Source organism: Phocoena sinus, chromosome 19, assembly GCF_008692025.1.
Source record: "Phocoena sinus isolate mPhoSin1 chromosome 19, mPhoSin1.pri, whole genome shotgun sequence".
NCBI classification, from domain to species: Eukaryota; Metazoa; Chordata; class Mammalia; order Artiodactyla; family Phocoenidae; genus Phocoena; species Phocoena sinus.
This window is the reverse complement of record NC_045781.1, coordinates 1,482,200-1,615,061: the sequence shown is the minus strand read 5'-3', so window position 1 is coordinate 1,615,061 and position 132,862 is coordinate 1,482,200. Positions and strand designations below refer to the sequence as shown.

General features: G+C 44.6%; 5 protein-coding genes, 1 long non-coding RNA gene and 1 pseudogene across 11 annotated transcripts; 3 read left to right on the top strand and 4 right to left on the bottom strand.

Annotated features, from left to right (window-relative positions):
• The first annotated feature begins 468 nt into the window (after nt 1–468).
• On the top strand, nt 469–8,833 carry LOC116743518 (zinc finger protein 304-like). The gene is made up of 3 exons (XM_032612038.1): nt 469–901; nt 2,505–2,631; nt 4,509–8,833. The coding sequence occupies exons 1-3, from the start codon at nt 869–871 to the stop codon at nt 6,332–6,334; spliced, it is 1,986 nt and encodes a 661-aa protein (XP_032467929.1). The 5' UTR covers nt 469–868; the 3' UTR covers nt 6,335–8,833.
• A 10,434-nt stretch (nt 8,834–19,267) lies between these two features.
• Nucleotides 19,268–27,491, bottom strand: LOC116743525 (zinc finger protein 548-like). The gene is given in 6 exon segments (XM_032612046.1): nt 19,268–20,440; nt 20,442–21,088; nt 21,091–21,303; nt 22,823–22,946; nt 25,492–25,533; nt 27,363–27,491. Coding segments are annotated over 6 exon segments (1,674 nt in total). The 5' UTR covers nt 27,420–27,491; the 3' UTR covers nt 19,268–19,849.
• Nucleotides 27,492–27,643: 152 nt separating this feature from the next.
• Nucleotides 27,644–57,782, top strand: LOC116743542. 2 transcript variants are annotated; one of them, XR_004346807.1, is made up of 7 exons: nt 27,644–27,904; nt 28,529–28,619; nt 31,376–31,483; nt 33,636–40,512; nt 40,890–41,025; nt 43,237–47,353; nt 56,931–57,782. It is a non-coding gene; the product is annotated as an uncharacterized LOC116743542 (long non-coding RNA). The 2 variants fall into 2 exon arrangements; XR_004346806.1 differs by having other exon boundaries at nt 43,237–47,825.
• LOC116743532 (zinc finger protein 501-like) lies at nt 45,438–76,259 on the bottom strand. 5 transcript variants are annotated; one of them, XM_032612062.1, is made up of 11 exons: nt 75,780–76,036; nt 73,373–73,546; nt 66,501–66,539; nt 64,592–64,718; nt 63,934–64,053; nt 59,358–63,263; nt 58,866–58,937; nt 58,371–58,569; nt 49,014–49,139; nt 48,131–48,264; nt 45,438–45,739 (listed from the first exon to the last, which is right to left on the bottom strand). In XM_032612062.1, the coding sequence occupies exons 3-6, from the start codon at nt 66,513–66,515 to the stop codon at nt 62,089–62,091; spliced, it is 1,437 nt and encodes a 478-aa protein (XP_032467953.1). In that variant the 5' UTR covers nt 66,516–66,539; nt 73,373–73,546; nt 75,780–76,036; the 3' UTR covers nt 45,438–45,739; nt 48,131–48,264; nt 49,014–49,139; nt 58,371–58,569; nt 58,866–58,937; nt 59,358–62,088. The 5 variants fall into 5 exon arrangements, with proteins under 5 accessions (XP_032467953.1, XP_032467952.1, XP_032467951.1 ...); XM_032612061.1 differs by having other exon boundaries at nt 45,438–48,522; XM_032612060.1 differs by having other exon boundaries at nt 45,438–48,264.
• Nucleotides 76,260–96,232: 19,973 nt separating this feature from the next.
• Nucleotides 96,233–107,096, bottom strand: LOC116743520 (zinc finger protein 773-like). Its single transcript, XM_032612040.1, is given in 6 exon segments — nt 96,233–98,959; nt 98,962–100,368; nt 101,075–101,161; nt 101,544–101,603; nt 101,693–101,819; nt 106,856–107,096. Coding segments are annotated over 6 exon segments (1,926 nt in total). The 5' UTR covers nt 106,871–107,096; the 3' UTR covers nt 96,233–98,729.
• A 3,897-nt stretch (nt 107,097–110,993) lies between these two features.
• Nucleotides 110,994–114,321, top strand: LOC116744031 (annotated as a pseudogene).
• A 7,851-nt stretch (nt 114,322–122,172) lies between these two features.
• LOC116743523 (zinc finger protein 548-like) lies at nt 122,173–129,634 on the bottom strand. The gene is given in 5 exon segments (XM_032612044.1): nt 122,173–123,836; nt 123,839–125,362; nt 126,888–127,014; nt 128,601–128,679; nt 129,626–129,634. Coding segments are annotated over 4 exon segments (1,773 nt in total). The 5' UTR covers nt 128,613–128,679; nt 129,626–129,634; the 3' UTR covers nt 122,173–123,726.
• Nucleotides 129,635–132,862: the final 3,228 nt, after the last annotated feature.

The following is a 132,862-nucleotide window of genomic DNA, read 5'->3' as shown; positions in this document are numbered from 1 at the left end:
GGGGTCAAACCCACGCCCCCGAACTGGAAGCGTGGAGTCCTAACCACTGGAGCGCCGGGAATTCCCTTCATCGTTCAATTTAAATCTCAGTCCCCAAAACTCGGGGGTGAAGCAGTTCTCCCAGGATGAAAGAATGGTCCACCTGCTGGAGACGGCGGAGGACGCGGCTTTGTCACAGGTGACCACGTAAATCTGGACGCGTCGCCTTTAAGAAGAGCCCTGACACTCCGCGACCCAATTCCTCCCTGAACTTTCTGCCTCTACCTGCCTCCGCACTGCTGTCGGGGAGAGCCGGAAAAGTTCCCCTTACCTGCTTGGATGGAGGACACAAATTCCTTTACCCATAAGTCTGTGCCCGGCGCATCCGTGCTGCGCCAATGACAGTCCGGAAGATGGACGTTTCCTGACGCCCTTGCCGGCAGAGGCGGGACTTCCGGCGTCGCGGCCGTGACGTCTTTTGCTTGCGCCAGGGCTGTCTAGAGTGGCTGTGGAGGCTGGGAGGCCTGGCTGGGGTCCGCCTTCCGTGCGGCTCTTCGGAAGCTAACAGGGAAGGACAGAAGAAAGGATAGGACCTCCCTCCGCGCCGTTTTTAGGATCCATGGTCCCCGTCGTGTTACGGGCCGCCTTGCGCGGAGGTGTCAGCCGGGGCTGCGCTCTTCCCGAGGCCTTCGCACCAGCCCTCCGTCCTCGTCCGCTTCCGGAGGTGGCACCCTGAGGCTGAGCGCCTTTTTACAAGGGGGAGCCTGGGGCTCTGAGTGCGACAGTCGTCCCGAGGCCCCTTCGCCCAGTGTGGGGTGGGGGTTCGGCTGCTCCCGCAGAGCCCGCTCCAGTCGCCAGTTTCTCGACCCGGTTCTGCTCAGAGGATCCCATGGCGACCGCGACGCTTATGGACCGGGCTCAGGTGAGTGGAGGGTCCCTCGAGCCCTCACCGTTTCAGGTGTAAGGGATGGTGTGTTCTAGGGCTTTCAGCACTTCGCCTTCATCGCTCCCTTTTCTTGAGTATAAAGGCGGTGAAGGGCGGTCCTTGACGGTGGATATGTGGCGAGGTTCCCATTCCCAGTGTTGACGGGGTGAGGCGTGAAATGGTTTCCAAGGCCCAGGAGCCATCTGGTACAAACACTTGAAGGTGAGAATGAATTAGGAGTGTTCAGGAAACCGCAGGTTTATGTTATGTTTGGTGAGAATAGAGAGCAGGCAGTCAGGAATCAGGCCTAGAATGGCAGCCTGAGGAGCTGGGCCTCTTTTCTGGTGGTGGCGGGAGCCATAGAAGGTTTGTAACAGAGAAGGGAGGTGATCTGACATAGGTGTTAACAGGCTTCCTCTTGTAGCAGAGTGGAAAGATTGGGGAAGCCTGAGGGTGGGCAGGGAGACCAGGATGGAGTCTACTGCAGTAGTCCAGGTGAGTGTTGATGGTGGGTGGACCAGAGTGGTGGCAGTGGAGGTTAGAGAGGTGTATGGATTTTGTATATGTTTTTAAACTAGGGTCGTTGGAGATTTTCTGCTGAGACATAGTGAGATACTGGGACTCTTCACCTGTCCCTCTCCCTGCACTTGAGTCTGGGGGCCTTAAAGGAGGGGTCCTTTCTAGCCCAGTATCCTGAATCTAAGCCAACAGTTATATGAAGAGGTTCCTGCTTCTGGTAGCCAATGGGATGAGGACTGGAAGGGTGTATTAGACCCAGGAACAGCATGTGTAAATGCTTGGAGGTAAGATTGAGTTGGGAGTCCTCAGGGAACCACAGGTCTTCATTATGTCTGCTGGGAAAAGGGCTAGGAGTCAGGCAAGAATGGCAGGCTGAGGAGCTGGGCTTCTATTCTGATAGTGTTGAAAAACATTGAAGATTTGGAGCAGAAGAGAGATGCTCTGAATCGGATCTTAGCAGGCTCCCTCTGGCTGCTGTCTAATTGAGAATGGAGTGTGGGCATGAGGGAGGAGCTTACTGCAATAGTCCACATAAGTGTTGATGGTGGCAAAGAAAGTGGAAACTGGGCCCTGAGGACTTGGCATCGTGCTCAGGCACCTGGGTGGCAGTGGTGCCTGTCATAAAGATATGAGTACTTCCTGGATACTGTATGCAGAGTGGCTTCAGGAGTGGGGGTTGCCTTGGAGGTGCATATGTTGTGGATCAGAAGGTTGTCAGTGTTAATGGGGTGTGGCCCCAGATATGAGGAAAGTGTGGTTCAGAGTGATACATGTTGGGAGGAATGTGACCTGATGGCCTTAGTTGTTTCTGGGAGGCATGTTCTTGAGGATGCTAGCAGGAGAGTGTTTTGTGCCCTTCATGCAAGACCCATAGCTTATATAATATATATCTGCCCACCTGCCTGGTTCTGCTCTGGGCTGCACACAGTGATCAGAGGGACAGGAGAGAGCAGGCAATAGTTGTGTCAAGGCCTAGTATCGCCTCTGAATTGGGAGGCTGGGGAGGACCGTGGTGGGGTAGGTTAATGGGTAGACTGGGGAGTCCTGTTGTCCGTGGGCTCAATTGTCCCCATCGTGGCAGGGCTGTGTGACCTTCGAGGATGTGTTCGTGTACTTCTCCCGGGAGGAGTGGGAGCTCCTTGAGGAAGCTCAGAGACTCCTGTACCGTGATGTGATGCTGGAGAACTTTGCACTTGTGGCCTCGCTGGGTAAGTCCCTGTTTCAGTTATCTATTGGTACATGGCAAATTACTCCAAAAGTTAGTGACTTAAAACAATTAAAATGCGTTATGTAACTTTCAGTGTTTCAGGAACCTCGCTCGTCACAGCTTACCTGGGTGCTTTTGGCTTAGGGTCTCTCATGAGGTTTCAGTCAAGCTGTCAGCCAAAGCTGTGTTCTCATCTGAAGGCCATTCTCGGGAAGAATCCACTTACAAACTCACTCATGTTTTGTGTTTCCAAGATGTAATTTCTTGCGGCTTGTTGAACTGTGAGCGTTAGTTCCAACTGGCTGTTGGTCAGAGGCCTCCCTCGGTTCCTTGTCATGGTGGCCTTTCTGTAGTGCACCTCATAACATGTAGTGCACCTCATAACGTGCCTTCTCTGAGCAAGTGTGCAAGAGAGAATGTCCAGGATGATGGCTGGTCTTTTTCTAACCTGACTTGGAGAAAATGATCCCATCATTTTTGCTCTATTCAAATGGGTCAATCAGTCCCACCTACGGTCAAGGGAAGCGGCCTACACAGGGGCGGGAATACTGGGAGGTAGGCATTCTTGGGGGCCATCAGAGAGGCTGCCTTCCACAGGCCCTCATGCCTGCTCCAGTGTCCTTGGGGTTTGCTTTTTCCCCACTTCCCTTGGGGCAGGTCTTTCGGTCCAGCCAGATCAATGACTCTTCTCCTTCCCTTCTTTGGTTCCCAGAGTAGGCACTGTGGGTGCCAAGGCTGGGCCGTGTGTGGTGTCCCCTCCCTCGCTGAGCAGTCCCGACACCTCTGCCCAAAGTCTTTCAGGATCAGGTTAGCAGTTCAGGGCTCTTACAGTCTGCTTCACAGATTCTGCCTCGGTTGGGCACTTCCAGATCCATGATGCCTCTGCGTCCATGTTCTGCCCCTGACCTCTGGCTGAGATTTCCTGGTGCATGACTATGCCAGGAATTGTAGGTACTGACATGGTCACTGCTTGTGGCAGACACAGGGATGTTCCGCCAAATCCTCCTTCGGGTTTTTCTCTCTCTCCTTTTTTAAAAACATATTCTCTTCTTCTCTGTGGAATGGGTCTACCTGGGCCACCCATCTGCCCTATGATTTTTTTACAACTTCCATCTTCCTGATCACATGTAGTTTTCCAGGTGGAGAGGGACAGGAAACCCCGGGTTCCTGACAGGGAGCCTTGACTCCAGCCACAGTGAGAGAGGCCAGAGAGGGCCTGACCCTGCTGCATGGGAGCTGAAAGAGAGTGATCTTAGGGCTGGGTTCACATCGTACCATCAACCTGCTTTGTGTTCACCAGTGTTTTCTTGCCAAGGCACATAGCAGTACCTCACTTCTCCCTTTCCTTCCCCATTCTTGGCACTTGACATTTCTGTCTTCCATCCCTTGGCTGTTTCCCCACCTCTCTGGCCTCCATGTCTCTCACTCATTCTCCTCTTCTCCGTCCACAGTGCTCAGCAACACTGGCTACTATAATGTGTCATGAGTTGTGCACATATCCATATGTATTCCTTAAGAACAAGCTACTTACTTGCAATCAGATTTTCCTGGGCCTGGACACAGCTTTCTGCACAGAGCTCACCTGACACCAGCAGCCGAGGCCCTGCTGAAACGCTTTTGTAGAGGAGTGAGTTGGAGACCTCGCCTCTACTTCCAGTACTGTCCAACATCATTTTGTCTTTACCCATCGTTAGAGTTCCTTCATACTGTGACCTTTAGAGGCCCAGGACTGACAGTGAGCCCTTCCTGATCCTGGCTCCCTCATCCTGCCAAAAGTCAGTGGACTCATTCATTGGTGTGTCACACATACCTATGTGATGGAGTTGCTGCTTCCCACCAAAGTCAACATGTCCTTCACTAGCATTTCTTTGATTTCAGGTTGTTGGTGTGAAGCAGACAATGAGGAGGCCCCTTCTGAGCAGAGCGTTTTTGTAGAAGGAGTGTCAGAGGTCAGGACTCCTGAGTCATGTCCATTTATCCAGAAAGCCCAGCCGTGTGAGATATGTGACCCACTCTTGAAAGACATTTTGCACCTGGCTGAACACCAGGGATCATGCCCTGCACAGAAACTGTACACATGTGACCCCTGTGGGCGAGGATTCCTGTTCAGTGAAAACTTTTATCAGCACCAGAAGCAATATAGTGGGAAGAATCCCATCAGAAGGGGTGATGATGGGGCCTCACTTGTGAAGAGCTGTGCTGTCCACACGTTAGGGAGACCTTTTACTTGCAGGGAGGAAGGGATGGACTTGCCAGGTAGCTCTGGCCTGTTCCAGTACCAAAGCACTTACAATGGAATGAGTCCATGCAAAAAGGCTGAGTTCATGGAGCCTTTTCCACAAAGCTCCAGACTCGGGCGACACCAGGGAGACCATGATGAACTGATGCTTCTCAATTGCAGTGACAATGGGAAAACGTTCCTGAACACCTTCACTCTCCTTGACAACCAGATAACTCAGGCTGAAGTGCGAGCTTTCAGTTGCCTACCATGTGGAAATCTGTCCAAGGAGAAATCAGTTCTTATTCATCACACAAAAATTCATAGTGGAGCAACATCACATGTGTGTAAGGAATGTGGAAAGGCCTTCATTCACCCGTCTCACCTAAAAACCCACCAGAAATTTCACAATGGGAAAAGACAATATACATGCAGTGAATGTGGGAAGGCCTTCAGCCGCAAAGACACGCTTGTACAACACCAGAGAGTCCACACTGGAGAAAGGTCTTATGACTGCAGCGAATGTGGAAAAGCCTACAGCAGAAGCTCCCACCTTGTTCAGCACCAGAGAATTCACACCGGAGAAAGGCCTTATAAGTGCACTGAATGTGGAAAAGCCTTTAGCCGTAAAGACACACTTGTTCAGCACCAGAGATTTCATACTGGAGAAAGGCCTTATGAGTGCAGTGAATGTGGGAAATTCTTTAGCCAAAGCTCTCACCTTATTGAGCACTGGAGAATTCACACTGGGGCAAGGCCTTACGAGTGCATAGAATGTGGAAAATTCTTTAGCCATAACTCCAGCCTCATTAAACATAGGAGAGTCCACACAGGAGCAAGGTCTTATGTGTGTGGCAAATGTGGAAAGGCTTTTGGCTGCAAAGACACACTTGTTCAGCACCAGATAATTCACACTGGAGCAAGGCCTTATGAGTGCAGTGAGTGTGGAAAGGCCTTCAGCCGTAAAGACACGCTTGTACAGCACCGGAAAATCCACACCGGAGAAAGGCCTTATGAGTGTGGCGAATGTGGAAAATTCTTTAGCCATAGCTCCAACCTCATTGTGCATCAGAGAATTCACACTGGAGCGAAGCCTTATGAGTGCAGTGAATGTGGGAAATGCTTTAGCCACAACTCTAGCCTCATTCTACACCAGAGGGTTCACAGTGGAGCAAGGCCTTATGTGTGTAGTGAATGTGGGAAAGCCTACATCAGTAGCTCCCACCTTGTTCAGCACAAGAAAGTCCACACTGGAGCGAGGCCTTATGAGTGCAGTGAATGTGGGAAATTCTTTAGCCGCAACTCTAGCCTCATCCTTCACCAGAGGGTTCACACTGGAGAGAAGCCTTACGTGTGCAGTGAATGTGGGAAAGCCTATAGCAGAAGCTCCCATCTTGTTCGGCACCAGAAAGTTCACACTGGCGAAGGGCCTCATGAATGCAACAGCTTTGATGGCCCTTTAGCTGCATCTGTTACACTTGTTTAGCAACCAGAAAGTTCACGCTAGAGAAAGGCCTTATGAATGCAGAAAATGTGCTGTATCCTTGTTCAAGGTATTAGGACTCACACCAGAGAAGAGCTCTGTGAGTGCCCTTTGTGAGGGAGCCAGCAGGTCAACCTTGTACAATCGTACATCCACCCCGGGGAGATTCCCGATAAGTACCACATAGGTGAGAAGCTCTCATGAGGTGCATTGCACTTCCTCAACTGTCCAGGGCTCTTGACAGTTATATCACTGCCAGTGCCTGTGGTGGAAGCCATCTCATTGGTGTTAAGTTTCCACAGTGTCTGTCAGTTACTCCAATATGCTCAGGAAAGGTGGAGCCCTGTGCTGTCTCTCCTCATCCCTCTAGGGGATTGTGAATGTTCTGAGTGCACAGAAGGTCCTCATTTCCACCTCCATGACTGGGTACTGAGTGACCATGATCTAGCTCTGGCCGAAAGGACCAGAGTCTACTGGGGATTTCCAGACAAGATTTCGCTTCTTCCTGGAGAATGTTGACTGTCACATGATAGCTGTGACTTATTTATCTTGCTCCCAAGTCACCCAACTTTGGAACTCCCTGTCCATGCTACTCTAGTTTGTGCAGTGATAAAGGCCTGCTGTGACAGTCTTTACTCATGGGAGGTCAGTTCACTGTGTCTAATGGATTGAGAAAAAATTGGGTTTTACCGACATGAAGGGAGGAACACCTTATGTTGACACCAATGTTATGTGCCTCAGAAGGGACAACTGGGTGGTAGAGAACAGCTCTCAGTCTAGTCTGGCCTAGGTTGCATTGTTGCCCAAGGCTTGCTAGAAAAGTCTGAAGAGCTTTATGCACCTAATCCTGTGGTTTAGAAGTCAGGATTTACTGTGAGCCCAGAGTTCATTCTGAGGAGGGCACAGTTGGTGTGGAAATCTCCAGTGCTTGTGGAAGCAACATGAATTGGGTCTTTTGTTCCTAGGGAATGTCCCATATTCCCCAGCACTTTTGAGGGATTTCTGTCTCCTGGACCTGTACAGGAGCCAGTCCCTGATGTCCAGAATCTCATAGGCAAGTATCATTGACTGGAAGGCTTTAGCCCTTTAGGGCAAGGTAGGAATCATAGTTGGTACAGAAACACTGATATAATGGAGTGGGGATGACTGTGGCTAGTGAGAGAATGTGTGTCTATTCTAACAGTGGCATCTATAAACGTCCATGTGATTTTGGCTGTATGGCATGAAAGTGTACAGAAATTCTCAGGACCTTCAGACGTCTGAGTCTCCTGCGGCCAATGCACTGTTACAGTAAATAATCTAAAGATTTGTGGATTCCTGTACCTCCCTGTGCTGTTGACGTTATGGCCATCACTGCACAGGCAGGAACCCCAGCACTGATGAGAGATCCAGGGATCAGGCTTCTCTGACCCAGCCAACATTTCTAGTGACTGAAGTGGATGTGGACTTCATTGCTGATACTGAGGCAGGGCTCATCCCCCTAAACTGTGGGGAGAGGGATATGCTAGAACCAGAACAGTTGGCAGATGTGACTTTCCAAGAGGAATGGTAAATATGGATTTTCATAGGGAACATTTAGTTCTTAACATCTTCATTAAGGTATGGTGACATGAAATAAACTGAATATATAAAGTGTAAAACGTGTTATGTTTCACCATGTGTAAATACTGATGAGACCACACCATCAAGATAATGGAGATATCCCACACAACCAAAAGATTCCTTGTATCCCTTTATAATCCTTTCCTCCCAGTCCTTTCTGGCCCCCTTTCCCACAGTTCACAAGTAATAGCAAGCATTTTCTAGAATTTCATATAAATAGAATCATGGTATATACTTTCTGGGGAGTGGGGACTCTGACATTTTTCACTAACCGTAACTATTTTGAGATTAAGCCATCGTGTTGCATGTATTAATTGTTCCTTTGTATTGTTGAGTATTATTCCATTGTATGGATATACTACAATTTGTTTTTTATCCATTTGCCTGTTAGTGGATGTTTGGGTTATTTCCAGCGTTTGGCTGTTACAAATAAAGCTGCTGTGAAGATTTGCTTATAAGTTATCACTGAATAACATTCCATTGTATGGATGTAACAGTTTGCTTATCCATTTACTGGCTGAAGGACATCTTGATTGCTTCCAAGTTTTGGCAGTTATGAATAAACCTGCAATATGCATTGTGTGTAGGAGGACATAAGTTTGTAGACCTCAGATTTCAGTTTGTTTGGTTTCAAGCCAAGGCATGATTTGCTGGGTCATATAGTAAGAGTATATTTAGTTTTGTAAGAAACTGTCTTCCAAAGTGGCTGTATCATTTTGCATTCCCATGAGCAGTAGGTGAGAGTTCTGTTGCTCCATGTCCCTGTCAGCATTTGGTGTTGTCAGTGTTTTCGATTTTTGCCATTCACATAGGTGTGTAGTAACAGTATGTTTTTGTTGCTTTAATTTGCAATTCCCTAATGACATATGATGAATATCTTTCAATATTCTTTTAACAGTGTCTTTTGCAGAGCAGAACTTTTAAATTTTAGTCAAGTCCAAAATACTCGGTTTTTCTTTCATGGATTGTGGTTTGGTGTTGTATCTAAAAACTCATTGCCAAACCCAAGGTCTTCATTGTCTCCTGTGTTATCTTCTAGGTATTCTATAGTTTTTTTGTTTTTGTTTGTTTTTTTGCGGTACGCGGGCCTTTCACCGCTGTGGCCTCTCCCGTTGTGGAGCACAGGCTCCGGACACGCAGGCTCAGTGGCCATGGCTCACAGGCCCAGCCGCTCCGCAGCATGTGGGGTCTTCCCGGACCGGGGCACGAACCCATGTCCCCTGCATCGGCAAGCGGACTCTCAACCACTGTGTCACCAGGGAAGCCCTATTCTATAGTTTTGTATTTAGGTTTATTATCCATTTTGCGAAAATATTTGTGAAAGGTGTATGATCTGTGTCTGGGTCACTTTTTTAAAACCCTATGTGTTGAAAAGACTATCCTTTCTCCATTCCTTTGCCTTTGCTCCCTTTTCAAAGATCACTTGACTGTATTAGCATGGATGTATTTCTAGACTCTCTGTTCCAGTTTTCTCCATTTATTGTGATAATCATCGTGTGGCTTTGGGGGTTTTTTTCTTGTCTTTTATTTTATTTATATGGTTTATTCCATTAATTGATATTCAGCCAACCTTGCCTTTCCTGGGACAAATCCTACTGGATCATGTTGTATAATCTTTTGTATATGTTGCCGAGACAGTTTTCTGATACTTTGTTAATGTATTTTACATCTATATAGATGAACAATAATGAGTTTGTATATTTGTTTTCTTCTGATACCTCTGTATCACAGGGGTCCCCAACCCCTGGGCCGTGGACTGGTACTGGTCCATGGCCTATTAGGATCCGGGCCGCACTGCAGGAGGTGAGCTGCGGGAGGGCAGCCGAGGAGCAAAGCTTCATCTGCTGCTCCCCATGGCTCGTGTTACCGCCTGAACCACCCCCCGCCCCAACAACCCTCCCACCCAGTCCATTGGAAAATTGTCTTCTTCGAAACCAGTCTCTGGTGCCAAAATGTTTGGGGACTGCTGCTGTATCACAGTAATTCTGATCTCATAGAATAAGTTGGGAAGTGTTTCCTCCTCTGTTTTCTGGAAGAGTTTTTGAAGGATCAGTGATATTTCTTTTTTAAATGCTTGCTGGAATTCCTTAGTGAAGGCACCTGAGCCTGGAATTTTCTTGTGGGAAGATTTTCAATAAAAACTACTTTGTATAGTCCTATATACATTCTCTACTTATGTGAGATTTGATCATTGGTGTCTTTTAGGAATTTGTCCATTTTAACTTAATTGTCTAATTTGGGAGGTATAGGATTGTTTATAATATTCCCTTATGATACTTTTAATTTCTGTAGTGTCTTCATTCCTGACTTTGTTAGTTTGTTGTCTTCTTTTTCTGTGAGCCAACTTAGAGTTTTGTCAATTTTGTTGATCTTTTGAAACAACCAACATTTTTTCTTTCATTGATTTTTTAAAATATTTTTTCTGTTTCCTGTTTCAGTGTTTTGTTCTATTCTTTATTATTTCCATTCTTATCCTTGCTTTGGGATTAGTTTGGTCTTATTTTCCAGGTTTCTTAATATGGAATATTAGGTTATTGACATCATTCTTCTTTTGTAATAAGCTTTTCTTTTTTTAATTTTTTTTTGGCTGCATTGAGTTTTTGTTGCTGTGCGCAGGTTTTCTCTGGTTGCAGCGAGCGAAGGCTACTCTTCGTTGCGGTGTGTGGGCTTCTCACTATGGTGGCTTCTCTTGTTGCAGAGCATGGGCTGTAGGTGTGTGGGCTTCAGTAGTTGCAGCATGCAGGCTCTAGAGCACAGACTCAGTAGTTGTGGCGCACGGGCTTAGTTGCTCCGCGGCATGTGGGATCTTCCCAGACCAGGGCTCGAACCTGGGTCCCCTGCATTGGCAGGCGGATTCTCAACCACTGGGCCACCAGGGAAGCCCTGTAATAAGCTTTTTAAAGTTATAATTTCCCTCTAATCATTTAATTTAGTTGTAGCATATCAATTTTTTGTACGTAGCATTTTTATCTTCATCTAGTTCAAAATATTTATGTTTGTAACATTTTCCCTGTAACTTCTTCTTTTACCTGTAGGATTTTGACAGTTTAATAACTTTTTCTATTAAATTTGCAGGGATGGTATCACAGAGCAGGAAGAATGCTTTTGCTTTTTCAGTCAATGGCCCAAGTGTTACTGTTGAAATGGGGAAAATCTGTGGGTTATTTGAAATACCTTCCACTCTTAGGAAGAGATTGAGCTAAGCTGTTGGTATTTAATGGAGAAAAAATAGCAACCATACCTACCAGGAATTGGTGAGGATGATCATCTATAGTTAACTCATCTTGAGGGCTTAAAGGATATGGCAGGTTATTGGCCACTTTTCCTTCCTCAAAGCACCCTGACTGCTCTGATTTGAGGGATTTTCTTTTTTAAAATAATTAATTAATTTGGCTGTTCCGGGCGTTTAGTTGCAGCACACAGGATCTTTGTTGCTGCATGCGGGATCTAGTTTCCTGACCAGGGGTCGAACTCGGGCCCCCTGCATAGGGAGCAGGGAGTCCCTGAGGGGTTTTCTTTGTCTTGGTTTTTCTTCATAAGATGGGACAACCTTTTTTCCAGTGTCCCTTCTATTTACAATATTTACAAGTGTCCTTGTCAATAGGTGGTTGGTTGGGACATGGGCCCCTTAGCCCCTGCTGATCTGCAGGGACACATGTTTTCCTCAGATCCTGTCTTGTGGATATGTAGCTGCCAGGTTTTATAGTTCAGCTAAAGGGGCTAATTATTCTAAGTTCTGTTTTTGAATTAGGTCTCCAAGTTCAAACTTAACACCACTGGTAAAATGACATGAAACGGCTGCTCTTACATAAGCACCTCTGTGACTCCCAACTGTTGAAATTAGGAATTTTTTCTAGTCCTGAAAATCTCTTATAGTTTAAAAGTATTTTTGCTTTAATGATTAAATTACAGTGGATTTTTGCTGTTAATACTTCAGGTATAGCTTTCAGGAGACTTGGACCTAGTTTCCTGAACTTTCTATGACCCTCAGGCTTATTGTGGAAAGAGAACTCCCGTCAGTCCCTTCCTGGTCAGTCCAGTCAGCTTTTGTCACCTTTGATTTAGCATCTTAGCTTCCAACCACCATGTATACAAGTTGTGTAAGTTAGGTGGCCTTGGTCAGATGTACCCTAAAGAATTCTAAACTTTTTAATGATTACTTGCTTGTCTTATTTGAGTTGAAAAGAATCTTTAGTTATACCTCTTAATTCAGCTCAGGTACAAGGTTTAAATTCTAAAATTTTCTGCATGCCTGACTCACGGCTGGGGTGGATATTTAGAGGTAACTGGCATTTGGGGTTTATGAGAGTTGGGAAAAGGTGATGAAACTGAGTCCCCCTAAAACCGAGTTCCCCTGCTGAGTTTATGATTAACCTCTCTATCCAAAACTCTCTTCCCTTTCTTGTCCCTTTCTACCTCAGTCCTGTGCTAACTGAACCCTAATCAACCAGAGTCAGATGACTAAAATTGCCGTTGTTGATAACATCGTTAATGTACAGACCGGGGTGTTTCTCCAGGGCAAGATGAGCTAACAGAACTTCCAGGTCATGGACCACCAGACCATAGACTCGTAAACAATAGGCATTCTTATTCCTGAAACTATGATTAAGAAACGTCACAAGACGACGATTAACCCCAGCTTTTTTTTCCTCCCCTCTAAAACCCCCCAACTCAAAGACCCAGTTGCAGTGGGTGTCAGACTTGTCTCCCACTGCCTTGATTGGTGCCCTGCAACAAACCCTTACTTTGCTGCAAACACCCAATGTCAGTTTGGCTTTTGCTCAGTTACAGTAGGGGGTCTGAACAAGGGAGAGAGTAGGGGGAGACGTGCTAAGGAGAGAGATCAGAAGGATAAGGGGGTGGGAGCGCTGGATGTGGGAGGCTACTGCAGGACAAGGAGAGGGTGGCTTTACAGGGGAATGAGTCTCCTTTGTTCCTGCTGAGTTTGTCGACTTGCTTATTAGTTTTTGGCAAAGAATCTTTTAGTGATGTAACTTTTATTTCAGAATTTAATTTGGAGTCCTCTGCATACTAAGAAAAAATACTATCCATTGGGCCTGAGAACTCTTATTTCCTTTATTTTCAAAGATGTCTTACAAATTAACCCTTTTGTTCAAATCAAGTGTCCCCCAGAGTGGCCACTGAAGGCTCAAATCATCTTTGGTACAGTTATGCTATTCGGAAAGGCACAAGGGACTTCCCTGGTGGTCCAGTGGCTAAGACTCGGTGCTCCTGGGCTTCCCAGGTGGTGCAGTGGTTAAGAATCTGCCTGCTAATGCAAGGGACACGGGTTTGAGCCCTGGTCCAGGAAGATCCCACATGCCACGGAGCAACTAAGTCCGTGCGCCACAACTACTGAGCCTGTGCTCTTGAGCCTGCAAGCCACAACTACTGAGCCACGTGCCACAACTACTGAAGCCTGTGCACCTAGAGCCCATGCTCTGCAACAAGAGAAGCCACCACAATGAGAAGACCGTGCACTGCAACAAAGAGTAGCCCCCGCTCGCTGCAACTAGAGGAAACCCACGTGCAACAACGAAGACCCAACACAGCCAAAAATAAATAAATAAATAAATTTATTTTAAAAAAAGACTCCGCGCTTCCAATGCAGGGGGCCCGGTTTTGATCCTGGTGCTGCAACTAAGAGTTTGCATGCCGCAACTAAAAAGATCATGCATGCTGCAAGTAAGACCTGGCGCAGCCAAACAAAGAAAGAAAGAAAGAAAAAGAAACACAGGCACAAGAATTAGGATTGTAACAAGAATATGAAGATTTAAACTTAGACCACCCCAGGGGGCAGGCAGTGATCAGTAGGTATGGAATGCTTGTGGACCTCAAGTCCCTAACCTGATGGTTGGCTCCTCACCACACAGACCCACTGTGTTCCCCTGGCATGCGGATACCAGAGAGAATGCGCTCTCTAGCTTATAGCCCAGCTCTCAATACAACAGTTTTAAGATGGAAGGAGACCTCATTTGGTTTATTGGTAACCTGCAAGAAAGTTTGTCCATGTAGCCTCCAGTACTATGAGAACTGCAAACCCACTGGTCTGTGAGGCTGGCCTGAACAACAGGCTTATAGGGCAGTGCCTGTGTTCTACCCTGTGATTCATATTCTCATGAGAAACTACATTTTTAGACAGCACAGGAAAAACAAAAACAACCAGTAACTCAAAGGACATCAAAAAAGGTATGAAAAGGAATAGCCTGAGTCACCCAAGTATCTCAACAGGGAACTATCAACAAAGTCCACGTGTCAAACTGAGAACGAAAAGCCAAGAAAATCAACACAGAGCAGAGTTTAGACCTACTGCTGATTTACCACGTCGTCATATACTCAAGTTGCCCTTGAGCAGCAAGGCACATGGACATCTGTGGGTACTGCATCTGGTGGAAGGCTAGGGTCTGCGGTGACAGCATAAACCATATTTCAGTGGGACTTCCACAGTAAACATAATAGGTTGTAACATAGCTTCTACAGTGGATACATCCAATTTTATCTTGTTCCTTTTGTCCATTGAACGTTGATTAGTGAGACACAGGCTCAACAGTAGTGTGAGCTGGAGGACTGATTATATACAGTGTGGAAGCTCCTTACAACTTCTGTTACTATTTTCCCTTCTTAATCTGAATTTCTCGTAACAATTACTTTTTCACTTGCTTTAATACTAGTTGAGGAAATCATATAACTCTCATGCTTAACTTTAGTAATGTTGATTTACATCTGTCCATCATTTTCAATATTGAATGAACAATTGTATATCATTCAGAGACCTCAAAGAGGACTTTTACCACATTTAATAAATAACCACTCTTAAGAAAATTCACAAAATTTTTTTTTCTTTTTTTTTTTGCGGTACGCGGGCCTCTCACTGTTGTGGCCTCTCCCGCTGCGGAGCACAGGCTCCGGACGCGCAGGCCCAGCGGCCATGGCTCACGGGCCCAGCTGCTCCGCGGCATGTGGGATCTTTCCGGACTGGGGCACGAACCCGTGTCCTCTGCATCGGCAGGCGGACTCTCAACCACTGTGCCACCAGGGAAGCCCCATCACAAAATTTATATTTGCATTTTTATATTCAGTATATACAAAAAATAGATAATAGCAATTCAGCAAGAATAGAAAACATTGCCTTTGAAATCTCACGTGTGTGTCAATTTGTCTATTACAAGTCCAAACTCATAACTGCTAACAGGTTGAACCGTTGAAAGGTTTTCAAACTTGTGAACTAACAGTGAATTGAACTTGGTATCTGATACAAAAAAAAAAAAAAAAAGGAGGGGAAACATTCTGTTTGCCTGCCTGCTCTAATTGTCAGGCAGTCACCTCAAAAAAAGCCAGAGCGTTCTCATAGGAGCGTTTTGGGAAGTCTGGCATTCAGGAATTGGCAGACTTTCAGAAATGGGCATGTTTAATGATTGATGGACTTCCATGTGTGTTACTTTGCTCACTACTGTTGACTAGGACTTTCAGAAACAAGGTTGCTATAGTGAGGCACTTACTGATTGGTTGTTACCTAGGGGCTGGGGCTGTTACTAATTGGCTGTCTTTCAGGACTGGGACCTGAACACTGATAGGCTGAATTCTAGAAGGTTGGGACTATCAATTATTTGCGAATTTTCAGAAGCTTCAGTTTACTGGGGTGAGGCTGTTGCTGACTGGCTGGCTTTCACAGGTTATCTGAAGTTATCTCTAAAAAACCATGTTTTCTCGTTCAAGATTTTGGAATTGGGCTAAAGAACAGTCTTTGCCTTCCTGTTATGAAAAATAAACACTTTAACTATTAGTCCCCTCTTTTGTTCTTCCTTAGCCAGGCCCTAAGGAGAGACCAGAAGGCATTGTCCAGAAGGTTATTTCTGGGGCTATGTTTATGAGCTAATGTTACCACTAAGTGATTTAACTGCCAATTACAGTGAGAGAAAAATAGCTCTAACTGCTGAGTTTTTGTAATATATTGTAAAAAGCTAAATACAGGATATTTAGGGCATTCTGACAGTATCAATACAGGATACAGGATGTGTGCTCTATATGCAGAACAGCTGGCAGTCCTATTCCTGATGTCTGTCATGCACCTACTCTTGGACCTGAATCCTTGTTAGTGCTCATTGAACAGTTGTAGATCAGTAAATACACAACAGCACAACTTCTTTATTCATTTTAACCTCTCTGGCAACTCTTTAAATATTGTCTTTACCTCTCCCTCTAAGCTGTTAATGCATCATGTTTTCAAGTATTTAAAAAAATAATCACATTTTGGAACCAAACTCTGAGTGTGGCTAAGGTTTCAGCAAGCCTTGAAGTCTCAGCTTCATTCTCTGACTTCTCAGACTCAGTGACTCTTTTTCAGACTTCATTGATTTCTTACCTTTTTTTCCTCCACTCTCACAGATAAATTTCTCTAGAACCATTTCTGCCACTTTCCTTGAAAACCTATAAAATTATTATTAATAACATTTAGTAATATCCATTTAACAACTGTTTTCCCAGAGATTATCTCAACTCCCTGTGTATACTGTTGCTGCAATTACAGTTGAAATGTCAAACCATTTTCCAGCAAGGAAATGAGATCACAGAATCCCAAACCTTTATGTCAGGCATAAGATGGCCCCTTTGCACCCGTGGTCAAATTCTAAGGAGAGACATATTCTGTCCTGGCAGAAGATGGCATGTGATAAGTCCCTGTTCTTTTAGAGAGGTTTCACATTTCTTAAAAGAAATGGAGTAACCTCAGAGTTAATTAATTAATTTATTTAGGCCCTGCTGTGCAGCATGCAAGATCTTAGTTCCCCAACCAGCGATCGAACCCATGCCCCCTGCATTGGGAGCACGGAATCTTAACGACTGGACTGCCAGGGAAGTCCCAAAATGGTGTATATCTCAGACATGAAGTAATATTATCTTAAATAGCAATGTTGTTGAAACACCATCACTGACTATTCAGGCAGGAAGGATGTTTTCTGTGGGAATCAGGTGCACATCGTTACCCTTTCTGGTGCCTCCAGACATCCCTTCTCCAAGTTCACCATCCTAAGCCCTGTCTGGGGGCTTTTTATATTGCGCTTGAGCGAAGCTACTGAAACTCATGAAAAGCGGGAGTGTACGTGTTTTTGACAAGCAGCAAGATAGCCGACAGCTATGAAAGGACGACAAGTAACATAATGGTATGGTGGATCCCTTTCTATGTGCAGTCTTTGGAAATTTGCTGCGATTCATGCAGTCTGAAATAATATGTCTCTAAACATTTCTGTGACTTGCCGTAGACTACACTCCAAGGAAATCTGGGTAAAACGCCTTAAAGAGGCAGAGAAGCCCTGCCGGGTTTACAGCCTAAGAACCGCATTTCCCAGAGCCCTTCACGCCCTCGCTCGGCCTTTAGCCACAATCTGGAACTACCAACATTGAGAAAGCACAGGTAACACCCGTAGTGGAAACTACTCTACCCACAAGGCTGTGCAGCGGCGACCGCGCACCGGAGAGACTTCTGGGTAATGTAGTTTCCGCTGCTAACACCACCTACCATCTCTCACAGAATGAGTTACTTCCTACCTGGCCTATTAAAAGCCAAGAGGCACCCTCAGGGACACTGGGAAAAGGAGTTCCCTGCTCCAACCATGGGACAGGCCTTGCTTACTCTTAAATCGCACCCAGATTTGGAGAGCAGTGATGGAAAAGCCCACAAAGATTAGGGACCTGTAATTTCAGACTCTATGAACTACAGCAAGTTCCCAAATCTACACACCGAAACAGACACACTATATCATGACACTCTATGTCCACACATAGTTGTCAGCTGTCTTGTTGACTGTCAAATAGACTGAAATTTTAGAGGCTGTTTCATGATATTGAATATGAAAGAAAAGATCCCAGACAGGGCATGAGGAAGAATTGGAGACAGGTAACTTTCCTGCCTTGATAATCAGTGATCGCGTCCCAACCTAGCAAACAACACTATTATTGAAATGATATTTATTACTCTCTAAGATTTCTTTCAAAATCTGAAGCCTAGCTCTAAAGGACAGCAAAATATCACATGCCATCTCCTGCCAAGATACATCACTGAACATTTAAAGATGGTAGATAAATTTTGTGTATTTTACCACAACAAAATGATTAATGATTTAAAAATGCACTAAGAACTTTTATGACACAAAGACATAGCTGAAAGACACTACAAGAAAAAAGAAAAATAAGAAAAATCTAGAAAGATGTGTCAGTGGAAGCTTGTTTACGAGGCACATGGTTCAAAATTTTTAAAGATATTAATTTCCTATGAAATTGAATTTAAATTTACTTAAACTTCACTTTCCCACTTTAAACAACTTTTTCTCAAAGTGCCTGTCAGAACACACAGCTTTACTACATATCAGAGGCTTGTTTATTCTTATATGATGCCATGCTTTTGTGCACACAAAAGGGATAACACTAAATATATATTTATACACTTAGTGAAAGCAGCCATACAAGAGTAACTATAGGATTCCATTTATATAAAATTCTAGAAAACAAAAACTATATTGGGAATTCCCTGGAGGTCCAGGGGTTAGGACTCCACACTTTCCCTGCTGAGGGCCCGGGTTCAATCCCTGGTCAGGGAACAAGATCCCGCAAGATGTGTGGCACAGCCAAAAAAAAAAAAGAAAAAAGAAAAAAAACTATAATGTCTCCCTAGAGATGGCAGGTTGGCTAGGGCTGACAGAGAGAATACAAAGGGGCCAACGTAAACTCTACGACAGACATGTTCATTATCATGACTTTGGTGATGGTCCCATTATGCACACATGTGAAAATACATCTTACATTTTTAATAAATGCCGTTTATTGTATGTCAGTACCACAATAAAGGGGTTAATAAAATCTAAATCTCTTCCTCTACAAAAATCATATCTGGTAAGGTAGTATGGACTCCATCAGCACCCTTCCCCATGTCTTGGGTGGGTCAATTCTGATTCCTTCTCAAAACAGAAGGAAGTGCTGACAAATGCTTCAACATGGGGAAGTTATGCTAAGCTAAATAAGCCAGTTACAAAGAGGTGAAAAATGTATGATTACACTTATATAAAGTATCCAGAGTAATCAAATTCATAGAGACAGGTCCAATAGAGAGGGCATAGGAAGAGATGTTGTTTAATGGGTATAGAGTTTCATTTTTGCAAGATGAAAAGAATTCTGGAGATTAGTTGCACAAATACTTGAATTTTTAAACACACTAAACTGTACAATTTAAAAGGTAGAGGGTAGGGCTTCCCTGGTGGTGCAGTGGTTGAGAGTCCGCCTGCTGATGCAGGGGACACGGGTTCGTGCCCTGGTCCGGGAAGATCCCACATGCTGCGGAGCGGCTCGGCCCGTGAGCCATGGCCGCTGAGCCTGCACGTCCAGAGCCTGTGCTCCGCAACGGGAGAGGCCACAACAGTGAGAGGCCTGTGTACCGCAAAAAACAAAACAAAAACAGAAACGTAGAGGGTAAACTTTGTTACATGTATTTTGCCACAATCAAAAATGTAAAATGTAAAAAAAAAAATACTGTATTAGGATACTATTAAGGATAGATTACAGCAGATATTTTGCTGAAGTCTTTCCCCATTTGCAACACTCTCCCTGTTGTGAAATTTTTGGTGCTGAATGAGGTAGAAATTTTGGCTGAACGTATGCCCATATTCACTGTACTTGCAAGGTCTTTCTGCATTGTGAAATCTGTGATGTGCAATGGGCCTGACGTTTCACCTAAAGACTTATCCACATTCACTGCACTCAGAAGGCCTTCCTCCAATGTGAACTCTTGATGTCTAATGAGTGGGGAGCTGTACCAATTTCCCATATTTTCTGTACTCATAAGGCCCATTCCAACATCAACTCATAAGGTGCTCCTCCAGTGTAAGGAGTTTGGAGTAGTACCTAAAGAATTTACCATATTCTCTGAACTCATAAGTTTTTAACCACTGTGAATTCTCTGCTGAATGAGGTTGGAGTTGTATCTAAAGAGTTTGCCACATTAAGGGCACTCATATCGTTTTCACTGTGGATTTTCTGGTGATGTATGAGGTAGGACTTCCTAATGAAGGCCTTCTGACATTTTCTGCACTCATAAGGCCTTTCTCCAGTATGGGTTTTCTGATGCTGAAGAAGTACATTCTTATGGCTAAAGGCTTTCCCACATTTGCTGCACTCATAAGGCCTCTCTCCACTGTGAACTCTCTTATGTCTAATGAGTCTACAGTGGTACCTGAAGCCTTTCCCACATTCACTGCACTCGTAAGACCTTTCTCCAGTGTGATTTTGCCAATGTTTAATAAGCTTGGACTTGTAGTTAAAGAATTCCCCACATTCACTGCACTCATAAGGCCTTTCTACAGTATGAATTCTTTGATGTCTAGTGAGTGTGGAGGTGTACCTAAAGAATTTCCCACATTCACTGCACCCATAAGGCCTTTCTCCACTGTAGACTCTCTGATGTTTAATGAATGCAGAGTTGTACCTAAAGAATTTTCCACATTCACTGCACTTATAAATAAAGCCTTTCTCCAGTGTGAACTCTCTGATGTTTAATGAGTGTGGAGTTATACTGAAAGAATTTCCCACATTCACTGCACTTATAAGGCCTTCCTACAATGTGACCTCTCTGATGTCTAATGAATGTGGAGCTGTACATGAAAGATTTCCCACATTCACTGCACTCATATGGCCTTTCTCCGGTGTGAATTCTCTCATGTCTTACCAGTCTGTAGTTATATCTAAAGAATTTTCCACATTCTCTGCACTCATAAGGGCTTTCTCCATTGTGAATTCTCTGATGTTTTATGAAGTTAGCGTTGTACTTGAAGAATTCCCCGCATTTGCTGCACTCATAAAGCCTTACTCCAGTGTGGATTTTCTGGTGCTCAACAAGCATCTTTTCTCGGCTGAAGGCTCTCCCACACTGAATACACCTGTAATCACTCTGTCCACTACCAAAGGCCTCCCTGCACTCAGTGTCCCTGTGTGGCTTCCCCACACTGTGAGGGGCCGGCTGCTGCAGAAGGCCTGCACTGCCTGAGAAGTCCTTTCTGTCTCTGTTGCATGTCAAGGTCCTCTCTGCCATGTGAATGCTGCTGTTGGTCAGAAATGAAGGCTGCCTCTCACCCCTTCTGGAAAGGTTGTCTCTAATCTGCTCCTTCTGGTGTGGAAAAGGTTTGCCCCACCAAAGTATAGTCTGGGATCGGAGAACATTCTGTCATGCTCAAGCAGCTGCAAAAAGTCTTTCAAGAGTGGGCCATATATCTCACAGGGCTGGGCCTTCCTGGAGGATGGATCTGGCTTTGGAGTCCTGACCAGTGACACTCCTACAGAAACATCTTGCTCAGAAGGTGTCTCCTCATCCTGGACTCCATGCCAACAACCTGTAAGCAGAGAAATGCTGTTGAAGTTCATGATTTTGGTAGGAGGGGCAGCCCCATCAGAAATGACACACCGAAGGCTAGAGCCAGAGAGGAAGGTCTTCTGTGCAGAGATGGACCTGCGTAGCTCCCATGAGAGAGCCCTGACAATAGGTAAGGACTGAAGGAAAAGTTACTGTCTCAGTCCTATTTTGCTATGACAAAATACCACAGACTGGCTGGCTTATAAAGAACAGAAATTTATTTCTCACACTTCTGGAGACTGGAACCCATAGATCAGTCTGCACTCTCCTGCGTCACAGACTTCTCATAGTGTCCTCACGTGGTGGAAGGAGCTAGGAAGCTCTGTGGGGTCCCTTTTATAAGGGCACAAATCTCATTCATGAGGGCTCTTCCCGCATGACCTAATCACCCCAAAGGCCCAATCTCCTAATACTGTCACCTTAGACATGACGTTTTCAACATACGGAACATGGTGGGGACACAAACATTCAGACCAGAGCAGGGAGGAGAGACAGGCCTCCGAGTCAACATGGCCATGGCTACTGGTGACAGGTGAGCACTGTGTCAAAGGTTGTACCCAGACCTAGAAATACTTGATACAAAAGAAATACTAAAGTTCAAGGACTATTTAAGGATACATGCAGACCTTACAACATCTTACATATAGGTCAAATGTTGAACACTGCAAAGGGAGCAATGAAACAGAACATGTGACAAGTCACATGTGAGAGTCACAAAAGTGTGGCTGGAGTGTGACAGAAGAAATAAAAATGAAAAGTAAGAAATGAGGCGTGGCACTGGTCCAAACATCAATCAATGGTGAACACAGGACAGGTTCCCAGCTCTGACATGTGACCTTTCCCAGGACCTCACACCAAGCCCAAGTACTTCTGAGTGTCTCCTGCCATTGATGTAGTAATGGCCACACTAGCAGATACCCCGAGTCCTCCCCATTGTTCCAGGTGAGCATTGATATAGCACCTGAAAGAGGCTAGTCCTACATGAAAGACAGAAAAAGAAGGGGCCAGCACACGTAGATAGAGATCCAACGCAGGGCTTCCAGCATTCTAAAATTATAAGAACTTCACAGGGGAGACTAGTGACAATCAGTGGTTCCCCAAATTAGTAACTAGGTTGATGCTAAAATTCTTGGCACAGGAGGCCCTAAGAAATGTCAGCAAGAGGAATGGGTTAAGCCTGGCACAACAAGAGTCCCAAGCATCTAGACTGAGGACCCAACCAAGAACAGGCCAAGTCTGAAGGGGTCTCAGACAAAATCTAGATTTCTGACTCCTGAGCCCTATCTTGGAAGGACTCGGAGTATTAGGGATGGGGCTCCCTGCGAAGAAAAATGACACTGTACACACAGTCCAGCCCCGGCACCAACAACACATATGCCAGGAAACCAGGAAAGGAAGCAGTACCAGTGGTCTCAGTGTGGGGAGTACAGAGCTGCCCCCTGGGAAAAGGGAAAGCACAGAGCACAGCTCAGGGCACTGGCTGAGCGTGTGGACCTTACCTAGGGAGGTCACAAGTGCAAAGTTCTCCGTCATCACAGCATGGTACAAGTGTCTCTGAGCTTCATCAAGGAGGCCCCACTCCTGGGAGAAATACACAGCCACATCCTCAAAGACCATACGGTCCTGCCAAAATTGGAAGAGTTTGGTTCATGGACAGCTTCTTGTTTTAACTATATTTTTGTGGATTCTGTATTTATCTATTTGCCATCCATTAATTACAGGGCTAAACTAATGGCCAAATTTGTTTACATCTCCCTTGCAATCCAGAGCCCATACTCTCAACCAACTCCTTAACTAACTCTCACGAACCAGGTCAGTATTTCCCCTGCCCTAAAGCAGCCCAGGGCCAGGTAACAGACAGCTAGGGACAGTTCCCATACCCCAGGTACACAGAATTATACAAACTAGTCACCCATAAACTTTTCATCCAATCCTCCCTGCATTTCCCTCAAAAGTCTAATAAAGGCGCTGACCTTTGGTGTTCCTTAGCTTGTGCTCATGCCTCCTGACCGAATCTGGTGCTTCTAGAGGTAGCCCTGTTACATAGTATACCTCCTTCTCTTGGGAAATATAAGTAATAAAACTGTCTTTTAATGTCATTGGCCTCTCTGTATCACGACTCACTCGTCTCCACTAGTTAAAATCCTGTGGGTGCAATCACTGATGCACTTCCCTTTCCAGGACCTTCAGCCCTCCCCCTACGCATCCATCCCTGCTCATCCATCCCTCCTCCCACACGTCCCAGCAATGGAAGATATACCAGGTCCCAGTGGCACCAGTGCCTGCTCTCTCCTTATTACCATTGATCACTGTGTCCGGCACACAGCATAAAACACATGGGGGAGGGGATCCACCATCTAAGTGGAGTCTACCATCTAAGGTATGGAACTGCATGTAGGGCCCTACCCCTCTCCTGCCACACAGTTTCCCTGGGGTCCCCCAGGTGTTGACCCTCAGACACATTCAGACTCGTCCCTGTCCTCAGGCACCCAGTGCCAGGGCCCAGGGCCAACTATTCACACTCCTTACCTGCATCTCACTCGTTGGACTGCACCTTCCTCATGACTCTGACCCTTCCACAGTGACAGTTCCACAGACAGTCCCAGCCCACACCATAGGCACTTCCTTCACCTCCTTACAGGGTACTCTGCACATGGAATCCAGGCAGTGAATGGAAATGCATCCAGCATTCATCTCAGCCCAGTCCTGCCCCTGAACACCAAAGTCCCCTGGGGCCAGGGCCTGCCCCAAGCCCTTCTTAGAAGGTCTCACCACCTGGCCCTGTTTTTTCCTTCCTCCCCAGCCACCCTTTTTATGTGAGACCTCATGTCCCCTTAGCCCTCTCCTTTTTCCGTGTTGCACAAACTGTCCCATAAGCAGTCAGCGCCTTCTCCCCTCACATGAAGCCCAGGTACACCAACCTCCCCACCCACACTGTCACTGCACCCTAAGTCTAGCGACTTTCCTAGCTGATCCCATTTCCTCCCTCAACATCCATCTCATGTCCGCTCTGGCCTCAGAAGACTCTCACGCCTACATCCCGCTATCATGCACAGACAAGGACACTCTGCTCCCTCATCTGTCTTTGTGATGCGCATCACCACCAGCCAGGTACCCAACCCACAGACTTAGTCCTGAGGCCCTTCATTCTCACTCCTTGTCCTCTAATGGCATCACCACCATAAACTAGAAATGATGCCGCCTAAATCTTACCTTCGGCTTCATCGTAGTCCACACAGCCACTCTGTTGTGGCTGTCTCATCCTGAATCCGTCCTCTGAACTCCAGCCCTCTGTGTAAAAGTGCCCACTCAACACCTCCCCTTGGGTGTCTCTGCAACATTTGTGACGTGGACAAAAACGGACTCTCCTTATTCCACCTGCAAATTCCTCCTAAAGCTGACTTTGCCCATTTTAGTTGATGAGGCATCCATCCTTCCTAACAAGCCCAGAAACCTGAAGTCATCCCCAATTCTTCCTATCGGCCCACTTTCTTGAGTCCCTCACTCTCCATTACATAAAACATGGGCAGCTCTAGTTCAAAATGCATCCAGAAACCAACCAATCCTCCATCTCAACAACTAGCATTCTTGTGTAACACCACCAACACTCATCTGGATTGCTGCAGGAAATCCCCCCTCCAAATATTCCTGCCTTCACTCATCCGTACCCCCAGCCCCATCTTTCTTCCAGTTTGCAGCCAGAGGAAGCCTGTTAGGCTAGGTCATAGCACCTTTCTCCTCTGATTCAAACTTTCCCTACCACCCACCTTCCTCAGTAGAGGCTCAGGACCCCAGGCTATCATTCAAGGCCTCATACCTGTGTAATTCTCACTCAGCTCCCTATTTCCACTAGATATAACAGAGACATGCAGTTCCCTGACCGTCCCAGCTAAGTCTCACCTGCAACTGTCTGAATATTCTGCATCCTGTAGTCAGGACTCTCTGCCACACCTTACCCCATCAGTTGTCAGAAATGGAACTGTTCCATGTAACCTGGTACTAAATATAGGATCCTGGGCCTGGTGAAAGCACATGATCTATAGATGCGAGAGAGGGAGAATGGATAGAAGTCTTGGGAGCTACCATTCCCTGAGGGCATATATATCAGAGTGAAAAAAACATCAGGGTGATAATTGGGATGGATGAAAGGTAGGACCCCTCCACTCACCTGTACAGGGTCCATAACCATTTCTGCCACTGCCGTGGGACCCTGAGGAAGAAAGAAGCCTTGAGAAATGGGTAGCATTGTAGGATCCTACAGCTGAGCTGGACCACCACCCCAGCCTTGCCCTGCCCTGGTATAACGGGATCTCAGCCTGACAGTCTGTGGTCAGTTCTTCAGAAAACAGTACTGCCTCTTACTAGCTGAGTGACACTGGAGAAGGACTAAGCCTCCCTGAGCCTCAGGGAAAAGAAAATGCTTATGAAGATAAGAATGCTTCCAAACTCATAGGGATCTAATGTAAGGAGGACATACCATGTATCAGCTATGATTGTACATAGGATCAATAGTTTTGTACATATTTTCAGTGCAAGTGAAGCAGCAGAGTTTTGAAACTTAGGGTCTTCATTTTTATTGCTTTTTAAGATTTCAGAGGATGTCATATATAGAACTTTGCATTGTAAGCAAATACCTAGAGGTAAATCAATGCCAAGCCATTTAAAAAGTGTTTACATAAATTTAACTGAGTGAACAGGCTCATTTCTAATTGCCTGTATGTATTTAGAGGAATGTTGATTAATTAGTGCTTAAATTAGTTTTCATACATTCTTAAGTTAATGAGTCATGGGGAGGGGCTGGGCAGGCAAGTCAGCTATTAGTCCATTCAGTACCAGGCCTATCACTAAATAATCCTCAAAACAGAGCTTGTTGGGTACCCTTGACCGAAGCAGTGGATCATCCCTCTTGCCTTGAGAGGTGGAGGTGAGTTGGCAGTGCCCTTGTCTGGGACCCACTGGCTGCACTAGCCTGGCTGAGTGGCCCTGAGGGTTGGCAGAGCCTGCAAGTGGAGAATCCGCACCAGCACACACTGCAGGCTCTACAGAAGGAAAGCTCCGTACTCCATCCAGGCCTCCCTTTCTACAGACATATCCCAGAATCCCTCCTATGTCAGGTCTGCTCTTTTCTGGAGGGAGCATCAGGGATGCCAGCACCAGCCCTCATGCCCTGCCCTCCAACTCTCAGCCCTCCCCTCCCTCACCACAGGGCCCATCTCAAGTAACACTCTTAAGACTCCCTCCTCAATCTGATCCCCAGGCCATGCCCTGGTCCAATCCACACCCTCCATGCCTTTGATATTTCCAACCCTGTCCCCTTCCTCTGCTTCCAGACTTTATATTCACCTCCACATATGGTATCTCCATTTGGTGACATCTCCAACTTGATACATGTCAGGATCGACATGTCCAAATACAACTCATGATCCCCGGAACCTACTCCTCGCGCTGACTTCCTCATCTCCCCACTATCAGATGTTCAGGCAAAAAACTTGGATGGTACTTCATTCCCTACTTTTGCTTACAACCGTATTTTATGCAGCAGGAAATCCCGTTTCCTCCAAGTTTGAGATTTTTCCAGAATCTCATCCCATCTCCCAATGTCGCACTACCTTCCTGGCCCAGCCCCTGCCATAATTCTCCGGGGGTCTATCGCGGTGGTCTCCTCAGCAGTCTCCCTGCCTCCATTCTCATCCCGTTCTCCCAATTTTTAACTTCTAACTCTGGATACGGTTCTCCCATCCCCATTCCCTTCACAACCTTCCATGGATTCCACCTGCTCAGGTTGCCGTTTCAGGTGAGACAACTCCTCCCCCTCTGTCCACGACACAAGAGACTCCAGGTTTCCACAATGCTGCCGACTCCGTAGCACCTGCAAGCCGTGCACCGGGGGCCCCCCGGGGAACTCTCTCCCTCACCCCAGTCTACGGGCTGAAAGGGGACCCCTCCCAAGGCCGCCTTCTGTTCTGGGCGCTGGGGCTGACCGGCAGGGAATTGAACGGGCGCACCACCGGGTGGGGCCCTGGGAGACAGATCACCCACCTGAGCTGGGCTCATCCCTAAGCCTCTCCGCCTGCGTTTTCGCTCGGTCACCTCCATGCCCACCAAGCGGCATTTAAGCCCGGAACTCCTAAACGTCCAGAGAGACCCCCCCCAAAGACAGGAAGGACCTCCGGAAGTCCCGCCCCAGATGATGCGCACGCAACCATCCGTCCCTCCTCTAAGCTTTCATTGGCCCAGTTACCGCCGCCGCCGCCGGTCACCGAGCTAATGAAGGCTCAGCAGACGAACGTTTTCGTCTGCACGCATTCGGGGGCGGGACTTCCATAGGCTTCATGTAGGGTCCGGTTTCCGTGTTTTTTCACCTTTTTCAGGGCAGTGAGTCCTGAGTCGGGACCGAAGAGAATGGAACAGGCGAGGAGAGGCGTTGGCCCCGGTGCCCAGAGGCGGCTGTGAGGCCCCCCCGAGCCCGTAGTTGACGACAGTGCCCTCGTTCCCGCCCCGCCCACCGCCTCTTCCGGCTCCGTTCTTCCCACCGACCGGTGACCCCGGTGATCGAGGCTGCGCCGATGAGGCCCGCTCAGGTGGGTGCTGCGTCTCCCGGGCCCCCACCCGGCCCGACTGCCGCCTCCGAGTCCTAAATATGGACGGAGGGGCGCCCGCTCAGTTCCCTGACGGTCAGCTCCAGAGTCCAGAACAGAGGGCGGCCTTGGGAGGGGGTCCCCTTTCAGCCTGTGGACTGGGGTGAGGGAGAGAGTTCCCTTGGGGGCCGACGGTGCATGGCTTGCAGGTGCTACGGAGTCGGCAGCATTGGGGAAACCTGGGGTAGCTTTTGTCGTGGGCAGAGGGGGAGGAGTTGCCCCACCTGAAACGGCAACCTGAGCAGGTGCAATCCGTGGAACGTTGTGAAGGAATTGGGGATGGGAGAACCGTATCCAGAATTAGAAGTTAAAAATTGGGAGAATGGGATGAGAATGGAGGCAGGGAGACTGCTGAGGAGACCACCGCGATAGACCCCAGGAGAATTATGGCGGGCTGGCCCAGGAAGGTAGCGCGACGTGGGAGATGGGATGAGATTCTGCATAGATTTCATTAATAGAGCCTACAGGACTTTCTGATGTGCCATGTATAGCTGTGGGCAGAAGTAGGGAGTGAAGGACCATCTCAAGGGTTTTTTTGTTTTTGTTTTGTTTTTGCGTTTTTGGCAGGAAGCAACCACAATTAGCAGGTTTCAGAAGATAATGAGTTAAATTGTGGATGTGTGACCCTAAGATACCTCAAGGTGGAGACGGCACATAGGTATGTGGACATGAAGGTCTGGATGCGGGGGAAGAGGGCTGGACTGAAGCCGTCAAACGAGTGGAGGGTGTGGACTGAACCAGGGCATGGCCTGGGGATCAGATTGAGGAGAGAGATTTTTTTTTTTTAAGAAGATGTTGGGGGTAGGAGTTTATTAATTAATTAATTAATTTTTGCTGTGTTGGGTCTTCGTTTCTGTGCGAGGGCTTTCTCTAGTTGTGGCAAGCGGGGGCCACTCTTCATCGCGGTGCGCGGGCCTCTCACTATCGCGGCCTCTCTTGTTGCGGATCACAGGCTTCAGATGCACAGGCTCAGTAGTTGTGGCTCACGGGCCTAGTTGCTCCACGGCATGTGGGATCCTCCCAGACCAGGGCTCGAACCCGTGTCTCCTGCATTAGCAGGCGGTTTCTCAACCACTGCGCCACCAGGGAAGCCCGAGGAGGGAGATTTTTCAGGTTGTTATTTCTGATGGGCCCTGTAGTGAGTGTCCGGAGAGCTGAGACTTTGAGTTTGGGGCATTAGAGGGTTCATCATCCCTGATGTTCTCTCCATAAAGGAGCATATCTGGCATAGGAGCTACTCTGGCCTGTGTCTGTAGAAAAGGATACCTGGATGTGATGAATTGCCGGCCTGGATGGAGATGAAGGTGTAAGGTCGTGTAGAATGAGCCCTGCAGGTCAGCTCTTCTCCTAGAGGAGAATCCCTGTGGAACAAAGAAATAGCCAGGTTTGTGGAGCAGATTGGTTCCAGACAAGCACACTTCTGACACACCTCTTCCACCACTCAGGGCAAGAGGAATGAGAGCACTATAGTCAAGGGACTCCTGCAGTGCACTTGAGCGGATCCTTTGCAAACAGGAAACAGTCTTGTTTGCAAAAAGGAAACGTACCCGACCTGCCTGTTCAGACTCTCCCTACAACTCATTAAATTTAAAATGTATGAAACATACTTACTGATCAAAACATCTGTTAACCAGTATCCTTCTAAATATGTACACGTAGAGGGGCAGTTAGAAATGAAGACATTCAATAGATTAAACATAGGAACACTTTATAAAAAATTGCTTGAAATTTAATTTACCTGTAGTATTGGTAATACTTTAGGTGTTGGCAAATTTAGTGGAATGTTATATATCTCATTTTCTGAAAACCTTAAAAAGCAGAAACAGGAGGGGTGGGTTGAGTTGGGAGATTGGGATTGACATATATATACTCTATGTATAAAATAGATAACTGATGAGAACTTACTGTATAGCACAGGGAGCTCTACTCAATGCTCTGTGTGACCTAAATGGGAAGGAAATCTAAAAAAGAGAGGATATATGTATACGTATAACTGACTCACTTTGCTGTACATCAGAAACTAACACAACACTGTAAAGCAACTATACTCCAATAAAACTACTTTTTTAAAAAAAGCAGAAACAATGCAAACCCACATTTTGAAAACCCAGTCCCTTCATTTGAACTGAAAACATGAAAAATTGTGAATCTTATGTATAGTTACAGCTGATAGGTAGTGTGTCCTCTTATGTTTAATACTACTGTCAGCCTTATGAGGTAGAAACCATTGTTATCCCTATTTTACAGTAAAGGAATTGAGGCTCAGGGAGGTTCAGTCATTAAAGAAGAGTCACACAGCTGATAATAGTGACACTGAGGTCAGAGAAACAGCATAGACCATCAGGCTGAGACCATTTTGCTCCAGGGCAGGCCAGAGGTGATAGTCTAGCCCAGCCTGTAGAATTCTAACGTGGTTGCCCATTTCTCATGGCCTCCCTCTTCCCACAGGTTCCCATGGCATTTGCAGAAATGCTTATGGACCTGTACAGGTGAATGGAGGATGTGCCAGACCTTCATCCACCCCAGTTATCACCCTGATGGTTCTGCCACTCCCATATAAAGAATGCTGGTGGCCTGAGATTGTTCACCCATCCTCCCTTCCTTGGGTCTGAAGTCCCTGTGGTTTCACCAAGGCCTAGGGTCTTGAACTCAGTCCCAGATTATATGGAGCTGTTCCCATTTCCAACAACTGATGGAGTAAGATGTGGAAGGATGTTGTGGGCACAGGATCCAGAATGTCCAGATGACTGGAGGTGAGACTGAGCTGGAATATTCAGGGAACTGCAAGTCTGTTACATGTGATAGGATTATGGTTGGGGGGAGTGAGTGGAGGGTAGGGGCACACAGTTATCAGGTCTCAATTACAGCCTGAGGTTTTGGGCCTCTAATCCGAGGGAAGTAGGAGCTAGGGAAGGTTTGAAGTAGAGGAGCCAGGTATTTGACCCAGGTTGTAACTGGCTGTGTCTAGCCACAGGAGATGCTGTGTGAGAGGGAAGGTAGAGGTAGAGTGACATGGGGGAAGTGACTGTGGTGGACGTTGGTGGTCGCTGGACAAGAGTCACTGCCGTGGAGGTAGCGAAGTGGTTGCCTTCTGTTTGTGTTCTGAACAGACCTGGCCATGTTGAGTGATGTGGAGAGCGTGGGACTGGGAGATGAGATGGAAGGGCGAGTCAGAGGTGACCCCAAGTTTCTAGCTTTCTCTGGAAAGATGTGTTCTGGACACAGTGATCAGTAGAAATAAGGAGAGAGAGGCACTGGTGTCACTGGACCTTGTATCTCTTCCACATTTGGGAAGTGGGGGTGGAGGTTGAGGAGGGAATGGACTTGTCGGGGGAAAGAGTAAAGATCCTGGAGAAATGAGCTGCGCGTTGATTGAACCCTCCCCATTTTGGCGGGGACTTGTGGTTTTTACAGACGTGGCCATACATTTCTCTCAGGAGGAGTGGGGGCTCCTTGATGAGGCTCAGAGACAGCTGTACCACCATGTGATGCTGGAGAACTTTGCACTTCTCTCATGACTAGGTAAGGCCCTCATGACCCTTCCCCAACCCCAGTGTCCTGGGCTGGGCTGTTATTTCCGACCAAACCATGAGTAATCCTTCCTTCCTTGGTTTCCTAGCGTATGTGTGTGGGAGCCATTCCCAGGCTGTGTGCACCGTACTGCCTCTCCCCAAGCAGCCCCATCCCATGTTGCTCTGAAACCTTGCCTGGCCCTGGTCAAGTTACTCTGTTCAGATGCATGGAGGCCTTCCCCCTTCTTGCTGACGTTTTGGGGGGCCTGCCTGTGGCAGAAATACATGCTTACTACTTGTAGAGACCACTGACTCTGTGAGACCCTCCACTGTAGTTCTTGCGATTTTTGAATGGGGGCCGTCATGTGTTGGCTCGCTCTGGGGGCATGCTGTCCACTCCCTTTTCTTGTGTTTCACGTGGGTTGGTCTGTGACAGGTCCCATAGAAGTGCTCACCGTGAGGCAGAGAGAGGGGCCTGAGTGTCTTGAAAGGATGGACATTACTCCATCAGTGCCAACAAGAGGTGGCTCTGGAGCTTAGGAGCTGGGAGAGGGTGTGTTGTCAAAGCTGGCTTCAAATCACACTGGAAGCCAGGCCTTTGTCCACCACTGGGTGATGCCAGGAACAATGGTCAAACTTCATTTCTACATTTTCTTTCCTATTGTCATTTCTAATCTTCCAGTCCTCGGCTTCCCTGACTTTTGTAGTCTCCACTTCCTATTTGTTCCTTTGCCGTGCTGTCAACATTTGACCCACACTTAAGCTATTGTGACATTTGCACATATCCTTTTTATCTAAGTTACAAGTTCCTATATTTTTTTTTTTTTTTTTTTGCCCCGGACGCGCAGGCTCAGCAGCCATGGCTCACGGGCCCAGCCTCTCCGCGGCATGTGGGATCCTCCCGGACCGGGGCACGAACCCGAGTCCTCTGCACTGCAGGCGGACTCTCAACCACTGAGCCACCAGGGAAGCCCCCTATATTTTTTTTTTAATTGAAGTATAATTGATTTACAATGTTGTGTTAATCTCTACTGTACAGCAAAGTGATTCAGTTATACATAGATATACATCCTTTTATTTTTTAATATTCTTTTCCATTATGGTTTATCACAGGATATTGAATATAGTCCCCTGTACTACACAGTAGGACCTTGTTGTTTATCCATCCTATGTATAGTAGCTTACATCTGTTAACCCCAACCCCTCACTCCATCCCTCCTCCAACACCCTCCCCTTGGCAACCACCAGTCTGTTTTCTATGTCCATGAGTCTGTTTCATAGATATGTTCATTTGTGTCATATTTTGGATTCCACATATAAGTGAAATCATATGGTATTTGTCTTTCTCTTTCTGACTTAATTCACTTAGCATGATAATCTATGGCTGCATCCATGTTGCTGCAAATGGTATTATTTCGTTCTTTTTTATGGTTGAGCAGTATTCTATTGTATATATGTAGCACATCTTCTTTATGCATTTGTCTGGCGATGGACATTTAGGTTGCTTCTATGTCCTGGCTATTGTGAATAGTGCTGCTGTGGACATACGGGTGCATTTAGCTTTTTGAATTAGAGCTTTATCTGGATATATGCCCAGGAGTGGGATTGCAGGATCATATGGTACTTCTCTTCTTAGTTTTCTGAGGAAGCTCCATAGTATTTTCCAGTGACAGCACCAACTAACATTCCCACCAACAGTGTAGGAGGGTTCCCTTTTCTCCACACTCTCTCCAGCATTTGTTATTTGTAGAGTTTTTAATGAATGGCCATTCCATTTGCACATATCTTTAAACAGTCCTTGGATACCAACTACTGGGTCACAATCAGACATCTCTGGCTCTGGATACAGCCTTCTACCCAGTACTCACTTCTCACCAGCAGCCATGGCCTTGTGGAAACCCATTTTCAGAGGAGTGAGCTGGGGACCCTTCTCCTCCCTGCATTGTACCCCTTCCTTTTGTCCTTACCTACTGTCAGGGCTCTCCCACCATCTGAGCTTCCCAGGCGCAGCTCTGCACAGCAGGCCTTCTCACTGGCTCTGGCCCCTGTTGTTATCATCAGTCCTATGTATTTATTCGTAGGTGTGGGTGACACACATTTGTGGTGGGGGCTGCTCCTCCCACCAGTGTCAATATGCTTCACCAGCATTTCTCTGGTTGCAGGTTGTTGGCATGGAGCCCAGGATGAGGAGCCAGCCTCAGAGCAAGGTGTTTCTATAGAAGTGTCACTGGCCAGGACGCCAGAGCCAGGTCCCTCCATCGGGACCACCCAGCCCTGTGGGACATGCAGCTCACTCTTGAAAGACATTCTGTCCCTGGCTGAGCAGGGTGGAACGCACCCTGGGCAAGGACTATACACTTGTGAGGCAAAGCTTTGCCAGCACCAAAAACGTCACATTAGAGAGAAACTTTCCTGAAAGGACAAGGGGAGGCCTTCATTTGTGAAAAACTGTACTGTCCACATGACACAGAGGACCTTCACATGCAGGGAAGGTGGGAAGGACTTCCCAGCCAGCACAGGCCCTCTCCAGCACCAGCCTCTTCATGGTGTGGGAAAGCCACATGGGGACATTGCAGATAGAGAGGACTTTCAAAATGGGCAAAGTGCTTACAAGTGCACTCAGTGTGGGAAAGCCTTCAGCCATAACCATACACTTGTTGACCAAGAGAAGATCCACACTGGAGAATAGTTTTATGAGCATAGGGAATGTGGGAAGGCCTTTCTTAGAAAGTCCCACCACGAGCAGCATCAGAAAGTCCACACTGAGCCTGGGCTTTATGAGCACTCAGAATGTGGGGTATTCGTTACAGAAATATCTGGCCTCAGTGACCACCAGAGAATTCACACAAGGCCAAGGCCTTTTGAGTGCAGCCTTCTTTAGACCGTCCCAACTCGTTGGTCACCAGAAAATCCATACTGAAGAAAGAACTTACGGTTGTAGTGAGTGTGGAAAATTCTTTAGAAACTGTTCCACACTCATTAGACACCAGAGAGTTCACACTGGAGAAAGGCCTTTTGAGTGCACTGAATGCGGGAGAGCCTTCACCTGCAAACATAGGCTTGTTGAGTACCAGAAAATCCACAGTGGTGAAAAGACTTTTGAGTGTAGAGCATGTGGGAAAGCTTTCAGCCACAAAGGCACAGTTGTTGAGCACCAGAATATCCACACTGGAGAAAGGTCTTACAAGTGCAGCGAATGTGGGAAATTCCTTATGGACAGCTCCTCACTCATTATTCATTAGAAAGTTCACACTGGACAAAGACCTTATGAGTACGGCAAATGTGGAAAAAATTTTTTTTTAATTTATTTTAATTTATTTATTTTTGGCTGTGTTGGGTCTTTTTTGATGCACGCAGGCCTTCTCTAGTTGTGGGGAACGGGGGCTACTCTTTGTTGTGGTGCACGGTCTCGTCTTCTCGTTGTTGAGCGCGGGCTCTAGGGCACGTGGGCTTCAATAGTTGCAGCGCATGGGCTCAGTAGTTGTGGCTCGTGGGCTCTAGAGCTCAGGCTCAGTAGCTGTGGCACACAGGCTTAGTTGCTCCACGGCATGTGGGATCTTCCTGGACCAGGGCTCGAACCCGTGTCCCCTGCATTGGCAGGAGGATTCTTAACCACTGCGCCACCAGGGAAGCCCCAAATGTGGAAAATTCTTTAGGTACCGCTACACCCTTATTAGACATCAGAGAAATCATACTGGAGAAAGGCCTTATGAGTGCATCAATGTACAAAATCCTTTTGTTGCAGCTCCACACTCGTTAGACATTGGACAAATCCCACTGGAGATTTGTTATTATTAGTGCAGCTAATGTGGGAAATTTTTGTAGTAAAACTCCAGAGTCAGTACACACTAGCGAGTTCACATTGATGTGAGGCCTTATAAGAACAGCAAATAAGGGAACATCTTTACATACAACTCTGGTCTTGTTAAACACTGTTGAATTTACACCGGAGAAATGCCTTCTGAGTGCAGTGAGTGCTGGAAAGTCTGTAGCCAAAACTTCCATTCATTTGGCTCCAAAAAGTTCGCACCAGAGAAAGAACTTATGAAGGAAGCAAATGGGGAAAGGACTTCAGCCGAAAGTCTGCTCTGACTGGCACGGTGAAGTACATATTATGTACTTTTGGGGGGTTTTTTTCCCCTTCTTATTGTGTTAAAATACACACACATAAAACTTGCCATCTTTTAAGTATTTTAGTGTGCCGTTCAGTACCGTGAAGTACATTCACACTGTTGTGCAACCTAATCTCCAGAGCTCCTCTTGTTTTGCAAAAATGAAACCCTGTACTCATTAAATAACAACTCGTACTCCTCTCCTTCTCCAGCCCCTGGAAACCACTATTCTCTGTCTCCTTGATTTGAGTGCCCCAGGTGCCTCATGTAAGAAGAATCATACAGTTTTTGTAGTTTTGTGAAGACTTTATTTACCAGAATCTCACATTTCACGTATCACGTGTTCTGTTTCAGAAGTCCTTTCCTTTTTAAGCCTGAATTATACTCCATTGTATGCATATACACATCTTTATCCATTCATCTGGTGATGAAGACTTCCCTTGTTTCCATATTTTAGCTGTTGTAAAGAGTGCAGCTGTGAGAACGACTGCACAAATATCTCCTTGAGATCCTGTTTTCAGTTATTTTCAGTGTATAGCCAGAAGTGGAATTCCTGGATCATATGGTCAATTTTTTAAAAAAATTTATTTTTGGCTGCATTGGGTCTTCATTGCTGCACGCGGCCTTTCTCTAGTTGTGGAGTGCGGGCTTCTCATTGCAGTGGCTTCTCGTTGTGGAGCACCAGCTCTAGGCGCGTGGGCTTCAGTAGCTGTGGCGCACGGGCTTATTTGCTCCGTGGCATGTGGGATCTTCCCAGACCAGGGCTCGAACCCGTGTCCCCTGCATTGGCAGGCAGATTCTTAACCACTGCACCACCAGGGAAGTCCCCAATCTATTTTTAACATTTTGAACTGTTTCTTTTATTGGCTGCTCCCATCCTTTATTTTATGCTCCCATCAAACGTCCACAGAGTTCCAGTATCTCCACATCCTCATTGACATAATTCTATTTTCCGTTTCATGTTTAATAGTAGCTATCCTAATGGATGTGAGATAATATCTCACTGTAGTTTTGTTTATTTTATTTTATATTATTTTTTCTTTTTCATGGCTGCGTCGGGTCTTAGTTGCAGCATGCGGGCTCTTTGTTGTGGCGCACGGGCTTCTCTAGTGTGGCATGCAGATTTTCTCTTCTCTAATTGTGGCCCGTGGGCTTCTCTCTAGGTGTGGTGTGCAGGTTTTCTGTTCTTTAGTTGTGGCGCGTGGGCTCCAGAGCATGTGGGCTGTATAGTTGTGGCATGCAGGCTCCAGAGCGTGTGGGCTCTGTAGTTTGCAGCATGCGGGCTCTCTAGTTGAGGAGCGCAAGCTCAGTAGTTGTGATGCGTGGGCTTAGTTGCCCTGTGGCATTTGGGATCTTAGTTCCCCAACTAGGGATCGAACCCACATCCCCTGCATTGCAAGGTGGATTCTTTACCACTGGACCACCAGGGAAGTCCCCTCACTGTAGTTTTGTTTAGCATTTCCCTAATGATTAATGATCATGTCTTCTTGGCCAGTTGTGTATATTCTTTGTAAAAATCTCTATGTTTACCCCTTTAAAATTTTTCTTATTGGTGAGTTTTAGCAGTTCTTTATATAATCTGGATACTGACCACTTATCAAATATATGATTTGCAAATGCTTTTCTTCCATTCAGTAGCTTGCCATTTCACTCTGTTGATTGTGTCCTTTGCACAGAAGTTTGTACCCTTATTTTTGCTTTTGTTTCCTATGCTTTTCATGTCAATGCCAAGAAGTTATAAATCCAATGTCATGAAGCTTTTCCCCTATGTCTTCATCTAAGAGTTTTTGAGCTTACATCGTACTGTCAGGTCTTTGTTTATTTTGAGCTCATTTTTGGGTGTGGTGTAAGGTAAAGGTCCAACTTCATTCATTTGAATGCAGATATCCACTGTAATTTGTTGGAGAGACTGTCCTCCTCCCATTGAATTGCGTTGGCACTCTTGTTGATTATTTGATCAAATATACTGGCTTCCAGTTCTGGGCACTCTGTTCTGTTTCATTGGCCTAAAGTTTTGTGTTTATGGCAGTACCAGTGTTTTGTTTTTGCTTTTTTAAAATTTTTATTACAATGTAGTTAATTTACAATGTTGTGTTAGTTTCAGGTGTACAGCAAAGTGAATCAGTTATTCGTATACATATATCCACTCTTTTTTAGATTCTTTTCCCATATAGACCATTACAGAGTTTTGAGTAGAGTTCCCTGTGTTAGACAGTAGCTCCTTATTAGTTATATTTCAGTTTTGAGTCCCTGGCATGATGTTAGTCATTTCCTCTTTTAGAGCAGCAGCTGATTAAGACCACAACCAATCACTGTCTATATCAGGCACTCACACTCTGGACACCATCCCTTATGTCCCAGGGCCAGGATACCAGGCAACTGGAGACAGCCTGTATGCCCCTGACCCCATGAAATTATTCCAGCTAGGTCATCCATGGGGAGCCTGGGAAACCTAGGTAGCCCCAGACCACCTGCTATGTATAGGGTGCTCCCTACAGCCCCAGGTTACTTACTGTGTCCCTGTACAGCCTGTTGTGTGCCCTGCCTGATGCCCTTGTCTCATCCTAAGCCCTAGGTAACAGAATTCTTTTTATCTACCCAAGTGTCATCAAGAACATTTAAATCTTACAAAACAACTACAAACCCAGAAGAGTGTTAGGAATGCAGTGAATGTTGCAAGTTATTCAGCTATTAGTCTAAACTCAAACAGCACTGGTAAATTTAAATCGGAGAAACATCTTCGGAGTGCAGGCAACATGCTGTTTCCTTGTTCTACGTAATTACAGAGCGACATTTGGAGATTAGTCTTTGTGAAAGAGAACTCAGCCATAAATTGAACTTCATGCCTCCAGACATGCCAGGAAGATTCTCTTAAGTACCAAGTATATTGGAAGCTTTCATGATAACACCTTGCACTTCCGGACCTGCCTGGAGTCCTTGCCAGAAATAAGTTGTTACCAGTATCTGTTACGTTAGCCTTCCCTCCTCTGCCACACAGCAGGGTGCCGCAGTGTGTATGAATCATCCTTACAGTGCTCGGGAGGCAGGAAGCTATGCTTCCTCCCTTCATCTGGAGGACTCACCCGTCTCTTGACTTTTGGGGTATCTCATTCACTTCCCACTGATTGTTTTGGGTGGGATATTACCCAGTTCTGGAAAAGAGGACTCCAGCTGGCTTCTGCAGGCAGCTTGTGGAGATTGCCCTTCTTCGTGAGTATATTTGATTGACTTGTAATGGTTGGGTTGATTTTTCCACCCTCAGAGTCACCCGACCCAGGACCATCAGCAGAGCTTAGAAGGGTTTGAATTCCGCTCTATCCCCAGAATCAAAGCTCTCAGACACCAGGGAACACTACCCTGCTCACCTGTCCCATGACTCCAAGATTCAACCCTTCTCTCACTCATGAACTCAGGATACATTTCTGTCATAGCAGTAGAATTGTTTCACTGCATGCACCTGCTTTCACATATGTGTACCATACTTAATGACGAGCTCCTTCCCTGCTCAAGGGCAGGACCCATATCTCTGTCATCCATGTCATCCCACTACTCAGAACACAGTGCTTGGTGGGTGGAGCAGCAAGGCCACAGCCAGACCCTCTGAGTGGCCACAGATATGAAGACAAGGCAGAGAAAAGTGGATGGTGAGAGAATGAACCCTAGTGGGTCCTTCACCCACTGGGATGCATCTCATATGTCTTGCAGTTTGGGGCCCAGGTCCCTTTATGGGCCACCTTGTCCCAGGGAGCTCCCAGTTATGGAAAGAATAACCCTCTGCTTTGAACCAAGAATTGTTTCCTGAGAGTGGATTCTCCGACTCTCATGGATCCCAAGGCTCAGATTCATGTACAGCTACAGCTACAACCCAGACAATTATCTTGAGAGGAGATATAGGAGGGTAGTGTCTTCAAAACGCAACTTACTTTCCTACAGGATACAGGAACCACAAAGCTATTCTCAAAACATTATAAATTTAGCGGAAAAAATGATGTTTTTTCTCACTGAGAGCTGTGTGTGCAATAACAATATTGGATAAAACAAAACATAAAGGGTTCGTGTCCACCTTGGCAACACAAAAGTATGTATTTGATTATACAAAAGGCTCCAAGGAGGGCTCAACTGGACAGTACATTTTTTTAAACCAAAGGTCATATTGATTATTTCATGCAGCTTTGAAATTAGCCCCAAAGACAGTCCCAAGGGAGGAATTTCAACACAACCTGACTGATAAGAGCATCCTGAGAATAAGACCACAGTAGTAACGGTGAAACCCATGCGTGGCTACCTGTATGCATCCTGGTTTGCCTGTTAAAGTTACAGTCACTTTACAATGCTTCACAGAAACTTTTTTTCCCCTGCAAAAAGCGCTATTTTTTCCATTTGGCCCAAGGCTTGGAGAGGGCTCCAGGGTGGTTAACAATCTGCCCAGTGGCTTCAGGGAGAGGCTTCAGGGAGAAGCCCTGACCCCAGAAGGGCTCACAGGCCGCTGGGCTCCAGGGGCTCCTAGTGGTGCTTGAGGGTGAGCCTTTGGAAGAGACACTCGCCCAGCCCAGCCTGGGGGCCGAGCAGCCTGCGGAGGTTGGTCAGGCGGTCGCCCATCTTCTTGATGAGTTTCACCTGCTCATCCAGGAAGTGGCTCCAGGAAGTCCAGAGGTGGAGTCTGCGCGGGGAGAACCGAGGCCTGCGGACCCACAGGGCCTGGCGCAGGTTCTTCTCCGTCAGCCGGGCAGCTTCCACGGCGTCCTGGGCTTTACCCACTGCTCTTGGAACGGCTTCGGCACGTCCTGGAAGAGGGCGCGGCCACGGCGCTGCTTTTGCCTTTTCCACTGAGCTCGGGCCCTCCGGCTTCTCCTCGGCCAGTTCGCGAAACGATGCCTCACGCCCTCGAGAGCTGCTGCGTTGGGTCAAAAGAGAAGCGCAGAGACAGGTAGGTGTGGGAGAGCGGCAGATGCACGTTACCAGGTGGGTGACTGCGGCCTCCACCTGGCGGAGTAATCGTGACGAATCTGGGAGCTCATGCTTGGTCGGCAGTAAGGAGCTAAGCTCAGAAAATGGTGTTGGCTGGTCCCGGAGGCCGAGGAGAGCTGAGTGGGTGATTCCAAGGTTGTGACTGGAAAAAAGCTTGGAGGGTGGTCAGAGTCTGGAGGAAGGGGCCCCCCTGGGTCTGTTCAGTCCAAGTGCTGTTGAAATGAGAGATCTGCCGGACAGCCAAGAAACTTTTATAAAATTAAGCAATGAGCTTTCTTTTCCATGTTCGTTTTTCTGAATTTCACTTAGCTATGTGTTTTATTGTCTTTGTTGTAGTTGCAGTTCAGCACATAGAAAATTAGAAACGCCCGTCTACTCAGGAGTAAAGACTTCAAGAAACACCAGGAAGAGGAAAGACTTAGGACTCACCTGGGATGACAACACAGCTACATGATCGTCCTCACCCCTCCGGGTAAAATACAAACTTCCCAAACAATGGCTAACAATCCAGGGAAATATTCCTCCCTTCGCCAAACCATCCTTGATCCGCTGTCCCTGAAACTTCCTCAACGCATACTGACCCTCCAGTAGAGACCATAACCTCCCCCAACTCTGTCCCCTTCAGACTGTGATTCCTGGGCCTTGTTAGCAGGCATTTCGGATATAGGTTTCTGCTACCAGGGCTTGGGCTGATTTGCTTCCATCACGTGACCTTTAGTGTTTACATTCGGTCTTCAAACGTGTGAGACTGCAGGTTGTGGCAAGATAAGCACCCGGCTCCTGTTCTGGCTGCCATCGGCACATCATCAAACCTGCAGGGATGGTGCTAGGATGGGGAAGAGCAGGGGTTATCTCCCAGCCAGGTTGAAACCACCTGTCACACTCGGTCCACGTGCATGATTGTGTGATCCTGTGTGTATATCCACACACTAGGCTTTTGGGCCTCCCTGTCCCATGCTTGTCTCACAAGTCTCCCTGGAGCATTTGTGCTTTTGTGTCCTCATACCTGGTGTGGTAGTTCAGCGCCTCTCTCTATTCCCACAAGCCTCTAATGTGTGTCACATACACTGGTTGCGTGTCTCATGACTATCACGTCTTTTCTCTTGTGGACGTGGTGTAATGCATGTGTGTGCGTAGGCTTGTTGAGGGGTGTCAGCATGCAGACCTCATCACAGTGTCCCCAGGATGCCTGTGCACGGGCCTCCAAGTTGTGCTGAGGTGTATCATTATTGTTACCGGACTCAGTGGGTCCTTCCCTTGGGGTGCATAGCCAGTGAACACACCAAGTACTTTCAGTTAAAGCAGAAGCATTTATTACTTGTGACAAGTAAGGAGACAGGGAGATAGCTGTCAAAGCACTGGACTGAAATATTAAGCCTGGGGGGCATGCATATTCAAGAAAGGACCGGCTTGGAAAATGTTACTGTAGGTTGCCAAAATCTGCAAGCAAGCAGGCACTGGGTTGTTTGCTCACAGTGTGTTATCTTGTTCATTGGGATTCACTGTAACCTTTTCGGAATGTTGGGTATTTGGAGCTTTGTGCCATGAATCTCCTCCAATCTCTTTTCTTAGAGCATTAACGTTAGCAAACTTCTAATTCTGAATTCTTTCTCTGTCCCTTTGAGACGTACATAAAGCTTTCGAAAAGCTAAATAATCCTCTTGTCAGTTTTACAACTGTGTAAAAATGTGCTCCCGGGATTTTAATTTATGGAGGTGACTGAGTGAGGACAGGAGAGGCTACTGCCATTGAAAGTTCCCCAAGGAAACGACAGGCACAGCAGGCCACGTAAGGCCACATGAAGACTGTCACATGCAGGTGTCAGGAAGCAGAGAGGAACTGGGGCTGTGCCTTTATGACCACGGTGGCGGGAAGAACTAGGTAGTGACCTCCACTAGTGGGCAGGAAGCAAAAACACACATGCTATAGCTGGGAGTTTGTAACACGTGGCCATGAGACCAGCTCGGAGGTGGGCCGGGACTTAACGAGGTCGGGCATCCAGGCGGCCGGCAGTGCGCCCTCGCCGGCCAGCGATCCAGATCCGTCCCTCTAATGTTCCCGCCGGTTGTCGGGCGCCATCTGGCGGTCACGTTTATTTTGTCCCTTCCCGGCCGGAGCTCGGGCGACGTCTGCAGGGGAAGGGATTCGGCCGCGATGCCCGAGGCAGAGTTCCGGGAGGTCGGCGGGGCTGGCGGGATCATTCCGGTCTTGCCGGGCGGGCGCGCTTAGTGCTCTCTCCGGAGGTTGTACCTGCAGACTTACAGGGAAGAGGCTGGGTCCCCTCCGGTTGCCGAAGGGAGCAGGAAGGGGGTCTCCCGGGTCCGGAGGTGGGAACCGGGCTGGGTGGGGAGGCCCGAGGAGGGCGTGAGCCGTTCGGCCGCGGGCTCGCGTGGCCCGGTCTGCAAAGGTTCCCCCGTGGGGTTTTCCCGGGTCCTGATTCAGAGGCCGGCCGGCCGGCCCCGCACTGCCTGCGGGCGAACCAGGTAGGGCAAGCCGGGCCGCCTCTGCCCCCGGGGTCGGGGGTCGAAGGGGGGGTCGTCAGCAGGTTCTGTCGTTTTCTTCACAAGGGAATTAGTGATGCAGCCCTGGTCTCCAGCTTTGAAGGCCTTCCTCTACTCCTCAAGAAGTAAAGCAAACATTTCAATCACAGTCAAGGAGTGTTTTTTTTTTTAATTTTTTTAAGGTCTGGAGCCACCTCTTTGGAAAGAAAATATCAAGGAAGATCCCAGTTGCTGCGGTAGGCGTCGGGTCCTACGTTTCCGGTTATAAAGACACGGATGGGGAAGTTCTAGGATTGCTTCGAATAAAGGTGAAGAGCTCCTGCAGAGCATCACTCGAATTCCCAGGCACATTTAGGATAAAACTAACAAATGGGGCAGTCAAGTCCTCTCACCTGAAGGCAAGTGAGTGTTTAACTTGGTGCTTGCGTTGAATGGGCTGTGTCTGCTTGGTGTATCATGAATGGGTGCGGTTTGTCTTTATAATGTCTTCAGTGGGTTGTCTGTGATCTGCATCACAGTTTAGTTTCGCGCTCATTAGAGGGAAGTATGTTTTTTCTCTACTTTGTGGAGAAGGTCTTGTTTTATTATCTCCCCAACATTGGTCACCGTATCAAACAGTATCAGATCCAATACAGGTGAATTGAGAAACGTGGCAGATCCTAAAACAACGGCTATTGCAAGAAGGAAGAGTATTTTCTAGTATCAATTCTGTAGGCTCTTAAAGGGGGGATTAATTACAAACGGCTAGGACAAAACCTTTGGTTTCAGAAGTGTAACCCTGTGCCAATGTTTTTCAAACCCTGCACTTAAAATGCGTTTTATTTTTAAGTTGATTATACGTAACAAAGCTTTTTAAAAAACACAATTACGTTCTGGTGGGAGACCACATTCAGGTTAAATTGCTATCCACACTTCCAGAAGTTAGAGAAGCTATTATAAATTAAGGGCTAATGATCTGTTACAGTGAAAGGATACAGATGAAAACCAGGAAAGATGGCATAGAGGGACCACATTGCCAGTTTCCTGGGCCCTGTCACTTAGGCCTCACAGCATCCTGGACAATATGAAGTGTACTGCTAAGGGGGGACCTCACACAAGACCAGGTATTATACAGGCTTTTTTTAGTATGTCACGCACAAGGGACACCTGTGTGGCTGAACTTTCTAGCTTCTCTGAATGTCAAACAGCTACAGAGAGACCCTAAGGCTCCCCTACCCACTGGCATGTCAAATTATTAATATAAATTAGCTAGCATGGCGCAAGGCCCCGGCTAAACACACACTCGTATTAGTCCAAATGTTTCAAGGGCTTAGAGATTATCTCCCAAGAGTCGGGCCACTCTGCCAAACGTTTCTTTCAAATGAATGAATACACATTGGACAACACAGGCCTGTGATGTAATCCTTTATACAGGTCAAGTAAAAATACTCAAAATTCGTACCCTTGTTTTAACACATGTTGGTATTTATTATCTATGTCCTCAACCTTATTTATGGGCATCTGTATAAGGAAATAGTAGAAAGGAGTGCTACTGCATGTGTTCCCCCAGTCCGCATTGGGTGACCTTGAAACTGTGCCCCATAGGGTTAACAGAAGCTGATGACTAACAACTTCTTGAGCTAGAATTATTTAAAAAAGGGAATATCATCCTTGCTGGTGAATTGCCTTAATTGGTTAAGCTCACTTGGGTGGGGTTTTTTTCTGCTACGTGCAGGTGCTCCAAGCTTCCTCCCTAGTTGGGCCATGTAGGTTTTCTCTTGTCTAGTTGTGGAGTGGGCTCAGTTTGTGGCATGTAGTCTTAGTTGCCCACTGCATGTGGGATCGTAGTTCCCTGATCAAGGATTGTATCACCCTCATCCCCTATATTGGAAGGTGGATTCTTTAGCACTGGACCACCAGGGAACCCCCACTGTAGAAAACATCTCTGACAGGGTGGGGGCACTGTAAGGAAGGGAGCCTCAGTTGTTTTTAGGAAATTGGAGTCAGCTCTTGTCCAGCTATGTGTGAAGAACAGAAGCCTGTAATGCAGATACAGCTGTACACACTGACTACTGCCTCACCTTTTCTCTGATTGCCGTCCCCACAGCACCTCACCTCCAGGAAGGTGGCTGTGAGACTTTTTTGTCTCCTGGCTTGCTGCCTTGTGAGTGAAATTCCTCTCTGGCAAGCTTTGACATCCCACTGTTTGGCTTCTTGCACCTCTGGTTCAGTAAAATAACCTGTTCAGTGTGAAACTCCCCACAGTTGGAGTATTCATACCAGTGAAATTGGCAAACAATAAAATAGGTGCTAGACTTACAGTAATGGAGACTATGTTAATAAGGACTGCATGTGGGGCACTAACCATTTATTCCATCCAGCAAAGTCACTGAGAAAACTCAAGTTGCAACACATTTCTTTTTATTCTCTCCACAGTTACTAATAAAAAGACATTTAATCAAAGAAGACAATACACCTGGCAGATGAACACAGGAATGTTCAACATCATGAATCACTAGGGAAATGCATCAGACCACAGTGAGGTATGTATCCACACTTTAAAAACAGCTAATATTCAGGGGCTTTTCTAGAGGTGCAATGGTTGAGTGTCTGCCGATGCAGGAGACACGGGTTCGTGCCCCGGTCCGGGAAGATCTGAGTGGCTGGGCCCATGAGCCATGGCAGCTGAGCCTGCACGTCCAGAGCCTGTGCTCCACAACGGGAGAGGCCCCGTGTACCGCAAAAAAAAAAAAAAAAAGGCATATTCAAAACAGTAACCATACCAACCCACTACTCGTGAGGAACACAGGGGATGGAAGGTTCCCATACTGTGTTAGAATGCAAAAAGGATACAACCCTATTCATTCGTTTTGAAATATGAAACCAGGGGTTTCCCTGGTCCAGGGGTGTAAAGACTCTGTACTTCCACTGCAGGGGCCACAGGTTCTATCCCTGGTTGGGGTAGATGCCCCATGGTGTGTGATGTGGCAAAAAAAAAATAATATGAAACATAAAGACCCCAATGATATTAAAAGTCTAGAAAACACTAACAATGGGAAAAAAGGAAATCAATAGTAGTTGCCTGGGAGTTGTGAGGGGGTGTTCAAAGGTGGGTGTGGCAGTGATGGTGGATGTTTGTAATTATGACAGTTATGACACTGGTTCTGGGGGTTTACATGTATCAAAATTTAATCAAGCTGTTAATGAGGTATGTTCAAATTCAATACATGCCCATATACAGCTCAATTAAATTTTGGCTCCACATAAAAATCTGAATTTGGGGTGTGTGTGTGCCATGTGCCTTGCAGGAGCCAAGGATCCCCCTGAATCTTACTCTGAATCTCCTTTTCAGTAGAACTCCTCTGGCAAACCACAACCCCATCCTTGACCTTGTCTCATGGGAGGGACTGTAGTAGGTAGTAATAGTAGTAGTAGTGATGAAGACTGGTGAGCAATGAAAGGTTTTTTAAAATTTATTTTCGGTTGTGTTGGGCCGTTGTTGCTGTGCCTGGGCTTTCTCTAGCTGTGGTGAGCAGAGGCTACTCTTTGTTGTGGTGTGGTGGCCTCTCTTGTTGCAGAGCACAGGCTCTGGTAGTTGTGGCACACAGGCCTAGTTGCTCTGAGGCATGTGGGATCTTCCCAGGCCAGGGCTTGAACCCCTGTGCCCTGCAGCAGGTGGATTCTTAACCACCGTGCCATCAGGGGAGTCCTTGAAAAGTGTTTCCACTTAAGTTATCCAAGAACTCTGCCTGGGTCCTAAAAATCACATGCCTGTACTACACGATTTCCACACTCATTCCCCATTGTTTTCACTATGCATCAAGTGGCCTTGAGATAAGCTGAGGGAATCCTAAAACCTTTACGTTACTCAGTCTGACACTGACTGAGGCTCAGGAGGTTTCTGCAAAAACCTTAATGCAAAATAGCCATAGTGGTGGGAACATACATGAATGCAATTTTATATTTTATTCCTTCTTCTTTGGTACTCTCTCCCTATAATTCCCTGTTTTAGTCCCACAGAGAGCCCTGCACTCTACCCCAGAAGGCCTTGGACAACGATGCAAAATGGGCCAGAACTGGAGTGAAAACTATTCTCTGCCATGATACTACCCCCACTGAGGTATATACTAAGTTTGGAACACCCACAAAACCTGTTCCTGTGTCCTGTCCTAGCCAGTTGATGGAAGAGAATGACAAAACCCACGTGCTCAGGGAATCCATGCTTTTCTACAGAGGATACGAGAGCACAAAAGGCTACCTACCCTGACAGTCACACTTAGATGACTGAGTCCCAGTATGGGGATCTGCCACTTGGAAAAGGTAGGAAACTCACAGTGACAGTAAGTCAGAAAGTAGAGCATAGCTCCTGAAAAGCTTCCTACAAACCTCGTACTCACAGGTAATCTGCACCCTAGGGTTGTTCAGTATGGCATTCAACTTCTGTTGATGAGTCCCTCACAAAGCCTATTCAGTATGATGTATTAACTAAGGAGAACTAAGGAGACAGCTCATTTGCTACTCTCCTCATCTCATCTCAAGGTCTTTCTCCAGTATGAACTCTGGTGATAGATGAGGTTATTAGACCTTTGGCCGAAAGCTTTCTTACATGTGCTGCACTCATGGTCTTTTTCTGTGGTGTGACCTGTTTGGTGTTCAGTAAGCTGGGTGTTTTGGCTGAAGAATTCTCCATATTTAGTGCATGCATGTGTTTTTTTCCTCCAGTGTGACTGTATTCTTAAGGCCTCTCTCCTGTGTGGACTCTCTCATGCTCTGCAAGCCTATACATCCACAGGTAGGCTTTCCCACACTCATGGCACTTATAGAGACTTTGACCATTGTGAAACACTGCTGTGCAGTCAGCATCCTTTTGTGGAGTGACCTGGTGCTGGAGAAGGCCAGAGGTACCAGGGAAATCCTTCCCAGCCTCCTGGCACGTGAAGGAGTTCTTGGATGTGTGGACTATGTGGCTCCTCATAAAGGCCTTGCCCTATCTCTTCTAAAGAGATTCCCTCCACTATGCTGGTGAAATTTCACACCTGACACACACAGTTTCTGGCCAGGAGTTGTTCCCAGGTCTTCATCTAGAGGCAAACTTACTGTTTAAGGCCAGGCTACACATCTTGCAGGGACAGGACTTTGGATGGACAGGTCTCTGAAGTATATTCATGGCACTTCTACAGAAACATTCTGCTCAGAAGTTATCTCCTTGTGCTCTGCTCCATACCAACAAACTGAAAGCAGAAAAATGACACAGTGTTGGGGGAGTGCACACAGAAATGAGGTACATAGTCACTGGCTTTGGCACCAAAACACTGTGGGGCACAGGACATGATCCTGATATAATTTGAACCCCTGATGCCAAATCAATGGAGCCAAGCCCACTTTGAACCCCTCATGCTGGGGCTTGGAGTCATGTCCACTCTGTCATGTCCCAGGGTTCACCTCCCAGCTCCAGTTGGACAACAACATGGAATCTAGAAAAGCAAGTCCTAAGGGAAAGACAGGACAGGTGAACAGTCAGTACTAGCCCAGGAGAACAACCAATCCCCCAAAAAACCTGAGGAAAGAAAAACAGTGTCACAAAATGAACCAGTGACCCTGCTGGATCCCCAACAATTCCTGGTACAGTCAGGGCCCAGGAAATAGCTGGAAGGGGGCAGAACCTAGAGCACAGAGGTGTGTGGGTCTACAGACTCAACTTAGCAGGGAGTGGCTGAGACTAATGGAACCCACTGAACTAATTCCAAGTCTTATGACCCAGAAAAACTTCACTGAAAAAACTTCAGAGCTGCTGGTACTGGGGATACTTCTGAAAGGAGGTCGTACTCATTCAGCCTTGGCACCAACAACACAGATGAGAGGGAAGCAGTAATAGAGATGTGCCCACTGTCTAGGAGTCTGTGGAAAAAACAGACTTGCCTTTGGAAAAGGGAAAGGCAGAGACCTGCCCAGGATGCTGGGATAGGTGGGAAGGCCTTACCCAATGATGCAACAAGTGCAAAGGGCTCCAGGATCACATCACGGTACAGGAATCTCTGGGCCTCATCAAGAAGCTTTCTTCCTCCTGGGAAAAGTACACAGCCACGTCCTCAAAGGTCACAGGGCCCTATGATGATGGGACAGATTTGTACATAAGCAGCCTCTCTCCCCAGGACCCCATAAGTACTTTTAACCCCAGCCTGTACTCACTCTGGGTTCACCACCCACCCCAGCTCTGTGACTTAGAGGGCAGTGGGGCCCAATAACTCTTCATGCTTCCTTGATCAGTATGTACAACCCTGAGCAACAACAGGCAGGTGGACAGATAGATACCATGTAATCTGTGAGCCTGGTATGCAGGGCCCTTTCCCTTTCCTCCAAGACAACAGCCTGAGTGTACCCACATGTCTCCCAAACACAAGCAAACTTAGCCCCATCTCTCTCTTATACTTCTAGTACTAGGGCCTGGGGCAATTACTTCACACACTTTCCTCACATGCATATTACTGAACCTCCTCATACATTACATGTCTACCATCATTCTCAACAGAAACCTAGTGCTACCATTCTAACTCTGCCTCCCTTGCTCTCTGTCCTTATCAGTTGTTAACAGACCTACAAGTCCTAGAACACTCCCATCACAATCACATCCTCAAGCATTTGTATATACTAGCCCCATTACTAAGACAATCTTTCATGTCTCAGTCCGCGCTGGCTGCCAAAAATTGGAATCTGTCCATAAAACCTAGGGTCTACAGACACCAAGTCCATAAAGACACCTGACACCAGTGCAGGGGCCATAAATGGTTCTGCTGAGTGAACCATTTAATATTTCAGGCAAAGACAAATACTCAAGAGAAAAATAAAGCATGTAAAAGAGGGCAGAAAATGTTATAGAGTTGTGCCATAAGGTCACGTGGATACCTTGAGAAAAGGCTGTCCAGAAGTGGGACAAAAAAGTGCAAAGCCTCTCTATCAAGAGTCATGTCTGGTGTGTATGAGCAGCATCCACGAGGCTAGTGTGACTGGAGCCCAGTGAGCCAGAAGAATAAAGGATTGTGTTGGGGAGGAAATGGTTCTTTTCAAATTTTACTTTGGTTATATTAAAAATTATTACTTTATAAAAATCTCCACCTTACATAATCCATAGATTAAATTCTGATTTGGAATTATGCTAACATTACATAATAGGATTCAAGAATGCATACTTTTTATACTTATCCACCATATTCTTTGATATATCCACTTTTTCCCCCCATAGCTGTTCAGAGAGACTATCTGTAATTTTCTACTAGATTTCTTCTCCAGGGGTAGAGATCATGAAGCACAATTTACTGAATTCACACTGAAAATGACTCTCTGGAAAAGGGGTTCTTGCCAGAATCAAAGTGCTGGGCCTCCAGCAGTTGGGGATAACTGGGCATCATTGCTGACTCTTTAAACTTAAGAGAACTGCAACAAGCTATAGGACTTGACCTCTAGTCCATCTGCATTGTAGAAACACAGAAATACCTTATTGAGTTCTTAACATCTTGCTAGGGATTCACAAAGCATTATAACATTTTACACTTACAAAATGATTCATTTTATCACCCTTAAAACAAGTATTTTAACAAGATAGCTTAATCATTTATGATTTTCCACTAAAATAAGTATTATTCAGGACTTCCCTGGTGGTCCAGTGGTTAAAAATCTGCCTTCCAATGCAGGGGATGCAGGTTTGATCCCACATACTGTGGTGGGGCAACTGAGCCCGTGTGCTTCAATGAAAGATCCTGTGTGCTGCAACTAAGACCTGACACAGCCAAAAATAAATAAAACAATACATAAGCATTATTTGAAGAGTACAATCACATTGTACCTGAAGAAGAATTCAGAGTATGATAAGATGATTCAAAATCTCAGAAAAAAAATGGAAACAGATGGAGAAGATACAAGAAATGTTTAAAAGAAAGGTAGATTTGATGAACAATACAATAACTGAAATTAAAAATACACACTGGAGGGATTCAATAGCAGATAACTAAGGTAGAAGAAAGACTAAGTGAGCTGGATGACAGAGTGGTGGAAATAACATTTAATAAACCAACATTTGCATTATAAGGGTCGAAGAAGAGAAAGGGAAAGGGCCTGAGAAAATATTTGAGGAGATTACAGCTGAAAACATCCCTAACATGGGAAAGGAAACACCTGAGTCCAAGAAGTGCAGAGTCCCATACAGGATAAACACAAGGAGAAACACACCAAAACACATATTAATCAAACTGATACAAATTAAACACAAAGGAAAAATATTAAAAGCAGCAAGGGAAAAGCAACAAATAACATACAAAGGAATGATAACCATAAGGCTATATCAGCTGATTTTTGAACAGAAACTCTGCAGGCCAAAGTGGCACAATATATATTTAAAGTGGTGAAAGGGAAAAAACCTACAACCAGCAATACTCTGCTCAGCAAGGCTTTCATTCAGATTAGATGGAGAAATTAAAAGCTTTACAGACAGACAAGCAAAAGCAAAGAGAATTCAGCACCACCAGACCAACTTTGCAAAAAGTGCTAAAAGAACTTCTCTAGGCAGAAAAGAAAAGGCCACAACTAGAAACAAGAAAAATCACAAAAGGAAAGCTCATCAGTAAAGGCAAACACAGACAGTAAAAGAAGGAAACCATCCACACACGAAATATATCAAAACAGCAACCATGAGGAGTACAAATGCAGGAAATGGGAATTGCATTTGAAATTAAGACACCAGCACCTCAAAACAATCCTGTACATACATACACTGCTATATAAAAACCACATAGATGCAGGGGACACGGGATCAAGTCCTGGTCAGGGAATATCGCACATGCCATGGAGCAAGTAAGCCTGTGTGCCACAACTACCGAGTGTGCACTCTAGAGCCCCCAAGCCACAATTACTGAGCTCACGTGCCTAGAGCCAATGCTCTGCAATGAGAAGCCATGTAAATGAGAAGCCTGCACACTGTAATGAAGAGTAGCTCCCAATTGCCACAACTAGAGAAAGCCCACACACAGCAACAAACACCCAACTCAGCCAAAAAGAAAAAAAAAAACACAGGCAGACTGCAAACCAAAAAATTACAATAGGTTCAAAAAGAGAAAAAAAAACAACCCCAAACACAACACTAAAGATAATCATCAAACCACAAGAGATGAAATCAAAAGGAAAGGAAGACAGAACAGACAAAAACAAATCCAAAGTTGGGGAACTATGATCCCTCAAGCCATGGGAAGAAGAAAAAATAAAAGAAATTGCCTATATGAAATCCAAAGAAAGCTGGAGTAGCAATACTCATATCACACAAAATAGACTTTAAGACTGTTACAAGAGACAAAGAAGTTCTGCAGAATGATCAAGGGATCAATCTATAATGCAAAAAAGGCTAACAGCCGTAAGAAGAGAAACTGACAGCAACACAATGATGGGGGGACTTTAACACCCCACTTACACCAATAGACAGATCATCCACAGAATATGGAAAAACAAGCCTTAAATGACACATTAGACAAGATGGCCTTAATTGATATTTAAACCACATAGCATCCAAAAGCAACTGAATACACATTCTTTTCAAGTATACCTAGAACATTCTCCAGGATAGAACACATCCTGGGCCACAAAGAAAACCTTGGCAAATTTAAGTGAAATCATATCAAGCACCTTGTCCATATGAGATTAGAAATAAATTACACAACGAACTATTAAAAAAAAAAACCCACACATGGAAGCTGAACATGTTACTAAAAAACAATGGATCACTTTAGACATGAAAGAAAATCAAAAACTACCTAGAGGGTTTCCCTGGTGGCGCAGTGGTTGAGAGTCCGCCTGCCGATGCAGGGAACACAGTTTTGTGCCCCGGTATGGGAAGATCCCACATGACGCGGAACAGCTGGGCCTGTGAGCCATGGCCGCTGAGCCTGAGCGTCCGGAGCCTGTGCTGCACAACGGGAGAGGCCACAACAGTGAGAGGCCCGCGTACCGAAAAAACAAAAAAACTACCTAGAGACAAAGGATGATGAAAACACACTGATCCAAAACTATGGGACGTAGCAAAAACAGTTCTAAGAGCCATGTTTATAACAATACAATCTTTCCTCAGGAAACAAGAAAAATCTTCAATAAACAACCTAATCTTACTTACACCTAAAGCAAATAATAGCAAAGATCAATGAAACTAAAAGCTGTTTTTTTGAAAACATAAACCTTGCCAGAGTCATCAAGAACAACAGGGGAGGGCTCAAATCAATAAAAACGGACACCACAAAAATACAAAGGCTCCTAAGAGACTACTGCAAGCAACTATATACAATAAAATGGACAACCTAGAAGAAATAGGCAAATTCCTAGAAAAATACAACTTACCAAGACTGAGCCAGGAAGAAAAAGAAAATATGAACAAACCACTGACCAGTACTGAAATTAAAACTGATTTAGAAAAAAACTTCCAACAAACAGAAAGGCCAGGACCAGATGGCCTCATAGAAGAACTTATCAAACATTTAAAAAGAAAACACCTATAAAAAACTGCAGAAGAGGAGACATTCCCAAGCTCATTCTGTGAGGTCATCACCCTGATAGCAAAACCAAACATACCACCCACACACAAGAAAATTACAGGCCAATATTACTGATGAACATACATGCAAAAACTCCTCAATAAAATACTAGCAAACTGACTACAACACATTAAAAGGATCATACACCATGATCAAGTAGGATTCACCCAGGGATGCAAGGATTCTTCAATATATGCAAATCAATCAATGTGATACACCGTATTAACAAATTAAAGAATAAAACCCATATGATCATCTCAATAGATGCAGAAAAAGCTTTTGACAAAATTCAAAGCTCATTTATGATAAAAACTCTCCAGAAAGTTGGCATGGGGGAACCTACCTCAACATAATAAAGGCCATATACAACAAACCCAGAGTTAACATCATTCTCAATGGTGAAACACTGAAAGCATTTCCTCAAAGATCAGGTACAAGACAAGGATGTCCACTCCTGCCAATAGTTTCAGAAGTTCTAGCCACGGCAATCAGAGAACAAAAAGAAAAGAAATGCAAATTGGAAGTAGTAAAACTATCACTGTTTGCAGATGACATGATACTACTCAGAGAAAATCCTAAAGATGCTATCAGAAAACTATGCTCATCAGTGAATTTGGTAAAGCTGCAGAATACAAAATGAATGCACAAAAATCTCTTGCATTCCTATACACTAACAATGAAAGATCAGAAAGAGAAATTAAGGAAATAATCCCATTTGCCACTGCAACAAAAAGAATAAACTACCTAGGGATAAACCTACCTAAGGGGCTTCCCTGGTGGCGCAGTGGTTAAGAATCCACCTGCCAATGCAGGGGATGTGGGTTCGAGCCTTCGTCCGAGAAGATCCCACAAGATCCCACATGCCGCAGAACAGCTGAGCCCCCATACCATAACTACTGAAGCCTGCATGCCTAGAGCCTGTGCTCTGCAACAAGAAAAAAACGCCACTGCAATAAGAAGCCTACGCACCACCACGAGGAAGTAGCCCCTGCTCGGCACGACTAGAGAAAGCCTGCGTGGAGCAACAAAGACCTAATGCAGCCCAAGGTAAATACATAAATAAATTTATTAAAATAATAAAAATAAACGTACCTAAGGAGGCCAAAGACCTGTACTCAGAAAACTGTAAGATGCTGATGAAAGCAATCAAACATGACATAAACAGAGAGATAGACCATGTTCTTGGATTGGAAGAATCTATTGTGAAAATGACTATACTACCCAAAGCAGTCTACAGATTCAGTGCGGTCCCTAACAAATTACCAATGGCATTTTTCACAGAACTAGAACAAATAATTTTACCATTTGTATGGAAACAGAAAGACCTCGAATAGGCAAAGCAACCTTGAGAAAGAAAAACGGAGCTGGAAGAATCAGGCTCCCTGACTCCAGACTATACTACAAAGTTAGAGTAACCAAAAGTTTGGTACTGGCACAGAAACAGAAATACAGATTGATGGAACAAGATAGATAAAAAGTCAAGAGATAAACCCACACACCTATGGTCACCTAATCTATGACAAAAGAGGCAAGAATGTAAAGTGGAGAAAGGACAGTGTCTTCAATAAGTGGTGTTAGGAAAACTAGACAGCTACATGTAAAAGAATGAAATGAGAACACCCACTAACACCATACACAAAAATAAAGTCAAAATTGATTAAAGACCTAAGTGAAAGCCAGACACTATAAAACTCTTAGAGGAAAACATAGGCAGAACACTTTCGACATAAAGCGCAGCAAGATCTTTTTTGACCCACCTCCTAGAGTAATGAGAATAAAAACAAAAACAAATGGAACCTAATTAACCTTACGAGGTTGTGCGCAGCAAAGGAAACCATAAAATAGACGAAAAGACAACCCACAAAATGGGAGAAAATATTTGCAAATGAAGCAACTGACAAGGGATTAATTTCCAAAATAATCAAATAGTTCATGCAGATCAGTATCGAAAAAAACACAAACAATCCAATCAATAAATTGGCAGAAGACCTAAATAGACATTTCTCCAAAGACATTCAGATGGGCAAATGCACATGAAAAGATGCTCAGCATCACTACTATTAGAGAAATGTAAAAAAAACTACAGTGGGAACCACTTCACACTGGTCAGAATGGCCATCATCAAAAAGTCTACAAATAATAAATGCTGGAGAGGATGTGGAAAAATGGGAACCCTCCTACACTGCTGGTGGGAATGTAAATTGGTACAGCCACTATGGAGAACAGTATAGAGGTTCCTTAAACTAAATATAGAAGTACCATATAATCCAGCAATCCGACTCCTGTGCATATATCCATAGAAAACCACAATCTGAAAAGAACCAAGCAGCACAATGTTTACTGTAGCACTATTTACAACAGCCAAGACATGGAAGCAACTTGTGTTCACCAATGGAGGAGTGGATAAAGATGTGATACGTATACACACTGGATAAAAAAGCCATAAAAAAGAACAAAATAATGCCATCGGTAGCAATATGGATGGACCTAGAGACTGTCATACTGAGTGAAGTAAGTCAAACAGAAAAAGACATGATTATATTGCTAAAAAACAAAAAATAGAAATAAACTTTTACAAAGCAGAAACAGAGCCACAGGTGTAGAAACAAACTTCTTGTTACCGGGGGAAAGTGGGGAGGGGGGGATAATTTGGGAGACTGGGATTGATATATACACACTACTATATATAAAACAGATAACTAATTAGGACTTACTTTATAGCACAGGGAACGCTACTCAGTACTCTGTAATGACCTATATGGGAGAAGACTCTAGAAAAGAATGAATATATGTATATTTATAAGCGATTTACTTTGCTGTACACTTGAAACTAACACAACATTGTAAATCAACTATACTCCAATAAAAATTATTTAAAAAACCCCAAAACACTCTAAGTGTGTGTACGCTGCAAAACTGAGTTTATGTAATGTATAAGTCTGTATCAAAATCTAACAATGGGGTAGTTGAAAAATATGTATAATTTCATTCAAAGAACTAAGTTAAAATTAGTAAGAACAAAAGTAAAAAGTGGAAATGTTCATTTAAATAAAAATTTTAACATATATGCTAGATAAATGCATATGTACACAAGAACAGATGGCAGGTATGGCTATAAATACAGAAAGTAGACCAAAAACAAAAAAAGAAGAAAAAAGAAACATGTAAACAAAGAAGAGCCTTCAACAGGGGAACTTATAAAGACATTTTACTCATATATTCATATATACAGAATACAGCACAAGAAAGGAAAATGAATGTGTTAGGGAACTGAAACCGCCCACCTTGGCCAGGCACAATGATAACCACTTGCCTGAATTGTCTCACAACAGGAAGTTCCGATAAAGAAAGGGGTGCTGCCTCTGAAAGCTAACTGGGAGAATGTGGGAGGGTCCGAAAGGAAGAAGGAAGAGATGATATGTCCTGCCTACCTCCCAGAACCCCCCTCACGATGGAATCCACCTTGGCTGAGAGGTGAGTGCACCACCAGGAAGGACCCTGAGTCAGAACAACTGGCCATAGACAACCCGGAAACTAACCCTATTACCATAAAAGCTGAGATTGCAAGCATCGTGGCAGAGCAATTCTCCTGGGTTCCCTACTGTGTTGCTCTTCGCCTAGGCACCCCTTTCCAATAAAGTCTCTTGCTTTGTCAGCATGTGTGTCTCCTTGGACAATTAATTTACGAGTGTTACACAAGTGCCCACTCTCAGACCCTGCAAGGGGTCCCCCTGAAACCATGCAACTCAGATTGGGACTTTACTTGATATCACACACCTGGTCTCAGGACTTAATGAACCTCAGGTTCTTGAAGTCTCCTCACAGAAAGAGTTCAGTGAGACAACGTGATAGGTAAGAATTGGATTTATTTAGCGAGGAACACACTCCACAGAGTGTGGGCCATCTCAGAAGGCGAGAAGCCTCAAAATATGACGTGCTTACTTTTTATGTTCTACGTAATTTCACAGGCTGAGTGGGAGGATTATTCCAACTACTTCCCGGGAAGGGGCAGGTATTTCCAGGAATTGGGCCACTACTCACTTTTTGGCCTTTTAGAGTTAGCCTTAGAACTGGCAGGTCGCTGGTGGGTGTGTTATTTACATGCTCATGTATTACAATGGGAGTATAATGAGCCTCAAGATCCACTGGAAATCAAATCTTCCGCCATCTTGGACCTAATTGGTTCAAACCTGTTTGTTTTAGTCAAGTCCTATGGATATGTCATTCCTTTAAAGGCTGTGCCCTGCCCCTTCCCTCCTGTTTCACCTCTTTCTTCCACAAAGTGATAGCCATGAAAAACATGGGTAAAGTCACACCACATTGCGCAAAAGAAGAAAAACACATCATAAAACATATTACATTCATAAAAACGTTTAAAACAAGCGAAACTAAACAAGACATGTCAAATAGTTTCCACATAGTTGGCAAAACTATCAAGAAAAGAAAGGAAATGCTTACTTCAAACAGCAGCCAATACATTAACTTGCTGGGGATGGGGATAATTATTTGGAAGAACCCCACAGGCTGCTTCTGAGGTCCTATTTATACAGCAATTTTGGCCTGAGCGGTGAACGGATATTAATCTCAGAGCTTCTTCAACCGCACATTGAAGTCCTCTGCAATTTTTTTTTTCCCAGGCAGGGAAAAAAAAACTTCGGAAAGCTAAGTTTTGGGGGTACAAATAATAACTATAGGACACTAGTAAAAGAACACAGATAAAACACTGCTGAATGAGAAGAGTTGGGGGAGGGCCCGGATGACGCAGCATTTACCTGAATCAGACACATCTGCGCCGGCGCCAGCGGAGTTTGTGGGTGAAGGTGGGGCCCGGGCACTGCGGCACCAACCGCCCAAGACAGAGTCAGGCCGGATAGTGCCCACGCCGAGCCTCAGACGAAGCTCAGAGAAGCGGGCACCGCGCCTTCCTGGCTCCCTGACCTCTGGCCTTCACAGCGTTGCGAAGTTCCCCGCCTGTGAACACAGCCGAGTTTACAAAATGACCTCAGTCGACGCCGGAAAAGCCGCCCAGACTCCGTCCTCTAGAACGGAAGTGACTCTTTCCTGAGCCTTCATTGGCCCAGGGGCGCCCACGAACTGGCGTAGTTTTTTTCTGGGTAATGCAGTTCACAGGCCTCTAGAACCTGTCAAGGGGTGGTGCTCCCCGCCTACAGGAAAAGCCCCGCCTCACTGCCCGGGCTCTTGGGAAAGAGTGTCCTGGAGGCTCTGAGGACGGGGGCGGAGTTTCACGCTTCTTAAAGGAGACGAACCCAGATTTCCATGGAATGTAGTCTTCGCTGGTCCCAGAGAGACAGCCATAATATTTCAGACGTTTCCGAAACCTACAAAACCAAACGGGCACATGATACCAGGTTGTCACTATGACACAAAGTTCATGCATCCATAGCTGGGGTCTATTTAACATTGTCTTATTGCTCTTCCAAAGGATGTAGGCTAAATAAAGCTTTAGACCTCACTGTGTTAGGTCAGAGTCAAGAGAACATACACTCCAGACAGGGGTCCATAGTGAACAAGACAGAGGAGGAATGTGGGGTGGCCATAAGCAGGTGGACCATGTGTTGCTTCTCTGTTTCCCTCATTAAAGAGTAGAGCCAGTGATGTCCCATTCAGGGACACCATTTTTGAACATGCATCTGTGAAGAAGCATGTAATGAAATACACCTGCACACAGCAATTACCTCACCTTTTCTCTAACTCTGATGGCCTTTCCTCACACCTAAGACCACACTGCCTCTTCATACCTTAAATATCTCAAGCACATCGCCTCCAGGAAGGTGGAGCTGAGACTTCTAACTCCTGGCTTGGCTGCCTTCTCCCCTGCAAACATTGGCATCTCAGCGTTTGGCTTCTTGTGCCTCTGGTGCAGTAAAAACTTCATATTCACTGCTTGGAATTGCTCACAGTTGGAGTATTCATACCAGGGAAATTGGCAAACACAACAATCAAGGTTCGGTTAGTTGTTTTATACGTGTCTGGACTTAAGGTAACGGAGACTATGTTAATAATGAGGAACATTCGTGATGAATAACGATGTGAGCGCATTTATTCCACCCAGCGAAGTCATTGAAGAAAAGTCAAGCTCCAACAGATTTTTGCCTTCTCAGTTACTAATAAAAGACAGACATTTTATCAAAGAAGACATACACCTGGCAAATAAACACAAAAATGTTCAACATCATGAATCATTAGGGAAATGCAATCAGACCATAGTGAGACACCTCTACACATTTAAACAGGTAATACTGAAACACTAGCCATATCAACCAAGTACTAGAGAGGAATACAGGAAAACTGGAATGCTCCCATACTGTGAATGGCACACAAAAGGGTATAGTCATTGAATTTTGAATATGAAACCATACGTATATATAATTTATTAAGCTTATCTGTCATAGACAAAAAGGATACAATCCACAAAAACCCATCCTTTAACAGATGTATGGATAAACAGTCAGTGGGTGGTATATCCAAACAGTATATTTTTCAGGAAAAAAATGAATTATATTTATCAGCAACTTAAACGATTCTCAAAATAATTATGCATCATGAAAAAGAGACAAATATAAAAGTAAACATTAAGACCCCAATGATATTAAGTGTAGAAAACACTAATTGAATGGGAAAAAATAAATCAATACTAGTTGCCTGGGAGTCCTGGGAGAGACGTCACAAGGTGGATATGGCATGAGTGATGGATGTAATTATGATGGTTCTGTGGGTTTACACATATTAAAACTTAACCAAGCTGTACATTTTAGGTATGTTCAGTTCAGCACATACCAACTATACAGCTCAATTAAATTTAATAAAAATTGGATTCACATAAAAAATCTGAATCTTTTCTGAATCTCTTCAGTAGAACTCTGGTAACCACATGTTAACCCCATCACATCTCCTTGTCTAATGGGAGGGATTCTGTTGTGGTAGCAATGAAGACTGGTGAGCAATGAAAGGTGTTTCCACGTGAGTTATCCAGGAACTGCCTGCATCCTAAAAACCACATGCCTGGACTACACGATTTCCACTTTTATTACCCATTATCTTTGCTATGCACCAATGGCCTTGAGATAAACAATCTGCAGATGCTATGGGATCCCAAAACCTTTACATTATTTAGCCTGACGCTGACTGGGACCTCAGGAGAGAAACCGCTCTGTAGCTCCTGAGAATTTTTGCAAAAACATTATCCTAAACAGCCAGTCAAGGGAACATTCATGGATGCAATTTTAGAATAGGTTCATCTCTTTTTGTTTGCTAGTCACTCACTCCCTATTAATTCCCTGTTTCTGTACGAAATATGGTTCCCACCTGATATCTGTAATCTAACGCTCAGCAAAACCAGCCTACCATGTTATGGACATTATGGCACATGGCTCTTTTCCAGCTGGACCTAGAGAACTTCTTCTCTTGAACAGTACTGGAGTCATGATGTGACATCCCATGTGAAAAAAGAGAACTTATGCAGCTCCAAAAAACACTGGTGGTTCATACAACTGTCCTCATCTCAGGGTGACCTCGGCACCCACCAAAAATTCTAACATCCAGGTCACATTAGTCCCAGAGCCCTGTAGTCTACCCCAGCAGGCTTTAGACAACAATTCAAATTAGATCAAAACTGGAGTGAAAACCATTCTCCGCCATGATACTATCCTTATTGAAGAATACAAAGATTGGAACACCCACAAAAGACGTGGCTTAAACTATAGTCTTTATTTTTTCACAGAGTAGAGCAAATGGAGGCAGATAGTTCCCAAACAGGGTGATCTGGAGCTAGAAACATCCATCGTGAGCATGACATGAGACAATATCACCAAGGAAAGTAAACTGTAAGCTGCCAAGGTCACAGTGGTCAAAGCTGCTTAGGTTCTGTCCTTGACAGAAGAGCATGACAACACCCAAGTGCTCAGGTTATTCATGCTTCCCTCCGGGGGACAGGACAGCACAAAGGTCTACCTACCCTGATCACAATGCGATGACTAATGCCCAGTACTGGGATCTGCCACTTGGGAGAGGTAAAAAACTTACAGTGACATTGAGTCCAGCAAGGGGCTTGCACAGGTTAGAAAGTAGAGTATAGCTCCTGAAAAGCTTCCTATGAAGCCAGTACTCATAGGCAATCTGCACACAAGAGCTGTTCAGATGTATGGCATTCAAATTCCAGTTGATGACTTCCTCAGAGAGTCTATTCAGTATGATGTATTAACTAAGGAGACAGCTCGTTCACTGCTCTCATCTCATTTGAAGTCCCTTCTCTAGATGAACTTTCTGGTATCAAATAAGGTAAGACCTTTGGCTGAAAGCTTTCCTACATTTGCTGTACTCATAGGGTCTATCTGAGCTGTGAAGTTTCTAGTGCTCAGTTAGAGCAGACCCTTGACAGAAAACTTTTCCACATCTGCACTGATGAGGCCTTTCTGGGGTGTGAGCTTTTCGGTGTTGAGTAAGCTGGATGCTTTGGCTAAAGAATTCTCCTCATATGGTTTTTCTCCAGTGTGAACTCTGGTGCTTAATAAGAGTAGAGCTTTGGCTAAAACACTTTCCACATTCACTGCACTTATAAGGCCTTTCGCCAGTGTGAACTCTCTGGTGCGTAGTGAGAATAGAGTTTTGGCTAAAACATTTCCCACATTCACTGCACTTGTAAGTCTTTGCTCCAGTGTGAATTCTCTGGTGGACCTGAAGGTGGGCCCTTTGCCTAAAGGACTTCCCACATTCACTACACTCATAAGGCCTTTCCCCAGTGTGAATTCTTCTATGTTTAATGAGGCTGGCGATGTACCTAAAGACTTTCCCACATTCACTGCACTCATAAGGCCTCTCTCCAGTGTGGACTCTCTGATGCTGAACAAGCATGCGTTTATAGGTGAAGGCTTTTCTGCATTCTCCACATTCATAAGGTCTCTCTCCAGTGTGGACTCTCTGGTGCTGAATAAGTTTGCTTTTAGTAATGAAGGTTTTCCCACATTCACTGCACTTGTAAGGCTTGGCTCCAGTGTGAATTCTCTGGTGCACAATAAGTTGGGCGTTTTGTCTAAAGAACTTCCCACATTCTCTACACTCATAAGGCCTTTCCCCAGTGTGAATTCTTCTATGTATAACAAGGTTGGAGTTGCATCTAAAGACTTTCCCACATTCACTGCATTCATAAGGTCTTTCTCCAGTGTGGACTCTCTGGTGCTGAGCAAGCCTGTATTTACGGCAGAAGGCTTTCCCACATTCACTGCACCTGTAACGCTTTTCTCCATTGTGAAAGGCCTCTACAAACTCGGTGTCCTTTTGTGGAGTGACCTGGTGCTGGAGAAGGCCAGAGCTACAAGGGAAATCCTTCCCAGACTCCTGGAATGTGAAAGACTTCTTGGATGCATGGATGGTGTGGCTCTTCATAAAGGTCTTACCCACGTCTCTTCTAAAGAGTTCCTCTCCAGTGTGCTGGTGAAACTGCACACCTGCCCCACAGAGTTTCTGGCCAGGGTTTGTGCCAAGGTCCTCAGCTAGATGCAAACCACCTTCTAAGTACAGGCAGCACGTCTCCCAGGGATAGGACTTCAGGGTGAACAGGTCTGCCTCTGAAGTATTTATTTGTGGCACTTCTACAGAAACATTCTGCTCAGAAGGTGTCTGCTTTTTCTCTGCTATATACCAACACCCTGAAAGCAGAGAAATACAGGTAAACTTGACATAGGATTTTGGTATAAGGAGGCAGCCCCATCACAAATGTTTGTCTGACATAGAAAGGAATAAATCTATGAGACTGTTTTCAAGACAAGAAGTTGCAGGGAGGCTAGGCAAGCCTTGCTGTACAGTACTGACCCTCTACACATCACAGGACAGGGAGCACTCACCAGGCAAATGACAGAAGGACGGGGTGGAATGCATAAAGGAGCTAGGGGTCCACAACTCATTCCTCCAGGAACAGTTTTCACTAGGACCTTGGCTGCTGGTGACATGTGTGTGCTATGTGGAAAGCTGTGTCCAGGTCCAGGAAAATCTGATTTTCATTGAGTAGCTGGCGTTCAAGGACTATTTTGAGGAGAGGTGCAGACCTCATGAAACATTAAGTGTAGGTGAATAGTGGAAAGCACAGCAGAGGGAGGATGGAGAGGAACAATTAGGAGTGGAAGACAAAGAGGTAAGGGATAATTCTGGGTTGGAAGTCAGAGGAAAAATCACAGGAGGCAAGTGTCAAGGATGGAGGAGAAACAGAAATGAGGTACACAGTCACTGGCCTTGACACCAAAACAGTGTTGGGTACGGGACATGTTCCTGATATGATGTGAATCGAACCATGATGTCACTTCCTCCCCCAATGCTAATTACCAGGGTCAGGCCATATTTGAGCCCCTCTTGCTCTGTCTGGAGTCATGTCCACTCTGTCATGTACCCAGGGTTCTCCTCTCAGCTCCAGCTGGACAACATGGTACCTAGAAGATGAAAGTCCTAAGAGAAAGACATGACAGGTGAACAGTCAGTACTGACCCGGGGGACAACCAATCCCAAAACAACCTCAGGAAAAAAATATGTAACAAAAAGAATCTTTGAGATGAGGGTCTCATAGAAACAGCCAAGAAGACCCCACAAATACTGACCACATTAAGTCCCAACAATTCCTGGAATGGTAAGGCCCCAAGAAATGTCAGCTGGAAGATGGCAGAGCCTGGAGCACAGAGGTACATGGGTCTACGGAGTCAACTTAGCAGGGAGTGGCTGAGACTAATGGAACCCACTGAACTAATTCCAAGTCTTATGACCCAGAAAAACTTCACTGAAAAAACCTCAGAGCCGCTGGTATTTGGGATACTCCTGAAAGGAGATCGTATACACATTCACTCAGCCTTGGCACCAACAACACAGATGAGAGGGAAGCAGTAATATAGATGTACCCACTGTCTAGCTGTGAAAAAACAGACTTGCTTTTGGAAAAACAGGGAAAGGCGGAGACCTGCCTGGGATGCTGGGATAGGTGTGAGGGCCTTACCCAATGACGCAGCAAGTGCAAAGGTCTCCAGCATGACATCGTGGTACAGGAATCTCTGGGCCTCATCAAGAAGCTTCCATTCCTCCTGGGAAAAGTATACAGCCACGTCCTCAAAGGTCACAGAGCCCTGTGATGACAGGGACGATGTCTCCATAAGCAGCCTCTCTCCCCAGGACCCCATAAGTGCCCCTAACCCATACTCACTCGGTTCATCTTCCTCCCCAGCTCCCTAACTTAGAGGGCACTGGTACCTAATAACTCTTCATACTTCCTTGAGCACTAGGTACAACTCTCAGCAACAACAGGTAGGTAGGTGGGCAGATAGATGCCATCTAAGCTGTGGGCCTGGTATGCATGGCTCCCTCCCTCTTCAGCAAGACAACAGCCTGAGAGTCCCCAGGATCATGTCTCCCAGACACAAACAAACTTGCACTCATCATTCTCTCTTAAACTCCTGGTATGAGGGCTCTGGGGCAATTTTGTCACACACCTTCCCCACATGCATACTCACTGGCTAACTCCTCATACATCTGATCCCCATCACCACCACCCAGCCCACAAAACTGGCATGTCTCCTGCCTCCTCACATACCCTCCTGCACACAGCATCAGAAAGTTCCTGCCAATGCAACAGGATCCCACCGTACCCCAACTCTCCACCGGTCTGTTCTGAAGGCTTCCCCACCAGGCCTTGTTCCTGACTTTAACCTCAGTCAAAACATGCACATCTAAATACGCCTGTTCATGTTCCACCTCTGTATTGCACGTTATGTCTCCTCACCAGTTGCAATCTCTGTCCATGTAACACCCATTCAAAATCCACACCCACTTGACACACCTTAGGTAAACTCATCTGACATTCTGTCAGAAACTACCCAAGTTCCACCACAAAAGCCTAGTGAGTGCACAGGAAGAAAAATAACCACCAGCCTGACTTTACTTTCACTTCACTTACATTCTGCTTTCCCTCTGCATCAATTAATCAATTTCATAGGCACTCCCCCATAAAAACCTGAGCCAACTGATGGACTTTCCCTCCCACCCCCCACCTTCCCACTGATGACCACTCTTCTTATCTGTCTTTGTGACAGCCCCCTTATCTTCCCTTGTCTCCTAATGGCATCCTGAAGCCTCCCCCAGCACTCTAGATCTGCACGTTCAGCCGTCCCCTTGTCTCCTATTCTTGGAGTCACTGGAACATCTGAGAATCAAAACAGCCAAAACCCAATTCTTAATATTCTCACGGAAAAGGACTGCTACCACTGACTTCCCCATCTCAGTTGGTGGCACTGCCACCCTTCCAGATGCAAAGGGAAAAGAAACTTGGAGTTACCTGTTAGCCCTCCACATTAGAAAATCTGATCAGCCCCTACTTTAAAAGCAAATCCAGAAGCCAAGTATTTCTCCTACCTCCTCATGCACCACTTTGGTCCAGCAAGAACTAATGTGCGTCTGGATGACTGCAATAGCCTCCTTCATTATCTCCTTTTCTTTCTCTCCCCCAGTCTCTTGTGCACTCTGCAGCCAGGAGTAGCCTCTTAAAACCTAAGTCACATCACTTTCCCTCTCTCTGTTCCAAAAATTCCATGTCTTCCATCATTCTCAGAACAGAAACCTCTTCTCAGTCTACCATTCTAGGTCTAACTCTGGCCCCCTTGCTCTCTGTTCTTACCAGCTGTTAACAAAGACCTACAAGTCCTAAAACACTCCCATCTCAATCTCATCCTCAAACATTTATACATATTACCCGCTATACCTAAGACCTTTCACATCTCAGTCCACGGGCTGCCAAAAATGGGAATCTGTCCATATAACCTCTGGCCTGGACTTGGAAACCTGGGCTTAGGGTCCCCAGACACCAAGTCCAGGAAGAGTGGCAGCAAAAGACTTCTAGGACACCTGACACTCACCAGTGCAGGGTCCATAAGTGGTTCTGCTGAATGTGGAACCTGTGGGAAGAGTAGGGCCATGTAATATTAATTCCCATCAGCAACATAGACAAAAAAGGTTAATGAGTGAACCATTTAATATTTCAGATGAAGACAAATGCTCAAGAGGAAACTAAAACATAAAAGAGGGCAGAAAATGTTACAGTTGTACCATAAGGTCATGTGGATATCTTGAGAAAAGGCCTTCCAAAAGTGGGACAAACAAGTACAAAGCCTCTCTATCAGAGTCATGCCTGGTGTCTTTGAGCAGCATTTACAAAGCTAGTATGACTGGAGCCCAGTGAGCCCAGAAGAATAAGGGATCGTGTTGGCAAGGAAATGGTGTTGGCATGTCATAAAGCACTATTATAGTCCTAAGTCACAAATATCAAAATTAAGTCTCATTTTACATACAGGTCTGTTTCTGACACTTCCATTTGATTCCCTCTTCTATTTCTCCCTTGCTAATAATACATTTTTATCTTCTTGTAGCTTGTAGTTGGCCCTCACATCTGATCAGAAGTTCGTATATTATACTTCCTTTTCCAATTTTACTTGGTTATCTTTTTGTTTTGTTGTTGTTTTTTTTTTTTGCAGTATGCGGGCCTCTCACTGTTGTGGCCTCTCCCGTTGTGGAACACAGGTTCCAGACACGCAGGCTCAGCGGCCATAGCTCACGTGCCCAGCCACTCTGTGGCATGTGGGGTCTTCCCGGACCAGGACATGAACCCGTGTCCCCTGCATTGGCAGGCGGACTCTCAACTGTGCCACCAGGGAGGCCCCTTGGTTATCTTATAAATTATTGCTTTATATAAAATTTCAGCTTATATAATCCATATACTAAGTTCTGATTAGAAATTATTAACATTATGGAGACTGGTTCAAGATGGCAGAGTAGAAGGATGTGTGTTCACTGCCTTTTGTGAGTGCACTGGAATTACAACTTACTACTGAACGATCATTGACAGGAAGACATTGGAACTCAGGAAAAAAGATACCCCACATCCAAAGACAAAGCAGAAACTGCAATGAGAGAGTAGGAGAGGTGCAATCACAATAAAATCAAATTCCATAACTGCTGGATGGGTGACTCACAAACTGGAGAACACTTATAGCACAGAAGTCCACCCACTGGAGTGAAGGTTCTGAGCCCCAAGTCAGGGTTCCAACCTTGGGGTCTGGCAACAGGAGGAGAAATTCCCAGAGAAACAGACTTTGAAGGCTAGCAGGATTTGACTAAAGGACTTCGACAGGACTGGGGGAAACATATACTCCAAGCTTGGAGGGCATACACAAAGTAGTGTGCACATCAGGACCCAAAGGGAAGGAGTAGTGACTCCATAGGAGACAACCAGACCTACCAGCTAGTGTTGGAAGGTATCCTGCAGATGCAGGATATGGCTGTGGCTCACCACAGGGACAAGAACAGCAGCAGCAGAAGCTCTGGGAAGTACTCCTTGGCATGAGCCCTCCCAGAGTCCACCATTAGCCCCATCAAAGAGGCTGTAGCCTCCAGTGCTGCGTCACCTCAGGCCAAACAACCAACTGGGAGGGAACTCAGCCCCACCCATCAGCAGACAAAACAAAGTTTTACTGAGCTATGCCCACCAGAGCAACACCCAGCTCTACCCACCACCAGTCCCTCCCATCAAGAAGCTTGCAAAAGCCTCTTAGATAGCCTCATCCACCAGAGGACAGACAGCAGAAGCAAGAAAAACTACAATGCTGCACCCTGTGGAATGAAAACCACGTTCACAGAAAAACAAACAAAATGAAAAGGCAGATGACTATGTACCAGATGAAGAAACAAGATAAAATCCCAGAAAAACTACTAAATGAAGTGGAGATAGGCAAACCTCGGAAAAAGAATGGAGGCAAAGATCAAGAAGATGCAAAAAATGTTTTAAAAGACCTAGAAGAATTAAAGAACAAACAAACAGAGATGAACAATACAATAACCAAAATGAAAAATATACTAGAAGGAATCAATACCAGAATAACTGAGGCAGAACTCACCTGGAAGACAGAATGGTGGAATTCACTGCTGTGGAACAAAGAAAAAAGAATGAAAAGAAAAGAAGACAGCCTAAGAGACCTCTGGGACAAAGTTAAATGCAGCAGCGTTTGTATTATACAGGTCCCAGAAGCAGAAGAGAGAGACAACCGGACCTGAGAAACTATTTGAAGAGGTTATAGTCGAAAACTTCCCTAACATGGGAAAGGAAATAGCCACCTAAGTCCGGGAATCACAGAGAGTCCAGGCAGGACAAACCCAAGGAGTAACATGCTGAGACACATAGTAATCAAACTAAAATGAAAGACAAAGAAAAATTATTGAAAGCAACAAGGGAAAAATGACAAATAACATACAAGGGAACTCCCATAAGGTTAACAGCTGATTTCTCAGCAGAAGCTCTACAAGCCAGAAGGGAGTGGCATGATATATTTAAAGTGATGAAAAGAACCTACACGAAGATTAATCTCATTCAGGATCTCATTCAGATTTGACGGAGAAATCAAAACCTTTACAGACCAGCAAAAGCTAAGAGAATTCAGCACCACCAAACCAGCTCTATAACAAATGCTAAAGGAACTTCTCTAAGTGGGAAACACAAGAGAAGAAAAGGACCTACAAAAACATACCCAAAACAATTAAGAAAATCGTGGCAGGAACATCCATATCGGTAATTACCTTAAACGTGAATGGATTAAATGCTCCAACCAAAAGACACAGGCTCGCTGAATGGATACAAAAACAAGACCCATATACATGCTGTCTACAAGAGACCCACTTAAGGGGTAAGACTTAGGGACACATAAGACTGAAAGTGAGGGGATGGAAAAAGATATTCCATGCAAATGGAAATCAAAAGACAGCTGGAGTAGCAATACTCATATCAGATAAAATAGACTTTAAGATAAAGAATGTTACAAGAGACTAGGAAAGACACTACATAATAACAAAGGGATCAATCCAAGAAGCGATAACAATTATAAATATATATGCACCCAACATAGGAGCACCTCAATACATAAAGCAAATGCTAACAGCTATAAAAGAGGAAATTGACAGTAACACAATAATGATGGGGGACTTTAAGACCTCACTTACATCAATGGACAGATTATCCAGACAGAAAATTAATAAAGAAACACAAGCTTTAAATGACACAGTAGGCCAGATAGATTTAATTGATATTTATAGAACATTCCACCCAAAAACAGCAGATTACACTTTCTTCTCAAGTGCACACAGAACATTCTCCAGGACAGATCACATCTTGGGTCACAAATCAAGCCTCAGTAAATTTAAGAAAATTGAAATCATATTAAGAATCTTTTCCAACTGCAATGCTATGAGATTAGAAATCAATTACAGGGGAAAAAGGTAAAAAACACAACAGAGGCTAAACAGTATGTTACTAAATAACCAAGAGATCACTGAAGGAATCAAAAAATATCTAGAGACAAATGACAATGAAAACACGATGATCCAAAACCTATGGGATACAGCAAAAGCAGTTCTAAGAAGGAAGTTTATAGCAACACAAGCCTACCTCAAGAAACAAGAAAAATCTCAAATAAACAATCTAAACTTAGACCTAAAGGAACTAGAGAAAGAAGAACAAACAAAACTCAAAGTTAGTAGAAAGAAAGAAATCATAAAGATAAGAGCAGAAATAAATGAAATAGAAACAAAGAAAACAATAGCAAAGATCAATAAAACTTCTTTGAGAAGATAAACAAAACTGATAAATCTTTAGCCAGACTCATCAAGAAAAAGAGGGAGAGGACTCAAATCAATAAAATTAGAAATGAAAAATGAGAAGTTACAACAGACACCACAGAAATACAAAGCATTGTAAGAGACTACTAAGGGACTTCCCTGGTGGTACAGTGGTTAAGAATCCACCTGCCAATGCAGGGGACACAGGTTTGGGCCCTGCTCTGGGATAATCCCACATGCTGTGGAGCAACTAAGCCGGTGCACCACAACTACTGAGCCCAGGTGCCACAACTAATGAAGCCTGCATGCCTAGAGCTTGTGCTCCACAACAAGAGAAGCTGCCACAATGAGGAGTCCACACACCGCAACAAAGACCCAATGCAGCCAAAAATAAATAAATAAAATTTTAAATTGAAGAATAAAAGCCATATGATCATCTCAATAGATGCAGAAAAAGCTTCTGACAAAATTCAACACTCATTTACATGATAAAAACTCTCCAGAAAGTGGGCATCGAGGGAACCTACCTCAACATAATAAAGGTCATATACAATAAACCCACAGCAAACATCATTCTCAATGGTGGAAAACTGAAAGCATTTCCTGTAAGATCAGGAACAAGAAGAGGATGTCCATTCTTGCCACTATTATTCAACATAGTTCTCGAAGTAGTAGCCATGGCAATCAGAGAAGAAAAAATAAAAGGAATACAAATTGGAGAAGAAGAAGTAAAAGTGTCACTGTTTGCAGATGACATGATACTATACATAGAGAATCCTAAAGATGCCACCAGAAAACTACTAGAGCCCATCAATGAATTTGGTAAAGTTGCAGGATACAAAATTAATGCATAGAAGTCTCTTGCGTTCCTATACACTAACAATGAAAGATCAGAAAGAGAAATTAAGGAAACAATCCCATTCACCATTGCAACAAAAAAGAATAAAATACCTAGGAATAAATGTACAAAGGAGGTAAAAGACCTGTACTCAGAAACTGTAAGACACTGATGAAAGAAATCAAAGATGACACAGATGGAGAGATATACCATGTTCTTGGATTGGAAGAATCAATATTGTGAAATTGTGAAATGACTATACTACCCAAAGCAATCTACAGATTCAATGCAATCTCTATCAAATTACCAGTGGCATTTTTTACAGAACTAGTACAAAAAATCTTAAAATCTGTATGGAGACACAAAAGACCCCGAATAGCCAAAGCAGTGTTGAGGGAATAAAATGGAGCTGGAGGAATCAGACTCCCTGTCTTTAGACTATACTACAAAGCTACAGTAATCAAAACAATATGGTACTGACACAAGAACAGAAATATAGATCAATGGAACAGGACAGAAAGCCCAGAGAAAAACTCAAGCACCTATGGTCAACTAATCTATGACAAAAGAGGCAAAGATATACAATGGAGAAAAGACAGTCTCTTCAATAAGTGGTGCTGGGAAAACTGGACAGCTACATGTACAGAATGAAATTAGAACACTCCCTAACACCATAAACAAAAATAAACTCAAAATGGATTAGAGACCTAAATGTAAGACTGGACACTATAAAACTCTTAGAGGAAAATATAGGAAGAACACTCTTTGACATAAATCACAGCAAGATCTTTTTTGATCCACCTCCTAGAGTAATGGAAATAAAAACAAAAATAAACAAATGGGACCTAATAAAGGTTAAAAACTTTTGCAAACCAAAGGAAACCACAAACAAGACGAAAAGACAGCCCTCAGAATGGGAGAAAATACTTGCAAATGAATCAATGGACAAAGGATTAATCTCTAAAATATGTAAACAGATCATGCAGCTCAATATTAAAAAAACATACAACCCAATCCAAAAATGGGCAGAAGACCTAATTAGGCATTTCTCCAAAGACATACGGATGGCCAAGAAGCACATGAAAAGTCACTCAACATCACTACTTATTAGAGAAATGCAAATCAAAACTGCAATGAGGTGTCATCTCACACCAGTTAGAATGGGCATCATAAGAAAATCTGCAAACAACAAATGCTAGAGAGGGTGTGGAGAAAAGGGAACTGTCTTTCACTGTTGGTGGGAATGTAAATTGATACAGCCATATGATGAAGAGTATGGAGGTTCCTTAAAAAGCTAAAAATAGAATTACCATATGACCCAGCAATCCACTACTGGGCATATACCCAGAGAAAATTGTAATTCAAAAAGACTCATGCAGGGACTTCCCTGGTGGCACAGTGGTTAAGAATCTGCCTGCCAATGCAGGGGACAAGTGTTCAAGCCCGGGTCCGGGAAGATTCCACATGCTGCAGAGCAACAAAGCCTGTGAGTCACAACTACTAAGCCTGCACTGTAGAGCCCACAAGCCACAACTACTGAGCCCAAGAGCCACAACTACTGAAGCCCACATGCCTAAAGCCCATGCTCTGCAACAAGGAACTGCAACGAGAAGCTCACGCACTGCAATGAAGAGTAGCCCCTGCTTGCCACAACCAGAGAAAGCCACACACAGCAACGAAGACCCAACATAGCCATAAATAAATAAATAAATGATGCATGCACCCAATGTTCACTGCAGCACTATTTACAAGAGCCAGGTCATGGAAACAACCTAAATGCCCATTGACAGACGACTGGATAAAGAAGATGTGGTGCATATATACAATGGAATATTACTCAGCCATAAAAAGGAACGAAATTGGGTCATTTGTAGAGACATGGATGGATCTAGAGACTCTTATACAGAGTGAAGCAAGTCAGAAAGAGAAAAACAAATATTGTATGTTAACACATATATGTGGAACCTAGAAAAATAGTACAGATGAACTGGTCTGCAGGGCAGAAATAGACACACAGATAGATGTAGAGAACAAACATATGGACACCAAGGGGGGATGTTGGGGTGGGAGGAATGAATTGGGAGACTGGGATTGACATATACACACTAGTATGTATAAAATAAATAACTAATAAAAACCTGCTATATATAAAAAAATAATAAAACTCAAGAAAATTATTATAACATTATATAATAGAATTCAAAAATACAAATTTAAAATTTTTATCCATGTTATTTATATATTTTTTTCTTTCATAAATATTCAGACAGATTTTCTGTAATTTCCTACCTGCTTTTTTCTCCTGCAGTAGAGAAGGGAACCACCATTTGTTGACTTCACAGTGAAAATTAATCTCAGAATTCCCTCGTGGTTCAGTGGCTAAATCTTGGTGCTTTCACTGCCATGGGTTCGATTTCAATCCCTGGTATGGGAACTAAGATCCTGCTAGCTGCATAGTGTGGCCTAAAAAAAAAAAGAGAGAGAGAGAGAGAGAGAGAGTTACAAGAAGAAAATGGCACCAGAAAATTAATCTGTGATAAAGGGGTTGTTGCTGGCATCAGAGTAAAAGTGCTTGGCCTCCAGCAGTTTGAGATAAGTGGCTGTCAAAGATGACTCCTTAAACTTAAGACAAAGGAAACATGAGACCTGACCTCTATTCCAACCTCATTATAAAAACATGGAAATTTCTTTGGTTCTAAACATCTTGATAAGGATTCCCAGCATTATAACTTTTTATCCTTACAAGGATTCATTTTGTCCCCCTTAAAACAAGTATTTTAACAAGATGTCTTAATCATTTTCTCTTCCAATACCAGCAGAGGACGATGACGTAACAGTAAAATAAATACTATTAACAGAGTACAATCACTGCAAAAGCAGAAACCCTCTAAGTGGCTGCATACTGTAAAACTGTAAGTTTACCTAATGCATGATGTGTATAAAAATACAACTACGGCATCACTAATCATTAGAGAAATGCAAATCAAAAGTACAATAAGGTATCACCTCACACCAGTCAGAATGGCCATCATCAAAAAATCTACGAACAATAAATTGTAGAGAGAGTGTGAAGAAAAGGGAAGCCTCTTGCACTGTTGGTGGGGATGTAAATTGATACAGCCACTATGGAGAACAGTATGGAGGTTCTTTAAAAAACTAAAAATAGAACTACCATACGACCCAGCAATCCCACTACTGGGCATATACCCTGAGAAAACCATAATTCAAAAAGTGTCATATACCACAATGTTCACTGCAGCGTTATTGACAATAGCCAGGACATGGAAGCAACCTAAGTGTCCATCAACAGATGACTGGATAAAGAAGATGTGGCACATATATACAATGGAATATTACTCAGCCATAAAAAGAAACAAAACTGACTTATTTGTAGTGAGGTGGATGGACCTAGAGTCTGTCATACAGAGTGAAGTCAGAAAGAGAAAAACAAATACCGTATGCTAACACATGTATATGGAATCTAAAAAAAATAGGTTATGAAGAACCTAGGGGCAGGACAGGAATAAAGACGCAGATGTAGAAAATGGACGTGAGGACACGGGGAGAGGGAAGGGTAAAGCTGGGACGAAGTGAGAGAGTGGCACTGACAGATATACACTACCAAATGTAAAATAGATAGCTAGTGGGAAGCAGCCGCATAGCACAGGGAGATCAGCTAGATCAGCTCAGTGCTTTGTGACCACCTAGAGGGATGGGATAGGGAGGGTGGGAGGGAGACGCAAGAGGGAGAGGATATGGGGATATATGTATACATATAGCTGATTCACTTTGTTATAAAGCAGAAACTAACACACCATTGTAAAGCAATTATACTCCAATAAAGATGTTAAAATAAATACAACTAACTACGGGATAGATTAAGACTAAGTATAACAATCTCATTCAAAGCACTAAATTAAAATTAGTAACATGGAGCAAAACAAGATCAAAAAGTGGAAATGGCCATTTAAATACAATAATAATTTTAACATATACGCTGAACAAATGTGTGCTTTATATATCCCAGAAAGCAAGGAAGGTATGGCCAGCATAGCAATGTTTATAATTACAGAAAGGAGACCAAAAACAAGCCAAAAGAAAAAAACAAAGAAAGCCTTCAACAGCAGGATTTATAAAGGTATTTTACTCATATACTGTATTCACACTATTAGAACACTGCAAAAGAAGGAAAATTAACGGATAGCCATGAAAAAAATGGGTAAAGTCACACCATATTGGGTGTGACACATCATAATACTTATATGATTCCAGTCATAAGAGAGTTTTAAGATAACTGAGCGAAGGTAAACTACAGTCGTCGAATATTTTCCACACAGCTTAAACTATCAGGAAAAGCAACGAAATGCTTACTTGAAACATCAGACAATACCTTAACTTTGGGGGGATGGGGATAACTGTTATGAAAGGAACCCACAGGCGGCTTCTGGGGTCCTACTTATATCTCATATCTTGAGCAAAGAACGGGTATTAGTAAGAGCTGCTTATTCAACTGAACATGGAAGTTCCCTGCAATTTTTTTTTTCCCCACGCACGTCTTATTTCAATATTCGGAAAACCAAGGTTTTGGGAAACAAAAAAACATAAACATAGGATGCTCGTTATAGAACATTGATAAGAACGAAAATACTGCAGAATGAGAAGAGTTGTCTGAGGGTCCGGAGGGAGCAGCATTTACCTGAATCGCACCCATCCGCTTGGCCGTCCCAGCGGAGTCTGTGGGCAATGGTGAGGCCCAGGCACGGAGGCCCGTCCCGGCCCCGAGACAGAGTCAGGCCGGATGGCGCCCACGCGGAGCCTCAGCCTTTCCTCAGAGCAGCGGACACAGCGCCTTCCTGGCTCCCTTTACCTGGTGCCGACCCAAGGTACCGGAGCGGGCACCAGCGAACAGGTCCGAGTTTAAAAATGTCGCCCGCGGTCGACGCCGGAAGGCCCGCCCAGACACCGCCCCCTAGAACGGAAGTGGCTCTCTCCTGAGCCGTCATTGGTTCAGGGGCCCTTACGCGCCGCGCTTTGCCTTCAGGGTAATGTGGTTCACAGCATTCTACGACCTGTCAAGGGGCGGTGCTCCCCACCTCTGGGAAAGTTCCTCCTCACCCTGAGGGTAGCTGGGAAAGAGTGTCCCAAGGCTCTGAGTACTGGCGGGGTTCACGCTTCTTAAAGGGGACGCACCCAGATATCCGCAGAACCACGCTTCTTAAAGGGGACGCACCCAGATTTCCGTGGAATGTAGTCTGTGCTGTTAAGAGAGAGGTACTCAGATATAATAGTTATATTCATATATATATATATATATATATATAAACTATAATAGAGTTATAGTTCAGATGTTCCCCAAACCTAAAAAAAACAAATGCGCACATGATACCAAATTGTCACTCAGCCACAAAGTGCATCCATCCATAGTTGGGGTCTAATAAACACTGTTTTACTGCTCTTCCAAAGTATGTAGGCTGATGCTTTAGACTCAATTTATGAGTCTCAGTGTGTTAGGTCAGGGTCAAGAGAGCAAAGTTTCCAGACAGGGCCATGGTGGGGAAGACAGAGGAGGGATGTGGGATGGCCAGAAGCAGGTGGACAATGTGTTGTGTCTCTGGTTCCCTCAGAAGAAACGTAGAGCCAGTGACGGTGTCCCATTCAGGGGTGGACACATAGTTCTTACTCCACATTTAGATATGTATTCAGTTCTTTTCTAGAATCTAAGATCTACCTATCTCGAAAGAAGAGTGACTTACCACATGCCATTTTCTCCCTGGAGAGTGACTCTACGGTCCCAGTCATAGTTTATTTACAAAGGGGGCATTTGAACCCTGAGATAAAGGATTGGTTTACATGATCCTCGTTCCTTGCTGGGTACAATATAATTTTACCAACAACTGCAGTAACAATGCATGGAGAGTTGATATCATCTCAGAAAAATATTTGTGAAATTTGGAAATTGCTAATATCCATCATTATTTAATTATTCAAAGTTAGTGGCCAAAATAGTCCTTGGCCATGTGAACAAGGTTAGGCTCTCAGTGCAGTTTCTAGAGAAACTGAAGTCTGAGAAGTGAGGGAATAAAGCAGAGCATATAGTTACACAGGAAACTTGGCTAGCTTGTGGTTATAGCTTTGTAACATGTGATCTATTATTTATTTAAAAATTTTTTTATTTAAGTACAGCTGGAAGGGCTATGTAAAGAGAGCAGACAGCTTTGCCAAAATGCTAAAAACAAACAAGGTATCTGTAGCATCATATTTACTCCCTCCTTAAGAAACATTCATTAAGTGCCTAACCCATTCCAGGCACTACTTTGGCTGCATCAAGATCAAAAGAGAAAAATATGCCTGCCCTCATGAGTCTGACCTTCCGGTCAAAGGAGATGAACAGTAAGAATTAATGACAACACAGTCAATTACAGAATACATTTATGTGTTTTGAGTGTTAGCCAAAATTTCAGAAATGAAGACGTGATTGATCAGGCATTTATTTAGGGCTTGTTAGGATGCCCAGGAAACGTAGGTGAGAGAAGCACTTGAATTGTTACCTGAACTACAAATGGAGGAAGCCTATAAAGGCAAAAAATGGAAGGCCACAGTTAGTTCCATAAGTTGTTTGTCAAGAATTATAATTGGAGCTGTCAAGAAGTAAGGGTGCTTATAAAAAAAGGATTGGTTAGGGTCAGAAATGGTTATATAGTTACAAAGAGGGGAATGTTGAAACTGCAAGGTTGTAGTTAGCAGAAGTTTAAAAAATGTCTCGTGTCTGTTATCAAACTGAACCTGGGTCTGCTCACCTACTTTCTTCTGATTGGTTGCTGGTATGGTCACAGGGTGATTTTCAGGAATATTCATCAACTTTCTGTTTCCAGCCAGTCTCAGGCCTATGTGCTTTTTGTCATCATGTAGTCATCATCCTCCACCTGGCTGGAGGTCTTGTTTCTGCAAAACAACTCAAGGATATGCATCAGATTGTTATCTATAACCTTTCAGAAGGAACTAGAATTCCTGTGAGTGTTTTATCACTGAACTATTATTCCAACTGTCATTACTGGTTTTGACTGCTTTTCCTTTCTTTCTACACTCTCACCTCCCTAATTAGCAACTACTTGAATCTGCTCTTTGGAACTCAGGGAAGGCCTAGAAAACTAAAGTCTTTCTCTACGTACAGGAAACAAGGGAGACTTTCCTGGTAGCACAGTGGTTAAGACTCTGTGCTCCCAACACAGGTCGGCCTGAGTTCGATCCCTGGACAGGGAACTAGATCCCACATGCATGCCTCAATTAAGAGTTCACATGCCACAACTAAGGAGTTCACCCACCACAACTAAGGCCTCACACAACCAAATAAATATTAAAAAAAAAGAAACAAGGGGGACAGACTTTTGTACCCAGGAGGGCCCTGCAGGGTCCTGTTCAGTTTCAGAAACAAGGGTGCCATTGCTTGCAGAGCCTGGTTCAGCTGGGCCTCAGAGGCACCTCTGTAACGTCTCTTCTTGTGCTTTTCCTCTTGGTCACCTCTGCGTGGACCCAGAACTCTAGAAGCCCATACAGGTGGGAAAAATCCAGAGTCCATAACAATGCCATCCCTAAAGGATGCAGGAAGTTCCACTCACCTGGTGTGCACTGCATCTTAAGAGCACTTTGCTAAACCTTCACTGGCTCAGTCACTGTACCTGCAGACTGAAGTGACTTCTGGGTAATACAGTTCCCAAACGAAGCATGTAGATCTCCAAAATGTGATTCTTTTTCATACTTGAAAACACGGGTACTTAAATGCTTAGCAGGAAAGGTGAAGACAATGTTTAGACTTGCCAGAAAGGTAAAAATGAATAAAGAAGCTGTACTGTGGTATGTATTCACTGGCCTAACAAATGTACCACAAGCACCTAAGGAGTTTCAACCACAATAGTAGGTGCATGGGACATATCGGGAATAGGGTTGTCAGCTGTTTCATGTATACAGCACAAGTCCTGTATTTCACAATTTTGTCCACAGTCCTTTGACTTCGTCAGCACGACATAAACATCGTACATCCTGCTTTTTGCAATGATTTCCAAAACGCCATCAGTTAATTTGGACAATGCTTTATGGTTTCTCTCAGGTTTGGCTGAGGGAAGACTAAAAACAGGTATTAACAAATAAAGTGCTTACTTTACATAGTCAGGAAAGGGAAAATGTGTTCCTTGGCCACAGTCCAAAGTCATGAACAAATAATCATCGTTTCTAAGAGATAACTTTCGATGAATACATGTGTCCTCAAAACCAGCAGGGTCAACGACAGCCTCAACAGAGAAACTAAGCTTCTGGAAGTTAGCAAATCATTGATAGGGACAAGCTTTTGAAATTTAACCAATCGGTGATAAGACTACCGCTCCCCAACCCGAGTCCTGAAAGACAGCCAATCAGTGACAGCTCCAGGCTCCTAAGCAACAGTCGATCAGCAACTACCTCAGTTCCATGCCCCAGCTTCTTAAAGTCAGCTGGTCAACAGGAGTGACCACACTAACACTGCGGAAAGTCCAGAAATCCTTCAACACACACTTCTGAAATTCCTCCATTCCTTAATGACTGGCTCCATAAAAGATAAATGCAGCTCAAGCTTTGTTCTAGGACACTGCCTGACAACTACAGCTCTCCCTCGTATGCATGCATAAGGTCCACATTTTTTGTATAAATATTAAGTTAAATTGATTGTTAGCTCAGAAGTTTGTAAACTTTTCAATGGTTCAACATTTGTTTATGGCTTCTTATGAGTTTAGAGTTAATGGCTATGTATAGATGGCAATTTGGGTGGGGATGCAAGGAAAAGAAAAGAGAAGGGCACTGAAACCTTACTGAGGCAACGGGAATATTCATTGACAACTCTGATGATGGGTTCAATGTCTATACATATGTGAAAATATGTCATGTTGGACACTTTATATAAATGCAGTTAATCTACATCAGTAATCCCTCAATGAAGCTGTTTGGGGAAAACTTTTTCCCATAAAGCGTTAAAATGCTATTCCTTCTAGAATATCAAACAACTGACAAAGCTGTACTGATCATCAGGACCCTCTCCCCACATCTTACATGAGTCAACTCTGATTCTTTGTCTACAAAACGGGGGAATAATGGAAATATGTCCACTCGTGTCACCAAGAATGATGGCTAGGACACAAAAGACCCATCCCTGAAGAAGAGAATCTCCCTTCACTCCCTCATGAGGTTCCTGCCTTGCCATTATTGTTTGAGGGAAACAGCCCAGAGAGGCTACAGGGATCCATAAAACCTCTGGCTCTGCTGCTCTGCCAATAAACTGGCTACGGGGACTGGTCTGCAGGTCCCGAGTTCTGTACACTCTCTTTCCACCTGGCCAGTTACTCAGATATTCACAGAGGCCCCTTTGGAAGTGGCTTATCCACTCTACTTTGGGGCAGTCTCCACCAGTCCAGTCCCTATTAATCCAGTCACAATTTCTGTACACAATATGGTTCCCAGCCTGGGCCTTGTTAAAAGTTTTATGTCCATGGACATAAACCTACATGATTTTTCTTCCTCAGGACACAGAGCTCCTAGGTGGGTATCAGGTGAAAGCTATCTCTCAATAATGCCATGGAACATCCACGAAGTTCATGGTACTGTCAAATACGCTATTGTTTGCAAACCAACTGCCCCAAGTGACTGCGGAGCCACAAATAATCTTCACAACCAGGGCAGGAGATCTTGGTGCAAGGGTCATTCAGACTTTCCTAGGAGGCCTCAAGCAGCAATGCAACTAGGCCAAATCTACACTTAGAGTTGTGCTTTGTCCTCCTGCTGTTTCCTTTGGAGCACACAAAGTTGAGAGCCCCAGAAGTCTGTACTTTTTATTCTGGCAGAGCCCAATTCTGTTCTCAACCCACAGCATACAGTAAACAGAAACCCAAGAGTAAAGGTGGCTTAAACAATAAGACCTAGGGGAGGGATGGAGTGGAAGTTTTGGGGTAGCAGATGTAAACTTTTATACAGAATGGATAAACAACAAAGTCCTACTGTATAGCACAGGGAACTATATTCAATATCCTATGATAGGGCTTCCCTGGTAGTACAGTGGTTAAGAATCTGCCTACCAATGCAGGGGACCCGTGTCCGAGCCCTGGTCCAGGAAGATCCCACAGGCCGCGGAGCAACTAAGCCTGTGCACCACAACTACCGAACCTGTGCTCTAGAGCTCGCAAGCCACAACTACTGAGCCCATGTGCCACAAATACTGAAGCCCGCACGCCTAGAGCCTGTGCTCCGCAACAAGAGAAGCCACCACAGTGAGAAGCCCGTGCACCACAATGAAGAGTAGTCCCCGCTTGCCGCAACTAGAGAAAGCCCGCGCACAGAAATGAAGACCCAACACAGACAAAAATAATTAAATTTATTTATTTATTTATTTTAAATCCTATGATAAACCATATGGAAAAAAAAAATACATATATCTGAATTCCTTTGCTGTATACCAGTAATAAACACAACACTGCAAATCAACTGTACTTCAATAAAAAAGAAAGAAACAAAGAAAAACACCCAATAATAACTTTATCGCAAAAACCAGCAAGGTGAGCAGTTCCTAGGGTGGGTAAAATGGAGGCTCAAAAAAATCTGTTAAGAATCTCATAAGACAATCAATAATGAGCCTGAAACAAGGGAAACCTCTGTAAGTTGCCAGCCAACAGCGGATGGAGTCCTCTGTCCAAAGTGGGTGATGTCCACACCTGAACAAATCAAAGGGGTGGGCATGAGGTCTCACCAAAGGGCTCAAGTGGCTGGCGAATACTCCAGGAAAAGCAAGAGACTACAGCAATCTGTTCTCCCTGCTTTCTAAAAAAAATTGAGATATAATTAGCATATAACATTTATTAGTTTCAGATGTATAACATAATGATTCAGTATTGGTTTATATTGCAAAATGATCACAATAGGTCTACTTCACGTTTTCCTCATAGTTACATAAGTTTTTTTGTGTTGAGAACTTCTATGATTTACTCTTAGCAACATTTAAACACCCAATACAGTATTACTAACTATAGTGACCATACTCCCTGCCAGCTAATACCAGGAGACTGGCTTCTATAATACACATGGGCAGTGACAGAACTCCAGTGACGGCCCCAGGCAGGTCTGAAAGTGCAACAGAGTTCACCAGTTTCCCACAAACCTGGCCCTTACCGTGAATCTCCCTAGTGAGGATGTCTGGATGTACGAGATGCAGTTTCTGGGGGATATCTCCCTCACAGGAGCTAATCTCCAGAGCTTACATCTGTTATTATGTTAAAAAGCCAAGAGCACAGTGGCTGCACGTGTAACGTCTTTCTCCAGTGTGAGCTTCCTGGTGCTGAATGGAGACGGACTAGTGGCTGAAGACTGTCCAACATCTGCCGTACTCCTAATACCCTGCTGGGTGTGGAGTTGTTCTGTAAGATCAAAAGGTTCTTGATGGTGGAATACACAGCACAATGATACTGGGATACATGAAAGACAGAACTGTTTGTTACTTACAGCTCAGAATGAAAGATGTTAGACAGGGCAACAAAGAGGGCTGAGCCCAGGGACAGGATTAACAGAAAGCTGGAGCTGTGGTGGGCAGTTAAAATTTGGCAAGAGTGATGGGATTAGCTAGGTTTCATGAGCTGTCTGTGGATTGGCTATTTTGAATAATTGTATGGGTTCCAGAACATAGGAGCTATCACTAAATGTCTGACACCTTGGTGTCTGGTAGTCCAGAGAATGAGAGTCTGATAAGGAAAGTGGTTGGGGTTGTGGGCTTCATCAGCTGTTCTAGAAGGGGAACGGACAGTCCTTCTCCTGCCAGGGCTTCAAAACTGAGTCAAACCACTTTGAAAAACTTAAAAAGTATATATCAAAATGCTGTGTTATTGACATACACAAACATATAAGAGAATGGAATAAAACAGCACAGAAACAAACCTTCGCATACATACTCAGATGTTTTTAAAGGGTGCAGAGACCATTCAAAGAGAAATGAGTTTTTTCAGCAGATGGTGTTGAAAAAACTAGATAACCATACATAAAAGAATGAAGTTGCACATGCACCTTACATGATATAGCTGTATCGGTGTAAAATGGTACAGCTACTATGGAAAATAGCCCCTTAGTTCCTCAAGAAATTTACATATTGAAATAATGATCCAACAATTCTCCATCTGGAAACACACCTAAAAAGGACAGAAACCAGGGCCTCAAAGAAATATTTGTGCAATCGTGCTTACAACAGCATTATACGCAATAGCCAAATAGTGAAAGCAACCCAAGAGCCCACTGATGAAGGGATACAGAAAAAGTAGCATATACATAAAATGGAGCACTACTCACTCAATAAAGACGGAAATTCTGACACATGCTAGGACGCAGATGAAACTTGAGGACATTGTCTTCAGTGAAATAAGCCAGCCACAAGAGGAGAAAAACTTTATGACTCTTATATAAGGTACCCAGAGTGGACAAATTCATAGACAGAAAGTAGAATAGTTGTCAGGGGATAAGAGAGCGGGGATGAGGAGTTGTTGTCTAATGGGTTTACTTTCAGTTTTATAAGATGAAGATTTCTGAATATGTGTCTGCACAAAAGGTGAATGTATTATTACCGATAAACTTACAGTTAAATATGGTTAAGACTGTAAATGCTATGTTACAAGCATTGTACCACAATTTAAAAAAATTTTAAACACCTGCATAGCAGTACTTCCCAGCACTAAATCAGACCAGATTTTCCCACATTCACTGCATTTATATGGCTTTTCTCCCATGTGAACGCTCTGATGAAAAACGAGTGTAAAGTGGTCTTTTAACGCGCTTCCCACACTGGCTGCACTCATAAGGCATTGGCCTAGTGTGAGCTCTCTGGTGTTCAATGAGGCCAGATCTTCGTGTAAAGAACCCTCCACATCCAAGGTGCTCATATAGCATCGTTTCAGTGTGGATTTTCTGGTGCTGAACCACATGGAACGGTCTGATTAAAGTCTTCCCACTTTCGCTGCAATGGTTTTTCTGGTGCTCAACAAGTATGTGTTCATGGCTAAAGGTTTTCCCACATTCACTGCACTTGTAATCATTCTATCCACTTTCAAAGGTCTCCCTGCCCTCCATGTCGCTGTGTGTCTTCCCTCGTGTGAGGGGCCTGGTTCTGGAGAAGGCCTGAACTGGCCGGAAAGTCCTTCCCTCCCGTTCAGCACGTCAAGGTCCTTTCTGCCACGTGAAAGCTGCAGTTCTTCACCAATGAAGTCCTCCCTTCATCCCATCTGGGGAGTTTCTTCCTACTGGGCTCCTTTTGGTGCTGGGAAAGACTCACCACACACGGGTACACCTCTTGCTTGCGCTGTGTCCCATCATACTCAACCAGGTGCAAAATGTCTTTCAAGACTGGGCCACACATCACATTAAGAATGAGACTTCTGGGACTTCCCTGGGTGCGCAGTGGTTAAGAATCTGCCTGCCAATGCAGGGGACATGGGTTCGAGCCCTGGTCCGGGAAGATCCCACATGCCGCGGAGCCACTAAGCCAATGCCATGACTGCTGAGCAGGCACTCTAGAACCCGTGAGCCACAACTACTGAGCCCTGATGCCACAACTAATGAAGCCCATGTGCCTAGAGCCAGTGCTCCACAACAAGAGAAGCCGCCACAATGAAGAGTAGCCCCTGAGTGCTGCAACTAGAGACAGCCTGTGTGCAGCAACGAATACCCAATGCAGCCAGAAATGAAAAGATAAATAAATTAATTTTAAAAAAAGGAAAAGAATGAGACTTCTGGATAGATGGACCTGGCTTTGGAGTCTTGACCTGTGACTCTATAACTGCATCACCTTGCTCTGAAAGCGCCTCCTCATCCTGGGCTCCATGTTGAAAACCTGGAAGGAGAGACATGCCAATAAACGTGGCCCCAGCAGAAATGTGTCTCAGACACACCCAGCAGTAAGTCCTTAAGATTGCTGAGATGCATGGGGCCAGAGCCTGTGTGAGGAAGGCCTGCTGTGCAGAGCTGAGCTTGGGAAGCTCATCTGATCGCAGAGCACAGACGATGGGCAAGAACACGAGGAAGGGTCTTCAACTTACCTTTCAACAAAGCCTGGCTACTGGTGACTGGTGAGCAATGAGTAGAAGGCTGTGTCCAGACCCAGAATGTCTGAATGCATCACAGCAGCTGGACTACAAGGAGTATTTAAGGACACATGCACATATCCCAACACTTTAAGTGCAGGTCAATGTTGACAGCACTGCAAAGGGAGCAGTGGAAGGGAATGGGTGAGAACCAGGGCCAGAAGTGAAGAGTCAAAGCATCAACAGCGGGCTTCCCTGATGGCGCAGTTGTTGAGAACCCGCCTGTCAATGCAGGGGACCTGGGTTTGATCCCTGGTCCAGGAAGATCCCACATGCCACGGAGCAACTAAGCCCGTGCGCCATAACTACTAAGCCTGTGCTCTAGAGCCCGCATGCCACAACTACTGAAGCCCGCACACCTAGAGCCCATGCTCTACAATGAGAAGCCACCACAATGAGAAGCCAGCGCACTGCAACGAAGAGTAGCCCCCACTCGCCGCCAACTAGAGAAACCCCGCACGCAGCGGCGAAGACCCAACACAGCCAAAAATAAATAAATAAACTAAAATAAACTTATAAAACAAAACAAAACAAAAAACAACAACAAGAAAGTAAAGGTAGAAACTCTTGAAATCTGTCGCTGGTACCACACACTGGTGGATATAGGACACAGGCCTGGTGTGATGGGAACCCAGCTCTGATACCTCACCATTTCCTCACCCCCACACACGTGGGCCACATTCCTTTCAGCCTCCCTTGATGATGCAGGAAAAACATCCACCCTGTCAGGCACCCAGGGCCCTCCTATTGCTCAAGGTGAGAAACCACCTGGGCCTGAGGAGGCCAGCCAAAGAGGAAAGACAGGGAAAGGGAGTGGGCCCCGTCCCATGAGATCACACATTCTAAAATTATAAGGACATTAAAGGAAGGTCTTAAAGGAAACAAGCCAGTGGTCCCCTCAAGTAGTGACCAGGTCAGTATGTGAACATCCTGGCATAAGCAGGCCCCAGAGTCTGTCAGCAAAGGACAGTGGAAGGCCCGGGACACCAAGGTTCCATGCCTCTGGACAGAGTCACCCAACCACGGACAGGGAAGGCTGGTGGGATCTTTCACACAAACATCAAGATTTCTGACTCCTGAGCCCTGTCTTATAAGACCTCAGAGCAGCAAGGATGGGACTGCTGGGAGAGAAGGAATACAGGGCACAGAGCCCAGCGCTGGCACCAACGACACACATGCCAGGAAACCAGGAAAGGAAGCAGTGCCCATGGTCTCACTGTGGGAAGCTCAGAGGTTTCACTTGGCTTGATCTGACTCTGGTTTGGTAACAACCTCATATTAACAGCTTGAAACTGCCCAGGGTTGGAGCATTTATACCACGGAAATTGGCAAATGCAATAATCAAGGGTTGGCTGGGGTTTTTTCTTTTTACTAACTGTCTAGACTTAAAGTAACGGAAACTATGCTAATAATGAGGACTACACATGGTGAGTAATGTTGTGAATAGCAGAAACATTTATTCTACCCAGCAAAGTCACTGAAGAAAAGTCAAGTTCCAACACATTTAATGTCTTCTTACGTACTAAAAAGAAGACATACATCTGACAAATGAACACAAAAATGTTCAACATCATGAATCACTAGGGAAATGCAATCAGACCACAGTGAGATACATCTCCACACTTTTAAAACAGATAATATTAAAAATACAGACCAAAAAAAAAAAAAAAAAAAAAAAATACAGACCATACCTACCTAGTTCTGGTAAGGAATACAGGGGACCTGGAATGCTCCCATACTGCCGATGGGAATGCAAATGGGTACAGCCATTCACTTTAGACTAAGAATCCCTATATTCATATAAAGAATTTTATGTACACGTTCATAGTAAGCTTATCTGTGATAGCCAAACTGGAAACAAACCACAAAACCTCATCCTTTAACAGAGAGATGGATAAACAGTCAAATGTTGGTATATTTAAACAGTACATTTTTCAGATATTAAAAAAATGGTCTCTTCATGTAGACAAATTAGATGATTCTCAATATAATTATGCATCGTGAAAGAAGAAAACAAATACAAAAGTAAACATTAAGATCGTTAAGAAAACAAATACAAAAGTAAACATTAAAAGTAAACAAAAGTCTAGAAAACACTACCTAATTGAATGGGAAAAAAGTAAATCAAAGGACTTCCCTGGCAGTCCAGGGATTGGAAATCTGTGCTTTCACTGCCACAGCCAATGTATAATCCCTGGTTGGGGAACTAAGATCACATAAGCTGTGCAGCATAGCTGGGGGGAAAAAAAAAGTAAATCAATACTAGCTACCTGAGAATCCTGGGAGAGATGTCAGAAGTTGATATGGGAATGATGGATGTTTGTTATTATGATGATGATTCCATGGCTTTAGGAGTATTAAAATTTACCAAGTTGTACATTTTAGGTATGTTCATTTCAATGCATACAAACTATACAGCTCAATTAAATTGTAATAGGAATTGGTTTCACATAAAAATCTGAACTTTTCTGAATCTCTTTTCAGTAAAACTGTGGCAACCACAGCTCAATTCCATCACCTCTCCTACTCTCATGAGGGGATTCTGTCACAGCAGCAATGAAGACTGGTGAGCAATAAAACGTGTTTCCACTTAAGTTATCCAGGAACTCTGCCTGGGTCCTAAAATTCACATGCCTGAACTACATGATTTCCACTCTCATTCCCCATTGTCTTCACTGTGCAGCAGTGGACTTCAGATAAAAAATTGGCAGATGCTATAGGAATCCTAAAACCTTTATGTTACTCAGTCTGACACAGACTAGGGGCTCAGGGGGAGAGAAGTAGCTCTGTAGCTCCTGAGAATTTCTGCAAAAACCTTATCCTAAACAGCCAGTCATGGGAACATTCGTGGATGCAGCTTTAGAAAAGGCTCATCCCTTCTTGTTGCTAGTCTCTCACATCCTATTAATTCCCAGAGTGTTTCTGTACCAAATATGGTTCCCTCCTGATATCTGTAATCTAACACTCATGAACACCAGCCTACCACATTGCGGACATCATAGCACACGTGGACATTATGGCACACGGCTCTTTTCCAGCTGGACCTAGAGAACTTCTTCTCTTGAACAGTACTGGGGTCATGATGTGACATCCCATGTGAAAAAAGAGAACTTATGCAGCTCCAAAAAACACTGGTGGTTCATACAACTGTCCTCATCTCAGGGTGACCTCGGGACCCACCAAAAATTTTAACATCCAGGTCACAACATTAGTCCCACAGAGCCCTGCAGTCTACCCCAGGAAACCTTCAACAACAATTCAAATTAGTGAAAACTATTCTCCATGATACTATCCCCAGTGAGGTATACAAACTTTGGAACACCCACAAAACCTGCTCCTCTTCATCCTGAGAGTCCAATTTGCTTCTCAACATCAGTCTAACAGTGGACAAACCCCAAGATGAAAGGTGGTTTAAATAATAGTTTTTATTATGGCATAGAGCAGAAAAACTGAGGCAGATAATTCCCAAACAGGGTGACTTGGACCTAAATAAAATCGACCATTAGCATGGTATTAGACAATGCCACCAAAGAAGGCAAACCACTGTGAGCCACCAGGAGAAACTGGACTGGATCCCCATGATCAAAGCTGCTTTGGTCCTGTCATAGGCAGTTGACAGGAACTAAGAGAATGACAAAACCCAAGCGCTCAGGGTATCCATGCTTTTCTACAAGGGATAGGAGAGCACAAAAGCCAACCTACCCTGATCACACTGAGGTGACTGATTCCAGTATTGGGATCTGCCACTTAGTAGAGATAAGAAACTCACAGTGACATTAAGTATGGCAAGGGCCCTGCACAGGTCAGAAGTAGAGCATAGCTCCTTAAAAGCTTCCTATGAACCTGGAACTTATAGGCAATCTGCACACTAGGGCTGTTCAGATGTATGGCATTCAACTTCCAGATGATGAGTCCCTCACAGAGCCTACTCAGTATGATGTATTAACTAAGAAAACAGCTCATTCACTGCTCTCCTCATCTCATTTGAAGGCCTTCCTCCAGTAAGAACTTTCTGATGATGAATGAGGTTAGACCTTCAGCTGAAAGCTTTCTTACGTTCACTGTGCTCACAGGATCCATCTGGGCTGTTAAGTTTCTGGTGCTCAGTCAGAGCAGACTCTGACAGAAAAAGTTTCCACATTTGCTGTACTGGCAATGCCTTTCTGTAGCATGAGCTTTTCAGTGTTGAGTAAGCTGGGAGTTTTGGCTGAAGAATCCTCCACATACTGTGCACTCATATGGTTTTTCTCCAGTGTGAACTCTAGTGCTTAATGACAGTGGAGTATTGACTAAAATGTTTCCCATATTCAATGCACTTATAAGGCCTTTCCCCAGTGTAAACTCTCTTGTGTAAAATGAGAGCAGTTTGGCTAAATCACTTCCCACACTCACTGCCCTCAGAAGTCTTTGCACCAGTGTGAATTCTCTGGTGTACAATAAGGTTGGAAATTTGGCTAAAGAACTTCCCCTTTCACTGCGCTCATAAGGCCTTTCTCCAATATGAATTCACTGGTGCCAAACAAGTGTGAGTGGGTCACTATTTAAAAGTTTTCCCATGGGCTTCAACTAAAGACGCCTCAACTAAAGATCCTGCATGCCGCAACAAAGATCAAAGGTCCAGGGTGCTGCAACTAAGACCCAGCACAGCTAAATCAATCAACCAATCAATAAATATTTTTTTAAAAAAAGTTTTCCCACATTCACTACACTTATAAGACTATTTTCCACTGTGGACTCTCTGGTGCTTAACAAGTGAGTCTTTGCGGCTAAAGGCTTTTCCACATTCACTGCACTCATAAGGCCTTTCTCCAGTGTGGACTCTCCAGTGCCGAACAAGACTGTCTTTATAAATGAAGGTTTTTCCACATTCACTGCATTCATAAGGCCTTTCTCCAGTGTGGACTCTCTGGTGACGACAAAGGTTTACTTTAGAAATAAAAGATTTCCCACATTCACAGCACTTATAAAGCAGTTCTCCAACATGGAGTCTCTGGTGCTCAACAAATGACTTTTTGTGTCTGAAGGCTTTCCCACATTCACTGCACTTATAAGGCCATTCTCCAGTGTGAACTCTCTGGTGAACAAGTGACTTTTTGTGTCTGAAGGCTTTTCCACATTCGCTGCACCTATAAGGCCACTCTCCAGTGTGGACTTTCTGGTGCTTAACAAGTGAATTTTTGTGTTTGTAGGCTTTCCCACATTCGCTGCACTTATAAGGCCATTCTCTGGTGTGGACTCTGTGGTGCTGAACGAGCGAGCTTTTCCAGCTGAAGGCTTTCCCACACTCACAGCACTCATAAGGCGTTTCTCTAGTGTGGATTCTCTGGTGCTTAACAAGTATCCCTTTGAAGCTGAAGGTTTTCCCACATTCACTGCATTCATAAGGCCTCTTTCCAGTGTGGACATTCGGGTGATGAGCCAGTTTGTGTTTGCAGCTGAAGGCTTTCTCACATACATAGTGTTTATAGCGGCTATGTCCATTGTGAAAGGCCTCTGCACACTTGGCGTCCTTTTGTGGAGTGACCTTGTGCTGGAGAAGGCTAGAGCTACCAGGGAAATCCTTCCCAGCCTCCTGGCATGTGAAAGAGTTCTTGGATGCATGGACTATGTTGCTCCTCATAAAGGTCTTACCCATGTCTCTTCTAAAGAGTTTCCCTCCACTGTGCTGGTGAAATTTCACACCTGACACACACAGTTTCTGGCCAGGAATTGTTCCCAGGTCTTCAGCTACACACAAACTACTGTCTAAGGCCAGGCAGCACCTCTCCCCGGGATAGGACTTCCAGATGGACAGGTCTGTCTTTAAAGTATTTATTTGTGGCACTTCTACAGAAACATTCTGCTCAGAAGTTATCTCCTTGTGCTCTGCTTCATGCCAACAACCTGAAAGCACAGACATATGGATGAACTGCATGTAGATTTTGGAAGAAGGAGGCGGCCCCATCACAAATATGTGTGTGATGTACCAAGAAATAAATCCATGGGACTATTTTCTGGACAAGGGAGCTGGCAGCATGTTAAGGAAAGGGCCTCTGTGCAGCACTGTGCCTCTCCATGTCACAGAACAGGGAGGACTAACCAGGCAAAAGACACAAGGGTGGTGGGAGCTCATGGAGGAGCCACGGGTCCACAACTCACTCTTCCGGAAACAGTTTTGACAGGCCTTGGTTGCTGGTGACATTTGTGTGCTGTGTGGAAAGCTGTATCCTGGACCAGGAAAATCCAACTGTCACTGAGTAGCTGGTATAAAAGGAGTATTTTATAAATAGGTGCAGACCTCATGACACATTAAGTGTAGGCCAATATTGGAGAGCACAGCAGAGTGAGGATGGAGAGGTCCAATAAGGAGTGGAAGACAGAGAGGTGAGGGGTAATCCTGGGTTGAAAGTCAGAGTAGAAATGAAAGAAGGAGCAAAGTATCATGAACAGGTAGGAAAGATAGATATGAGAAAAACAGTCACTGTCCTTGGCACCAAAACAGTGTTCAGCACAGGACCTGTGCCTCATATGATCTGAACCCAGACATGGTATTACTTCCTCCCCCTGATGGCAATCACCAGGGCCAGGACCACTTTGAGCCCCCCTAGCTGGGGTTGGAGTCATGTCCACTCTGTCACGTACCCAGGGTTCTCCTCCCAGCTCCAGTTGGAGAACAACATGGAATCTAGAAGATGCAACTTCTGAGGGAAAGATAGCACAGGTAAGTGGTCAGTACTGGCCAGGGGAACAACTAATTCCCCCAAAAAAAACCTCAGGAAAGAAAAATAATGTCACAAAAATACTCGTTGAGGAGGGTATCATAGAAACAGCCTAGTGGACCCCACAAATAGTGACCATGTTGGTTCACAACAATGCCTGGTACACTCAGTGCCCAGGAAATGTCACCTAAAAGAGGACACAGGCTGGAGCACAGAGATGGCATGAGCCTATAGAGTCAACGTACCTGGGAGTGGCTGAGAATTATGGAACCCACTGAATACATTCCAAGTTTTTGAAGCAGAAAATCTTCACTGAACAAACCTCAGAGCAGGTGGTATTGGGGCTCCTTGTGAAAGGAGGCAGTCTACACACTCACCCAGCCTTGGCACTTACAGCACAGATGACAAGGAAGCATTAATAGAGATGTGCCCACTGTCTAGCTGTGAAAAGAGCAGACTTCCCCTTGGAAAAAGAAAGAAAGGCAGGGAGCAGCTCAGGATTCTGGGATAGGGGTGAGGGTCTTACCCAATGATGCAACAAGTACAAAGGTCTCCAGCAACACATCGCGGTACAGGAGTCTCTGGGCCTCATCAAGAAGCTTCCATTCTTCCTGGGAAAAGTACACAGCCACGTCCTCAAAGGTCACAGGGCCCTGTGATGATGCGACAGATTTGTACATAAGCAGCCTCTCTCCCCAGGACCCCATAAGTACTTTTAACCCCAGCCTGTACTCACTCTGGGTTCACCATCCACCCCAGCTCTATGACTTAGAGGGCAGTGGGGCCCAATAACTCTTCATGCTTCCTTGATCAGTATGTACAACCCTGAGCAACAACAGGCAGGTGGACAGATAGATACCATGTAATCTGTGAGCCTGGTATGCAGGGCCCTTTCCCTTTCCTCCAAGACAACAGCCTGAGTGTACCCACTATCATGTCTCCCAGACAGCAAACTTAGCCCCATCCTTCTCTCTTATACTCCTAGTACTAGGGCCTGGGGCAATTACTTCATACACCTTCCCCACATGCATATTACTCAGTGGACCTCCTCATACATCTGATCCCCATCACCACCACCCGGCCCACAAAATTGGCATGTCTCCTGCCTCCTCACATACCCTTCTGCACATGGCATCAGAAAGTGCCTGCCAATGCAACAGGATTCCACTGTACCCCAACTCTCCACTGCCGGTTCCCCAGCCCTCTTCTGAAGGCTTTTCCACTAGGCCTCGTTCCTGACTTCTACCTCAGTCACAACGTGCAGATCTAAATACGCCTGGTCAGGTTCATTTCCATATAGCACATCATGTCTCTTCACTAGTTACAATCTTTGCCCATATAACACCCATTCAAAATCCACACCCACTTGACACACCTTAGGTAAACTCATCTGACGTTGTGACAAACTCCCCAAGTTCTACCACAAAATCCTGGTGAGTGCATAGGAAAAGAAATAAGCACCAGCCGGACTTTGCTATTACTTCACCTCCATTTCTGCCTTACCTCTGCATCAGTTTCATGGCCAATCTTCCATAAAAACCTGGGCCACCTGCTGGACTTTCCCTACCCCCTACCTTCCCGCTGATGACCACTCCTCTTGTCTGTCTTTGTGACAGCCTGCCTCTCTTCCCTTGTTGCCTAATGGCATCCTGAAGCCTTCCCCAGCACTCTAGCACTGAATGTTCAGCTGTCCACTTTTCTCCTATATTTGGGAGTCACTGGAACATCTGAGACTCAACATGGCTGAAACCCAGTTCACCTGGTGCTTTCACTGCCATGGACAAGGGTATGATTACTGGTCAGGGAACTAAGATCCCTGCAAGCCGCATGGTACAGCCAAAAAAAGAGGGAGAGAGAGGGAGCAACAAGAAGGAAATGGCACCAGAAAATTAATTTGTGATAAAGAGGTTGTGGCTAGAATCAGAGTAGTTTGAGATAACTGGACATCATTGATAACTCTTTAAACTTAAGACAAAGGAAACAATCTACAGGACCCGACCTTTACTGCACCCTCATTATATAAACATGGGTTCTTGGGTTCTAAACATCCTGATAGGGATTCCCAGCATTATAATTTTTTAACCTTACCATGATTCATTTTATTCCCCTTCAAAAAAGGATTTTAACAAGATGTCTTAATCATTTTCTCTTCCAATACCACCAGAGAACGATGATGTACCAGTAAAATAAATACTATTAGAAGAGTAAAATCACTGAAAAAGCAAAAACCCTCTAAGTGCCTGTATACTGTAAAACTGTTAAGTTTACCTAATGCACAATGAGTGTGTATGAAAATACAACTATAGGATAGATTAAGACTAAGTATAACCATCTCATTCAAAGAACTAAGTTAAGATTAGTAATTTGAAGCTAAAAAAGATCAAAACGTGGGAATGTTCATTTAAATATAATAGTAACTTTGATATACACGCTAGACAAGTGCATTCTTTATATATCCCAGAACACACAGCAGATATGACTGCAGTACGAAGTTTATAAATACGAAAGTAGACCAAACAAAAAAGCAAACCAAAAACCATAAACAAAGAAAAGCCTTTAAGAAGAGGATCTATAAAAACATTTTAATCATATAGTAATATCTATAAAATACTTCACAGAAAGAAAAATGGATACTCACGAAAAACATGGGTAAAATAACACCATATTGTGCAAATGAAGAAAAACACAGAATTCTTACATGATTCAATTCATAAAAAATTTTAAAACAAGCAAGCAAAACTAGAATCATCAAATATTTCCCACATGGTTGGCAAAACTATCAAGAAAAGAAAGAAAATGCTTATTTGAAACATCAGTCAGTACATTCATTTTGGGGGGATGCGGATGATTGTTTTGGAAGAACCCCGCAGGCGGCTTCTGGGGGTCCTATTTATATCGCATTTTTTGACCTGAGTGGTGAACGGATATTAGTTTTAGAGCTTACTGAACTGCACATTGAAGTTCTCTGCAATTTTCTTTTTCCACGCAGGTCATATTTGAAAATCCGGAAAACCAAGGTTTTGGGGAATAAAAATAACTATAGAACACTGGTAAGAGAACACAGATAAAATAAAACACTGCTGAATGAGAAGAGTTGGGTGAGGGCCCGGATGACGCAGCATTTACCTGAATCCGACACATCTGGGCTGTCGCCATCGCTAGAGTTTGTGGGCGAAGGTGGGGCCCGAGCACGGACACCCCTCCCGGTCCCGACAGAGAGTCAGGCCAAAGAGCAACCACGCCGAGCCTCAGACTAAGCTCAGAGCAGCGGGCACAGCGCCTTCCTGACTCCCTGACCTCGGGCCGGCCCTGCGTTGCTAAGTTCCCCACTTTTGAACACATCCGAGTTTACAAAATGACGACCACGGCAGACGCCGGAAAAGCCGCCCAGACGCAGTCCTCTAGCTCGGAAGTGCCTCTTTACTGAGCCTTTATTGGTCCAGGGGCGCCGAGGAACAGGGGCAGAGCCTTCAGGGTAATGTAGTTCACAGGCCTCCAGGACCTGGCAAGGGGCGGTGCTCCCCTCCTCCAGGAAAGGTGCCGCCTCTCCGCCAGGGTTGCTGGGAGTGAGGCTCTGAGGAAGGGGGCGAGGTTTCACGCTTCTTAAAAGGGACGCACCAGATTTTCATGTAGTCTTTGATGATCACAGAGAGGTACACGGACATAATATATGAGTTGTTCCCCAAACCTACAAAACCAAATGGGCAGATGATACCAGGTTGTCACTCAGACACAAAGTGCATCCATCCATAGCTGGGGTCTAATTAACACTGTATTATTGCTCTTCCAATGGATGTAGGCTAAAGCTTTAGATTCAATATATGAGTTTCACTGTGTTAGGTCAGGGTCCAGACAAGGCCATGGTGGACAACACAAAGGAGGAATGTGGGGCGGCCAGAAGCAGGGGGACAATTTGTTGCTTCTCTGGCTCCCTCAGAAAAGAGTAGAGCCTGTGACGTTGTCCACTTATGGACACCACTTCTAAACATGCATCGTGAAGAAGCATGTAATGAAACACACCTGTACACACCAATTACCTCGCCTTTTCTCTAACTCTGATTGGCCTTTCCCCACACTTAAGACCACCCTGCCTCTTTATCCCCTAAATATCACAGGCACCTTGCCACCGGGAGGGTGGATCTGAGAATTGTTCTTCTGTGTCCTCACTTGCCTCTCTTGTGAATGAAATACTCCCCAGCAAACCTTGGCATCTCAGCGTTTGGCTTGCTGTGCCTCCGGTTCAGTAATAACCTCATACACACAGCTTGAAATTGCCCACAGTTGGAGTATTCATACCAGGGAAATTGGCAAACACAACAATGAAGGGTCGGTTGGCTTTTTTATTAAGTGTCTAGGCTTAAAGTAATAGAAGTATCTTAATAATAAGTATATGTAGTAATAATGTTGAGTACAAATACCTATTCCACCCAGCAAAGTCACTGAAGAAAAGTCAAATTCCAACACATTTATTAACTTCTCAGTTACTAATAAGAAAACAGACATTTTGTCAAAGAAGATATACACTTGGCAAATGAACACAATAATGTTCAACATCATGAATCATTAGGGAAATGCAATCACACCACAGTGAGATATGTCTCCATGCTTTTAAAACAGGAAATATTCAAACTATTGACCATACCAACCAAGTACTGGTGAGGAACACAGGGGAACTGGAATGTTCCCATACTGTCAATGGGAATGCATTTGGGTACAGTCATTCATTTTAGAATGAAACCATGTGCTCATATAAAGGATTTTATGTACGTTAATAGTAAGCTTATCTGTGAGACAAACTGGAAACCACAAAACGCCATCCTTTAACAGATCAATACCAGTGAAGTAATGGTATATCCAAACAGTATATTATCATGAAAAAAATGAATTATTCACATCGGCAACTTAGATGATTCTCAAAGTAACTATGCATGGAGATAAAAAAGACAAACACAAAAGTAAACATTAAGGCTCCAATAATATTAAAAGTCTATAAAACACTAACTAATTGAAATGAGAGAAAAGTCAGTCAATAGTAGTTGCCTGAAAGTCCTGAGAGAGATGTCAGAAAGTAGATATGGCAGTGACAGATGTTTGTTATGATGATGGTTCCGTGGCTTTAAAGTACTAAAACTTACCAAGCTGTGCATTTTAGGTATGTTCTGTTCAGTGCATACCAACTATACAGCTAATTAAATTTCAATAGAAATTGGCTTCAAATAAAAATCTTAATCTCTTTGCTGAATCTCCTTTTCAGTAGAACTCTGGCAACCTCACATTAACCCCATCACATCCCCTTGCCCATGGGAGGGAATCTGTAGCAGTAGCAAAGAAGCCGGGTGAGCAGTGAAAGTTCTTTCCACTTAAGTTATCCAGGAACTCTGCCTGGGTCCTAAAATTCACATGCCTGGACTACACAATTTCCACTCTCATTCCTCATTGTTTTCACTGTGCGGCAATGGCCTTGAGATAAATTGTGTGCAGATGCTGAGTCCTAAAACCTTTACATTATTCAATCTGACACTGACTGGGGGCTCAGGAGGAGAGGAACAGCTCTGGAACTCCTGAGAATGTCCTCAAACACTTTATCCTAAAGCGACACAGTCACTGGAATATTTGTGGATGAAACTTTAGAAAAGGCTCATCCCTTCTTGTTTGCTTGTCTCTCACTCCCTATTAATTCCATGAGTGTTTCTGTATGAAATATGGTTCCCACCTGATGCCTGTAATCTAACACTCAGGAACAGCAGCCTACCACTTTGGGCACATTATGGCACATGGCTCTTTTCCAGCTGGACCTAGAGAACTTCTTCTCTTGAACAGTACTGGGGGCATGATGTGACAGCCCATGTGAAAAAGAGAACCATTCATGTTCCTCCAAAAACCACTGGTGGTTCTCACAACTGTCCTCATCTCAGGTGACCTCAGGACCCACCAAAAATTCTGACATCCAGAATTCAACATTAGTCCCACAGAGCCCTGCAGTCTACCCTAGGAGGCCTTGGACAACAGATTGGACCAAAACTGGAGTGAAAACTATTCTCTGCCATGATACTATCCTCATTGAGGTATAAGAAGTTTGGAACACTCACAAAACCAGTTCCTCATCATCCTGACAGTCCAATTTGGTTCTCAACACCAGTCTGAAAGTGAACAAACCCCAAGATGAAAGGTGGCTTAAATAGTCTTCATTATGGTATAGAGTGGAGCAAACTGAGGCAAATAGTTCCCAAACAGAGTGACTCAGACCTTGAAAAACCTATCCTGAGCATGATATGAGACAACGCCACCAAATAAGTTGTGAGCCACCAGCAGAACCGAGACTGGATTCCATTGGTCAAAGCTGCTTTGGTCCTGGCAGGACCAAAGAGAATGACAACACCCAAGTGCTCAGGCTATTCATGCATTTCTAAGGGGATAAGAGAGCACAAAGATCTACCTACCCTGATCACACTGAGGTGGCTGGTGCCAAGAATGGGGATCTACCACTTGGGTGAGGTAAGAAACTCACAGTGACATTAAGTCAGAAAGTAGCATAGCTCCTTAAAAGCTCCCTACAAACCTGGTACTCATAGGCAATCTGCACACTAGAGCTGTTTAGATGTATGGCATTCAACTTCCAGTTGATGACTCCCTCACAGAGCCTATTCAGTATGATGTATTAACTAAGAAGACAGCTCATTCACTGCTCTCCTCATCTCATTTGAAGGCCTTTCTCCAGTAGGAAATTTCTGGTGACGAATGAGGTTAGTCCTTCGGCTGAAAGCTTTCTTACATTCACTGTGCTCATAGAGTCCATCTTGGCTGTTAAGTTTCTGGTGCTCAGTCAGGGCAGACTTTGACAGAAAAATTTCCCACATTTCCTGTACTGGTGATACCTTTCTGTAGCATGAACTTTTTGGTGTTGAGTAAGCTGGGAGTTTTGGCTGAAGAAATCGCCACGTTTAGTGCACTCGTGGTTTTTCTCCAATGTGAACTCTGGTGCTTAATAAGAGTAGAGCTTTGGCTAAAACGTTTCCCACATTCACTGCACTTATAAGCCTTTGCTCCAGGTGAACTCTCTGGTGCAAAATGAGAGTAGAGTTTTGGCTAAAATGTTTCCCACATTCACTACACTCATAAGTGTTTGCTATAGTGTGAATTCTCTGGTGGACTTTAAGGTGGGAGCTTTGCCTAAAGAACTTTCCACATTCACTACACTCATAAGGCCTTTCCCCAGTGTGAATTCTTCTATGTTTAATGAGGCTGGAGATGTACCTAAAGACTTTCCCACATTCACTGCACTCATAAGGCCTCTCTCCAGTGTGGATTCTCTGGTGCTGAACAAGCATGCGTTTACAGCTGAAGGCTCTCTTGCATTCTCCACATTCATAAGGCCTTTCTCCTGTGTGGACTCTCTGGTGCTGAACAAGTTTGCTTTTAGTGGTGAAGGTTTTCCCACATTCACTGCACTTGTAAGGCTTGGCTCCAGTGTGAATTCTCTGGTGCACAATAAATTGAGAGCTTTGGCTAAAGAACTTCCCACATTCTCTACACTCATAAGGCCTTTCCCCTGTATGAATTCTTCTATGAGTAATGAGGCTGGAGCTGCATCTAAAGACTTTACCACATTCACTGCACTTATAAGGCCTTTCTCTTGTGTGGATTCTCTGGTGCTTAAATAGTATGGGTTTACGGGTGAAGGTTTTCCCACATTCGCAGCACTCATAAGGCCTCTCTCCAGTGTGGACTCTCTGGTGCTGAGCAAGTCTGTATTTGCGACAGAAGGCCTTCTCACGTTCACTGCATTTGTAAGGCCTTTCTCCAGTGTGAATTCGCTGGTGCTGAACAAGTGTGTGTTTGTCACTAAAAGCTTTCCCACATTCGCTGCACCCATAAGGCTTTTCTCTAGTGTGGACACTCCAGTGCTGAACAAGTATGTATTTACAGCCAAAGGCTTTCCCACATTCATCACATTCATAAGGTCTCTCTCCAGTGTGGACTCTCTGGTGCAGAGCAAGCCTAGACTTCTGGCAGAAGGCTTTCCCACATTCGTGGCATTTACACTGCCTTTGTCCATTGTGAGAGGCCTCTACACACTTGGTGTCCTTTGGTGGAGTGACCTGGTGCTGGAGAAGGCCAGAGGTACCAGGGAAATCCTTCCCAGGTTCCTGGCATGTGAAAGACTTCTTGTATGCATGGACTGTGTGGCTCTTCATAAAGGTCTTACCCACATGTCTTCTAAAGAGTTCCTCTCCACTGTGCTGGTGAAAGTTCACACCTGCCCCACACAGTTTCTGATCATGGTTTGTGACAAGGTCCTCAGCTAGATGCAAACCACCTTCTAAGTACAGGCAGAACCTCTGCCAGGGATAGGACTTCAGGGTGGACAGGTCTGTCTTTGAAGTATTTATTTGTGGCACTTCTACAGAAACTTTCTGCTCAGAAGGTGTCTCCTCATCCTCTGCTCTATGCCAACACCCTGAAAGCAGAGAAATGTGGGTGAACTTCACGTAGATTTTGGTAGAAGGATGCAGCTCCATTACAAATATGTGGCTGACATAGAAACGAATAAATCCATGGGACTATTTTCAGGACAAGAGAGCTGGGGCAGGTTATGAAAGGACTGCTGTGCAGTATTGGGCCTCTACATGTCACAGAACATGGATGACACACCAGGTGAAAGACACAGGATGGAGTGGAACACACAGAGGAGCTGGGGTCCACAACTCATTCCTCTGGGTGTGGTTTTCACCAGGGCCTTGGCTGCTGGTGCCACATGTGCTGTGTGGAAAGGTTTGTCCAGGCTCAGGAAAATCTGGCTGTCACTGAGTAGGTAGTGTTCAAGGACTATTTTAAGGATACGGGGGGAACTCATGACACGTTAATGTAGGCCAATATTGGAGAGCACATCAGAGTGATGATGGAGAAGACCAATAAAGAGTGGAAGACAGAGAGGTGAGGGATAACCCTGGGTTCAGATTCAGAGTTGAAATGACAGAAGGAGCAAAGTATCAAGAATGGGTAGGAAAGATAGAAATGAGGTACACAGTCACTGGCCTTGGCCCTAAAACATTGTGGGGCACAGGACGTGTTCCTGATATGATCTGAACCCAGCCATGATATCACTTCCTCCTCCTGATGCCAATCACCAATGTGGGTCCCACTTTGGGTCTCTCTAGCTGTGCCTGGAGTCATGTCCACTCTGTCATGTACCCAGGGTTCATCTCCCAGCTCCAACTGGAAAACAACATGGGACCTAGAAAATGCAAGTCCTAAGTGAAAGACACGACAGGTCAGTACTGGCCCAGGGGGACAACCAGTCCCAAAACAACCTCAGGAGGGAAAAATAATATCACAAAAAAAATCTTTGAGGAAGGTCTCACAGCAACAATCAAGTGGACCCCACAAACAGTTACCACATTGAGTCCCAACAATTCCTGAAATAGTGAGGCCCCAGGAAATGTTAGCTAGAGGGCACAGCCTGGAGCACGGTGGTGTATGGGTCTACAGAGTCAACTTAACAGGGAGTGGCTGAGACTAATGGAACCCACTGAACTAATTCCAAATCATTTGACCCAGAAAACCTTCACTGAAAAAACTTCAGAGCATCTGGTATTAGGGATACTTCTGAAAGGAGATTGTATATACACTCACTCAGCCTTGGCACCCACAGCACAGCTGACAAGGAAGCAGTAATAGAGATGTGGTCACTGTCTAGCTGTGAAAAGAAAAGAGTTGTCCTTGGAAAAAAGGGGAAAGGCAGAGACCTGCCCAGGATGCTGGGATAGGTGTGAGGGCCTTACCCAATGACGCAACAAGTGCAAAGGTCTCCAGGATCACATCACGGTACAGGAGTCTCTGGGCCTCATCAAGAAGCCTCCATTCCTCCTGGGAAAAGTACACAGCCACGTCCTCAAAGGTCACAGAGCCCTGTGATGATGGGGACAGATGTGTACATAAGCAGCCTCTCTCCCCAGGACCCCATAAGTACCCCTAACCCATACTCACTCTGGGTTCATCATCCTCCACAGCTCCCTAACTTAGAGGGCACTGGTACCTAATAACTCTTCATACTTCCTTGAGCACTAGGTACAACTCTCAGCAACAACAGGCAGGTGGACAGATAGATGCCATCTAAGCTGTTGGCCTGGTATTCAGGGCTCCCTCCCTCTCCAGCAAGACAACATCCTGAGAGGCCCCAGGATCATGTCTCCTAGACACAAACAAACTTGGGCTCATCGTCCTCTCTTAAACTCCTGGTATGAGGGCTCTGGGGCAATTTGGTCACACACCCTCCCCACATGCGTATTACTCACTGGCTAACTCCTCATACATCTGATACCCATCACCACCACCTGGCCCACAAAATTGGCATGTCTCCTGCCTCCTCACATACACTTATGCACACAGCATCAGAAAGTTCTTGCCAATGCAACAGGATCCCGCCGTACCCCAACTCTCCACTGGCGGTTCCCCAGCCCTGTTCCGAAGGCTCCCCCACCAGGCCTTGTTCCTAACTTTAACTTCAGTCAAAACATGCACATCTAAATACGCCTGGTCAGGTTCCACTTTTATATTGCAAGTTATGTCTCTTCAACAGTTACAATCTTTGTCCATATAACACCCATTCAAAATCCACACCCACTTGACACACCTTAGGTAAAACTCATCTGACATTGTGAAACTCCCCAAGTTCCACCACAAAAGGCTGGTCAGTGCATAGGAGGAGAAATAAGCATCAGCCTGACTTTGCTATCACTTCACCTCCATTACTGCTTTCCCTCTGCATTAATTTCATGGCCACTCCCCCATAAAAACCTGGGCCACCCGCTGGACTTTCCCTACCCCCTATCTTCCCGTTGATGTTCATTACCCTTGTAGTTCTTTCTGACAGCCCAAGTCTCTTCCTTTGTCCCATAAGGGCATCCTGAAGCCTCCCCCAGCACTCTAGCGTTGCATGTTCAGCCAGTTGTCTCCTATACCTGGGAGTCAATGGAACTTTTGAGACTCAACACAGCCAAAAGCCAATTCCTAATATTCTCACTGAAAATGACTCCTACCACTGACTTCCCCATCCCAGTTCATGGCACATACCCCCTTCCAGATGCAAAGGGAAAAAAACTTTTGGAGTCATCTGTGAGCCCTCCACATTAGAAAATCTGGTCCACCTCTACTTAAGAAACAAATCCAGAAGCCAAGTATTTCTTACCTCCACATCTGTCACTCTCGTCCAGGCACAACAAATGTGCTTTTAGATGATTACAAGAGCCTCCTTGATTATCTCCTTGTCTTCCTTCCCCCGAATCTGCTGTGCACACTGCAGCTAGAGGTAACCTCTTAAAACCTAAGTCACATCACTTTTCCCCCCTGTTCCAAAAATTCCATATCTGCCATCATTCTCAGAACAAAAACCCAACTTCTCAGGCTACCATCCTAGGCCTGACTCTGGCCCCTTTGTTCTCTGCTCTCACCAGACATTAACAGAGACCTACAAGTCCTAAAACACTCCCATCTCAATCTCATCCTCAAACATTTGTACGTACTATCCCCATACCTAAGACAACCTTTCACATCCTAGTCCACTGGCTGCTAAAAATGGGAATCTGTCCATATAACCACTGGCCTGGACTTGGAAACCTAGGCTGAGGGTTTCTCTAGGGTCTACAGCGACCAAGTCCAGGAAGAGTGACAGCAAAATACTTTCAGGACACCTACACTCACTGGTGCAGGGTTCATAAGTGGTTCTGTTGAACGTGGAATCTGTGGGAAAACCAGGGCCATGTAATATTAATTCTCATCAGCAACATAGACAAAAAAGATTAGTGAGTGAACATTTAATATTTCAGGCAAAGGCAAATACTTAAGGGAAAAACAAAGCATGTAAAAGAGGGCAGAAAGTATTTTGGAGTTGTGCCATAAAGTCATGAGTATATCTTGAGAAAAGGCTTTCCAGAAGTGGAAAACACAAGTGCAAAGACTCTTTGTCAGAGTCACCTCTGGCATGTTTGACTATCATCTATGAGGACAGTGTGACTGGAGCCCAATGAGAAAAAAGAATACAGGATCATGTTGGCAAAGAAATGGTTGTGCCAAGATATATAACACTATTATAGCCCTAAGCCACAAATATCAAAATTAAGACTCATTTCATGTACAGCTGTTTCTGACACTTGCATTTGATTCCCTTATTCTGTCTTTCCCTTGCCAATAACACATTTTTCTCTTCTTGTGGCTTGTAGTTGGCCATAACAGCTGACCAGGAGTTTTTATACTTCCTTTTCAAATTTTACTTTGCTTATGTTAAAAATTGTTTTATATAAAATTCCAACTTACATAATCCATAGATTAAGTTCTGATTTGAAATTATTATAACATTACATAATAGGATTCAAGAACATGTACTTTTTTCATTTATTCCTATTATTTGATATATCCATTTTTTTTTCCCACAAATGTTCAGAAATTATTTGTAATTTCCTAAATGCTTTTTTCGCCTGTGATAGAGAATGGAACTACCGCTTACTGGCTTCACATCCAAAGTGAATCTGTGATAAAGGGGTTGTTGCTAGAATCAGAGTAAAAGTGCTTGCCTTTCAGCAGTTTGGGATAACTGGTTGTCATTTCTGATACTTTAAACTTAAGAGAGGGGAATTCCCTGGCAAACCAGTGATTAGGACTCCGTGCTTTCACTGCCAGGACGCAGGTTTGATCCCTGGTCTGGGAAGTAAGATCCCGCAAGCAGCATGGTGGGGAAAAAAGTAAAGTAAAAGTAAAGTAAAATAAAATAATCTTAAGAGAAAGGAAACAAGCTATATAGGACCTGACCTCTATTCCATCCTCTATGGAAATATCTTCTTGCTTTCTAAACGTCTTGAAAGGGATTTGAAGCCTTATAACTTATTATCCTCACAATGATTCACTTCGTCCCCCTTCAAACAAGTATTTTAACAAGATATTTCTTAATCATTTTCTCTTCCAATACCACCAGAGTAAGAAAACTTAACAGTAAAATATATATTATTATGAGTACAATCACTGAAAAAGCACAAATTCTCTAAGTGGACGTACAATGTAAGACTGTAAGTTTACCTAATACATAATAAGTGTGTATCAAAATGTAACTATGGGGGACTTCCCTGGTGGTCCAGTGGGTAAAGCGCTCCCAATGCAGGGGCCCAGGTTTGATCCCTGGTCAAGGAACTAGATCCCACGTGTGTGCCGCAACTAAGAGTTCCCATGCCACAACATAGAATTCTGCATGTCACAACTAAGGAGTCCACATGCCACAAATAACAGTCCACATGCCACAAGGAAGAGTCCACATGCCGCAATGAAGATCCTGTGTGCCGTGACTAAGACCCAGTGCAGCCAAAATAAATAAATAAACTATTCCTTTAAAAAATGTAACTATGGAATAGATTAAGTAGAATCATCTCATTCAAAGACCTAAGTTAAAATTAGTAACACGGAGCAAAACAAGATTAAAAAGTGGAAATGTTCATTTAAATACAATAATAATTTTAACATATACCCTAGACAAATGTATGCTTGATATACCCCAGAAGACATGGCAGGTATGACTACAGTAGCAATGTTTATCAATACAGAAAGCACACACCACTGTAAAGCAATTATACTCCAATAAAGATGTTAAAAAAAAAAATACAGAAAGCAGACCAAAAAACAAAGCAAAACAAAACAAAACAAAAAAGCCTTCAACAGCAGAATTTCAAAGGACATTTTACTCATATATCCATAGTAAAGAATACTGCACACACACACAAAAATTAACGGACAGCTATGAAAAACATGAGTAAAGTCACGCCATGTTTTGCAAATGAAGGAAAACACATCATAATATTTACTTGATTCCATTCATAAAAAGTTTTAAAACAATTGAGCGAAGGTAAACTACAGTCGTGGAATAATTTCCACGTAGTTGGCAAAAGTATCAAGAATAGCAAGGGCTTCCCTGGTGGCGCAGTGGTTAAGAATCCGCCTGCCAATGCAGGGGACACGGATTCGAGCCCTGGTCCAGAAAGATCCCACATGCTGCGGAGCAACTAAGCCCATACGCCATAACTACTGAAGCCCGCGCACCTAGAGTCCGTGCTTCGCAACAAGAGAAGCCACCCAATGAGAAGCCCGCGCACCGCAACAAAAAGTAGGCTCCGCTCGCCGCAACTAGAGAAAGTCTACGTGTAACAACGAAGACACAACACAGCCAAAAATAAATAAATAAATCTATTTAAAAAAAAAAAAAAAGAATAGCAAGAAGGCGGCTTCCCTGGCATTGCAGTGGTTAAGAATCCGCCTGCCAACGCAGGGGACACGGCTCGAGCCTTGGTCCGAGAAGATTCCACATGCCACGGAGCAACTAAGCCTGTGCGCTACAACTACTGAGACCGCATGTCACAACTACTGAAGCCCACGTGCCTAGAGCCCGTGCTCCACAAGAGAAGCCACCGCAATGAGGAGCCCGCGCTCCACAACAAGAGAAGCCACCGCAATGAGGAGCCCGCGCACCGCAACGAAGAGCAGCTCCCATCTCTGCAACTAGAGAAAGCCCGCGCGCAGCAACAAAGACCCAATGCAGCCAAAAATTAATAAATAAATAAATTTTTAAAAAAGAAAACTTACTTAAAACATCAGACAATACCTTAACTTTTGGGGGATGGGGATAATTGTTTTGAAGGACCCCACTGGCGGCTTCTGAGGTCCTATTTATATCGCATTTCTTGACTTGAGCAGTGGCCGAATATCAATTTTAGAGCTGTTTATTCAACTACACTGGGAAGTTCTCTGTAATTTTTTTCTACACGGGTAATATTTCAATATTCAGAAAGCCAAGGTTTGGCGGGACAAATAAATATAAATATAGGACACTTGTAAGAGAATATTGCTAAGAACAAAAATTCTGCAGAATAAGAAGAGTTGGCTGAGGGCCCGGGGGGCGCAGCATTTACCTGAATCGGATCCATCAGCGCGGCCCCAGCACAGTTTGTGGGCGAAGCAGGAGCCCAGGCCCTGCGGTCCCTATCCCGGCCCCGAGACAGAGTCAATGCGGATGGCGCCCACACCGAACCTCAGAACCGCCTCAGAGCAGCCAGCACAACGCCCTCCATCCTCCCTGACCTCGCGCCGGCCCAGGGTTGCGAAGCTCACCACCGGTGAACAGACCAGAGCGTACAAAATGTCGCCCGCCGGCCACGCCAGAAAACCCGCCCAGACGCGGTCCTCTAGGTCGACGCTCAGGAGCAGTGCCTTTCGGGTAATGTAGTTCACAGCGCTCCAGGCCCTAGCAAGGGGCGGTGCTCCCCGCCTCCGGAAAAGTTCCGCCTCACCCAGAGGGTTGCTGGGAAGGTGTGTCCGGAATCTCTCAGTACCAGGGCGGGGTTTCCACACTTCTTAAAGGGGACGCACCCAGATTTGCGTGGAATGTAGTCTGTGCTGATCACAGAGAGGTACAGAGACATAATATTTCAGATGTTCCCCGAACCTACAAAAGCAAGTGGGCACATGATACCTGGGTGTTGCTCAGACACAAAGTGCATCCAGCCATACTTAAGGTCTAATAAACAGTGTCTTATTGCACTTCCAATACATACAGGCTGAAGCTTTACACTCAACTTAAGAGTTTCACTGTGTTCGGTCAGGGTCAAGCGAGCAAAGGCTCCAGACACGGCCATGACGGGCAAGACAGAGAAGAGATGTGGGGCGGCCAAAAGCAGGTGGACCACGTGCTGTGTCTCTGGTTCCCTCACAAAAAACGTAGAGCCAGTGACGGTGTCCCATCCAGTGACCGACACATACTTCTTACTCCACATTTTGATATATATTCAGTTCTAATTTATTTATTTATTATATAAATTTATTTATTATTTATTTATTTATGGCTGTGTTGGGTCTTCATTGCGGTGTGTGGGCTTCTCATTGTTTCAGAGCACCAGCTCTATGTGTGCAGGCTTCAGTAGCTGTGGCACGCGGGCTCAGTAGTTGTGGTTCACGGGCTCTAGAGCGCAGGCTCAGTAGTTGTGGCACACAGGCTTGGTTGCTCTGCAGCATGTGGGATCTTCCCGGAACAGGGCTTGAACCCGTGTCCCTTGCATTGGCAGGCGGATTCTTAACCACTGTGCCACCAGGGAAGCCCCAGTTCTTTTTTAGAAGCCAAGTTCTACCTGACTGAAAAGAAGAGTGATTTACCACTTGCTGCTTTCTGCCTGGAGTGTGACTCTATGGTCACAGTCATACTTTATTTGGAAAGGGGGCCTCTGAACCCAGAGATAAAGGACTGGACTACATGATCTACTTTCCTTGCTGGGTAGTCTATATAATTTCACCTGCAATTGCAGTGACAATGCATGGAGACTTGAGATTATCTCAGAAAAATATTTGTGAAATGTTGAAAGTGCTGATATCAACCATAATTTTAGTTACTCAAAAGTGGTTGCTGATGTCTTCCCTGATGGCGCAGTGGTTGGGAGTCCGCCTGCTGATTCAGGGGACACAGGTTCGTGCCCCGGTCTGGGAGGATCCCACGTGCCGTGGAACAGCTGGGCCCGTGAGCCATAGCCGCTGGGCCTGCGCATCCGGAGCCTGTGCTCCACGACGGGAGAGGCCACGGCAGTGAGAGGCCCGCGTGCCTCAAAAAATAAAGAAATAAAAAATTTTAAAAAGTGGTTGCTGAAATAGCTCTTGGCCATGTGAACAAAGTTAGGGTCTCAGTGAAGACTGAAGGAACATTGAAGTCTGAGAAGTGAGGGAATGAAGCAGAGCACGTAATTACACAGGAAACTTGGCTAGCCTGTGGAAATGGCTTTCTAAATTGCGATTCATTATATATTTAAATCTTATTTTTTAGTACAGCCTTAGGGGACATGAAAAGACAGCAGATAGCTTTGCCTAAAAACAAACAGGTATTTGTCCCACCATATTTATTCCCTCCTTAACCAACACTCATTCAGTGCCTATCCCATTCCAAGTACTATTTTGGCTGCATGGGACACATCAATATTCAAAATCTCAAAGATGCCTGCCCTCGTGAGTCTGAACTTCCAGTCAAAGGAGACAGACAGTAAAAACTAATGACAACATAGTCAATTACATACTTTTATGTGTTAGGAGTGTTAACCAAAATTTCAGAAACAAAGGCCTGAATGAAAGAAAGAAGCATGTATTTGGGGTTTGTTACAACTGCAGCTGAGGGACACAGATTCGAGAAGCACGTGCATTGAGTTCCCCTGGACTACAAAATGGAGGAAGGTTATAAAGGCAAAAAACGGAAGGCCACAGATAGTTCCATAAATTGTTTGTCAAGAATTACAATTGGAGCAGTCAAGATGTAAGGGTGTTTGTAAACAAGCATTGGTTGGAATTGGAAATGGCTTTAGAATTGCAAGGGGAAATATTGAAACCACAAGGTTGTAGCTAGCAGATGTTTTAAAAACGTCTAGTATCTGTTATCAAACTGAACTTGGGTCTAATCACCTACTTTCCTCTTCTTTTTAATTTTTATTTTATATTGAAGTATAGTTATTTACAAAGTTATATTGGTTTCAGGTGTACAGCAAAGTGATTCAGTTATACGTATACATATATCAATTCTTTTTCAGACTTTTTTCAAATACAGGTTATTGCAAAATATTGAGTACAGTTCCCTGTTATATACAGTAGATCCTTGTTGGTTGTCTGTTTTATATATAGTAGTGTGTATGTGTTAATCCCAAACTCCTAATTTATCTCTCCCCACCATATTTATCCTCTGGTAACCATAAGTTTGTTTTCCATGTCTGTGAGTCTGTTTCTGTTTTGTAAATAAGCTGATTTGAATCATTTTTTTAGATTCCACAAATATCATATTATATTTGTCTTTCTCTGACTTACTTCATTTAGGATGATAATCTCTAGGTCCATCGATGTTGCTGCAAGTAGCATTACTTCATTCTTTTTTTTCTATCTGAATAATATTTCATTGTGTATATATACCACATCTCCTTTACCCATTAATCTGTTGATAGGCATTTAGGTTGCTTCCATGTCTTGACTATTGTAAATAGTGCTGCAATGAATATTGTGGTGTGTGTATCATTTCCAATGATTATTTTCTCCGGATTTATGTCCAGGAATGGGATTGCTGGATCATATGGTAGCTCTAGTTTTAGTTTTTTGTGGAACCTCCACACTCTTCTCCATAGTGGCTGTGAGCCATATTATATTCCTACCAACAGTGTAGGAGGGTTCCTTTTCTTCCAGCACCCTCCAAATCATATGGAGGCCTCTTGAATAAATCAACGTTTCTCCTGTTGGAGTTTTCATGGGAAAATGAATCTACCCGGATTATCTAAAATGGTTCCTTCCGTGACCTTTATCAAGTCACTGGGATGATGAGGTTATGGGAATGCACCCCTGGAATTTCCCCCAGCTCTATATAGAGACATTTCAGCTCAGACACATTTTGAGAGCCAGTCCCTGACTTGAGGAGACTGAAGGCAAGAGGGTTCGAAGGGGTAAGTGACAAGAAGGAATGTCTAAAGAGAGTCCTTAGAAATCAGGACAGATGGAGGTGGGCTTCAGAAAGCTGGGCTTCAGAAAGCTTTGGCTTCCTATTCACCTTGCATTAGCTCAGAGACCTTGTGAAAGCAATGGATCTCCCTCAAACCCCACATTAACTATGGTTGATTGTTGAACTCTTCTGTGAGATGAGAAGAATGTTTCCACACATGTTGGTGTGGTGTGGTGTGTTGTGGATCATTTTTTCAGCAAGTTTCTGAACCGCGGCCCCATAGACATTTTTGACCAGATACTTTTTTGTTTTACTATAAAGGTGGATGTCAGAAGAATAACAGAATGGATTATAGTTCCCGGTATCAAATATTGAAACAGTGGGGGAGTGGTGTCCAATACTGGGATGAGGGATGTAGGAGAGATGGAAGGGTGGAATAAAGTAAAAGACATCAGGTTCATTCTTTTTGTTTGTTTGTTTTTGTCCCCAGCCTTCTGAACAGTGACTCTATTGCAGAGGAAATCCCTTTCCATAGGGGTCAACTGGCCACCAGCTTCTAGAAGCGTTTGCTCAGAGTCCTATTGGAAAATTCCTCCATCAATATGGCTGAGGACCAGACATTTTTCCAGGGTCATGGAAAACTCCCCCAAAGCCCTAGTTCAGAGTCACCAGTGTCTCTGCCATGCCAACATACACTTATGGAAAAGCCAGACTGTGACTGGGAGATGTGGCACGTTCGCTTCAGAACATTTAGAAGCTCAGAGGAATCCGACCCCTTCCAGGATCTGAGGAGACTCTGTGAGCTCTGCCATTAGTGGCTGATGCCAGATCTTCACACAAAGGAGCAGACGATGGACAAGCTAGTGCTGGATCAGTTTATGATCTGCATGCTGCTGGGGTGCCAGGTCTTAGTCAAGGAAAGTGGAGTGCAGAGTTGCAAAGACATGGAGGACATGCTAAGAAATAACCAGAAACCCAGGAAATGGGTGAGTTGGACCCTTATGATTGGAATGGGAAAGGGAGAGGTGGGATGGGATCTGCAAGCTGGGGATTGAACAGATAGGACCTGAGTGATTGACTCTAAATCAGTGATTCCCAAATGGGTGAGAGTTTGCATTGGGCATCGTTGAGAGATATTGATGTTTTAAACAAAAAAACCGTATGCTTGTGTGGTATGATGTCATTGGATGCCTTGAGAGCTACTTTCCAGGTCTTATAGGAGACCGATCTCAATTTAGTTTTTCCCTCACAGACTACAGTTCGCATACAAGGAGATGAATATCTTGTGCAAAGCTTGGATATTGAGACGTTTGAAATTGAGCTCAGTGACACCAACGATGAGAAAGACCTACCCAGGGATCCCCAATCCCTCGTTAGTGAGATACCTCCAAAGAATGGCCAGCAGGTAAGCCAAGAGCTACAGAATCCAGCAAGAGCCAAAGAACTGTCAAGAGGGTGGGTAAGTGTGTGATGTGCTGATACCTAGAGAGAGTCTGGGAGGAGGTAAAAGAGGTTCAGATGGGCGTGACTGCTAGAGTAATTGGTAGATTTGATTAAGGGCAGAAATGGACCCATTGACTCCATGAATTCCCATGGATGCATTCGGTTCCTAGACATTTTCAAGACAGTGTGAGAATGAAGACTCATCCACCTTTGTCCCTCGGCCATGAAAGCTTGTGGCCATAAGCGTGAGGAGAAAGAAATCCTGTCTTAATGGGATGGTGCTGGGTCAATTTGCCACGGGTGAATTCTTTGACAGCTGTTTCCCCATGGTCGTTTTCCTCAGAGGCACTTCTTATTTTGGAATATTGTCAATCCCTTGAGTTGAATGAGGAGTTCCCAATTGGAGTGGTTTTGCCTCTCAGAAGATATTAGAGAATGTCTGGAGACAATTGATTTGTCCAAATGGGGATGGGGGTGGGGGATGTTATTGTTTTCTAGTGAGTAGAGACTAGGGGTTTGCTGCTCATTATCATACCATTCACAGGACAACTGTCATCATAAAAACAAATCTAGGTAATGTATCAAAATGCGCTGAAGGTGGGAGACCTGGACCTAGAGTCCGTTGCTCCAGAGTCAGGGGCAGAGAGAACTTGCGATGACTTGGAGAGACGTATGCGTAGCGAATTCACAGTGCCAACTGTGATGTCCGGACTGGATTGCAAGATGGGGTCAGTATAGATTAAGAACAGACTTGGGAATTAGGAGACAATTATCAATCGGGGTGTTAGGGTGGCCCAGAAGAAGTCAGGGTATATCCCCCAAAATGATATTTAGAAAGTTGGAGTCTTAGACTAGGATATGAGGGGGATGAGGGAAGAGGAGACAGAGCTTTCTGTGGGCTAAGATGGATGGGTTATTGACTCTGCTTGGTTACCCATTGACAGGACCAGAACGGTCTCCTGCCAGAGATCATTCCTGAAACAGGTGAACTAGAGGGTCTGACACCCAATGAAAACTTGGAGAAGGACCTGATGGAAGACACGGAAGAGACAAGAACTCTTCAGTCTCAAGAGCTTGAACTTCCAAAGCGTCGTGGTGAGTATAAAAACTTGGAATCCAGAGGAGTTAGTGACTTGCTTCCAATGGTGGCACGGAGCTGGGTACCCAGCATTAACATTCCTTGTGGGGGGCAGGGGGTAGCTGGTTCTCTAATGCCAAACTTCTCCATCATCACCTTTCCAGGGTGTTTAATAATCTAGACTCTTGGGTATTTTAGTTGATGGGAAGTCCTCAGCCAACATCAGTGCTGGGTTCCAGTGAGGTTGGCACCACGGAAAATGCTCCTTGTTAAATGTTGTGTGCTGAATCTCTTCTTTCAGCACATTCTGGGAGGGTAGAGGGCGGCAAGAATCCCCAAGAAGGAACTGATATTTCAAATGTGAATGCTGAATGTTTTCCTCTTGTGTTCCAGAAGGAGAAGTTTCGACTAAGAGTGGATACAGAAGAGGCTCTCCAAGGGGTCTCAGACGTTTCAAAAGGAAACTGGCCAACGTTCCCAGTTCCCATGAAGTGCATCAAGAAGGAGCCACAAGGACTTCCCTGGTGGCGCAGTGGTTAAGAATCTGCCTGCCTGTGCAGTGGACACGGGTTCGAGCCCTGGTCCGGGAAGGTCCCACATGCTGCAGAGCAACAAAGCCCGTGCACCACACCTACTGAGCCTGAGCTCTAGAGCCTGTGAGCCACAACTACAGAGCCCGTGTGCCGCAACTACTGAAGCCCATGCCCCTAGAGCCCGTGCTCCTCAACAACAGAAGCCACCACAATGAGAAGCCCACGCACCTCAACGAAGAGCAGCCCCCACGTGCCACAACTAGAGAAAGCCCGTGCACAGCAACGAAGACCCAACGCAGCCAAAAATAAATAAATAAATAGATTTATTTAAAAAAAGAAGGAGCCACATCTTTGTACAAAGGACAGTTCTCAGGACAATTTGAGTCCCATTCTGTTGTTTCACCTAGCACAGTGGGACCAACCAGTCTTCTTGAGGGAAAAGAAGCCCAGGGATAGGCACCCTATTAATGTAGGGTATGCAAGAAGAGATTTCCTTATCAATTTCAGGTTACCCTTCACCAGAGGACACACACAGGAGAGAGACCCTTTCAATGCAATATCTGTGCTGAAGGGTCCATGCAGTCTTCCGACCTGTAAACTCACGAGTGGATCCACACAGGCGAGAAGCCATACTGCTGTGATCTCTGCCCCAAGAAGTTAACCCACAACTCCACGTTGCATGCTCACAAGAGGACCCACACCAAGGAGAAGCCTTTCCGATATGAGCACTGTGACAAAGCCTTCAGCCACAGAGGGAACCTCAGCGTTCACCGATGCACCCACTCTGGGCTCAAACCGTACGTGTGCCCCGAGTGTCACAGCGCCCTCCGTCAGCTGGGAAGTTTCAAACGCCACCAGAAAACACATTCAAAATGACTCACCCAGGGACTTCCCTGTGGCTCAGTGGTTAAGAATCCGCCTGCCAATGCAGAGGACACGTGTTCGAGCCCTGGTCCGGGAAGATCCCACATGCCGCGGAGCAACTAAGCCCGTGCGCCACAAGTACTGAGCCTGCGCTCTAGAGCCCGCGAGCCACAAGTACTGAGCCCCCGTGTCACAACTACTGAAGCCCGAACGCCTAGAGCCCATGCTCCACAACAAGAGAAGCCACTACAATGAGAAGCCCACACACTGCAACGAAGAGTAACCCCCACTCGCCACAACTAGAGAAAGCCCAAGCGCAGCAACGAAGACCCAACACAGCCAAAAATAAATAAATAAAATAAAATTTAAAAAAATGACTCACCCAGGACTCTGCCCTCAGGTCCAAGTCCCTTCTGCTCCAAGAAGGAAATTCAGGATGATTTGTCACCTCTGAGATACAAAGGATGGATGACATGTGAAGAACTTAGGAGGATACTGGAACCCAGTTGGGTTCCATCCACATGAATTAGGAGGATCTTTGAGTGATGACTTATTTTCCCTTTGGCTTTTGTTTTCTTCTTTATATAGCCTATTTTCTTATAAGTTTTTGCTTTGTGTTGTTCTTTTTCTTCCAATGAATGCATGTCTCATTGGCTTTTAGTACTTCAGCATGAAACTGAGGCTACTGCTGATTGTCTTCATGTTAGGCATGATTTGTAAAATAGGATGTTCCAGGTAGGGCGGCCAGATTAAACATAGGATAATCAATGAAATTTAAATTTCAAATAAACAAATACATTTCTGTCAAAGAGTGTTTGCGTATTTCCTTCTCCAAGATTTTCTACATGGAGTAGATAATAGCTGTGTTTTTGTCTATGTGGCCTTTATTTCGTTGAGATTTGTACCCTCTATACTTGTTCGCGTATTGCTTCCTTAGTTATTTAGAAAAAGGAAGGTTCCCTAAATTGATAGGTGTCATTATTTTTCCCTACTGGTGTACAACCTCTGGTTTTCTAAATGCCTACTCCGAAATAGGTTCTTCTCACACTTTAGTTCATCAGCTGATTTTAGACAAAAAGTCTTTTAAGACTTATTTCATGAAAAAAAGAAAAATAGATTAGGTAACCCAATTCGATTACAACTACCAGATCTCAATTCTCTGACTCCCTCAAACTCTCCAGGCAATGAGAAAAAATTCCCTAGATCAGGAAAACCAATCTGTTTCCTCCCAAAATGCAACCCATAAAGTCTAAAATAGATAAAATACAATAAAGAAAATCTACCACCAAACCAATGTGGAGGCCTCTTTAATAAATCATGGTTTCTCCTATTGGAGTTTCCATGGGAAACTGAATCTATTCGGATTCTCTAAAATAGTTCCTTCCATGACATTTATCCAATCACTGTACTGATTGGGTAACAGGAAGTGACCCCTAGAGTTTTCCCTAGCTCTGTAAATAGAGACATTTCAGCCTCAGAGACACTTTGAGAGCCAATCCTCGACGTTTTATTTTTAACTTATTTTATATTGGGGTACAGTTCATTAACAATATTGTGTTAGTTTCAGGTGTACAGCAAAGTGATTCAGTATACATATACGTGTATCTACTCTTTTTCAAATTCGTTTCCCAATTAGCTGTTACAGAATTTGGAGCAGAGTTCCCTGTGCTATACAGTAAGTCCTTGTTGGTTATCCATTTTAAGTATACCAATGTGTACATGTCAGTCCCAAACTCCCTATCTGTCCCCGCTGCCTGCCCTTCCCTCTGGTAACCATAAGTTCGTTCTCTAAGTCTGTGAGTCTATTTCTGCTTGGGAATAAGTTCATTTGTATCATTTCTTATATTTTGCATATAAGTGATATCATACGATATTTGTCTTTGTCCGACTTACTTCACTCAGTATGACAATTTCTAGCTCCATCCATGTTGCTGCAAATGACATTATTTCATTCTTTTTTTTTTTTTTTTTTTTTTTTTTTTTGTGGTACGTGGGCCTCTCACTGTTGTGGCCTCTCCCGTTGCGGAGCACAGGCTCCAGACGTGCAGGCTCAGCGGCCATGGCTCACGGGCCCAGCTGCTCTGCGGCATGTGGGATCTTTCCGGATTGGGGCACGAACCCGCGTCCCCTGCATTGGCAGGCAGACTCTCAACCACTGCGCCACCAGGGAAGCCCTATTTCATTCTTTTTAATGGCTAAGTAATATTCCATTGTATATATGTAACACATCCACACCTTCTTTATCCATTCTTCTGTCAATGGACATTTAGGCTGCTTCCATGTCTTGGCTATTGTAAAGAGCACTGCAATGAACATTTGGGTGCATATATCCCTTTGGACCATGTTTTTCTCCAGATATATATCCAGGAGTGGGATTGCAGGATCACATGGTAGCTCTATTTTTAGTTTCTTAAGGAACCTCCATACTGTTCTTCATAGTGGCTGCACCAATTTACATTCCCACCAACAGTGTAGGAGGGTTTCCTCTCTCCACATCCTCTCCTGCATTTATTGTTTGTGGATTTTTTTTTTTTTTTGGTGGTACGTGGGCCTCTCACTGTCGTGACCTCTCCTGTTGCGAAGCACAGGCTCTGGACACACAGGCTCAGCGGCCATGGCTCACGGGCCCAGCCGCTCCGCGGCATGTGGGATCTTCCCGGACCGGGGCACGAACCTGTGTCCCCTGCATCGGCAGGTGGACTCTCAACCACTGCGCCACCAGGGAAGCCCATTTGTGGATTTTTTGATGATAGCCATTCCAACTGGTGTGAGGTGATATCTCATTGTAGTTTTGATTTGCACTTCTCTAAGAATTAGTGATGTTGAACATCTTTTCATGTGCCTCTTGGCCATCTGTATGTCTACTTTGGAGAAATGTCTGTTTAGGTCTTCTGCCCATGTTTTAATTGGGTTGTCTATTTTGATGATATTAAGCTGCATGAGCTGTTTGTAAATTTTGGAGACTAATCCCTTGTCGGTCACATCATTTGAAAATATTTTCTGCCATCTGTGGGTTGTCTTTTCATTTTGTTTATGGTTTCCTTTGCTGTGCAAAAGTTTTTGAGTTTAATTAGGTCCCATTTGTTTATTTTTATTTCCATTACTCTGGGAGATGGATCAAAAAAGCTCTTGCTGCAATTTATATCAGAGAATGTTCTGCCTATGTTTTCCTCTAAGAGTTTGATAGTGTCTGGTCTCAGAATTAGGTCTTTAATCCATTTTGAGTTTATTTTTGTGTATGGTCTTAAAGAATGTTCTACCTTAATTTTTTTACATGTAACTGTCCAGTTTCTCCAGCACTATTTTTTTTAATTTTATTTATTTTTGGCTGCATTGGTTCTTCATTGCTGTGTGGGCTTTCTCTAGTTGTGGCGAGCAGGGGCTACTCTTCGTTGTGGTGCATGGGCTTCTCATTGCAGTGGCTTCTCTTGTGGAGCATGGGTCCTAGAGCAAGTGAGCTTTAGTAGTTGTGGCACACGGGCTATGTAGTTGTGGCTCGTGGTCTCTAGAGCACAGGCTCAGTAGTTTTGGTGCACAGGCTTGGTTGCTCTGCAGCATGTGGGATCTTCCAGGACCAGGGATTGAACCTGTGTCCCTTGCATTGGTAAGCGGATTCTTAACCACTGCACAACCAGGGAACTCCCCTAACACTATTTATTGAAGAGACTGTCTTTCCTCCATTGTATAGTCTTGCCTCGTTTGCCACAGATTAATTGACCATAGGTGCATGGGTTTGTCTCTGGGCTTTCTATCCTGTTCTATTGATCTATATTACTGTTTTTGGTGCCAGTACCATACTGTTTTGATGACTATAGCTTTGTAGTACAGTCCGAAGTCAGGGAGAATGATTCCTCCAACTTTGTTTTTCTTTCTCAAGGTTGCTTTGGCTATTCAGGGTCTTTTGTGTCTCCACACAAATTAAAAATTTTTTTTGTTCTAGTTCTGTAAAAAATGCCATTTTAAAATTTGATAGGTATTGCATGGAATCTGTAGATTGCCTTGGGTAGTATAGTCATTTTGACAATGTTGATTCTTCCAATCCAAAACATGGTATATCTTTCCATCTGTTTGTGTCATCATCAATTTCTTTCATCAGCATCTTATAGTTTTCAGAGTACAGGTCTTTTATCTCCTTAGGTAGGTTTATTCCTAGTTATTTTATTCTTTTTGACGCAATGGTAAATGGAATTATTTCTTGAATTTCTCTTTCTGATCTTTCATTGTTAGTGTATAAAAATGCAACAGATTTCTGTGTATTAATTTTGTAACCCGCAACTTTACCAAATTCATTGATGAGCTCGAGTAGTTTTCTGGTAGTGTCTTTAGGATTTTCTATGTATAGTATCATGTCATCTGGAAACAGTGAGAGTTTAACTTCTTTTCCCATTTGGATTCCTTTTATTTCTTTTTCTTCTCTGATTGCCATAGCTAGGACTTCCAAAACTATGTTGAATAAAAGTAGCAAGTCACTTGTCTTATTTTGTTCCCAATCTTAGAGGAAATGCTTTTAGCTTTTCACCATTGAGTAGGATGTTAGCTGTAGGTTTTTATGGCCTTTTTTAAGTTGAGGTATGTTCCCTCTATGCTATCAGCTATCTTCTTGCTTGTCAAAGACATGTTGACAAGTTTTGGAAGATGTTTCGTGACCTTCAATATGCAAGAAAAGACAGGGCATAAGGGAGAGTTGGAGAGGGATATCTTTCTGGCCTTGATAATCATTGATTGCTTTCTGACCTAGCAAGTAAAATTTATTGAGATATTTATTATTCTCTGAGATATTTTCCATTTCTTTTAAAATCTGAAACCTGTCTGTAAAGGAGAGCAAATAATCACATGCCATTTTCTGCCAAGATAGCAGGTGACCTTCTAACTGTTGAAGCCTGTGTGCAAAGGGGGCATCTTACCATGGAAAAAAAGGTTTGGCATTCCATGGTCTCATCTCCTTTATGGAAACTGATTTAGCAGTTCACCTGAAATTGCAGCAACAGTGAATGCACAGGGAGTTGAAATTATCTCTGAAAATTACTTACGAAATGGATATTACAAAAAGTTAATAATAATAATTATGTAGCTATGCAACAAAATTGACAAAAATTGTAGAGAAACGTATGTTACAGCCGAAAGAAAGTTAAGATCTCAGTGAAGTTGGAGTGAGAGACAGAGACGTCTGAAAGTCATAGAATGAAATTGCACCTGTGGCTGTGCTAGAACCTTGACCACACTCAGGGTTTTATCTCCAAACAGTGCTTCCTTTTCACATTTGAAAACGCTGGACTCTAACAACTTGGAGAGATAGGGTCGAGATGACATTTTGAAGAACTTACTGGAAATGTAAAAAATAAATAGGAGAACCATAATGTCATGTGTATTAACTGCTCTAACACGTGTTCAATAAAGCTCTACTCAGTTTCAGGAACAGTGGTAGGTTCATGAGACACATCTGCAATAGGGTGGCCAGTTCTGTCTATACAGGGTATTTCCTGTATTTAATGATTTTCGTTCCAGTTCCTATACTAATTTGTTAGGATGCCTTAAGTCTCTTGTAGTCCACTTTTTGTAATGGTTTGCAAAAAGTTGACACAGTGCAATTGTTTGATCAATATTGGAAATGATGGGCAGTCAACTATAAAACAGCATGTAATAACAGTTAAGCATGAGAGATATAAATATTCTACTACTAGCAAAGAAGACGATAAAATAAGATTGTTATTAAGAAGAATGTGGGTGGAAAAGATTTTTAAAAATCACAGGAGAAGTTGTAGTGGTCTTCCACACTGGACAGCATCATCTGTCCTCCAGCTCACAATGCTACTTATAGCCTGTGTCTCCATGAGGAATGTTCAGTGGACAACGGAATCAAATAAATTGGATGAGACTACCCTGGAAACTATGAAACAAACTAAATGGAATATAGAGGGTAATTACAAGGAATTTTATAAACAAATACTACAAAACAAGGAAAAGTTAAGAAGAAGCAAATTACCAGGTAAGTATACTTAAAGAGGTATGAAACTTAGTTATAATTTCCTTCAGAAACACAACAAATGATTTTTATATAAGTATGTCCTATGCAACATTTCCTTATTTTAGTGTATATGTGCATAGGGAGTTAGACATTTTCAAAATTTACTGAGCCAGATATTGTTTACTAAATCTAGCAAGGCTACTTTTCCACGTTATATTACCTAATAACCCTCTCAAGTAATTTCTGCTACTCATCCCCTCAATGGTAAATTCTGCATGTTGGGAGGACTTTTTCTTTAAGGGAGAAAAATTCCACCAGAAGAATAATATTATAAACCTGAATTGGGATATGAGACAGCCAATTGGTCATTTTGGGCTCCTCATGCCACTTAGAAAGAAAGAGAAATGCTCTACTGCCCAGGTGATGATGATTACTCTTTTTTACTAGAGGAAACTGAGTTGCTGCTCTCAATGGAATCCTGGAGCACTATGTCCGAAATCTGGGGGATTCTCCAGGGAATGTGACGGTAAATCCATGTCCAAAAATACACCTGCAACAACACAATGAAGGCAGGATCCCTTGGAGAGTCGGACCATTCTGGTTTTGAATTTTTGGTTCACCCACCAAATTAAAAAGCAAACCAAAACAAAGAAACCTCTGCCTAGCTGAAGGTCTGGCAAAGACAAAGGTGTAGGGTGGGTGATGGACAATGAGTGAAAATTAAAATAAAGTTCAACATGTGACCAGTTAAGAAAACAAGAAATCTCACTACTTTTTTTAGGTAGGAGAGATTGACTATACAAATTGGCAACGGGTACAGCAAATATAAAATAGAACTCAAGACTGCTCTAGGGAACCTAATAAGAGTTGCTGATTTTCAGCTTTTTACTTGCTGTTAGGATGGAGTGGTAACTTCCAGCTTCTTACACGCCAGGACAGAAAACGGAATTCCCTCTATCTGCTCTTATTTTCTTCATTTCTAGGGTCTTTGACTTATTTCTTAATAAGAATCTAAAACTCGTATGTCTAAAATTACACAAAAATAGGCACATTTAGATATCTTAAGTATCTTCTCTTAAGGCCTCAAATCTCTAAATTTTGACTGTCATGAACTTCATGAAACAGAAAGACTTAAATTCAGATACAATTATCTTAAATTTTTCATTAAGTACATTGTGCACATTGGGACTTTAAAAATACAACCAGACAGTGGCCTCTGTGATTGTTTCCTAGCTCTCACTCTAAAACCATTCTCTTTTGATTTCCTGGTCTATAATGCCTGCTGACATTTGTAAATTTTCATTTTCTCAAGAGCCACCTGGTTTGAGGATTACATGATAAAAAGATGACAAGGAATTGTACCAGCAGACTGCCTTTTGTCTTGACGGCAACTCTTCACTGGGTCTCCAGCCTACTGGCCTACCCTGCAAATTTTAGACTGCTGGCTATCACAATCACATCAGCTAATTCCTTTAAAGATCTCTCTCTCCTTTCTCTGTCTCTACACAAAATGCACGCGCTCACACACATACACAGATGGTTCTATTTCACTGGAGATCCAAATATATCACAGAACTGAACATTTAAAATAATGAGATGATAGTTTATGTTAAGTGAATTTTACCACAAAAAATGATTTTTAAAATTCCCTAAGAACCTTTATGATACAAAGATATAGCTTAAAGACACGACTAGAAAAAAGAAGCCAAATAAGAGAAAAATCTAGAACGATGTGTCAGTGGAAGCTTGTGTACGACGCAGATGGTTCAAAATTCTTTCTTTTATAATGAATTCATATGAAACTGAATTTCAGTTTAAATTACTTAGTTTCAACTTCACTTCCCACTTTAAACAACTTTTCTCATTGTGAGAAAAAAAACCACGTTTCTTACAAACAATGCAGCTCTAATACATAACAAAGCCTTCCTTATTTTTATTTAGTGTCATTCCTTTGCACACACATGAATAATACTAAAAATATATTCATGCACTCAGTGAAAACAGTCATAACAAGGAAACCTGTAGGATTCCCTTTATATGAAATTCTAGAAAATGGAAACTACAATGTCTACCTGGAGATGGCAACTTGGGTAGGCTTGGGAGAGAGAATACAAAGTGGCTAATGGAAACTCCATTAAGTAATGGACATGTTCATTACTGTGACTTATTTTTGTTGTTGTTGCGGTACGCGGACCTCTCACTGTTGTGGCCTCTTTCGTTGCAGAGCACAGGCTCCAGACGCGCAGGCTCAGAGGCCATGGCTCACGGGCCCAGCCGCTCTGCGGCATGTGGGATCTTCCCGGACTGGGGCACGAACCCGTGTCCCCTGCATCAGCAGGCGGACTCTCAACCACTGCGCCACCAGGGAAGCCCTCATGACTTTGGTGATAGTCCCATTGTGCAGATGTGAAAATACATTTTACAATTTTAATATGAAATTGAGTATGTCAGTACCTCAATAAAGCTGTTAATAAATATTCCATATAAAATCTGGATCTCCTCTTTCTCTAAATAGCATCATATCAGGCAAATCTGTATTGACCATCAGAACCCTTCCCCATGACTTAGGTCAATTCTGATTCCTTCTCAAAACAGAAGAAAATGCTGACAAGTGCTTCAACATGGGGAAATTATGCTAAGCTAAATAAGCCAGTTGCAAAGAGGTGAAAACTGTATGATTATACTTGTATAAAGCATCCAGAGTAATCAAATTAATCGACTGAGTGTAAAAAAGAGGTTGCCAGGTGAGGTAGGGAAGGAGTAGAAAGAGACGTTGTTTAAGAGGCATAGAGTTTCATTTCTGCAAGATGAAAAAAATTCTGGAGATTAGATGTGAATTTTTAAACACACTACACCCAACAATTTAAAAGGTAGAGGGTAAACTTTGTTACATATATTTTACCACAATCAAAGAAAAAAAATAGTTCTCAGGGACAGATTAGAGCAGACATTTTGCTAAAGTCTTTCCACATTTGCAATACTCTCTCTGGTGTGAACTTTTTGGTGCTGAATGAGGTGGGAGTTTTGGCTGAACATATGCCCATATTTGCTGCACTTAGACCTTTCTCCATTGTGAAATAGATGTTTAATGGAGTTGGAGTTTCACCTGAAGACTTCCATTCACTGTACTTAGAAGGCCTTCGTCTGGTGTGAACTCGATGTCTAACGAGTGGGGAGCTGTACCAAAACAACTTTCCATGCTCACTGTACTCAGAAGGCCCACTCCAACATAACTCATGAGGTACTTCTCCAGTGTTAGGAGTAGTACATAATTTACCATAACCTCTGCACTTGTAAGGTCTTTTGTTTTTTAATTGAAGTATAGTTGATTTACAATGTTTCAGGTGTACAGCAAAGTCATTTAGTTTATATATATATTATATATATATAATTCTTTTCCAAATTCTTTTCCATTATAAGTTATTACAAGATACTGAATATAATTCCCTGTACTATACAGTAGGCCCTTTCATAAGGCCTTTACCACTGTGAATTCTCTGCTTCATGAGGTTGGAGTTGTATCTAATGAATTCCCCACATTCACAGCACTCATATTGTCTTCAGTGTGGATTTTCTGGTGATGAACAAGGTGGGACTTCCTAATGAAGGCTTTCTGACATCTACTGCACTCATAAGGCCTTTCTCCAGTATGGATTTTCTGATGCTCAACAAGTATATGCTTGTGGCTAAAGGCTTTCCCACACTCTCTGCACTCATAAGGCCTCTCGCCTGTGTGATTTCTCCAATGTTTAATGAGGTTGGAGTTGTATCGAAAGAATTTCCCACATTCGCTGCACTCGAAAGGCCTCTCTCCACTGTGAACTCTCTTATGTCTAATGAGTCTGCAGTGGTACCTAAACGCCTTCCCACATTCACTGCACTCGTAAGGCCTTTCTCCAGTGTGATTTTGCCAATGTTTAATGAGTTTGGACTTGGACCTAAAGTATTCCCCACACAAGCTGCACTCATAAGGCCTTTCTACAGTATGAACTCTTTGATGTCTAATGAGGGTGGATGTGTACCTAAAGAATTTCCCACATTCAGTGCACTCATAAGGCCTTTCTCCAGTGTGAACTCTCTGGTGTTTAATGAGTGTGGAATTATACCTAAAATATTTCCCACATTCATTACACTTATAAGGCCTTTCTGAAGTATGAACTCTCTGATGTCTCATGAATGTGGAGCTGTACCTGAAAAATTTCCCACATTCGCTGCACTTATAAGGTCGTTCTCCACTGTGAACTCTCCCATGCCTTACCAGTCTATAGTTGTACCTAAAGAATTTTCCACATTCTCTGCACTCATAAGGCCTTTCTCCATTGTGTTTCCTCTGATGTTTCATGAAGTTGGCATTGTACTTGAAGAATTCCCCACATTTGCTGCACTCATAAGGGCTCAATCCAGTGTGAACTCTCTGATGACTAATGAGTGTGGAGTTGTACCTAAAGCATTTCCCACATTCACTGCACTGAAAAGGCCTTTCTCCAGTATGGATTCTCTGGTGCTGAACAAGGTGAAACTTTCTAATGAAGGCCATCCCACATTTGCTGCAGTCATAAGGCCTTACACCAGTGTGGATTTTCTGGTGCTCAACAAGGATCTGTTTTTGACGGAAGGCTTTCCCACACTGAGTGCACCTGTAATCACTCTGCCCACTATCAAAAGCTTCCCCACACTCAGTGTCCCTGTGTGGCTTCCCCACATTGTGAGGGGTCGGCTGCTTCAGAAGGCCTATGCTGCCTGGGAAGTCCTTTCTGTCTCTGCTGCATGTCAAGGTCCTCTCTGCCGAGTGAATGTTGCTATTGGTAAGAAATGAAGGCTGCCCCTCATCCCTTCTGGAAAGTTTGTCTCTAATCTGCTCCTTCTGGTGCTGGAAAAGGTTTGCCCCACAAATATACAGCCCTTCATCAGGGTACATTCCGTCATGCTCAGGTAGGTGCAAGTGGTCTCTGGACAGTGGGTCACACATCTCATAGGGCTGGGCCTTCTTGGTGGATGGATCTGGCTTTGGAGTCCCAACCTCTGACACCCCTACAGAAACACTTTGCTCAGAAGGTGCCTCCTCATCCTGTGCTCCATGCCAACAACCTGTAAGCAGAGAAATGCCGGTGAAGTGCATGATTATTTTGGTAGAAGGGGCAGCCCCATCAGAAATGACACACCGAAGACTAAAGCCAGAGAGAGGAAGGTCTGCTGTGCAGAGATGGGCCTGCATAGCTCCCATGATGAGAGAGCCCTGACAATAGGCAAGGACTGAAGGATGAGTTACTGTCTCAGTCCATTTCGGATGCTATGACAAAATACCACAGACTGGCTGGCTTATAAAACCAGAAAGTTATTTCTCACACTTCTGGAGACTTGAACCCACAGATCAGCCTGTACTCTCCTGGGTTGCAGACTTCTCATAGTGTCCTCACATGCTGGAAGGAGCTAGGAGGCTCTGTGGGGTCCCTTTCATAAAGGCACAAATCTCATTCATGAGGGCTCTTCCCGCATGACCTAATCACCCCAAAGGCCCCATCTCCTAATACTGTCACCTTAGGCATGGGGTTTTCAACATATGGAACATGGGGGAACACAAACATTCACACCAGAGCAGGGAGGAGAGGCAGGCCTCCAAGTCAACATGGCCATGGCTACTGGTGACAGGTGAGCACTGTGTCGAAGGTTGTGCCCAGATCTAGAAATACTTGATACAAAAGAAATGCTAAAGTTCAAGGACAATATAAGGATACGTGCAGACCTCACGATATCTTACATATAGGTCAAATGTTGAACATTGCAAAGGGAGCAATGAAACAGAACATGTGACAAGTGAGAGTCACAAAAGTGTGGTTGGAGTGTGACAGAAGAAATAAGAGTGGGGAAGAAATGAGGTGTGGCACTGATCCAAGCATCAATCAATAGTGAACACAGGACAGGTTCCGAGCTCTGACATCACACCCTTTCCCAGGACCTCACACCAAGCCCGGGTACTTCTGAGTGTCTCCTGCCATTGATGTAGTAGTGACCACGCTAGACTAGCAGGTACCCAGAGTCCTCCCCATTGCTGCAGGTGAGCATTGATGTGGCACCCGAAAGAGGTTAGTCTTACGTGAAAGACAGAAAAAGAAGGGGCCAGCACATGTAGACAGAGATCCAACACAGGGCTTTCGGCATTCTAAAATTATAAGAACTTCACAGGGGAGACTGTAGTAACAATCAGTGGTTCCCCAAATTAGTAATTAGGTTGGTGCTAAAATTCCTGGCACAGAAGGCCCTAAGAAATGTCAGCAAGAGGGAGGGGTAAGGCCTGGCACAACAAGAGTCCAAGCATCTAGACTGAGGACCCAACCAAGAACAGGCCAAGTCTGAAGGGGTCTCAGACAGAATCTAGATTTCTGATTCCTGAGCCCTATCTTGGAAGGACTCAGAGTAGAAGAGATGGGGCTTCTTGGGGAGAAAAATGACACTGTACACACAGTCCAGCCCCGGCACCAACAACACATATGCCAGGAAACCAGGAAAGGAAGCAGTACCCATGGTCTCAGTGTGGGGAGTACAGAGCTGCCCCCTGGGAAAAGGGAAAGAACAGAGCACAGCTCAGGGCACTGGCTGAGCTTGTGGACCTTACCTAGGGAGGTCACAAGTGCAAAGTTCTCCGTCATCACAGCATGGTACAAGTGTCTCTGAGCTTCATCAAGGAGGACCCACTCCTCCTGGGAGAAATACACAGCCACGTCCTCAAAGACCACACGGTCCTGCCAAAATTGGAAGAGTTTGGTTCATGGACAGCTTCTTGTTTTAACTATATTTTTGTGGATTCTGTATTTATCTATTTGCCATCCATTAATTACAGGGCTAAACTAATGGCCAAATTTGTTTACATCTCCCTTGCAATCCAGAGCCCATACTCTCAACCAACTCCTTAACTAACTCTCACGAACCAGGTCAGTATTTCCCCTGCCCTAAAGCAGCCCAGGGCCAGGTAACAGACAGCTAGGGACAGTTCCCATACCCCAGGTACACAGAATTATACAAACTAGTCACCCATAAACTTTTCATCCAATCCTCCCTGCATTTCCCTCAAAAGTCTATTAAAGGTGCTGACCTTTGGTGTCCCTTAGCTTGTGCTCACGCCTCCTGACCGAATCTGGTGCTTCTAGAGGTAGCCCTGTTACATAGTGTACCTCCTCCTCTTGGGAAATATAAGTAATAAAACTGTCTTTTAATGTCATTGGCCTCTCTGTATCACGACTCACTCGTCTCCACTAGTTAAAATCCTGTGGGTGCAATCGCTGATGCACTTCCCTTTCCTTTTCCAGGACCTTCAGCCCTCCCCCTACACATCCATTCCTGCTCATCCATCCCTCCTCCCACACGTCCCACCATGGAATATATACCAGGTCCCAGTGGCACCAGTGCCTGCTCTCTCCTTATTACCATTGATCACTGTGTCCGGCACACAGCATAAAACACATGGGGGAGGGAGAAGAAAACCACCATATAAGGTGTGGACCTGCATGCAGGGCCCTACCCCTCTCCTGCCACACAGTTTCCCTGGGGTTCCCCAGGTGTTGACCCTCAGACACATTCAGACTCGTCCCTGTCCTCAAGCGCCCAGTGCCAGGGCCCAGGACCAACCATTCACACTCCTCCTTACCTGCATCTCACTCGTTGGACTGCACCTTCCTCGTGACTCTAACCCTTCCACAGTGACAGTTCCACAGACAGCCCCAGCCCACACCATAGGCACTTCCTTCACCTCCTTACAGGGTACTCTGCACATGGAATCCAGGCAGTGAATGGAAATGCATCCAGCATTCATCTCAGCCCAGTCCTGCCCCTGAACACCAAAGTCCCCTGGGGCCAGGGCCTGCCCCAAGCCCTTCTTAGAAGGTCTCACCACCTGGCCCTGTTTTTTCCTTCCTCCCCAGCCACCCTTTTTATGTGAGACCTCATGTCCCCTTAGCCCTCTCCTTCTTCCGTGTTGCACAGACTGTCCCATAAGCAGTCAGCACGTTCTCTCCTCACATGAAGCCCAGGTACACCGACCTCCCCACCCACACTGTCACTGCACCCTAAGTCTAGCGACTCTCCTAGCTGATCCCATTTCCTCCCTCAACATCCATCTCATGTCCGCTCTGGCCTCAGAAGACTCTCACGCCTACATCCCGCTGTCATGCACAGACAAGGACACTCTGCTCCCTCATCTGTCTTCGTGATGCGCATCACCACCAGCCAGGTACCCAACCCACAGACTTAGTCCTGAGGCCCTTCACTCTCACTCCTTGTCCTCTAATGGCATCACCACCATAAACTAGAAATGATGCCGCCTAAATCTTACCTTCGGCTTCATCGTAGTCCACACAGCCACTCTGTTGTGGCTGTCTCCATCCTGAATCCGTCCTCTGAACTCCAGCCCTCTGTGTAAAAGTGCCCACTCAACACCTCCCCTTGGGTGTCTCTGGAACATTTGTGACGTGGACAAAAACGGACTCTCATTCCACCTGAAAATTCCTCCTAAAGCTGACTTTGCCCATTTTAGTTGATGAGGCATCCATCCTTCCTAACAAGTCCAGAAACATGAAGTCATCCCCAATTCTTCCTATCAGCCCACTTCCTTGAGTCCCTCACTCTCCATTACATAAAATATGGACAGTACAATACTGTAAATCATCTATACTTCAATTAAAAATATACTGATACATTTAAAAAAATAAATAAAACACGGGCAGCTCTAGTTCAAAACACATCCAGAAAACAACCACTCCCTACTTCCATAGCCACCACTCGGATGTAGCCACCACCAACATTCACCTAGATGACTGCAGAAATTCCTCTCAGGTCTCCCTACCTTCACTCACACCGTTGTCTGTCTTTTATTCTACAGCCAGAGGGAATCTGTTAAAACATGAGTCATAGCACCTTCCTCCTCTGCTTCAAACCTTCCGTACCTCCCATCAACCTGAGATGAGAGAACCAGGACCTCAGGCTATCATTCAAGGCCTGATACCTGTGAACCCCTATCCCAGCTCCCCATTCCCACCAGATATAACAGAGACCTGCAGTTCTCTGAACATTCCACCTCAGTATCACCTGCAACTGTCTGAACATTCAGAATCCTGAATGTAGTCAGGACTCTCTGCCACATCTTACCCCATCAGTTGTCAGAAATGGAACTATTCTATATAACCTGGGACTAAATATAGGATCCTGGACCTGGTGAAAGCACAGGGTCTACAGAGACAAGAGACAAAAAAGGGATAGAAGTCCTGGGACACTACCATTCCCTGAGGGCATACAGATCAGGATGATAAAACTATCAGGGTGATAATTGGGATGGGTGAGAGGTGGGACCCCTCCATTCACCTGTACAGGGTCCATAAGCATTTCTGCCACTGCCATGGGACCCTGGGGGAAGGAAGCCATGTGAAATGGGTAACAGTGGCAGGATCCTACAGCAGAGCTGGACCACCACTTCTGCCCTACCCTGGTGTAATTAGATCTCAGCCTGAGAGTCTAAGCTCAGTTCCTCACAAAACAGTATTGTCTCTTACTAGCTGAGTGACACTGGAGAAGGGTTAAACCTCCCTGAGCCTCAGGGAAAAGAAAAAGTTTATGAAGATTAAGAATGCTTCCAGGGCTTCCCTGGTGGCGCAGTGGTTGAGAGTCCGCCTGCCGATGCAGGGGACGTGGGTTCGTGCCCCGGTCCGGGAGGATCCCACATGCTGCGGAGTGGCTGGGCCCGTGAGCCATGGCCGCCGAGCCTGCGCATCCGGAGCCTGTGCTCCGCAACGGGAGAGGCTGCAACAGTGAGAGGCCCGCGTACCGCAAAAAATAAATAAATAAATAAAAATTTAAAAAAAAAAAAAAAAAAAGAATGCTTCCAACCTCACAGGGGTCATATTGTTATCTAACGTAAGGAGTACATACCATGTGTCAGCTATGACTGACCATAGGAACAACGGTTTTGTATATATTTTCAGTGCAACTGAAGTGATAGAGTTTTGAAAACTGGGGTCTTTATTTTTACTGCTTTTTTAAGATCTCAGAGGATGTCATATATAAAACTTGGCATTGTTAAGCAAATACCTAGAGGTAAATCAATGCCAAGCCAATTACAAAGTGTTTGCATAAATTTAACTGAGTGAACAGGCTCATTTCTAATTACCTATGTGTATGTATTTAGAGGAATATTGATTAATTAGTGTTTAATTTTCATACATTCTTTTTGCGGTACGTGGGCCTCTCACTGTTGTGGCCTCTCCCGTTGCGGACGCGCAGGCTCAGCGGCCATGGCTCACAGGCCTAGCCGCTCCGCGGCATGTGGGATCTTCCCAGACCGGGGCATGAACCCGTGTCCCCTGCATCAGCAGGCAGCTTCTCAACCACTGCGTCACCAGGGAAGCCCTCATACATTCTTAAGTTAATAAGTTGTAGCAAGGGGCTGAGCAGGCAGGTCAGCTATTAGTTCATTCAGCAACCAGGCCTACCCATTAAATAATCCTCAAAAGGGAGCAGTGGATCATCCCTCTTGCCCTGAGGGTTGGAGGTGAGCTGGCAGTGCCCTCGTCTAGGACCCACTGGCTGCACCACTCTGGCTTACCTTCCCCTTGCTCCATCAGGATTGGCCCTGAGGATCAGTAGAGCCTGCAAGTGGAGAACCCACACCAGCACACACTGCAGGCTCCACAGAAGTGACGCTCCTTACCCCATCCAGGCCTCCCTTCCTACAGACACAGGCCAGAAGCCCTCCTATGTCAGGTCTGCTCTTTTCTGAAGGGAGCACCAGGGATGCCAGCACCCAGCCCTCATGTCCTCCCCTCAAGCTCTCGCTCCTCCCTCACCACAGGGCCCATCTCATGTAACAATCTTAATCCTCCCTGGTGACACAGTGATTGAGAATCTGCCTGCCAATGCAGGAGACACGGCTTTGAGCCCTGGTCCGGGAAGATCCCACATGTCGCGGAGCAACTAGGCCTGTACGCCACAACTACAGAGCCCGCGCTCTAGAGCCTGCGAGCCACAACTACTGAGCCCACGTGATGCAACTACTGAAGCCCGTGCACCCTAGAGCCCATGCTCCGCAAGAAGAGAAGCCACTGCAATTAGAAGCCCACGCACCACAACGAAGACTAGCCCCTGCTCACCACAACTAGAGAAAGAAAGCCCGCGTGAAGCAACAAAGACTCAATGCAGCCAAAAATAAAAACAAACAAACAAACAAAAAAAACAATCTTAAGCCTCCCTCCTCAATCTGATCCCCAGGCCATGCCCTGGTCCAGTCCACACCCTCCATGCCTTTGATATTTCCAACCCTGTCCCCTTCCTCTACTTCCAGACTTTATGTTCACCTCCACATATGGTATCTCCATTTGGTGACATCTCCAACTTGATACATGTCAGGATCAACATGTCCAAATACAACTCATGATCTTCCCCCTGAACCTGCTCCTCGCGCTGACTTCCTCATCTCCCCACTATCAGATGTTCAGGCAAAAAAATTTGGATGGTACTTCATTCCCTACTTTTGCTTACAACCGTATTTTATGCAGCAGGAAATCCCATTTCCTCCAAGTTTGAGATTTCTCCAGAATCTCATCCCATCTCTCAATGTCGCACTACCTTCCTGGCCCAGCCCCTGCCATAATTCTCCTGGGGTCTATCGCGGTGGTCTCCTCAGCAGTCTCCCTGCCTCCATTCGCATCCTATTCTCCCAATTTTTAACTTCTAACTCTGAACACGGTTCTCCCATCCCCAATCCCTTCACAACCTTCCATGAATTCTACCTGCTCAGGTTGCCATTTCAGGTGAGACACCTCGTCCCCCTCTGTCCCCGACAAAAGCGACCCCAGGTTTCCCCAATGCTTCCAACTCCGTAGCACCTGCAATCCGTGCACCGGCGGCCCCGAGGGTACTCTCTCCCTCACCCCAGTCCACTGGTGGAAAAGGGACCCCTCCCAAGGCCGCCCTCTGTTCTGGACTCTGGGGCTGACAGGCAAGGAATTGAGCGGACCCACCTCCTTCCGGATTTGGGACTCGGAGGCGGGGGTCGGGCCGGGTGGGGGCTCGGGAGACGCAGCACCCACCTGAGCCGGCCTCATCAGGGCCGCCTCGGTCACCGGCCGGTGGGAAGAACGGAGCCGGGAGAGGCGGCGAGCGGGTCGGGAACTAGGGCACCACCGTCAACTACGGGCGCAGGGGACCTCACAGCCGCCTCTGGGCAGCGGGACCAACTTCTCTCCTCCCACTCTTCGCTCCGTCACCTCGGTGCCCACCAAGCGACGCCGACACCCTGAACCCGTGAACAGCCCGACAACCACCCAAACACTACCAGAGACAACGCCGGAAGTCCCGCCCCTAGGCGATGAGCACGCACATATGCGTCCCCCCCCTAAGCTTTCATTGGCTCAGTCACCGAAGCTTTCGCACCGTAGCTGCTTCTGGGTAATGTAGTTTCCGCTGCCACCACTTCTGTCTATGATCTGAGCAGAACTCACTCCCTAAGTGGCTGGTAGTGGCTTTGAGACTCCTTCAAGGGCACTGAGAAGCGGAGTTCCCAGTCTCCAACGGTGGGCGGGGCGTCCCCTGATGTTAAAGGGGACG

What these genes read in the sequence shown, in the direction of transcription:
- LOC116743518 (XM_032612038.1), top strand. Translation starts at nt 869, where the DNA reads ATGGCGACCGCGACGCTTATGGACCGGGCTCAG. An exon ending in CGCTTATGGACCGGGCTCAG is followed by an intron (nt 902 to 2,504) that starts GTGAGTGGAGGG and finishes CCATCGTGGCAG; the next exon opens with GGCTGTGTGACCTTCGAGGA. An exon ending in TGCACTTGTGGCCTCGCTGG is followed by an intron (nt 2,632 to 4,508) that starts GTAAGTCCCTGT and finishes CTTTGATTTCAG; the next exon opens with GTTGTTGGTGTGAAGCAGAC.
- LOC116743532 (XM_032612059.1), bottom strand. Translation starts at nt 64,772, where the DNA reads ATGGGGTCCTGGGGAGAGAGGCTGCTTATGGAGACATCGTCCCTGTCA. An exon ending in TGCACTTGCTGCGTCATTGG is followed by an intron (nt 64,054 to 64,591) that starts GTAAGGCCCTCA and finishes TCTTTCTCTTAG; the next exon opens with GACTTTCATCTTCTAGGTAC. An exon ending in TCAAATATGGCCTGACCCTG is followed by an intron (nt 63,264 to 63,933) that starts GTAATTAGCATT and finishes CTCTGCTTTCAG; the next exon opens with GGTGTTGGTATATAGCAGAG.